The sequence below is a fragment of the Zeus faber genome (genome assembly GCF_960531495.2).
Source record: "Zeus faber genome assembly, chromosome: 11".
Classification (NCBI taxonomy): domain Eukaryota; kingdom Metazoa; phylum Chordata; class Actinopteri; order Zeiformes; family Zeidae; genus Zeus; species Zeus faber.
The window spans coordinates 21,781,257-21,908,756 of NC_137205.1; the positions used below are offsets into that span (position 1 = coordinate 21,781,257).

Sequence of the window (127,500 nt, forward strand, 5' to 3'; positions counted from 1 at the left end):
TGGAGACCTTGAATCTAAAGATTTTCTGGACAGGAGTTCTCTAAAAGGATGATAAATAAAACCCTGACTGGACTCCAGGAATTCATGATTCAAACTCAATAATTCAACAAATAATGGTTACGCTCACTGACTCAGAATGGAGGTGAACCCATAATCATGACACAAAATCAATCAGGTAAGAAGTCAAAGTCCACAAAGTTTATAAAAAAAAACAAAAAAACCTAAAAAAAAAAACGGGCAGGTCAAAACCAGGAGATCTGTCAGAGAAAGCAAACTTATCTGGCAGGGAACAGGCAGAGAATCAGGGTCCAGGGAATCGGGCAGAGAATCCGGGTCCAGGGGATCAGGTGGAGGTTCAGACAAAAGGTACAGGAAACAGGAAGTAGCGCGTCAAAGCTCAGTGTAATGCAAGAGACAATCTGGCACGGAACAAAGGTGAGTGGACTGGTATTTATACTGAGGGACTAAGGAGGGAATGAGCTGCAGACAGAGGGGAAACCAGGCGAAGGGAAGGGAGTGACAGCAAAGCAAAAGGGAGTGGGCGGATTTGAAATGACATGGAGGTCAGGGGCATGGCATGAGGAAATGACCTGGTGGAAATAAAACACGAAAACAAATATAAATACTGGGAGATCAGGGAGGATTCATGACAATTACGTCATTCATTGACATCGGGAACCTTGAACAATTCTTGCCACCAGATGTTCACACGGGTTTATTCGTGTTTAAGCCCTCCGAGAGTCTTCAGACTTCTGTCCATCACGCTGCATCCCTCCATCCCTCCATCCCAAAAGTCCCGGTCCGCTACACGCTAACCCCCAATTTTGGTCCGTTGTGCAATAGTTTTGTGTGGACCATGTCGTGATGAAAGGTTCGGGGTTAAGTGTGCTTGAGCAAAAGGCTCCAGATGAGCCTTGTGTGACTCCCTCCATCCCTGTATGAAGAAGTTGTGAGTGGCTTTGGACAAATGCATTTCAATTACTTTATATATTTAATGCGTAGATTTTAAAAGCATGTGGAGTTGGGAGTCTATATACTGTACAGCCTCAGGTGGAGTCCTTGTTCAAAAAGATTCTTAGATTCAGCAACAAATATTTGAGACTAAATATAATATGAATACATTGCCAAGCGTTTGTCCACCAGCTGTAGGCCGGTGCAATTAACAGTTGCCCCGTGCAACCAGACTTTGGACAATTGGTAAGCATCTTGTTGCAGTCTGGTTTCCCTGTCGACAATCACTTTCATATGTTTCAAAAGGCCAAGGAAAAATAACTATCCTGGCTACTACTCTGTCAAAACCTGTGAAACAACTCAGAATATTGAAATGTGGAGTATGGTCACATAGGAACCCGGTCACACAATTATTAAAATGATCGAAATTGGGCAAATGCTCAAATTTGATTTATATAATTCTGTACTTTACTGTATACTATTTATATCCATCCATTCATCCTCCCTGAACTCACAAGCAGGTGTGAAATAAACACATTTCCTTGAACCAGAATATCACATACTGTATTCAATTTGCACCTCTATTATTCTCTGTCATTAATTATATTATGAGTTTTATGTACTCTGTAGAACTGATGAGTCGTACCCAGCAAAACGACTCTTTGGAACGATTTGTTCCACAGAGACTTAATATGTGCTCTGCCTATTTATATTCAATTACTTCAATATCTGACAACAACAACCTACAGTTTCCAGCTTTTCAACCTTTTCTCACGCAGTCTGAACTAATTTTCATCCATTTGACCAGTTTTGCTTTCTTGACAGAGAGATGGACTAGGCAAAGTGACCAACCGGAGTTAAAACCCAATGGCAAATTGATTAAATAGAATTGAAATGATTTGAAATTGAGAATAATATTGAGAATGAAGCCCAGTGAGTCTTGGGCCATGAAATATAAAATGCTCGTTGCATCTCCATCCTACACTTGTTATAGAACGTCAATGCAAATGTAGTATAATATTAAAACAACGTCACATTTTAATCCTGATGAAAAAAATATGCATAAAAAGGAGGAATTGAAAGTAGTTGTGGAATTGTATTTTTGTTTCTCAATTTCAATTAACATTTGAGTTGTAACATTTGTAACATTCATGTTTCCATTATACTGTATATATAAATATATCAGTCATTCCCTCTCATAGCCTTAGTACGTATATATGTATAAATAAAAAATTATATATATATACAGTATATACAGTGCATATATCTCAAGGTATTTTATTAGATTTCACTGTATTGGTATTAAAGTAGTAAGTAGCATAAAAACAAGTAGGAAAAAAGCACAAGTGGTAAATAAATAAATAAGCATAAATAAGCATAATTAAGCATAAATTATATCCATAAATAATACCTAATATCTAGATATTAAGCATTATTTATGCTATTTTTTTCCTACTTGTTGTTATGGTACTTACTACTTTAAAACTAATACAGTGAAATCCAATTAAATACCTCGATAATGAAAGTGTATTTGGCCAAATATACAGATCACAATCAGAATCAGAACCAATTTATTCCACCAGGCACATTTTTGTATTCAAGGAATTTGTCGTGGCTGGTTTCTTAACACATAATTGGCATAGAAACAAAGCTTAACATGACACGGATTTAAATAAAAGATTTAAAGAGATGTCCGTCACGAAAAATTCTGCCAATGTGTGAACCACGTTAATCTGGTGGCTATCACATCAAACACAGCCTCCGAGAACAAAGACCTGTCCCTCTCAAATATCCACGAAGGCACATGTGAAGCATTTTAATTTAGAGGCCGCCGCCCTTCCCATGTTGACAGCCGGAAGTCCAATGGAAATCGGGCGTGTGTGGGTATGTGTGTGTGTGTGTGTGTGTGTGTGTGTGTGTGTGTGTGTGTGTGTGTGTGTGTGTGTGTGTGTGTGTGCACGTGCGTGCGTGCGTGCGTGTGTGTGTGTGGGTGGGTGTGTGTGTATGTGTGCGTGCATATCTGCACCCACCGTCTGTCTGTCTTCTGTGTGATAGTGTGTGTTTGGAGGTTTTTACCCCCGGAGGACACTGGGGTTGTGCCGTTTTGACAGGAGCAGCTGCCTCCGTCGACCCAGCGCGCGATAAGGAAGCAGCGCGTCTAAAGGCTGAATAATGGCCGCCTGTCCCCACGCCAGGATCAGTGGCACGGGACAGAGCATCAGCTCTGCGTCTCTGGGGAAGAGGAATATACAAAGAAGAAATGAAATATAAATAAACAAAACTTGAAATGTAACCCGGAGACCAGAGTAGAGAGTCAAGTAGAGAGAACAGGTTAACAAATTAAGATTTATTCTTAAATGATATATTCTTTGTTGTTTTATTAGAACATATAATTCATTTACGAATAATAATAATAATTCCAACATATATTTTCCTATATTTATCCTCTAGTCACGATTTTCTTTTGTCCTACGGGTCAAACGTGGAGTGAAATAGGGAAATGAGTCAATGCTGAGTCACGCTAAATGGGACGTTGGGGGTTTTGACGTCAACGTCCGCATTCATCCCTTCAAGATGTTTTTGTCGTTTCTACGTCGCGCCACAAGATGGCGCCACCCGCTAGTGTTGGCATTCGCGCGCAGGCGCAGGGATGCGAGGGACGTGAATCCAGACGGAGAAGTGGTTTCGAATGGCAAAGGTCATTATCAACAGATCATAATTCATAAATAACTGACCGCTGATTGACATTATTGACCAATCAGAATCGGGTATTCTACAGAGCCTTGAAATTATACACATATATATATATATATATATAAATATATATATATACACATAGTATATATCTGAAGGGATATACTGTCTATCTCAAAGCTTCAAAGATTTAAGATAGAATGACAGATTTGTGACATTCCATCTTAGGCAAAAAGCAGCAAAAATCTATTTTTATTATCTCCTTTAGTAAACAACATGTGAACAGCATGTTTCCATCTGTCGGAATTATTCATTTTGTGAAAGCCGGCGCCGCTCGACGATAAGACTTGAAGGATCACCTTGCTGCGCTGCGGGGAAAGTGTTGCGTCCAAACCCGACACGTTCACTTTTATCCAAGACGTTGTATTTTTTTCTTTCCCGTTCTTTCATCCCAAGTTAAATCCCTTATCTGTTTCTTCCCTCCGACATGTTGTAAACAGGATTGGACAGAATGAAGCTCGACCCGGGCAAACAGGGTTATTTTTTGGGTGGTGGTTGTGTTGGTGGTGGTTGGTGGTGGTGCTGGGGGGGTGATCCTTGTACACGAGAAAACACTTTCCTTTGAGGGGAAACTCTGTAAATAAACTCTGAGCTCCGGCTGGTTGCTTTTTCCTTAACTCACCATTGCAAAACAACATTTTTATATATATAAAAAAATAAAAAATAAAAATAAAATATATATATATATATATCTATATATATATATATATATATATTTACATAGTAGATGAATATACTCCTTTCACAATCATTGGAATGGTTCATGTTGCACTTTCAGTTATCTTTTGTCTCGGAAAATAAGGGAATAAATACCTCAGGTCCAGGTCGCACGCATCGTGTCATTTTATTGAGATGTAATTGAACCCAGGTCCAGAAAGTCCTGTTTCCATGTCTTTGCTCCAGTCATGAGCTGAGCCAGCCGGTTTCGCTTGCTCGTCGGACCACTTGGTTGACCCTGAAATCCGAGGGCGGAATTTTATGAACCCGGATTTTCAACTTTTTATGAAGCCAAACATTGATTATCACCGTCTGTTTCAGAGAGTAAAAGTTGCTTTATACATCTCAGCCCTGACAGTAGAACGTCAACATGGGACTTTACAATGTCGTAGAAATCTCGTTTTTTGTTTTTTTGTTGTTGTTGTTGTTGTCACGGCAGACTTCCTCAATCTTAGGTTGAGATGAAATGTCCCGCTCTTTTTTCAGTGACTCAGTGAATAAATAAAAGATTTGTTCAATTTTCTACTTGTCTGTTTGATTCAGTTGGTGTAGTGCGTGGGCGAGTGAGGGAGGACTTCAGGTGAACGACGGACGAGGGAGTCAGTGGAGTGGGTTGGGCTCCGAGTTGTGAATGGAATTCCAACAGGAATGGGTTAATGGCTTCCCGATTTATCTACTTTTGGTGAAACGCAAAGTGTGAATCGGTAAATCAGTCGCAGTCAATATGAGTCAGGCCAAATGCCTTGAACGAAACGGACGAAAGAACGCCTCTTTCACCGGAGTGACTCCAGACTCCTGAGTCGTTAAAAACCTCTGTTGGCCGGGAACGATTCGTTTGCGAGTTTGGCATCACTAGTGTTTCCGTTTCTCGAGCCGATCCTCGGACTGGAGCGCTTTTCAGCACCGAGAGCGGGAATTCGTCTTCACTCTCTAATCCTACTCTGCTCGTGCCCCTTTCGGCCCCGCGTTCCTTCTCGGGTCTCGAACGGGGACATCGATCAGGAGCGTTGCATTTCTGTTTCTGGGACGAAAAAACAACGCTTCATAATCAGTATAATTGACAGCCCGACGGAACGTGAATCACAACGTATTGGGAAAGGTCAGTGGAAACCAAACGGGTCTGTCTTTACTTCCCAAAACCTACCCGGGGATTGGTCGCGCCCAACCACAAAAGGAGCGTCCACAATCTTCCGTGGTTCTCGACGCCGCGGCCATGAATTCCATTGACCTCAGAAATCGATTGTCCAAACCTTGACCCCGCTGTTGTAGAGCTGCTGTACGGGTCATTATGTTCGTCTCTGTTGGCAAAGGGAAGTTAATTAACTGTGCCGCAAAACCGGTCGTGGAGAGCCGCTCGCGGGGGGACGTGCTTTGTGGGACTGACAGGAACGAGTGTGCTGCTGAATGGACTACTTATTTTTAACTGGGGTCGCTTTAAGTGGCTTTCTCCGATTGGTCATTGAAGGGACTGAATTGATTGAGAGAATTTATTCGACAATGACTGCTCTGAGAAATACCGCTCCACAAGCAAAAGAGCCCTTGTTATTCCCGCTGTGGACCTGCAAAGTCCCTGTGAAGTGAAAACAAATTTGTGTTTTGGGTTTGTCACAGCACAGAAATATGTGACCCACCGCAGACTTTAGGGTCAATTGGTGGCTTTCGACTTTTTTTTTTTTTTTTTGCATTATTTGAAAGTATACTTGTGCAAATCAGGCAAATATTTTTAAAGCTATGACCTGCTAATGATAAGGGTGTGGCAAACCGTGTTTCTGAGATAATCACCTTGAAAGTTTTGCCGAGACTTGGCTTCATTCAGCCAGCTCCCGGAATGCTGAATGAAGTTGAACAGCGTCAACAACACAACCATTTTTTTGTGTTTTAAAAAAGCTTTTATGAACAGTAAGAACACACATTTTATAAAAGTGGAATTTTTTTATTTTGTTTTAAATCACCAACCTCAACGGACTTCATCACGTCATCAGCGGCTATTATCGTCGGTCTCCTCTGGTGGCTCTTGTTCTATTCTGTGTCATCATCACATACAGGCTGTTTGAAATGTTCTCCAAGTCTGGGATCATATCAGATTCAGCGGCGTGGTCGTTCCCGGCGCCGCTGTCCGAGAACTGACTATCATCGCGAAAAACGAAGTCCAGTACATGCTGCTGACACTGACTTGGATCTATCGCACTGGTCAGATTAAGGTCCGCGATGTGATTCAGATCATCCGTCACGCGCTTCCCCTCATCCGTACCCGGAGTTTTCACAGACGAGTGAAACCGGACCGTTGGTACACGGCCCCTCCATGTCTCCGCGTGTGTGTAAAATACTACGATTTAAAGGTTGAACTGTATCAAAACGGTTTCACATTGTGACTTCACATCACATGGAATTTGGAGGGATGATCTTCACCTGGACGCCGTTGTTCAGCGCTGTTCAGCCAACTCCATCCGACTCCATCCAACTCCACGGTTTAGCATTTATCTACTATTTATAAATCAAACTGGGTTTTGAAAATACGTTGAGAGATTTAAATTTTAATCAAATTTTCCTTCAAGAAAGGTTTTTTCAACTTATTCGGCTGCTCCTGGCGATTTAAGGAAAGCATGAAATGGCGGCTTTTGCTGCGGTGGGTCACAAATGTGTTATCAAACCACCCAGCCAAAAAATGTACCAAATAATTTTTGGCTGATTTTCATTTTGTAAAATTAGGTTACAAAATAGTGGGGTGGGGGGGAAGGCAGGTCCCTCTGCTCTGAGAGATTCTCTGCTCCCGTGCGTCTCGCCCAGCGACATCGCTGGGGGGGGGGTTGCACCCGGAGGCCTCCACGGGTTCGGTGCCAAGGCTTGGCACAATTTCACGGTCTCCCTGACGACGCCTTTTACTGCAGGTGTTTATTCCCAAAAACAGCCCAATTTCTAGGCTGTTAACTGAGCTTATTTCACCGCTGATGCTCTGTTCCCGACCTGGTCTTTATATAGTGTTTCATATAGTGTTGACCATCATATATATATGGGCGGGGCCATGCCCAGTATGACCGCTCTACATCATGGAGTCATGGTTTAGCCTCGCCCAAAAAATCCCGACCACCAAAGTGCTGGCAAACAGTTTAATAGTCTCATTCCACAATTCAGTACTACATCGTTCAGTCTTCTCACACGTTTACACCAATCACTTTCTAAAATGTGTAAAGTGTTTAGAAACAAATCACTGAATTCACTTCCCAGGGTCTTTAAACAGGGTTTAGACTCCAGTTTATTAGGAAGCTCACTTTTTGTCCATCTAACCACACATTCCCGAATTTCCAAGTGAAACAATTACAATCATGCGCCAAAAAATGTTCTGAATGTAGCAAGTAGACAGATAGATAGATAGACAGATGGACAGACAGACAACCAGATGGATAGATAGATAGATAGATAGATAGATAGATAGATAGATAGATAGATAGATGGAAAATGTCAATATCTGGGGAAAACAAGACAATCCAATAAACTTCACAGTTAACTGTGCAACAATCAATCAAATATAGCAGGAATATCTTGTTTTCTTTTTTATTGGGGGCGTGGTGAGGGGTGGGTTCAATGGTTCTTCCACAGAACACATTTAGTTGCATCATAGTCAGAGGAGTGGCTTGTGACTAGATGTACATACTCATGTACATACACCGACATGGACTGGAAAGCTCGTAATGTGATCCATTCCATTTCTTCCAACCTCAGTTCAGTCAAATGTCTTCATCGACGTCCAGCAGCAGGTCGGTAGTTGTCACCTGCAGGCAGCGGCTTCGTCTTGTTGCCGTTGGTTTTGGTTTGATTCTCCCGTCGGTTCTGGTTTGAAAACGCACTAAGCGGCTGCACGCCGCTCGCTCGAACGCCGAACTCGAAAATGACCCGCGCTACTCTGCGCTGCGATTCTATTGATTGTTGAGATACTGACATCGATTGCACACAAAGTTACTCGTAGTCTGGAAGTACATGTGAGTACTTTCGTTACCCGTACTCATGTACAAGTAGCTGGGTATCATATTCGAGTCGTTTTCCCGCCTCTGATTGTAATTCTACGACCAGTACAGACAGTACATCCTGCATACTGCTTATGTCTAAGACACCCACATAGACGACTGTTGACTCATGTTTACTTCTTATCAGCGACTCCTCCACGGGGCAAACAGCGGCAGCCTCCCCCGTTTGCCGCGATGGGTTTTTTCGGCGGGAGTGTCGCTAAGTTCCCCTCACGTACGGGAGACACGATCAAACAAATCGCTGCAAAGTTATTTGGCCTGTGCACTGATGCGTCGCCCGCCTCCCACGGCGGCTGTTTATTTTCCGATGCATAATTCATCGACCACGCGTGACCCATAATGCATTTCATTAATGAGACAATGCTCATTATTTCCTTCTGTTTATCAGACAACCTCACAACAAAACAAAATCAATCTCCGTCAATGGCCCCTGTTAAGATCTGTAAAATAGAGGGGTGCAATACTTATTTTTTTATATAGACCTACCGATTCCTCTTCTCTCCGTTCCAAACACATAAGGAAGGGATCAAAGTGATCAACGAGGCCTATGAAGAAAAGGCAGCTTGTTTTGTGGGGATAAGGGGACAGAATTATTTTCCAAGTGGGGAATAAGGATTGAGATCAATAGCAGATATCAAGGGAGCGCTGCTGCAGAGACAAATGCCGCCTCTCTGGAGCTTTTCTCTCACGCGCTATTAAATATCACAGCGTACGACTCTTGGTTCACGCTTGGAAAACAAAACACAGCACCGCGGCGGCTCGGTAGTTATCAGCTTTTCCACAAAGTCGAGACCCTGACGCGCGTCCAACAACGCGGGTCAGGCTAATTGGAGACCCCAAAACTGCCCACAGGTGGAAATGTTTGTGCACGTTGATCCTGCGATTGCCGCGCGTCCAATCGAGGACGCCCCTTTCGCCCGAAAGTAAAAGTTGATCGACTGCAACCTTGGGTAAGTAAAATGGAACAGGAAGTCAACGGAAATTGCTCCAAAGAGCGTTGTTATCGGATTCTCTGCCGCTATTTTGAAACCAAAACACGTCATTACGTGAAGGTTAAAGACAGGACTTCATTTTTGCCACATGTTATTACAGCGGCCCCTCGATGAGGGAGCTATTTGGTTGGAGGGAAAGTCACACCACGGAGGAGGAGAGAACCCAGCGATTGTGTTTACAAGACGTAGCCCGCACCAAGGGTCCCATCAGCAGTCGTTTGTCCCCGAAGCTAAATGCGATATCCATCCATCTGCCCACTGCAAAACATACTGAATCAATTCCATGTGCGCGATCGATGTGCAATAACGTTACCTGGTTGTTTCTGCTCGGTCGGATAATTACTACCCGGGCTGTCTTCGGGCGCTTTGGTGCGAACGCGGCTTGACGTGGGGGCTGGGGGACTTCAGGGGGCTGTTGTAGGTGGCGGCAGTGGCTCGGGAGGTAGAGCTGTCGCCTTGCCGTTGCCGGGTCGCCGGTTCCATCTTAATGGCGCGGTGGTGCACCGAAACCACTAACCGCTCCTGTGGAGGTGGTCGGCGAGGCCTTCACCTGCTGCTGTGTGAGTGTGGGCGAAGGAGATGAGGTAATTTTAGCCGAGGCCGAGTTCATTAGTAGAGCAGCTTTCATACACAAGGGTAATTCAAAGGGCTTCACATCAGGCATGAAATCATGTATAGAAGCAAACAACACGGTAAAAGCAAAGAAATAAATAGGACACATGGTGGGTCTCAAACCCATGCGCACCTTGGGACTCTGACCACATTCAAACATGGCAGGACTCGAACCCACACCTACCCACAAATACAGAAATCGGATATAAAAAGAGGAGAAAGTGGAGAAAGTACACAGAGCATTTACTGAAGTTAAAGTAAAAATCCCCTTCCGTCCACAAATAGATATAACAGAATCAGAATCTGAACTGATCAAGTACATTGATATTGTATATTCTGTGCATGGCATCTCACATCTACTCAGAATTCCCATGCACATGAATAATGCATCGTAGTGAAGCCAGTGCTGTAGGAAAGGGTCCCAACCTTTTTTCCCCTCAAACCTGATTCAATTGGAGACACGATAGATCTGCTGTGTGTGTTTTCAGCGTAAATAAAATAATAATAATAATAATAATTATAATAATAATAATAATAATAATAATATACTTGTTATAGTGCTTAGATATTTATATCCTCTTAGGAATACTAACTTCACAGAGTTTGTGCTATTTTCATGGCTTTTAGGGCTTCCAATACATAAGAACGTATAGTCGTGTATTTTTTTTGAGCTGATTTTTTTAATCAATATTTGGCTATGAGGATTTTCTTGCAGGACTATTAGTGCAATTACGGCACTATCTAAGTCACTCCTTCTACAGTGAAGTTCTCAGATAGATAGATAGATAGATAGATAGATAGATAGATAGATAGATAGATAGATAGATAGATAGATAGATAGATAGATAGATAGATAGATAGATAGATAGATAGATAGATACATAGATACATAGATAGATAGATGGATGGATATAATGGAATGAAAAGTGGAGTCTCCATTGAGAATCTATTGAAATTTGCAGCAACGGCGCTCAAGTCAACCATCATCTGATCTTCAACGTCAATTCAAATGTCACTAAAAAAGAATCACGCTGCGGGTCGAGCGCTTTGGAGTGCATCAGAACCGTCCGAGACAAAAAATAAATTAAATCTCATGATAAAAAACCGGAACCCGGAGGACACAGCCATCCATCATTTCAGGAGCCTCACGCTGGGGCCAGCTCGCCACGCCCAGGAGGACTCAGTCCCCGGCTGCTTCATGTGGATCGGCGTGATGCCTTCACCGCGCACACCCCTGTTTTGATTGAAAAAGCCCTCGAAAATTCGGGTTGTCGAGGGTTTGGGGGGGGGGGGGCGTCAATGTGAGCCTGCAGCGCAGAGGGACGGCAGCCAAGTGGCGGCTGAAAAACCAGCGAATCTGGAAAGTGTCGATAAAGCGGCCCTCTCTGCCCGCGCTCGCTGTGTGCACACCTTCTCTCTAAATACTTCCCATCACAGACTGCACTGCACTTGGACGCGGAACGACGGCGTATAATCCTCAAAACAAATGTGTTCTCCAATACCCTCCCCAACCCAAATAAAACACAGCAGCAAGGGTTGTTTGGTTTGATATACCTAATTGTACGGCGGGATATAAAAAAGTATGGATTGTTTCGGTAGGCGCAAATGAGTCCACACTTGTGTTATCCCAGTGGAGATGAGATCGGTTGCACACCTCACTTTGAGGTATATAATATACAAACAACTCTGGGATGGAATCTTTGGAACAGGGACGTGGCTATCATGTGTTTAAAGACATGTCTGTATACAGTAAATGGCTAAGGTTTGGCTATAAAAGCAGTTATTTTCGATGTTTTATGTACTGTCATTATTTTTAATAATAAGAAGAATAAAATACCATTTCTAACAATAACATTATTACCTATTTATTTTATAATTAATTATTTTTGTATTTTTATTTATTTCAGTTCCTCCTCCCGTTCCTTCTGGAACATTGGGCGAAGAGGTCCCCACCATTTACCAGAATGGCGTCTTCTCGTCGTTTCCATAACATGTTTTTTTTTACGGGGTGAGGTTGTTTACTCTATTATTATTATTTTGTTTCCTTACTGAAAAAAATACTTTTGAACCTCTACAGACTAAAGTTGATGAATGACTGAGATCTCTCTCTCTCTCCCTCTCTCTCTCTCTCTCTCTCGTTCTTTCACCATATATCTCTCACAAATATATATATATATATATATATATATATATATATATATATATATATATATATATATATATATATATTTATTTATTTATTTATATTTGTGTGTGTTATGTGTGTTTGTGCCTTTTGAAGCGGTGACTGTAAACCAGGTGAAGGACACCGTGTGGATTGTGATTCATTGCTGATCCTCCTCTGAGCAGCACGAGCACGAGCGCTCTCCGGCTCCTTCTGATGGACTCACCGTCCTACTTAGGATTCCATGTCACCGCCACTGGGGGGCCGCGAGTGTGTGTGTGTGTGTGTGTGTGTGTGTGTGTGTGTGCATGTGTGTGTGTGTGTGTGTGTGTGGGTGTGTGAGTGTGCACATGAGTGTGTGTGTGTGTGTGTGTGTGTGTGTGTGTGCGTGTGCGTGTGCGTGTGTGTGTGTGCGCGCGCGCGTGTGTGTGTGTGTGCCCGTGTGCGTGTGCGTGTGTGTGTGTGTGTGTGTGTGTGTGTGTGTGTATGTGTGTGCGAATGTGTATGTGTGTGTGTGTGTGTTTGTGTGTGAGCTCCTGTCAATCCAGATTCCACATCTCGGTGGTGGTGGAGTGTGGGGTGACCACAAGTTTCCATGTGACTTGTATTTGTATAGCACCTCTCATAGACAACATGCAACTCAAAGTGCTTCACATTATTATTATACAGGGAATGATTTTCAATCATTATTTCTCTTCAATTATTGTTCTTGAATTGTTGTAGTTATTATTTAATATAGCACCCTCAAAAAGGCCTTACTGGCAATAAAATACAAAACAAAATAAATTTTTATTTGGGAGCATGGGGTTAAAATATGCAGTGATTATGTTTTTGTCCGTTTAAGAAATTTGACTTTAACTTTGTGCAAAAAGGAGTGAGTCAGCGTCCAGGCGGCCAATGGGACAATAGATCTGCTCTTCTGATTTTCCCCGCTGTTAAAATGTCGTTCCTCTGCAGTGTGAAAATGGATGAAAGGCTTGAACTTGGGGAGAGTAAGCATTTCCATGCTCTTAATTAGGGACCACAGAGCGCCGGTCATTACTGGAATAACTGGACTGGCCAGTCTCATTAAGACCCAGTTCACAAGGCTTTTGAATTATATATTTATAATATATACTTTTAGGGGGGGGCGGAGACACAGAACCCAAGGAAACACTCGGTAGTTCCAGCATTACACTGGATGAGCTGCTGGCTGGGTCGATGTACTGACTTCCAAAAAGTGGGATTAATCTGCATTGCTTCATTTTTTCGCCGTCAAACCTGGGCCTGGGGATGATTTGTTGCTCGGGCCGGGTTCTGGTTCCTAAAAAGAGGACCTGAAATGTGGCTCCGTGCTATCTTTGACAAACAATGATGTGGGAAGCACAGGCTGCAAATTGGCTGCTTACGTGGATGAATGCGGCGCACACGCAGGACGGCAGTTTTTTGTTTTGTTTTTTTAAACGTCATGAATCAGCTTCACTGCAAGGGACTTATAGGGATCTTTGCATGTGATTAGCGGCACTAGAGCCGGCGTTGAGCCATTTATAATCATGGAGAGAGAGTCGACGCCCCACCCAGGCAGCGACGCTACACCTGATGTGGTGCACGGCTCAAAATTGAAGCTGAGTTGCCACACCCGAGGTGGAAATATTTTATTTATTTATTTCTTTGTAAGGGGCCATATTATTAAATATTGAACCTAAATGTTGCCATTTCGTGCATTGTACCACATTTAGCTTCAGCTAATTTTCTTGTTGAACTGATAAACTTTCACATTTCAAAACTAAAAATAGTGATAAATAACTATGTTCAATGCATAGAATAAGATATATTACATCCAAAAAACGCCGCTAGAGACCAGTGGTTCTCAACGGCTCGGTCCCGATTCATCCATGTGTATATGTCCACCTCTTAAAAACATTTCTTGATGCTACGCTTTTATTTTGAAAAAAATGTTTCAAACTGTGTGCGTCTGGTTGTCATGAGGACACATCACAAACATCCCATGCTGTTGGTGACACCATCATACAATTGCGATCAGCATACAGTTGTTGTCAAACTACTGCAATCAATTGCTAACCCTTACCCCACTCCACCCTAACCCTAACACGACCTTAACCCTAACTCTTGCCCCACCCTAACTCTAACGCAACCTTAACCCTAACCCTTGTCCCACCTTAACCCTAACCCTAACCCTAACCCACTTCACCCTAACCCTAATACGACCTTAACCCTAACCCTTACTCCAAACTAACCCGAACGCTGACCCTAACCCCACCCTAACCCTGACCCTAGCCCTTACCCCACCCTAACCCTGACCCTAGCCCTTACCCCACTCTAACCCTAATGCAACCCTAACTGTAACCCTAACCCTAACCTGCTAACTGTGCACAATTTAAATTGTTTAAAAATCTCAATCTTGCCGAGTTAGTGCGGGATTAATTTTGTGGTGATCTTTATGGTTTGAATCTAAAATTGTGTTCGTGATCATGATTTAATGACAAGTGTGAATCCACCAGTTGACCACCACTGCTCGTCCATTTAGTATAAAAATAAAAAATAAAATCACAATCACAAGCCTCATGGGTCAGGGTCAGACATGCAGCACATCACGTAACCAAATGGCATTTCAAATAAAAGGTCTTTCACGAGCACAAAAAAAACCACCGTGACCATAACATTCTCTCCTCACACACACTCCATCAGTTCGAGATGCAACGTTAATTACGCCGGCGGAGCATCCACTGTGACTTTTAATGTGGACTGCTTAGCACCGGGGTGACCGTGTTGTGTCGCGCGGCCGTCATGTTCCGGGAACTCAACCTCACTTTGAAGAACCTCCTTGTCGCCGTGCCACAGAGACTTCCCGCAAGAAGCACATTAAAATGAACAAAGCACTCACCATCTCCCATTAGCCGGAGAATTTCTTTGGATCTTTGACCCTCTGGGAGGCATGTCTGGAGAAGAACTAGTTCTCCTAATTAGGTGGATGGAATTGTATATGGAGTCAGGGAAGCGGAGGGGAGCGGCGGAGGGGAAAGTTAGACTGTAACACCAAAAAAAAAAAAAAAAAAGTGCCGTCCCAGCACTTCTGTTTATTAAACCCAATGGGGGAAGGGTGCGGGAAGTCGTATGTTGTTACTCCTTATGGTCTGCTGGTGCTTTCCCAGAATGCACTGGGAATGTGTGCGCGCGCTTTGACGGACGTGAAATGCTGAGCCGGCCTCTGCGGCGCCCGCAGCTGATTAACTCCAATTGAGGAGTCATTAGTATTCCTGCCAGATCATCACGCGCAGAAGTTGTTGATGAAAATCAGTACTGACAAGTGTATAATTACAGGACGCTCGGCGACGGGCCAGGCCGAGCGGCTCGCTCCCTTTAAGACGAGGGCGGAGGAGATGGAGAAAAACAAAGAAATAAAACCGCGACGCGGAGCGGGCTCGGTTTGCGGACGCGACCCTCGGCTCTCGGGGCGGGTTCCATCGAGGTCCTTGTCAACGCGGGACTTCGACGTGGTTTCGCCGGAGGAAGGTCATCTGACCGCCAACGCCCGAGGAGGAGACAGCGTGAATAATGCAGGTAAGGCAACCGAAAACCACTGATAGAGGGACCCCCCCACCCCTACCCCCCCGGCCCTTCTTACTCTTCTCGCTGGCACTGGAAACGAAAACGCCCTTGAGCGTTGTTTTTTTTTTTTTTCGTCTTTGCTTAAGCGTGGCCCACTTTCACAATGAGCAAGATTTACCACTTGGCTTGATGACGAGAGCACACACTGGCTAAGATGGAGGCTATTTATCGCCCCCCACACCCCTTCAGCGCGTGGCAGATTGAGAGCTTGATACACAGGTTATCACTGGTGTATCTGGGTTTCCTCCGCTGAGAGTCACATTCGGAGCCATATACTGTACACTAGCCCAGTTCTATCCGGGGGCTTGCACTGCCTCGGGTGTGTGTGTGTGTGTGTGTGTGTGTGTGTGTGTGTGTGTGTGTGTGTGTGTGTGTGTATGTGTGCGTTTCTTCTGTGCGTGCGCACGGCAATGGCGTATTTTAATCCACGTACGTGTGTATCAGTGTAGAAAAAAAGAAAGTCAAACACATTCTCCAGCTCATTAGTTCTTAACTGTTCGAGCCTCTGGATCCAGATTTGTAGTGATTATTTTTTTTTGTTGCTCTAGCCGTGGCCCTAGTGGTTCAAAAGTGTACTACTAGTGGGCCACCAGATCCGTTGGCAGGACTTTTTTTATTTTATTCAAAATTTCACGGTGCCTTCAAGATGTTTAAAAAGTAATTTCATATGATTTTTGCATGCATTTGAATGTGTTAAAAAATTTCAATAAGGGCAAAAAAATTTAAATAAAAACATTGAAATAAGAGCAGCAAATTTCCTGTTCTTCTAAAATACCATTTATGCCTGAAAGCATAGAACTAGGCCTCATGATAATATGTGTCCATGATATTACGATATATTGTAGTTATATGTTATATGTAAGGCTCCGTTACAGTAAGGTAATGTCATTTTCTGAACTTCATAGACACTGACACATGGACACACCCCTTATAACTGCTTGGTCATAACATCCACTTTACCCAAATCACACTTCCCCAGAAAACTGTAAAATCGTCCATATTGAGGTATTCGTCTGTGAAATATCATGATATCGGATTTTGTCCATCTCGCCCAGCCCTAATCCTCGGTGCCAGTGATTGAAAGAGGCGTCGGGTCCAAGCTACTTGCCATTCATGTCCAACAGGAGGAAGATACCGCTCATCTGGAACACCATGATGAACAGATGCCCGCACATCGCTTCCCTGGCAGAACGCCCCCGGACCCGACAGATGTTCGGGACCCGGTGTCACCGCGGACATCATGGACCGCGACACGTCCGTGGCACCTGTTTTGCTGTTAATTGAACGAGTACGTCCCCCGCTAACAGAGTTAAAGGCCCTGGGGTCCCACCTAGAGTGACCAGATGCCAACAAACCAAATTTGGAACAACAAGTATGTTTGTGTGGGGCAATGTGGGACATGTTAACAATACTGAGGGGCAGACTAAAAATGTTGATGTAGTGTCTATCTAACCAAATTAAAATGTAAAAATTGAATAAAAAATGTAATTAAAAAAAAAAGTATGTTCTGCCCCATAGCTAGTAATATCTCTTTGCACATCTTCCTTGTGAGCCTCACATGTACTGTGTCGCTTTACGTCATATTCCTCTCCATGCAAAATTTAAAATCTCTTTTGAGATTTTGCAAAAAAAAAAAAACTCTGAGAATTTGCCTTCCACAGGCTTCACCCAGTTCCAAGTAGTTGCCCAGTCTCGGTTGTAGCTGCATTTCCTTTTCTTTCTGCTAGTTTCCATCATATTAATCGGCATAGTTTGTGACTTTAGTTAGTTAGTTAGTTAGTTAGTTCCTCCTGTTCCTTCTGGAACATTGGGCGACGAGCCCCCACCATTTGCTCCTTACCAGAATGGCTTCTTCTCGTCGTTTCCGTAACATGCTTGACTTTGGTGTTTGGGTTTTGTGTTTTGGACGTGGCAAACATGCTGACAGGTTTACCTGCACTTGACCCACGTGCATGATAGGATACGAGACAATAATAATTTATTGTCAGATCAAGTCTGAATTTTTTCTTGCATCACAGCAGCTACGTACATTTGCAACATCTCAGACAGTGTTCGCAGTTTGATTGAAATCCAATGCAGCCCCATGATGACAGCCTCCCCTGCTTTTTGAGTTTTAGGAAAGTGTCCTGCAGTGGTTTGGCTTTTAAAAACTGGTGTGGAGTGTGGTGTGGGGGTCTTGAGTCTAGGTAATTGTGCAGTGGGTCAGGGGTGGCTGTACGCCTGTTGCTTGTCAGAGCAATCAACGCGCACAGGTAAATCATCCTTCCCCACATACACACAGGAGGGCCTCTGTCATGACATGTGACGCGAGAGTCAGCGGGACCCCGGTGGGCGCCCTGCTGGGGTCATCGGTGGCGGGAGGTGCCCGTTTTCTTTCCCGCACGGTTCCCCTCCTGCCAGCCCAGGGGAGGGCGGACGACTACCAGCCTGGTCCTGTGGTGCCGCCGAACGCTGTGTCGTCCCATCTCTGTCCCCCATTAGCTCCCGGGGCGGTGCCGCTGCGTCCCGTAGACAGCCGCTCAAACCCCCCGCCAGGTTCGTCGGCTCTGCGGGTGACCCGGCCTTGTTCAGCGGGGCGTCCCCATGATGGAGATCAGACATGTCGGAAAAGCCCACCATAGCTCACCATTACCCAATGACCGGTTACCACGGACACGATAAAACCCTGCACTGCTTCTATTGGCCGGGCATTTTGGCAGATGTACGTAAATGGTGCGCCGCGTGCCGCTGAGGCCCCTTCCCCTAGTCTGATGTGTGGCGTGTCTGGCGGAATTGCCGCATAAAGCCAATCGACATGTGTGACATCATCTCAATATGTGGGACGGGGGGATAATAATGCTGAGCAGTACAACATAATGAGGGACGCCTGGTCATCCTAGTCCCACCAACGCCACTGGAGTAAATCTGCAAAACGTGATTACAAAACCACTTTAGGGAGAATTATAAGCCTCACATTCTGTAAATTTATGTATGCATGGGGTTGCACTTCATATTTTTCTCGACAGATTTGCAAGACAATAAAACTATTTTCTGCGCTTTTTCGGGTGTGATTTATTGTTTGGCTTTTGCAGCTAAGGGGGAGGTAAATCGTTCCTAATGACGGAGGAATCGGCGCCGCTCGACAAAGAGAGGGCACTCGCCTCTGGATCGACAGAGAGGTGAGATGCAGGGGGAGAAATAGAAATGTCTTTGGCGGCGGAACAGCATATCGCATTAATAAAAGAACCTTAATGCGTCGCTCGCAGGGCCCCTTGCCTGGACGGCGGCCCAGAACAAAGAGATTGAAAGTCAGCGGGATCGGGGCTGCAGAACAGGACTCGCATGAAACGGCACGGCGCTGAATACTAATGGCGGCGGAGTGGCCCTTCAGAGCGGCTGCTGCGGGGAGGGACGGCGACAGAGAATGACGTCTCTGTTAGGGCCAGACAACATTCAAACTCTGTTAGGAACACATGCCGCCACATACGTGCACGCACGCACGCACGCACACACACACACACACACACAAATAATTAGCTGCAAAAATTCCTGCGATTCAATATCACAGGAATTTATACTTTTCAAGAAATGGAAATTGAAGGCGACTGGTATATAGATAGATAGATAGATAGATAGATAGATAGATAGATAGATAGATAGATAGATAGATAGATAGATAGATAGATAGATAGATAGATACTGTAGACATTTTCTTCAGGTATTAAAATAAGTTACTTTATAACTTACTCAAATTGAGATCAAATGAAGATAAAAACTAAACCTACAATAAAGATATACAAATAATTAACTCAGATGTGTATGCTATTGGGTGAAACCTATCTCTAAAACTTCCAAATGTACAGAATCACGTCCATACTTATTTTAGACCAAATACGAATTTCATGTATATTACAGGACACTTTAGAGAGCAGCGGAATTATCCCCCAAAAAACCCTCCATCCCCAGGGTCGCCCGAGCCGTCTGAAAGCCGCGTAATGACGCGTCCATCTCCGTGTGCCGGGCCAGTAAACATGGACGCTCTTAGGAATAATAGCGGGAGCCGCGGCTTCTCGCCCTGGGAAGGCGGCGAGGGGCTTTGATGTGGACCGGACTGGGCGACACAACGGAACGGGGAGGAAGGAGAAGAGTCTTCATTATGGAAGACAGCTGTCGGGGGCCGCGTTCAATTAGCGCAAATACATCTGTCGGCTTTCTAAACAAAACAACGGTTTTGGTGGGGGGGGGGGGTGGGGGGTTTAATTGTGTCTCACGTCCTTCCACAGGCAATAACAAGGAGGTTTTCTGACAAGGAGGCACAGGGCATGGAGGCCATCAGCTGAAGGAGCAGGAAGCAGAGGCATCCAGACGTCAGCAGAGCGTTGGACGTCTGCGGGCTCGGCCTGACGGACCACGCCCTCGTCCGAAAGCAACAATTACAATTATTATTATTATTTTCTTTTTTAAAGGGCTCTCTTCAAACGGCCGGACAACCGGATGACTGGACTGGAAATGCTTCTTGCGTGGGGTGCGATGGGAGACGTTTTAAGATTGATGAAGTCTGAGTCTTTTGGAATTACAAACCTTGATCAATCCGCAATTAGAAATGCTACAATGTTGAACATTTGGACATGGATCGATCAATAGAATAGAATAGAATTATGGAGACGTGTGGTTTGTCTATACCTGGAGTCCGAAACATCAGACTAGACGGTATGTTTTCAACAGATGGATAGACAGTTGGAAAGAAAGATAGATGGACAGACCGACAAACAGACTGACTGACTGACTGACCGACTGACGGATAGACAGATAGACGGATAGATACACAGATAGATAGTGTTGGAGAATTCTCACTGCGATTCGGTGAGGTTAACCTGCCTGCTACAGGAAAACAAACTGAGAGTATTAAAGATATTTAGTCTGCAGAATAAAGAGAAAGGCACAGTCATGCTTCAAAGCAGTGATCGGATCAGTCTGCCCCTGCTTCTGAGGAAGAGGGTTTTATACCGATGAAAGGTCGTGTGCCATCGGTCAGGTGCCATTTACAAGATTATGGCCCCTCAATCATATCCCCGGGTGTGACTGTCATGATCCTACACTGCCTTGATTCCCTGTCTGTCTGTCTCCGGCTCCCTCTGTCCCTCTCTGGCTCCCTCTGTCTGCATTGGGCCTATCTGTCTCTGTCTCCCTCTGTCCCTCCTCTCTGGCTCCCTCTGTCTGTGTCTGGTGTCATGTCACATCCCTCTCACTGCACACCTGTCCCAGGTTGGTAATCTTATCACCTGTCTCCACCTTCCCCGTCACTCCTTTGGTCTTTAACCGGGTCCCATTCACGCTGTTGGTGTCGGTTGGTTGCATGTGTTTCTTGCATGTCTTCACTGTCTTTGTTCCTGCCTGTTTCCCTGGGTGTGTGCCCCCAACTTCTGATTCCTGATCCTCCACCGGCTCCTCTGCTTCTGGTCCCTGGTTCCCAAGTCACTGCCTTCCCCCTTCACGAGTCCCTGCCGGTCCCGATCCCCCTTCTGTTGCCTGTTCCCGATTCCTGCCTGTCTACCCATTAAACTCCTAAAACCGTGTGTCCTGCGTTTGGGTCCATCTTGACCTATTCTTTAACAGTTACCCTCAAAAAATGACTTAATAGTCAAACTCCACAACCCACAGGGCTGTGTCAAGCCCCCTGGGGGTCATCCTTATCTTGAAACAAGGTTGAGTGAAGATGGAGTATGTTCTGGTCTTTACAATACAGTAGGCGTTGTTAGAAAGTGTTAGTGTCTCTTCATATGACCTCAGAGACTCATTGAACCGCAAGGCAATGTCTTTTTAAAAGCTATGTAACATACAAAAGTCTATTGTCCTGTAAAAAACATGTAAAACATCTTTCAAAGAATTGATCATCTGCATTTTTCTCTCACAATAGATGGATGGATAAGTATATTTCATTGTCTATCCATGCAAATAGATCCATGATCCATCTTCTTCGAAGATTTAATAAGATGAAGGATGCTTGACCTGGATTTTGGAGCTGTGCGCGTGGTGCTGTTTGGTGGAATGGTGTCAGAGCCCTGGTGTCGGTAATTGGGTTGACCCGTGTGTCGGTGGCTGTTGGATTATCGCGTCCCGGTTTCCATGCTCTTCCAAGTAACGATTGTATACGCGATGGTGTTTTTTGGGATGTGTGAAGTGGTGCTTGACACCTCCCAGAGAAATGGAAATTTAAATCCACAGATAATTACCCACTGGTCCCGGGGCCAACATGTTGTATAATGCTTTACATCCCAAATAGATCACTGTATGGTAATGGGGGACACAGTATGGGCAACAACACAGTGTATTAATATTATTTCTGTTTTAGGAAATTACTATTTATTGTTAGAGCTTTCATATTTTTTAGTGTATTCATTATTATTCTTGTTATTTTTTAGGATATTGCATTTTTTCTGGTTATTTTATTGTATTTAGGTTGATTTATCTGGTTCATCATTTTAGGTGTATTTCTGGGAATGTTTAGGTAGGTATATTTGGGTTATTGTATATTTCAAACAAATTGTGTCTTCTAGTACATTTTTTGGCTATTGTATATTGCCACCTTTCAGTTAATTCTAAGGTTTTTTTGCATATTGACATTTCTTTTTTTCTATGCTCTATTCTTATTGCTTTTATTATTATCACCTAATTTTTTGATGTAGGCTGCTGTGATACCGCAATTTCTCACCGGGATGAATAATGAATACACTTACTTTGTTTTTACCCATACTATACTGTATATCCCAAAATCCCCACCAAACACACCAACATTTTCAATAAATATAGACACCAAGGACTCTCAAGATATTAAAGCCCAATTATCCCAAATCACCTTTTTAAATAATGGACTTCTGAAGGCTTTGATTCATGGATTCATTGGACCAGGATGTGTGACGATGAAACACACCACATGTGCATCTCAGTAGCAGTGACATTTAAAGTGGCACTCTGTAAGATTATTTTGGGTAAAAAAAACAAAAATCTTTATTTATTTTAGCTGGTGCTTTATAAGGAACAACCTTTAATATAGTTGTATTTTGGGTGCGCTCCTCAATATGTTGTTTCCATTGTTGCTGGCAGGGTCCACAATTGAAACAATATCCCCACCACAATCCGTGAATCTGATTAAAAGCATGTTTTCGAGTAAAGAGACCGAGAAATGAGAAAAGAAACCCAGATGTTGGAAAAAAAACCCAACAAAATGTACAGTTTCGCATCGAATTCCGGGACTTTTTATTTCATGTATCGTCCGTTTGTTCACTTTTTGAGGAGTTGCGGAAAATAACATACTTTATGACTTTAGGAATTTATGAAGTGTTTGACCTAAATGGACTTCTCACATGAACTGTTCAATTTCTGATTCCTCCACTTTGTCCAACACCTACACCGTTGTTGCGGTTGTATAAAATACAAACTATGGCCCGAGAGTTGTAATTATAGCCTTGCGTAAATATATAAATTAAAAACTCATCGGGGACAACTCCACACCCTGGTGAAGCTACTTTTGTCGTTCGTTGTATCGTTCTGTCAGAATATCATATTTATGGGGAACTCCGGGCAAGAGAGGCAGGCGCCATGAAAAACACAGCCTTCAGTACCTTTTAAAAATGTGAGAAATCCGCTTCCCCCGCCGTCCCGAAAAAGCCGGCGGAGCGCGGACTGTGTCGGAGTGAAAGAAGACGGGCGGGAGGGAGGGAGGGGGGGGGGGGCGCCATCTCTGCGTCGCTTTGTCATTCCACCTGGTGACGTTAAAGTGAGGCGCGAGGCCTTTCTGGATGGATTTACGACGAGGCAAGCGATAAGGGAATCGACCAGACTTTTCCTTTTTCACCTTCACGGAGTTCGTTCCGTTTGTTGGGGGACATTTTTTTTTGGTCGTCAATCCAAATCGATGCCTCATCTCTCCTCTCCGACTCCTCCGACGTCGCTCTCGTGTCACGTCCCTTTGCTTTAGAAACGCGTCCTTTTTTTTTTTCAGGGCGGATTGCTTTACTATGAGGAAACCTACCACTCCGCTGCAACTTGTCACTTTGAAACTCCTTTTGGAAAACTTTGGAAAGTCACGTTATAGTCCCACACGCCCTAGTATATTTTCCTGAACATATTTTAATAAACAGTAACATTTTATTCATACTAGTTTCGGCAACTGCCACAGCGCATCAACGCAGCTTCCTGTTTCTAGTCCCTTTGCGGAAGTGCAAAAGGGTAAATAAAAGCTTGAAAAAAGCACGGGGTTTTTTTTCGACCATTTTTTTCCCTCTTTAAAATTCATAAATTCATATTTCTCGACGCGTAAAGATTGTCTACCGATGATTATGAGCCTCCCGCGGGGACGACGGGAGCCAATATTTCGGATGAGGCGTAGGCAAGAGGAAAACGTGCAAACCTCTCCTTTAACTTCTCAGAAATGTCACGCCGCTGCGGCGGGTAAACCATGAGTGCGCTGATCACGCGGCTTGAAGTGCGCGGCTGCCAACATGCCACTGAACTTTTAAAATGTAATTTATTCAGCGCGCAGGAGTTGAACAAGATTGATGTTCATATTTCATCCATCAATGGCTTTCATAATTCACCAGGCTGGCGCACCGGCGATAGTCGGGGGCTTGTCAAGTCGTACCGAGCGTGTGCCGAGCAGCGCTGCCTTATTGATGTGCACTTGCGCACGGTAAACATGCCCGGCCGCACAATATCACTATCGGAGTGAGGCGCGGCGCCGCAGGGAGCAGCAGATAAAAAAAAAAACAAACAAACAAAAAAAATAAAAAAAAACAGGCGAAGATGTCGAGTTCACATCCACTGACTTCTTCGGAGTAACACGCGGAAACAGCCCCGACGGAAGCAGGCGGCTCGGACCGGCGTTTTTGTTTGTTTTTTTTTGGCCTGAAAAAAAAGAAATACATTTACATACATATATTAGAAACAGGCTCTCGTGTTGCAAGATCAAAGTTTTCAAGGCGGCGCTAATTCATCGAATTCGTCACTTCCGGCCAGAACGGCAGCCCTGTGTGCGTCAGGAAAAGCTTAAGTTTCACTCGGAGATTCGGTTCTGGACAAGTTCCTTGGTAAAAAGGTGAGAGTCGCACGGTTTCTCGACTCTCGTTTGAGTCAGTCGGTGAAACGCGCAGGGAGCGAGGGAGGACTTCCTTCCGCTCTGACTTGTGAATGGAATTCTCACAAGAATAATAATGCGTTTAAAAGAGATATATATTTTGGTGGAATGCAAAGAGTAAATCAGCCAAATTCAATAAGAATGATGACGCGTGCCTTTTACTGCCTTCGGCTCTGAATGACTCCTCAGTAATTTGTATTTTGAGTTTGTGACTCAAACATTCACTCGCTTGCCCACTCTTCTGCCAGAGTGACTCTAGACTCACGGGTCATTTTAAAGATTTGTTCGCTCCAAACCAATCGTTCTCAAGTCTTGCATCACTTACTATCAGTAAACCATCACAACAATAATTACAGTTCTATGTGTCCTTGGCGTTTTGTGGCTTTTCGGTGGTTTAACAGGTTTGTGGTGTCCCGCCGTTGCATTATTTCATTGTGCAAAATGTCGGGAAAACACTGGTTTAGGCTCCCTGATCCCCTAAAGGAGAAATAATAAAAAAGAAAATGCTGCGATTCCCGAGATTTCACTCGATTCCGGGAAGCACTCGTTTCGGGGGGAAAACAGCACCATTTCTTCCACCGCAAAGTTTGCCAAATAATTGCTGTCGTATTTTGTCGACACTCTCCTGTCGACCATGTTGGACCGGCTTTGAACTGAACTTACCCTGTGCATTGACTCACTTTTGTGTCTGTGTGTCTTTTATTTGTGCATTTGGCTGTGGTTGTTTTTTATTTGGCTATTTTCTTCCTATATTTGGCTTTTTTTGTTGACTTATTTTATATAAGCTTTTTCTTTTTATCCTAATTGCCTGTACAACAATGCACCAATCTTCACTCTGACAAATCCCTCGCGTAAAAAAAATGTCCTTGGCCCTATAATTTCATAAAGGGAACTCAAGCCCCAACCTAACGGCTCGAGGCGTCGGAGGCAGCGCCGCTCCACAGAATCCTGGACACTTTCAAAAATTAAGCGATGAAAGCGTCTGGTCTGGGGCAAAAGTTTTTTTGCAGAAAAAGTTAAACTTATTTTCCGCTGGACCCTAAAAAATCTCAGAGGTTGAAAGTTGAGCCCTCATTATTTCGCGGCTGTCACCGGAGCGCTCGGGCTGCGGCATCATGTGCTCAGCGGCCTGTGCAGCAGCCGGCGGGGACTTCACTTCCCGGAAATCCTGAAGATTCTCTCTCTTTGCTCTCTGCTTTGTTTCGCCCTCACTTCCCGTCTCCTTCTTCTTCATCTTCTTCTTCATTCTGTGCCTAATTGCGAGCCCAAAATGTCTGGATCTTCTTGTTTCTGCAGAGAAAAGGGGAGATAAAGCTGCCGTGCACCGGCGCTGTGATGTCGTTCGATGGCTTTGAGGCCGCGTCCACACATAATGACGATTTTTCTGAAAATAAATCACATTTTTCCCCTCCCATTTCCAAGAAAAAAAATAACCATCCGCATAAAAACGCGAAAATTTAAAATCGCTAAAAGCGTTCCAGGCCTGTAGGAGGCGATAATATGTAATACAATTTGAGGTCAAATTTGCGTGTTGAGCTTCTTCATAATATTCAGACACAACACTGATTCCAAAAGTCGGAGAGGCTTTTTAACTTTTAATGGAGACACGGAGACCGACACAGCGGGCGTCGGCCGTCGCTCGTAGGTTCCATCGGCGTGTTCAAGAAGCTCCGTTTTACTTCCCCAACGCGAATACACGGAAAACAAGGATTTTAAAAATGTCGACCCTGGAAGGCATTTTCCCAAACCTTAGTTTTCCGATTCCGAGGCCTTACACTTATACTGTCCCATATACCCATTTGCCAGCAAGTATTGTTTGTTTCGGCTTGGCGGATTAGTTCTGTGACAAACCTCCTTAACCCACACTGATCTGATCTTATCTTATCTTACAAGTGACAAGATAATTAAATAAATAAATAAATAAATCAGAGAAACAAATATATAAATGTACTTTTTAAAATATTTTATTTCTATTTTTTATTTATTATTAATGGAAAAAAAGAAAGAACTGTTACATAGGAAAAAGGGGAACATTAAAAAAAAAAATGACAAGATGGGTTTGATGACCATAACAAAATTTGCCTCCATTTGTTGACGTTTTGGACAGAAAGGGAAATGTATCCTCATTGTCGTTGCTTGGAAGACAAATGGAGACATATTCTGTCGGGAAAAATGAAACACCTCTGGGCTTTTACATTATTTCTTACGTCAATGAAACCTGACCTCTCCACGCTCATCTTACCCACCCCAGTGAGTCATTTTTGAAAAAATAATGTGATGGAATATCCATATGAATTGAAATGGTTGTATTTTGTTTTCAGTGATAATAAGACACCGTGGTTCCTTTGGGAATTCATTCGATGACACTAATTGTCAGGGTTCGGTTGTCACTTTTCAACATTGGACCAATGAGTAATGCATCTTGCGGAATATATTACACGCCCTTCCTATCCCAAACTCTAATTAAAATCCCATGTAAATTGAATTTACAGCGATAGTATTGCACCAACCTTTTTTTATTGGGAATACAGATTTCGGCTCAATTATAATGTGAAATATTGGAAGTTTGACTTCCATGTTTAACTTTTTTTATTATTAGTTGAAAGTATAATAATAATAATAATAACAGTAATAATAATAATAATAACAATAATAAAATATTAATATAATAATAATAATAATAATAATAATAATAATAATAATAATAATAATAATAATAATAATTCCATGTTGAGTGAACAAAACTATGAGCAATGAAGTCCGGCTACAAGAGTGCCAACATTGCGTAAGTTAATTTACATTAAAAGTGACCAAATTGGTTAAGGTAAAACTAACAGTAAAATTTAATTCAATATAGACATTCAATGGGATTTTCTTTCCAGCTCGCACTCAGAAATACAAATATCATAATATGAGTTTAAAAGTATAAGAGGTAAAAAAGAAAGGTTAAAAAAAAAAAAATCACATTTTGCACATTCAGTTTTGGTATCTTGGGGCAGCTTTTGTTGATTGTTTGTCTTTTTTTTTTATTTGGGTTTTCTTGTGTTTTCTGAGTATTGGCTCTGTATGAATGGCATATTTTGTCCAAAATGACTGTGCCAACAACAGCCATTCACTCGCTGCAGTGTATATTGCAATTACTGCTTCCATTCTAGGTCAAATTTATTGTTGTGGTTGCTATTGGATAGAGTACATTGCAGTAAAGACACATTGTGTAAGCCGTGCGTCTCCATGTCCCTATGCATGATAAAACAGCATTATCTTAATACTTGCAGCGGTCTGCCTTTGCTCCCTGGGTCCTTACTGAGAGGGTAATGGGAAACTTTCTTGTTGTTAATATTGATGTTTCATCAATATTCCCTTCACGTTTCATCAATATTCTCTTTATGTTTGGTCAATATTTCCTTGTTTGTTGTCGTAGAGGAGCAGGAAATACATAATTTATTGAACTAATTTCTCGAGTGAGTGAGCGAGTGAGCCATTTTCAAAATCAAAACAAGAGTCTTACAATCATCTTTCCTTTCAATTCAGGCTCCCAGCGTTATTTTGCTGGGAAAGAAACCGTCTTTTTTCTGCTTGTTAAGGCTTGTTAAGCAGACAAGCAAAAAAATCATTGTGTACACTGCAGCACCCAAAACTAGCAGGAAAATGACTTTGATTTAAGAGAGATTGTAAAGAATTATCATACAATAAAGGACATTAAAACACAAGACGTAATAAAATTGCAGAAACTATTCCTGATGAATTAGAACCTCAGAATGGTTCATACATTGTCATGGCTATTGACATTGAAATTACTCAAGAAAGATCTTCAAGTAACAATCTACTAGTCTATCTATCTAGTCTAATTTCCGACCTCTAGGGTAGTCCATCATTACATTTCCAAAACGAAGCTCAAATGCTTAGAATACTTGACCTTCTTGACAGGTCTCCATCTTAAGCATAGTCCACTGTCCATTCTAAAAGACCCGGTGATCGTTGTTGGCGTGACATTATGTGGCTTCTCTATTTTAGACCAGGGGTTCCCAACCGTTTTATTATCACGGGCTGAACCGTAATGTCTGCCCGGTACCCACGGAGGAAAACAAATACATTAAATACCTCTACAATAAAACACAGCGTTTCTATTTGCTTTTTTTTTTTTTTTGATTTGGGGAAACCAGGATCCGGGGCGCGGAGCGGAGGTAAGAGAGGTAAAAGAGAGTGACTGTCTCCCTGTTACGCACGGAGGAAAATAAATACATTAAATACATCTACAATAAAAGAGTTTTTTTTTTTACAATAAAAGAGTCAAAGTATTAGGGTCAAAACGAAAGTTCTCCTGTGTTTTGAGAAAAAACTCAGCACTCTCAACTATTTGGAGAGCAAGGCGCACCGACCTGGTGTGGGGGCACCCCCACCCGCACCACGGCACCCGCACTGCGGCCGCCCGCCACCGTTAAGCAGCGGACGGTAGCTGCTTTTGAAGAAAATAGTCCAGAGAGACTGTGCATTGTGCAATGTCAATAGACATAGAGGGGCGAATTCACAAACGGACGTAAAAAGCGAGCGTCTAATTCTCAAAGCACCCGCAAGCGGTGAAATGCGCCGCTTAACGGCGCTGCCACGCAAAAAGCGTCTATGCAAATGAGCCTCGTTGCAAATTGCGTCCAATTCCCAAACACCGGCGCTAACGGCCACACGCAGTAAGAGGGAAGTTATTTCGGTCTGTTTGGTTACTGGGCAGACAAAATAAAAAGCAGCGGTGCCGATCCGCTTCATGCGCTATCAGAGCATATACAGTATACCTGCCAAGTTAAACAATGGGACTTGAAAATAATGGAAATGGTTGTCACGCACACGGGGACCCCCAACAGGGTATGCGTCATTTTATTATTTTCAAATCCCATTGTTGAATGATCGCGCTGCAGAGTGGATCGAGGCACCGCTGCCAATCGCCCTTATTTACTTTGCCGCAAAGATCAGACGCCGCGACGCAAAGGTAAATTTTGCCCGGCCGCAAAAACCTTTTGGCCGCGTTTGCTCTGGCCTATCATTACAATATCTTTTATGAATCCGAGGCTAAGAGGGCGCAGATAGCGAGCGCATGATGATGCACCCGCTCCAAATATCATAATCGTTATCATTCCACGGGTCATTCTTTTTGATTTGTCAAACTCAGACGTGGCACTTGACTTGAGTCTGAGATGGATTGCTTTCCCAGTTTAGTTAAAGAGGAGAGAAGCCTGTGGCCTGCTCCACACACACGCACACACACACACACACACACACACACACACACACACACACACACACACACACACAAACACACCCCATGCTATCAGTCTTTGGATGTTGCCCTTCAAAGCTTTTCGAAGGGTGAAGCGGTGGAGACATACCTACAGATAAAGCTGCCAGCCCTATTGCACTCATCATCCACGCCCATCAGCCATGTGCTTCCTGGAGGAGAGATAGAGACGGGGGGAGGTGCTGACGCCTGGAATCCCAGACAGGCAAATCACATATCGGGGAAGAGGAAGAGGCTGGGCCGAACAACGGGAGCGTGGCTCACCAAAAGAAGACGGAGTGGAGCCCCGCGTGTCATCGGCGCAGCGGGGTTTCTCGCTTTTCCTTTGATTATTTTTTAACCACACCGATGGGCCGCGGCGCGGCATGAGCCAGAGCGTGTCCACGCTGCGAACAAACGCTGTACTTTGTTTATTAGCCGTCTCCCTTTTGCCGCTAAGGTGTTTACAGTGGCCCCGGCCAATCTGAAAACACTCCCACTGCGAGCGGAGAGCGGCGCACTCAGGCTGCGGGGAGGGAGCGAGGGAGGGAGCCCCGTAACGTTGTTTAAATGTTAAGCCATGGCATCACGCTGACAGGCAAAGCTTGGCGCCCGCCGCCACTCCTCCGCGGCATAAGTAACTTCCCGAGACTGCAGGGCGCCGCGGTCTAATTACCCGTGGGCCAGAGGGTCGAAGCGCTGCGACGTGTACGGGACAGTGAGGCCACACGACCCATCGGAATAACAATTTCACGTTCAAAGTTAGGTTAAATATACAATTTAATAATTGGATTTCAGAATGTAAAAAGGTCTGTGCTATGACAGTAAAACGAGCCGAGAGCATTTGTGCCCGTTGTCAACAAACGCCCCTGGCATGACCAGAGATGTGCAAAGTATATGGTGCACCGTGCTCCAGCGGGTTATCTCCCAAATAGGAGCCTTTCTGTGTGGAGTTTGCATGTTCTCCCCGTGCTCACATGGGGTTTCCTCCACCTAATGTCAGTAAGGACCCCCACCAAAAACCTGCACACATCATCGCTTGACCAGCGATAGACACTCATCACCAGGTCCCCGGGTGCGTCCACGAATGCTGCGCACTGCTCCTGGCTGTGCCCCCGGAGGAAGGACAAGCCAGGATGCGTTAAACGCAGAGGCCTCATTTTACCGGCCACCATCCAAAGCATGTGTGTGTGCGTGCATGTGTTGTAGTGTGGTGTGCTGTGTGACGATTAAATATTGAACTTCTTCAAATCTGGGGTTGTTTATCCCATAATATTTTCACTGTGAGATACAGTAGTGTACAGCAGCATATTATGTCGAAGCCCGGGGGGTCATTTCTACCGGGAGGGGCGCGATTCATCATGTGAATGTGATTCATCACGTGAATGTCTATTCTGGATGTGAAATGGACAACATCCTGCTGCTTTGGCCAACATCTGAACACCACCGAGAGGTTTCCGGTTGGAGACGCCCTCATCACATTTAAGGGGGATTTGAAGTGCTCCAACCGTGTTGCGTGTAGCACCGCCCGCTCCGCTTCCCAGAACGTCAGGCTTGAAGGTTGTCACCGGCTCGCCACCTCCGCGTGTCAGACGGACGTATCACGGTCACCGGGTTTGTCCCACTTCCAGCCTCACTTCCAGCTACGCCGAGGGGTCAGCGGCGGTGCTGTCACTGGTGGTCATTAGCGGGAATGCAGGGGACCAGGGGACGGTGCACGCCCGTCTTTGGGAACCAGTTCTCACTGAGGGAGAGCTTGACAGGCACCCACCAGGCTGTCTCCAGATCGTCACAAACTCTCACAAACTCTGCCGTCCGCTGAAAGTTCTGCGGAGGCTGGAGCCCTTCCTCCACAAACGGGGGGGACGGGGATCTCCTTGTCCAATGGTGGGAATTGCCACCAGCTCTCAGCAGACAATAATAATTTTTCTCCGTGAACTCGTCCCAGAGTGTGGAATGCCATTTTTGACAGATTGACAGTTGACCGGATGACAGGTTAGCACGGTTACCTCAGCTGTACTCTATTCCACCCCTATAGGCCCCCGTTGAGATATTGTCAAAACATCTATTTAGATGAAGCACGGCCCATCGGAACGATCTCAAAGTGATAAATATTGTAAGCGTTCGGTTTTTTCCGTGGTTCCACACTTCTCACATCTACAGACACTTCCAACCGACAAGCCTAGTGCACAAAAATCAGCCGCGTTTTACAAGAAAAAACACGGCTGGCATCCCCGGCTGGTTGATAATGTGTTAGTTTAGGGAATTCAGCCTGCCAAAATAAACATCTCATCTCATCTTTAAACCTTGCGATGTCTCGGTTTCATTCTGTCATGCCATGGTTTTGGCCATCAGCGTGCAACGCAGAGGTTCAAGTTGGTCGAACTTCAGGCCAAGGCTCATTGAGCCGCAAGCTGTGCTGGACTGGTGCAGGACAGATTTGCCTGCGTATGCCGCGAGCCATGGAGGGGATTGAGTTTGGAGTGCAAGCGTAGACTTTACACGATTGCACCCCATCAGATTGTCGTGATGTGATGTTATTTTCTATGCTTCCCTTCTTGGACCAGAATGGGCAGAGGTTACACTGTGCCCACATGAGGTCCACCACACTCACAATATCTCTGTCGGACGTAATATTCATCCAATAGTGAATGTTTATAAAAGATGATGACATAACGTGATTTTAGACCGGTTTTCTATCAATCACCAAAGGCAAATTCAGGTGAGTGACAATATTTGAAAGTAGAGATTAGAAAAGGGACAATCGACCAGGGGTACTCAAACTTTTTTTTTATTTAAAAGGTTCACTCGTGAACTTTCAATGAAGTCAGAGGTCCAGAACGATTGCAGTGAAATGCAAAGACATCAAAGTCCATAACTTCTCTAGATCTGTGTCCATACATATGCATAACAGTGCGGTGCGGTGGCTTTAATCAGTGGGAACGATGGCACCGTTTGGCACATGCAACCCGTGCTTTGAACCCGGAAACAAAACCGCACAGAGGCACTGATGATACACGGTCACTGATAATTCTGGGATAGCGTGACACGTGGCCCCAATGCAACATCATCATTGATGAGACGAAGATTAAAGGCATCCAGATCTAAACGAGCAATTCTGCTCATGTTGGTATTGGTTGGTATTAACACGCGTGACTTTCTCATGGTGACTTTGACTGGGATCGCAAGCAGTGAGGTGGGTACATTTCTCGACAGGCAGCAATGCTCGGCAAAACACCTGTCAAGAACATTGCATCTGCTACCGTACTGAGCACTTTTGCGGAGGAGACATGTTACTACGTCTACAGTAACTAAGGTCTTATTTCACATGGGTCCGGATTGATTAGTGGACATTGAGTAGCGTGGACAACAGACCATAGACATCGCGACCAAAAGACGAAAACAAAAATAGTACGATATGCAGATGATATGCGCATTATGTTGTAACACCTAAATAACTTGACCCAGGGTTTCACTTTAGACATTTAGGAAGGAGAGAACCACGCGAGCATTGTGCGGAACCATCGCGAGATCCCGCCTCAGGCCTGGAGGACGGGAAGGAGAGACGCCGCGAGAGGACTCAACCGTGGGCCGTCCTCTTTCCCTACCTGGATGACCTGAAGCACTTTGGTGGCTCTGAGTTAAAAAAAAAAAAAAAGAAAAAACACCGAAAAAACTGCACCGTGGGCAGTGATAAAGTCAAATGAGGCGCACTTAAATGTAATTTAAATGTCGTGTTCATCAAAGGTTGTTTTTTATATAAAACTGCGGCAAAACAAGCAATGACCTTGTTGTTCCCCCGAAAAATAAATTACAATTAAAAACAAACCAATCACAGCAGTCCTAATCAACAACAATTAATTTGTTTATTGGGTGGTGGTGGTGGTGTGTGTGTGTGTGTGTGTGTGTGTGTGTGTGTGTGTGTGTGTGCGTGTGCGTTTGCGCGCGCGTGTGTGTGTGTGTGTGTGCGAGATGGACCGTTGGTGAAACCTGCTGGTCTGTCTGTGAACATCTGGCCTGACATTATATTGTGGGAAAAGCGACAAACGGAGATTGAATGATAATGATGTTTTATCAGCCCCGCTACTCGCATAAATCCGCAGGAGCAGGTGTTCACACAGACCTTTATTTACCCTCGTATTCTGTGAGCGGTGCCCCTGCGCGTCCCCAATCCGAGGACGTGGCTCTTCATTCCGCTCACATAGCGAAACTCTTCTTTGGGGCGATTAACAAATTAGGCTCCGCGGCTCCGGGAGCGGGAGAAGTCAGTGGAAAAAGGGGAAACGGCTGCAAGGGATATTTTTGATTCACCGTTTGTTTTGGGATGCACCGGATTGTCAGCGTTCGACGCCTGAACAAGTCGGAGAGTTATTGAAGAGGCATCTCAGCCCTCGGATTTGGGGCGGTCGGCGGCGGGGTGGCGGGCATGGCTCCGTTCCGAAAAAGTTTGAAAAACGGGCGGTTTGTGGCTGGGGGGGGATTGGACGGAGCCTTCCTCCCTTCTGTTTTCTTTGAGATTTGTGACGTAGAGCGACATTAAAAGTAGGAATCTACGTCAGCGGGCTTCCGATACGCTTTGTGCTGAGTTCCACCGCCAGCCACACTCACCGTATCTGCAACGCCCATTTCAGGACGTTTGCAAAGCAAAGGATATTATTATGATCTAGGCCATTATCTTAGGGTCATTAGATAATAATGATGAATACTTAATGTATTTTTCTCCATGTCCATGCTTCAAAAACCTTGATATGTTGTTTGTTCTGGCTCCTCTCTCTCCCTCCTTATTTTTGTCTTGTCTTGTCAGATATTCTCCCATGCCGACACTTCATTTTTGCCCCTTGTATCTCCAATAAAACGTATAAGGTATCAGCGCCTTCCCTGCAATTTGTTAGTTGCTCGACTCTGCTCGAGAGATCTAGGGTCTAACGCTGGAGAAGGGACGGAGGTTTTTGGAGCAGGACGTGTCTGTCCTGGTTCTGCCAGCTCGCGCTGACACTGCTCGCCACATTAATCAACCCCATCTGGAAGACAAGGGGAGAGTCCGAAATTATCATGTTGCCAAATTTAGCCGCGCGCTCGGTGTCGTAGAGGTTACTCGCTGCCCTTCCTCGGAAGGAATACCCTGGCCTAAAAATTCTTCCCATCCCTCTCTCGCTCCGGCTCCTTCTCTCTCTTTCTCTCTCTCTCTCCACCTCTCCCCCTCTCCCTCTCTCTCATTCTCTCTCTCTCTCTCTCTCTGTCTCTCTCCCTCTCTCCCTCTCTCCCTCTCTCCCTCTCTCTCTTTCTCTCTCTTGTGTCCCTCGCCATCAACTGAGCACTAAATTCTTCGTGCAATGAAAAGTCCATTATGGTGAAAGGACTCAATCTATTGTAGCCTCTAGAGAAGAATGTCTACTTTCATCGATTGTTCCTGTGGAACGGCGCAGATAGGAATCTAAACCCCACCCTAAAACGCACACACGCGCGCACCCGCACGCACGCGCGCACACACACACACACACACACACACAAAATGCCTCTTTTGACATGATGACGAAATGAACCGAGACCGATTTATAAAGGTATTGATTCGGGAGGGCTGTGGCCGGACATCGAGGTTCCCCGCCACCAGCTCTGCACCGCAGCACTGCGGTGATTTGATGTTTAAGAAAAGCAGATGATGTGCCGAGGGACCTAGACACAGGTAGAGCGCAGCTTAAGGCCCCAATAGAGGGGAACTGTGATTTGGTCGTCATCTGCCGGGGCCCTGGTCTCGTCCCAGTGGCCGACGTGAGATGCAATTTTGACACGGCAGATTGAGCGCCTCTCGGCTGACCCCACGGATGGGTGGCACTCCGTCAGTCACGGTGTGGCCATTTATCAGCATGGTCGGGTTCTTAAATGAGGACATATTGGCAGACACCCAAGCGACACGCAAGGAGATTTGGATTTTGGAGGCCAGATCGCCCGGGTGACGGGAGGCGTCCGTGCCGTGGCTCTATAGGAACTGGAAAGCCGGCAGGCGTGGGCGTGGACCGACGGTGTTAAGTGCATATGGAGGTCCATCCATCGCCCCCGCTGCAGGATCGTTCATACATTTCAATGAGGGTTGCCAGTTAGCCAGCAAATACCTCACAATGTCACGGCAGCATCTGTTTGAATGCGATAACCGGGATATCTTGTGTTCCCTCGGTTACATCGGCGCGTCATTCATTACAGTTCATTTTGCCAAGAAGGTGTCACCACTTGAGTGGAACGCCCCGCCTTGGCCATATAATGAGAAATGGGATGAGCTCGCTGATCAATTTGTAAGAAGAGCGACAACAGAGGAAGGATTGTTTATCACCGCGTAGCGACAGGATACGTACGGGGTCTAACTTATACTGAGTTACAAACACAGATGGATTACCTGAGTTTCCAAACAATGAATTAAAATGGCGTCTATTCCTCCCGGTAAATGCCTCCTCTGGGATTTCATTATTTTTTTTTTCGCCGGCTTTCCTTCATTAAAGCTGCCTCCGGGTTGTAATAATAAATTTTTCCTCAGGTCGGTCGTGACTGATTATGAATTTCTATACGGTACATGACCCTATCTGGGTCCGTTCACTGTGAATAACTCGCCAAATAAATAAATAACTGTCCTGAGCTTATTCTCTTTTATGGAATTTGCCCTAATGAGATGGCGAGTGTGTGGTAATCAGCGCACGGCAAGCCGTGCTGCAGAGGGCTAATAGCGCTGGAGTTACAATTAACTGGTGATTGCAGGCAACAGCTCGCACCGCGCCACGACGGAGACGGATTTGCCCTTAATAAGAAAACGCTCCAACATGTTCTGTCTTTTTCCATGGGTTAAATATGTTCTCCAGACCTGAGCTAAATAGCACGTTAAAAAAAACCTCTCTCTTTGTAACCAGTGGTGGCAAATCCCGAGGACACAGGAAGCTCAGCATTTCCCTCCGAGATTCCGCCACAAAGCGGAATTCGGGAAAAACATGTGATTTATACCTTTGATTGCATTGAATCCTCCACTAATTGAATCGACATTATTTCTTAATTAAAACCAGACGGTTAAACCAGGTTGGTTGGGTCAGACAGCGCAACCCAACAACTTTCTGTCTCAGTCGATTGCAGGTATCGAGATCCGGTTTTGTCGTGGCGATGAAAGACTCGCAAACGATCTGTCCCTTTTGAACAAATCTTTCAAATGACTGGGGAGTCAGGAGTAGGGAATCACTTATTTTTTGTTTCGTTTCCAACTCGGTAACTGCGGCCAAACACGAACCTTCCGCTCGCGAATATCGATTCAAAAGCGGAAGGAGCCCGAAACGAAACAAAAGAACAGTCGGAAAAATGGAACAAATCTTTTTTTTTCCTTGCACGATTCGTCGAGAAGCGGTCTCGAAAAAAAAAATCGCTGAACCTTTCATCGCTGTTTTGCTGTTGTTGTTGTTGTTGTTGTATGCTGTGTTACATCTCCACGGATGCCGCGGATCGTTCATGTAGCATGAAATCAAATCGATTCGAACGTCCGGGTTCTAAGTGGAAGGTCTGACCTCTATCTGCGATGACATTAAACAATAGAAGTCAAGTCAATGACGGCAGCTTTCGACTGGTTTGAAGTTGATTACGTGGTTTTTTTCCCTCGGCCTCTTCCGCACAGTGCTCGGGCGCACCATTACAACAGTTTTGATCTTTCAAGTGCTCGTTGGTGGGAGATGGAGCAGAAATGGAATCCTGCACTCAGGCTGCACTTGTTATAATGAGGGAACAGCAGCAGATCCACTGTCTGGAGCGGAGCACACACACACACACACACACACACACACACACACACACACACACACACACACACACACACACATACACACACACACACACAAACACACACAAACATACTCCTACCGCCGCAATGAGTGAGCAGAGCAAAACGTTTCGGTGTTGTTGCACCCCAAAATCTCCAAGAGACACAATATGTAAATTATATTTCAAAGTGAAATTATGATGATGCAATTTGGAGAAGAAAGCAAGTTTATTTAATCAATTCAATCCGATGCTAGGTTTGTGTATAATGCATAAAAATAACACATTCTGGGTGATTCGGTGATATGGTGCCTCCTTGAAATATAAGGGGCCATTCACTGTATAATTTCACATTTCACATTTTGGTTAAAGATTATTGCAAGGATACATTATGGTCGGAAATGGCTGGAATAAGCATTTAGCATTTCTACCTTGTAGATTTTAAACAAATGGATCATGCATGGACATAAAAATTTAAAAATCCATTACGTTTGTGATGGGTTTATCCAAAGATAGGCGAAAAGGATTTCAAAAACATACTGTAACAGTTGAAGAGGCTGGGGCAGTCCGAATCGGGACCGACACCATACCCCTGCAGAAGAGTCTGGTCTGGGGAACGTGGAAGGTTCAGGATCTAGATAAGTCAACCAGGAAATATACCTTCGCCGTCTACCTCACCACTCACTGCAATTTCGAACGTATATACAAATATAATATTGCTTACCTGTGAAACAAAACATCCAGAGGGCTCAGATGCAACGTGTTGTTATCTAACGATAAGGTTGAATGGGAGATTTCCCCTAAAGAATGGAGGACATGAAGGTACCCAGATATGTATCGCAAAGTGCCTGAATTAAATTCAGCGTTGGTTTACTGTTTAGCTTCCGCTATCTTAAAAGGTTGCTTGACCTCTCCGCCGCGATCTTAATAAGATCTGCACGGACACGCATCCGCCGGATAGCCTTTCCACGGAAATCAGCAAAAGTCGGGCTTTAAAAACGCAGAGAGATAGATCAAGAGGGAGGTCGTGCGTTTGTCGGCGGGAGCAGGAAAACGTCGAAAAACAAAGAAAGGAAGGAGAAAGAGAAAAGAGAAGAAGCAGCGAGGCGGAGACCATCAGCCGTTTAAGTAGCACTTCCTTTTTTTTTTTTTTTTTTTTTCCCCTCCGCCTTTCTTTTTTTTTTTCCACCTCAAATCAAAGCCGTGGGCAGAAACGGTGTCGTCAGAGGGTCATGGCCGTCCTGATTGCTGCTTGATGCCTCCTGTCGATGGAGGAGGGCAAGGGCCTGCCGGGCTCTGATGTGCGTCGTCGATGGGCGATGTCGATGACCTTCCACTCAATCCTCAATTTAACTTCAAAGATCTTTTGGCCATCTGCCACCGGACCCGCACACATTCTAATGCAACCTGCCAGGTGGGCTGTCGCAGGGGGACGGGGGCCACTGTGGAGGGTGCCGTCTACTTCGCTGATGACCTTCAGGGGCAACCGGTTGCAGATTATGCGGAATGCAGCCCATAAATATCAGATAGCGTCATCAAATATTATGTCAGCCTTGCCCAAATATGGTCCTGAGGTATAAACAGCGATACGGCACCGCTCCATGATGGATGGATCCGCGCCACCGTCCCTGTCCAACCAAGTCTCCTTTTCTGTCCACATTTGGGGAAATTGATATTTTACAACCGGTGTAACGACTATAACCGACGGAACTGATGAGGGAATCCAACATGTCTCCGACGAACGTCAACATCTATTCATAGTAAACAGCTTTGACGAGAGGGATTCCGCCTACCCGTACATCTACTCTACCTCTACTCTGCCTTCACTGCGCCGCTAATCATAACTGACCCTACCTCCCCTCCACTCTGCCTCTACTCTACCTCCCTCTGCCTCTACCGCCCTCCCTACCCATACTCTGCTCTACATCCTCTACCTCGAATCTACTCCACCTACACAACCTGTATCTCTACCACCCTCTACTCTACCCATGCTCTGCTCTACATCCTCTACTCTACCTCTGACTCCCTCTACTCTTATCTACCCGGCTCTACTCTCCCTCCTATACTCTCCCGCTATTCTAATCTACATACCTCTGTCTCTAATGTCCTCTACTCTACCCCTACTCTACATCCTCTACTCTACCTCTGATCTACTCTACCTACAGTACTTCTATCTCTCACTCCCTCTATTCTACCCCTACTTTACATCCTCTACTCTTCCTCTAATCTACTCGACTTACACTACCTCTATCTCAAACTCCCTCTACTCTACCCCTACTCTAATCTACCTGGCTCCACTCTACCTCCTCTTCTCTACCTCTAATCTGCTCTCCATATTTCTATCTCTAACTTCCTCGACTCTGCCTTTACTCCACCTCTGCTCCAGCTACCTCTCCTCTGCCTCTGCCTCACTCCACCTGCCTCTACATACCTCTGCTCCACGCCTACTCCACTCTACCTGTGTCTGCTCTACCCGCCTCTACTCTGCTCCGCTCTACCTCCTTCTACTCTGCCTCTACTGTACTTTTACTCTCCCTCTTCCTTCCCTCCACACTACTCCCACTCCAACCCTACTCTACTATGGCCTCCGCACGAGAGAAATATGGAGCTGGATCTGCCAGCTTTGTGTATTCATTTATTAATAGAAGGTTTATTTTTCATCAATGCTTCCGTATTGACATCCATTACCTTTATTACATTTGAGACTCACACAACAAAGAACGACCTCAGCAGACGAACGCGGCCCACGACAGCTGCGGGGCCCGAACAAAGTTCTCTAACGGGTGTTTGCTGGAGAACCGAGCTCTGAGTGACTACACCGTCAAAGAAGCTCCCCGAGCAGAGGCTGATAAACAGTGATAAATTAGATGCCAGGTCCGGCCGAGGACGCATCACTTTTCCTCCGTCTTTTTGACAATTCTAGAAAGCACCGAGGCACATTTTGAGAAAAAACGTTTTGTTTTTTTTCCACTTCTCCCAACCCCCTCTTTCTGTCTATCTCTCCCACTCCCCCCCCCCCTCCCCAGTGGGTCCTGTCGAGGTGCCAGCCTCATAACTCTCGGTGCCATAAGACAGACGGAGAGTTGTACATGAAAAGAGAGAGGCGTCGCCGCTCGCCCTCCTGCCCCCCCCCCCCCCCCCCCGTGAAGTGGATTAATGATTTATCGCTCAGCCCTTCTCGCTCCTCTCATCTCGCTTGGACCAGAGGAAAAGAGGGAGTTTAACAAGCATGCTCATTTGATTCCCCCCATTCCCCGTCTCCCCAGCCCAGCCTCTCGGAGAGACTCCACTTGTAAAGAAATGCGCCGCGGCGCCGGTGACTGTGAGGCCGCGGCGCAGCTGTGACCCACTTCATGCCACCGCACCAGAACGGACCAGAGGAAACAGAGACGTGGAACCGATTCCCCGGAGGGGCCCACGCTTACAACCTGCAACATGTTGCGTCTGATAACCCGCGCTCCTGTGCTCGTCTTCGTGTGTTTTGTTATATTGTGCGTGCAGGTTTTTTGGGTTTTTTGTTTTTTTTTTACCGCAGAATTCTCACGCTTCAACAGCCTGCCCTGCATTCCGTGTTTTCGGCCGAATGCAAAATGATTAGGTCGGCTGCTAAACCCAATGAAGCCTGCGGCCGCAATGCCGGCGGGTTGCTTCGGCGTGGGCGTCGGTTCAAACGTATTGGCAAACAAACAGGGGAAGGAGGCAAAGTAAACCCAGCGGAGCTACTACTGGCGACAGAAGCTCCTCAACCTGCTCCGGTCCTATGTAAGCCAGCCGAGCGCCGGCCAAACATCGGTTTCAGATGAAGCCCCGCTCGCGGTAGGTCCCGTCGCCTTGACATCGCCCCTCCGTCGCCCCTCCGTCGCCCCTCCGTCGCCCCTCCGTCGTCGATTGAAAACGGTTGAACGACATGTGTAATGTAATTCATGGCACCGAGCAGGGATGAGTTGTGAACGGTGTGGACACGGGCAGCGCGTCTCTCGTCGCCGCTGAAGTCACTGGTTTTGTTTGGCCAGCCCACACAGCACGGTGGCGACCACACATTTGGCTTCAAAATACGCATTGTCTAGTTTATGAGAGGGTTATTAATGAGTTAGGTCAGCGGTCTGGGATTTTGCGACCATGATGCGGAGCTCTGCCGTTGACGTATTATGTCGACAGAGATTATTTCTTCAGCTCCTTCTTCCACAAACTGTTCCCTGACTGGAAACAACTTTTTTGTGTTATTTCCTTATTTCTAATGGGGGCATTGGTCATTTTGGCCATCGTCTGTATCCTTCTAATCCTTTGACTTCCTTCACTTTTTTCCTCACCTCTGCCTCGTCTTTGGAATCAAACGGCAGGCTCTGGACATCAGCTTTTTGGATTCTTCCCCCTCCCCTAATCGGTGTACCCAGTAAGCGGTGATTTATTGGACTGTGGTTGGCGTAACTTGAGTTGAGTGATCATTAACCTCTTCAGTATTTTCTGTGGGGTTGTCCTTATTCAGGAATGCCAGAAAAAAAAATAAGCTTCTTTCATTTCTTCATTTTCCTTTAGAGCAGACGAAAGTTATTCAGCGTAAGCTTTCCACCACTGAGATCCTATAGTGTCAACATTAGTCAAGAGTGTTTTTCTTATTTGTTTTTTTTCCTGGTACACGGCACCAACCGGGTCGCCCAGATCGCTGTCTTGTCCAGCACCTCAAGTAAAATGAATCTCATCTACATATTCGGAAGAAGTTGTTTTATGTTCTATTGCTTTTGTGATTTAGGCGCCAACCTTGAAGATTTTCATTTAAATAAATTACAGGAAGTCGCTATATTTCGCCAAATGAGGTAAAGCAAAGGTGATGGAGCCGATGGCCCAAAGATGAAAGCCCTGGCATTTGCATTATTTTGAGTTTATTAAGAACCGGGTGTCTGTGACGACTTTCCCGCCACGCATTCAAATCACAAGCGGCGCAGCTAGTGTCGCATTTTCCATCACGCGGCGGTGGTTGGTCCGGGTGCTCACTCCCACTGTTGGGATCTCTGGGAAGTGAATACCGCTTTTGGCCATAGGTGCCGCCAAAAACAACCAAACGGAAATCTTTGAGAAATCTTTGAGATTGCCGCTTTTAAATCCTGGAAATAATTTCGATCCTGACTTTTCAAATACTATCTACGGAGAGACGACAAATCAAAAACGAGCTACCGATCATGAAAATGAAACAAATCTAGAGTAAGAGCCGGGGAACGTATGGGAGGTTTGGAGCCGAAACAGCGGTGGAAATGGACCTCCATGGCGATTTGACATCGTCCATTATCTGTAAATTTCTCTGAAGAGGATCATCAGCCCAGTCTGTTCTATTTAAACCTTTATTGTTGCCTATTAGAGCCATTTCAAAAGATATGGTTGTAAATGAAATGACAATGGCCGATATTCATCTTAATCCTCTCGTGTCATTAGCGCTAAATCGATTAGAGCCCCATATTCATTTCCCACCGTTCACAGAGAAAATTGCCCATTTCACTCCGGAGGATGTTTCAATCCGGGCAGACAGTCGACTCTCCTCTTTTATTTTACAATCCGCACCATTGATATGCTTTGGCAAGATTTGTATTTTTTACTTGCGAGATGTGGAGTTATTACTAGTTACGGATAACATGAAGCCATTTAGCCATGTGTGTTGTCCTGTGTCTCTTCCAAGTCTATCCGGGAATTGAAACATCTAGCGTTTAAAGAAAATAAATCTGTCTGTCTGTCTGTCTGTCTGTCTGTCTGTCTGTCTGTCTGTCTATCTGTCTGTCTGTCTGTCTGTCTGTCTGTCCATCTAAACTTTAGATATTGACCAAATTGTGCTGTTATTCAGCTCCAAGGTGATGGAAGGTTAAAAAATACAACGCACGTGACATGTTCCTCCATGTTGATGGACTTGTGCCGGTCTCAGTCTGTCCAGCAGAAGCTGCTGCCACGACCTGGGGAGTCCTGGTTCCGATCCATTTCCAATCAGCGCTCGTGGCCGTCTGTCTTGTTGTCCGCGTCTCTTTGATTGAATGTTTTCCATCTACACACAGAGCTTCCCTCCATAGCCCCCTTCTAATGTGACAGTGATCTATATGCAGGTAATTACAGCTGGCGATGATGGATGACACTCTCAGATGTACCATGATTATATTGAAATTAAGCATGTTTCAGAAATCCCAAATGTCAAAAACTATTACAAGGTCACGGGAAGAGTGGTTTCCGCGGTTCCTTACATTGTAATTTATTTGGGGAGTGAGTGATTGCTGTACTTGATGTTTGCACACGCCGACTTGCATACACATATATTTTTGTGTCAAGTCGAATTTCAGCGATGCATGCTTGGATGTTTGCATGTTGCAGTGCTCCTTCTCGCCACCCAATCCGACAGCATTTGCCTTGTGAACAACCATCCATGCTGGAGAGCTGAGAGCGGCTGAAAATATCTGTAAAATATAAAGGAGGGAAGGAAGGGACCATTATCTAGGTTTGTTTTGCTTGAATACATGTCATCGTGTTTATTTTAACCTGAGTGTTATTTCCTTCTCGGTTTAACCTAATTGGAGACCCTCGATGTGCCAGCGAAATGTGTGAAATGTGTGCAGTGAACCCGAGGCAGATTATTATTCCAATCAGGAGCTCTCCTTGTTTAACACACGAAGAACACTGGGATACAGAAGGTGTAGAATAAACAAATATCTATGGGTTGTTTTTTAACGCACTCATTGCTGTCCAGAGCTTTCGGGCCCGGAGCCGCGAAAATTCTTTCTCGCAAAAAGTAAATCTGTCGAGGGATGCTTGGCTGAGCAAAGCCGTCCTCATTGAAGCCTTCAAAAGAAGACCAAGAATTTTCTCGAAGAATTCTTAGAGGATATCCGGGAGGAAAAAAAACACAAAAAATTAGAACCAATTGGTCTGATTAGAAGGATCCCTCACACAACACTTTTGATTAGGCGGAGTGATGGAGGTGATCAGGGCATAACGACATAACGTCCGGTTCCACAGATCCAGCACATGGACTAAATAAAGGTCAGGTTTGTGGGTGGCTGGATGGATGGATGGCTGGATGGTTGGGTGGATAGATGGGTGGATGGTTTCTTGGCCGAATAGATCAAGGGATGATGTTTGGCTGGAAGATGGATGGATGGGTGAATAGATGTATAATTGACTGGATGGATAGATGGATGATGGTTGGGTGGATGGCTGGCTGGAGGATGGATGTTTGGCTCGGCGGGTAGTTGGCAGGATGGATGGATGGAAGGATGGATGGCTGATGTTTAACTAGATGGATGGATGGACAGTTGGGTGGCTGTAGTGGGGTGAACGTAGGTGATCCGTGATCGGTACGGGTGGCCTCCCCAACGCCGCGCCACGCATGTGAACCGCGGATTAATATCAAAATTTAACCATCGTAGTTACTTTTTACAGTAATAATTCCATAAAACTCGATGCTGAGTCGCAGTGAAAAGAAGATAGACAAGACATATGCGTACTGTGTGTTACTCTGAAGTTCAAGTGTTTTACAGAATAAATGTTTTCAGTTATGAAATAAATATATATTTATCTCCCTTTTTTTATTTTTATTTTTTTTTGCTGATCCGAAAAAATGATCCATTCCGTGCCTCAAAACCATGACACGATCCGAAATGTGAGTTTTGTGATCCGTTGCACCCCTAGTTGGCTGGATAGATAGATGGATGGATGTTTGGTTGGATAGATGGATGGATGGATGTTTGGTTGGATGGATGGATTGATGGATGGATGGATACTTGGCTGGATGGGTGGATGGGTGGATGGGTGGATGGATGGATGGATGGATGAATAATTGGCTGGATAGTTTAGCTGGATGGCTGGACGCTTGGATGGATGCTGGGCTGGAAAGATGGATGTACAGAAGGATGGATAATTGGCTGGATGGACGGATGGATGGACGGTTGAGTGGATGGATGGAAGGATGGATTCTTGGCTAGATGAATAGTTGGCTGGATAGATGGATGGCTTGATGGATGGATGGATGAAGGAATGGATGGATGGATGGAAGGATGGATGGACGGAGGGATATTCCACTGACTGTTTTTAAAAGCAGCCATCTTGTATCCTTCTACGCTATGGTTGTTTCCTGGTGTGTGTGGTTCTGTCATCTTGTCATCTTGCTGCACATCAACACATCTGCACCTCGCCAGGCAGATTGCGTTGCGTTTTCCCCTGCAGCTGTGACGCACAACACAGGGACAGTCTTTCTTTAAAAACAATAACCAGCAAAGAGAAGAAAGTCAGAGTTGGGGAAAGGAAGAAATGAAGATCCTGGGGGCATGTGCGATAATTTGGTTTCGGCGACCCCCAAAAAAAGTTTGTTTTTCTGCTTCTGCCGTTGCGATGACGTGTGTTGCGAGTCCTTCACAATGTTCACACACAGTTTACACATACACCCGGCTAGAACAACACATTTTAGCAATGCCATTGTTTAGTCACACACACACGCACACGCACACGCGCACACACGCACACACGCACACACGCACACACACACACGCACGCACAAACACGCACATAGCTAAAATATGCATCACAAACGCACGAAGCTAAACACCAGAGAAACATTTGTATCAAAAGCTTAAATCCATGTCAGTTTGGAATTCGATTGTTTACACCGGAGCCGCTGGGTTTCAGACGAGAGATGGTTTGGGAAATAGAGAGAAACGTGTTTATTTTACACTTAAAACAAAAGGATTTACATCTGTGATTTTTAATAGGGATCACATCGGAGATTGGTAGGCCGATAGATAGATGGATGGATGGATGGATGGATGGATGGATGGATGGATGGATGGATACGAGAGACAGATAGGTAGATAGATACAGTGGATAGATAGATAGATAGATAGATAGATAGATAGATAGATAGATAGATAGATAGATAGATAGATAGATAGATAGATAGATACAGTGGATAGATAGATAGACAAACTTTACATAACAATAAGGTTGTTTGTGACAAATAAACCTCTTGAATCTTTTTTTTTTTAATCAAAAGACGGAGTGATGCATTAGCAGCACGCCCTCGCAGTGACTCATTTTCTCTCTCATGGTCTCACTTTTTAGGGGTCGGAGACACAACGTCCGTCAATGGAGGGGTTTTTTTTGTGGTGGGAATGGACTCTGTGGTCATTCAGGTTTTGGTCAAAGAATTGTGTGTCAATGCACAGACAGACAGACAGACAGACAGACAGATGGAGAGATAGATCTTTCCTTTTAATAGGATAACTCTCCACTCTGTTTTCATGATGCTCTGCAGAGGGGTCATGTGGTCATGTGGTCATGTGAATGCCGACTGTGCAAACTGTACGATCACCACAGGAAGATCACGCCGTAAACCACGTCAGGCTCTTATTTCCTCCGGGTTATTACAAGTAAATGCTATATCGACATCTCCATGATTCAACTTTGCTGCTTTCTCCGAGCCCCCAAAGGCCGTTACTTATATTCTTGCCTCATTTTAACCTGAGCACTCGTATGGATTGACCAGAAGCTTCCACATGGAGTGTTCTTTCGAGCTGATTGATAGGGATTTCGGGGATAACTTTGTTCAAGGCAAATTCATTTCCAGGCTCGAAAAACTGGAAACTCACGCAACAGGCCCAACACGCGAGGAGAGCCCAGGGGAGAGCGCTTTCACAGTACACAACGCACAAGCATTGTCAGCAGTCTGGCGGTGGAACTGCTCTTAATCCGTTGCAGCTTGAGATATTGAACTCTCTGTGGGCTAAAAACAAAGTAAAAGTTGTTTTAGACACAGGGATATTTTGTGCTGGGTCAAACGTTTAAGCCTTAAAAATACCTTTAATCTCACAGTGTAGTCCCATGTGTCTTGGTGTATTTTTCTTTAACATGTTTTGAATAACAGTAATATTGCATTTTTATAAAAATATAAAAAACGTTTTTTTTTTGCAATTGTACACCCAAAGGAGTCACGTTGACCACAATTATAGTTTCTCACATTCTCACCATATAAAGTATATGATTGTAAACAAGACAAAAATAAAATGAAAATAAAACACTTTACATCATTCAAAAGTCAGTATAATTGATTGTGTGTGAAGTGTCTGTATCTATGTATTGTTTTATTTATCTCTTCTCCGGCACTTTGTCACTGTTCTACATCGGTGCTGTCGCTTTGCTTACTCGCTTTAAAAAAACATCATGAAAAAATTATAGTCAATATGGTATATTTGGTATATATATGCGTATGCCCTGCATCACGGTGGCCTAAATGGTGCATCACGCCCAATCCATGAAAACAAGAAAACTGAAAAAGAAAAACAGAAAACTCGATCCATTTCGATGTACTGACTTGAAAGGAGCGAATCACCCAAAGGAGCCGGTTTGCCCGGGACTAATTAGTGCAGCTGTAGCCAAAAGAGCTGCTTTGCAAAAGTGCAAAAAAAAAAAGAGAAAAGTCAATAACACCCTCAAAAACCTTCTAAAATGTGCAGTTTTGCGAGCATTTTCTTAGCGGTACGGCATGTAAAACTCTGTTTTTGAACAAGGATTCTTAACAAGTTTTTTATTTTTTTAATCTATTTATTTTTGGTCTTGAACGTTTGCGCCATTTGACTGCAATGAAGCACGGTGAGAAGCGGTTGATAACTCTAATGGAAACTCTAGAGCTAGATCCAGATTTGTGTGTTTGTTTCAACTGGATGACGGATGATGAAGTCCCATTGAACGTCGAAACCCGTAGCTGGCATAGCAGAACAAAATTTCAGGACGATCATTTTCCGTGTTTTAGTCAGAAGTTTTCAAAAGCAATAGCGGCCGGTGAAGAGGGGATGGTGTGAGGGAGATTTCATGAACATTTCCTCAGAAAAAAAGTCTATATCATGAGGTGCTTACAATGACTAATAAGGATAAAAAAATCGAAAACTTGAAAACAATAACAAATAATCGGGTATAAGATCTTCGGCTGTCAAATAAATACGCTGACCTCACTGATTTACTCACAAAAGCCGTTGTTCAAGGCTGAATAAACCACAATTATTTGACGACACTGCAAATGAGGCCGAGCTTGCAGAGCTAGTTCCGTCAGACAACTTGACGGCGCCACCTGCTTCAACGCCCTTATGTGGCCGGCTTGTTTAACCAGCCAGTCCATCCTGCCCTGCCTGCCTGCTTTGCTGCCTGCTTGCTTGCTGCGCCTACTCCACCTTCCCTGCATCCACCTGTTGGGCCCTACTCTTCTATCCAAGGGGGTGGATTCAAGCTCATCTCTCCTATATTTCTACACCGCTTAGTACCTTTTGTTTGCTGTACGCCTCACTGGGAGCGACGAGCAGTCGAGCCCGGGCGCCAACCTGAAACGGTGCAAAATAAATAAGGATCATTTGAAAGCAAATCTAACAGTCATCCGTCAGAACTACCTGCTAAAAAATGAAAAAACAAAAAAGTAATAATTACAAATAGACTCACTGGTTCAATATATCATAATTCCACAGTCGGCCAGCGGTGGAATCCTGGCCCCATCCGTCTATAATAAGCAGCGGTTCCTCCCGGTTTCTGCCCGGTGACAGTGTCTGCTGTAACTCCAAAGCTCTGACATTTACATCTAAATGGTAATTGATTCAGAGGGAGCTGTTAGTATGCAGCTACAATTTAACAACTCTGCTTTTGAGTCGCGTATGTGTGTGCGTGCGTGCCTGCCTGCCTGCGTGCGTGCGTGCGTGCGTGCGTGCGTGCCTGCGCGTGCGCCGATCAAGCCCTTGCAAAAAGGCGAGACATTTTTTTTTTTTTTTGGTTGTTATTTTCTTGTTCTCAGTGTTTAGCCAAGCAAGCCGTGTGGCAACTCCCCGTGGAGATGGCCGTCAGAGATTGGAAGGCTATGAAAGAGATTTCTCCTTTTCTCGTTTTTCTCCTCCGTTTCGTGTGTGTGTGTGTGTGTGTGTGTGTGTGTGTGTGTGTGTGTGTGTGTGTGTGTGTGTGTGTGTGTGTGTGTGTGTGTGTGTGTGTGTGTGTGTGTGTGGCGGGGTGCGCGAGGTTGTTATCGATCGGGCCGCGGCTGACAGGATGGACTCTGTCACAGCCGGCGGATTGCGTTTACTGGCACGTTGTGGTCTAACCGGCGGAAAAACAACAACAACAACAACAACAGCAACAAGAGCAGAAGGGGATAAAGAAGCGAGGGGTTGACGAGCCACCGCATCCCCTCCCTCCCTCCCCACCCTCCCCTCTCCTCCCCTCCCTCCCTGCCCGCGTGGCGGCGGGCTCGGAGAACAGAAATAACGCCGTGTCGCTCCGGTTCCGGGGCGCCGACGAAAAGCCGCCACCGTTGTCACTCACGATTAAGCGTGCTCCCGTTTTCCACGGCTGGTTAGGATTGTGACGCGCTAAGGGGAGAACAAACGAAGTAACGAGCGGTGGATAATGTGCCCTCCGCCCACCGTCGGCAGGGGTCAAACTCTGTTATCGTATTCGCTCATATTAAATGTTTCTGTTGCAGGTGACAATTTTATTTTGCATATGAGATGCGGTGACGATATCCCCGGGCGCCCTCACAGGCCGAGAGATGGACCTCTAATGTTCCCTCGCAGACATTATCATCTGCAGCTCACCGTCAAGCCGTCTTCAAATGCAAATATTGAATAATTTCAATGTCGTGATATGGAAATGGTGAAGTGTTGTTAAAAAACTGTTGCCATGCTGACGGTGAGAGGAAAACAGGGATAAATACACGGCAGTCACGTTTGGCCGACGTTGGTGTAGTTCCTATGGCTTCCCTTAGAGGGCGATACCCGTCGCTAATTGTCCAATGTTGCTGATTGCGACTTTAATACTTACAGATTCCCGAGCTGTTTCTAATGAATATTGGTGAGCTAACAGTTCTGGTGCGTTTTAGCATCACCTTCTACTGACCAAGTTCTGGTCGGAACAGCATTATACGCATGAGGCCAAGAAAAGCCTCAAAATTAGATCTGACTCGGACACAAAATATTGAAGATACCTCCGTTTGGTGAAGAGACGAAGCGGATCGACCCAAACATCCCAGCACACGTTTGGATGCCGAGGACGGAGTGGATGAATGTTTCCAATAACAGTCCTGGTTATTGGCACGGAAAAACACCTGTACAGTAGCGGGGTCCAATATTCCCTCACCCTCCCTCCATGAAGAGTGAGAACCAGCAATTTTGTAAGTGAAAATATGCACACACACACACACACACACACACACACACACACACACACACACACACACACACACAACCACACACACACACACGCACGCACAGATACAAACTGTGGGACAGTCGGACACCCACAACGCAGTCACAGCCTCTGCTCTCGGAGATACCACTTCATAGAGCTGGAGGAGAGCTGGCTGAACGGCTCACAGGTGGATAAAGGGTGTGTGTGTGTTTGTGTGTGTGTGTGTGTGTGTTTGTGCGTGTGTGTGTGTGTGTGTGTGTGTGTGTGCGTGCGTGTGTGCGTGTGTGCGTGTGTTTTTCCCTCTGCTCTGTCGGCTCCAGCTCTCTCATTTCCTCAGTCTGTTGTGAAAAGGACACACAGCTCATTTCCAAGGAAGGAAGGAAAGAAGATAGGAAAGAAGGAAGGAAGGAAGGAAGGTTAACAGCGCGTTGGGACAGAAAGGCGACCGAATAGAAGCCTGAAGAGAGCCGGTGTCAGAGGAGAGCGATTCCCCTCTGCACCTAAAACTGGGACAGGACTTTAGGGCTGGACGGCAACTCGCCTCGGTCCTGTGAAAACCTGCAAAACCCATTTCTCTAAAGCATCACGTTTCCAGCAATTTATTTGTCACATTAGATTAGATTCCTAAAATCCTCCCATATTTTGTACTTTTTTAGCTGGCACTCCTAAAAGAAACAGCCGATGGCTTTCAACGATATTTTTGGAACATCTTTACGATTTTTGAGTCACAGTCAATTCTATCAACGCTATGACCTGAATTAATTTGGATTTTCTTTTTTTTTTTTTTTCTTTTTTTTTACATTTTAGGTCAATGAGCCACATGCAGCTCCAAACGCTGTGATCTTAATGTCCCACGAAAATCTTCAGGTTTGTCATACCCCCGAAATCCTCTGCATAATGGAATGGCTCACGCCTGGTTAAATTTTCAGATTTTTCTATTTTAATAGGCTCATTTTTGTCTTTTTTCCACATTATTAATCCATTACAAAAACCACTGTCACCGCTGATAAAACATGTGCTGCAACGATTCAGTTAAAATGTAAATTGCCTGGTTAAGACATTACAAATCAAGCCTTTTAGTTTCCCCCCGTGTATGACAGCATCCTTGTCTGCAAGTCTCTCCATTAACATTTTTATTAATTTTTTTTTCCCGTCTATATTTATTTATTTGTGCAAAATTTTGCCGGCCAAATACCAACTCCACATCGCGGTGCTTTTCGACAAAACACTGACATCTCCATCCCTCTGCTCCGAAGGCTCCGCGGTGCCCGAGACGCTCGGCTCCAGCTGTGGAACATGCTGGGACGGAGCGGCCCATTAACAAAGGCGACCAAATAGAACCCGGAACAGTGGCGGTGTCAGCGGAGAGCAATTCCCCTCTGCACCCAGAACTGGGACAGGCATTTCGGTTGGTGCTACGAGCTAAGCCAACTCAAGACCCACATAAATTCCCTGATTGAAAGAGAAATTATAGACCGACTGGATTCAGGAACGAGAATGTGGGCCAGATCGGCGAACTGCAAGGCAACGCGCTTGGAGAAAAACCTCTCCAAGCCTCCATTTGTTTTTGGTTTTTTTTACGCTACTGTGCCGCGGGAGCTTGCCGGATGTTCCCAATTACACTTAAAGAAAAAAAAAGAAAGATTTGGAAATTAGCTTTTTTGTTGCAAGATCAAAATTGCGAGGCTGCACTAATTCATCTAATGCATCAGCTCCAGCCAGAAAGGCAGCTCTGTGTTCATCGGATCAAGTTTCACTCTGAAAGTGACAACTGTTCGTCGTGATGAAAGGTTAGACTCTTTTTTAAATTTTCTTTAATTTTTTTGAGATCCGGTTCTCGACGAGTCACTCAGTGAAAGCAGTCGTTCGATTTTCGTTCTGTTGATTCAATGCACGTTGAGTGAGGGGGGACTCCCGGTGAACGATGAAGGACGGTTCAATATGTTCACTTTGTGAATTGAAGATGAACTCGCTCGCCCACTCTTTGCCTCGCTCGAAGTCGCCCGTCATAATAAGCACAGTTCAACGCGTTTTCCCACATTTTTTGTGGTTAGCGGGATAGCGGTGCGCTGCCGTGGGATTCTTAAGTCGTAAAAAAAAAAGTGCGCCCTGGCGGGGGGGGGGGGGGGGGGAGGTTCTGGGACAACTGGCCTCCGTTACCTCGCAACGTTTCAAATGAAGGATTGTTTTTGCGATGTTGACTTTAAAGGAATCCCGCTATTGGCTCTGGCATTGTGGAAGTCATCGGTTATTTAATTCTTCCGAGGAAATATGGAGTCATTACTCCTCAGCCCGCGTCAGCCCAGTGGTTACCTGTCAGCGCGTTGTGCTGAGGCCAGCTCTGCGCTCTACGCTGCTGAACACTAATGGTCAATCCCCCCCATCCCCCCCCCACCCCCCACGCACAACATGCCAGGCTGACTGACAGAGGAACAGGCGGGGCTCATTTGCAAATGCTGTCTCCTAGATCACCCGGGCTGACGGAAGGATATTCATCAAAAGCGCCTTGCCCTTTTTTCCCCCCCCCAACCCTCTTTCTTGCTTGTCGTATTATCTTCGCAGCACTGTCAGTTTAGGGTCGCGCGCGCAACTTCAGCACATACTGATGTGAAAACCGAGGTCGAGGAGGCCTTTCCCCCCGATCCCTGCGATCGAGGACACGCATCGGTTGGAAAAGAGCACCGGGCATAATTGCCGTGGGCCGCAGCCAACGGGGGAAGAACTACTCGGTCGGTTTATATCTTTCTTGTGAGACTGAACCGTTGCCACGAAAGAGAAAAAAAAAACATTTGACACGTCGTCCTTGACACCATCTGGACTTGGGTGCGACCCAGGGCCAGATGGGGCTCGCCCGGGAGGAGAACAGAAAAGATCTGTGTTGTCTGTGTTGGGGAAGGTGAACCACACGATTTACCAAAGTTGAATGTGTCGATGTTTTTGTTTATATGTTTGCATTCTTGTACGCACCAGATAGCGTCTTGTATCTCTTTTATTCTATCTTCCAGTGATTCTCAACCTTTTTTCATATTAAGGACCCTCAATTTAAAACGGGCCATGGACCCCACATGATAACATTTTGTCATAATCTTATTGTGAGATGTGATTTAGTCCAAACTTCCATACCTGTCCATTCTATAGTCAGGGAAATAACAGCGAAACTAGGACAAAACAGTCATTATTTTACATTCTCTAGTCCTGCTGAAAGCTCTTGCAGGACCTCTGGGGGTCCCCGGAAACCAGGTTGAGAGCCACTGCTCTATTCCTGAGCCTGTGTATATTTATTGTTCAGTTTGCGTCGGCATAGCTGCTGCGAAAACGTAATTTCTCCCTGGGGATCAATTCCGTTCGATCTTTATGTAATCTTATATTTTATCTACATCATTAGTAGAAAATATGCTTACCTATGGGTACGCACATTTCAATGTTGTATTCTCTACAGGGGACGAAATTAAGCTTAGCTAGCTCCATACGTGCATGGTGAGCATCCTGTTTTACTACTACTCACTACCCAAGTGAGCTCACCAGTAAGTTAATACCCTATTCCAATTACAGCAGATTTAGTACTGCCACTAGTTTTGGGCAGAGATTGCACTGGACCTTAACTAGGGGATGCATCATTATATTAAATAAGTGTAAAGTTGCTTTTTTTATGGAATTTCCCTTTCAAAGCTGATTCACCGTCTTCAGTAATCAAAAAAATAAAATAAAAAACAACAGTACCTGTGCTGTAGCCCAAGGCGTTGAGAAACTATAAATGTCACAAAGGACTCATATCAGTTATTTTTACCAGACCAACGCCACCCTAACCCTCCCTTTTTTAAGCATAAATCCAGCAAAAAGAAATAAAATACAGCCGAGTCAGTTAGTAGCCGATTTCTGAATCAAAGGTTTTCAGCTTGACCCACGCTCACGTATGAGAAGGGGCTTCTGGGGAGCTCTGGTCCCGTGCATTTCTATAGTTCATTATTGAGGAGCATGCCTCAAAGGGGCGTTGCATATTACAATATTGCAATATTACGTTCCCTCACCATACAACATCACGTGCCACAGTTCATCATACATATTGTCGAAGCCTTTCAAGAAAACATGGCAGCAACGCACTGCGATCCATCATGGTGTTCATGGATTTGCTGCCAGCAGCGGCTGTTCACGGTGCTGCTGCCAACGGAGCAATGCCAAGCCCAGGTTCTTCTCCTCAGAAAGAGAGAGAGACTTCTTTCTGCTCCTTGTTTTTGGCTTAACCCTATCACTGTTTATTTCCCACATCCACCATTTGCCAATGGAGCCATTCACAGTCGTTTAAAATCGTTTAAGAATCGCCACAAATTCCGACACCCACTGTGACTTCATGCATTGACCCCAAAAACGGTTCCAAAATTGGCCATGGAGACTTTGGAGCTCGTAATGGATGGTTTGGTTTTAATGGTAAAGACTATTGCTGCAGTATAGTAGGATGCAAATGGTGATCTGATACATTAGATATTGGGCAGAATATCTGCACAGGAGAAGTAAATCAAAACGAGCACTGATGAGTTATTCCCACTATTCTTTAAAAGAGCTGAGAGCAGCAGGTTTAATCGGTTTATCACATAGAAGTGAACGAGGACCGTAGTGGTTGGACAGTCACATATGATACCCAACATCATATGTGACCCCACATGTCTGCCAGAGTTTGGATCTTCTACGAACTTATAGTGTAGTTCTCGGGGGGAGGCGAGGTCTGAACAAGCTTTTCTTGAATTTACAATGTTAATAATTAAATCTAGTTATTTTGAACACGCTCCCTCAGTTGCCTTTGGGAACTGTAACAGTTTGGTCCAAATCTTTTATAGATCAGTCCAAGTGTTTCTGAGCATCTAGTGTCTTGGTGAGCCGGTGCTATTTGCGCGTATTTAAATTAGGTATTATTCATTCATTTGCCAGAACTTTATGTGCATGTTTGTACTGTCATATCATTAGCTAAATATTTTTTGCCAATCCGCGCTGAGGCGGTGTGAATTGCGGCCGAAATTGATGCGCAATTCATGGTGCTATCAGTGGACGCAATCCATTCTTTGTGGAATCCTGTGAGATAATTCGAAGATTTTCCTTATTTTTTCCAACCACAAGTGGATTTGTTTCGACTTTTATCAGTTGATTGATTGCAGATTTATCAGACAGACGCCTCAATGCAGGTGTGCACACAGCAAACCAGATTAAAACGTCATCTCACCCACATGAAGTGATATTTGGTCAATGTTGATCAGCGGTCAAGGTGTACGTGTATAGCCCCTTGTCACCCATTGTTTATTTATATTTTCATTCCTATTTGTGTCTTTTTCCAATTCCAAGTTTTAATTGTGTATGTTGGTGGAAATTTATATATCATATACTGTATATGTATGTGTTAATTCTATGTGCGTACAAATAACATGTCTAAAATAAGAATTCATAGGAATACAATGTTCGAATTAGGTTCAAATAGAGAAAAGAAGTTGAAAGACTATTCCTATTTCATTTCTTGTATCTAGCACTTTGTGACAGATTTTATGGGCCGAGGATATTGTATATCATAACGGGTTCAGGGTCCAGACACTCCAGATATTCAGGGGCGGCTTCAGGTTTCAGGCAGTCAAAATCCATCCAAGCTTTCACCCCACTCCAAAGCCCTTGATTAATGACGGTGAATTGAAGCCGAATAAGCATGTTTTCACATAATTACCTCACTGGACACAGGCACACGCACACACACACGCACACATGCACACACACACACACGCACATACGTACATACGTACACACACACACACACACACACACACACAGATATTCATGAATAATTTCCACCCGAAGTTGAAACACTGATTCAACCTATGATTAACACTGATGCACACAAATAGCAATACACATTAAGACACATGAAGGCATGCATGCGCCCGCACACACACACACACACACACACACACACACACACACACACACACACATTGGATCAACACGAGATGTGATTGGTTTGTGACTTAATGTAGCTTATGCTCAGCATGGTGTGAATGTGCACCATCAATAGTTCGAGCTCTGACGTGGGGGTGGGGGGGTTGGGTGGGGGGCGGGGCGGTCTGGGTTGGAGAAGTATCGAGCTGTGTCCACTCCACGCCTGATCTGCCGTCAGATGCACACTGATAATTAACCAAAGTACCTGGAGCTGGAGCGGTGACGTCGGTGGCTCCTGCCGGGGTGGGTGGGGGTGGGTGACGGGGGCGGTCCGGAGCGGAGGTCCTGCCTCATGCCTCAACCAGGGCTCTGTGAGGCGGAGGCTGAGCTGGGAGAGAGACCCCGGTACCGGACAGTGTGCACGGTAAGTGCTCCTCTGCCTTTCCCCTTTTTTTTTTTTTTTTTTTTTTTTTTTCTTCCCATTACAGTTTGAAGAACTTCCATCACTTAGAGAACTTTTATTATAAGGAACAACGGACAAAAGGCTTTGAGCGGTTACTGTCTCTGTTATTGCTGCAAGATACGAAGGTAGAACATAACCTGATGACAGATTTATTAGCAGAAAGGAATATGAAGTAATGTCTTGATTTGCCCAGAGGAAAAAAAGACCAAAAATCAAGAATTTCGTACTTTTGTTACTGAAACAAATCGCGGTTGGGGACGGCGCTGTCGTGCGTGCGCCGGCCGCTGTCCGCGGTGCTGAAACTCCCCGAGCGGACGGCTCTGCTGAAACGTGCGCTCGGCGCCAATTCAACCCAAATCTGACCTTTTTCTTTTTTTTTTTTTTTTTTTTTTTTTTATGTATTTCTCACGGTTTGAGGGATTCTCTGAAATAATTCCATCATTTTTGGGGGCAAGTGTGTAGATAATCTACAGCTGCATACTCGCGGTTTACTGACACACCTTTCCTCCCCGCAGGATCCGTCACATAACATGTCAAATTGGAGCTTTATGAGTGAATGCAGTTGACTTTTGAGCACTGTGCACTCCAAGGCAAAAACACCCTGACACACCCAACTTTTCTTCCGGTGGCCACAAACTGATCTGAAAGCGGGTCGGAAGACGCCACCAACATGTCTGAGACTCGACTGAAGCCCCGTGGAAGCGCGTCCTGAAAGCAGGGCATGCCACGCTGGAGACGGACACTTGCGATGAGAGAGCGTCCGCTCGGTGAGAACAGCGGGAAGAGTGGAGCACTTTCTGGGAAAACGACTTGAAGAAAGAAAGCAAGAAAGAAAGAAGGAGAGAAAGAAAGAAAGAAAGAAAGAAAAAAAAAAGAGAGAAAGAAAAGACCGAACCGCGAAGAGTTGCCGCCTCGCACACGATGGGGATAAGACACCTTCTCCTCCTGCTGATCTACCTGGACCCGCACAATGTGCTGTGCGCCGCGGCCAACAAGAGGACCAAGACCCCCCTCCCGAAGCGGAACCAGAGACCCCGGGAGGCCAACAGCACGGCCGGCCCGGTGTCCGTGCCCGCGGGGCGGATCACGCAGGTCCAGGCGCCCGCGGTCGGAGCCCACGACACCTGCCTGGGCTACTACGATGTGAGCGGACAGTACGACAAGGAGTTTTCGTGCAACAACACGGACCACCGCTACTGCTGCGGGAGCTGCTTCCTGCGCTTCTGCTGCGCCGACAAAGGGAAGCGGCTGGAGCAGAAGTACTGCACCAACTACAACACGCCGGACTGGATCAAGACCCAGCCGCCCTCCCCGGCGCCCACCGGGGACACGTACGACCCGGAGCTCGACCAGACCAACACCACGGTGTACATCAGCTGCGGGGTGGTGGCGCTCATCATCGCCCTGGGCATCTCCGCCAAGGTGGCGTACGACAAAGCCACCAAGCCGCCGCAGGAGATGAACGTGCACAGGTAGGACCGGCGCGCTGTCTGTCTGTGCTCCTGGTTGTCTCACTCTCTCTCCCTCTTTCGGTCTTTCTGTCTTTCGTTCTGTCCCCCCCCCCCCCACACGTCCGCCTCCGTTCTTCCTCGCCGACGGACTTTCCTTCTCTCTCTCTCTCTCTCTCTCTCTCTCTCTCCCTGTCCGTCTCTCTCGCTCTCTTTCCGTCTGTCTGTCTCTTTCTTTCTGTCTGTCTTTCTTTCTGCCCCCATTCCTCTTCTCGAAGGGACTTGGTTTCTCTTCCCCTCCCGCTCTATTTGTCTGTCCGTCTGTCTCGCTCTTTCCGCTGTCTGTCTGTCACTGTCTCTCTTTCTATCGTTTCTTCTCTTTCCTTCCTCTGTTCCTACCTTGATCTCTCTCTCTCTCTCTCTCTGTTATTCTATTTCTCTCTATCCATTTTCTCTCTTCCTCCGTTTTTCTCTCACAGCAGACTTCATTTATTACTCCCTTTCTATCTTTCTGTCTGTCTGTCTGTATCTCTGTCTCTCTCACTCTGTCTGTCTGTCTGTATCTCTCTCTCTCTCTCTCTCTCTCTCTCTCTCTCTCTCTCTCTCTCTCTCTCTCTTCGCACTTTCATCCTAGAAAAGGAACAGGGTAATTCACATTAACGTCCTCATCACTAAGTGGAAAACCATGACTCTCTCTCCACTAATCGAACTGTTCGGATCAGTTTACGCGCAGCGGCTCCATTTCCATCGTTATGACACAATAAAGACGCTTTTCCCTTGAAAAGTGCTGCGCTTCCAATTACAACAGTGTTTCACCTCGATCAAAGCAGAGAGAGATTGAAAGCTCTCCAAGCGAATTTGATGCAGAGGCGCCACCTCAAAAATGCTGAAAAAAATGATTCAGACGTCTTTTTGATTTGACCCAATGTCTCTGAGTCAGTGCAAATGTTTGTTTATCTATTTTTTTCTTAGTTGGCTGAGAAAAGCCCATGCTGAGGCCAGTAGAAGGAGACGGGTGACTTGAGAGACTTCCCACAGAGAAAATCACTCTTTCTCGACTACATAAATGCCCAAGTGTTTCTCTGTCACTTTTTAATTTGTTGTTCACTTAATTTCTAATGTGCATGTGTCAGAATTTCCTTTTTCGGTGTTGGTATGGAAGGATGCTTATTCATGCCACAGTCAAGGAATAATGAATACTGGGGGATCGGTGAAAGCCTGAGTAAGCCTCTGTTTTGATCCAAATCTACAGTAAATAACGTGCTGTGACTAAAAACACAGACTCATCATTTTCTAAGAAATTTTCTTATCAGAAATTCCGCAACTATTTTTCCGTAATCGACGCCAAGGCGATTAAAAACACGTCTTTTTGCAGATGTATTTAGTTATGCAGTTACCTGCGTTTTCCATTTTGTTTTGTTTTTCCATTTATTCAAGGGGTATTTTCCCCGGGGAGCTAGTGTACATGTAGCCTGAAGCAAAGGTTTCCCAGCCTCGTAGATTCCAAACAACTCTGCAGCTTTTTTCCCAATTAACCCTGGCATCTTTTATTGGTCAACAGCGGCTCAAAGGACCGCACTGTGAGCGGTCCAGGACAGCAGTAACAGTGTGTCAGTGCACAGTGTCTCACCCTATCAACCTGAGGAAGCATATATATTTAACGGCTATATGTGCATCCGCATGGTAGAACAAGCTTGGACAGTAGGGGAAAGAAGGCAGTGGAAAAATGATATGGGACCCAGCCATTAGGGGATGGGGGTGGTGGTGGTGGAGGAGCAGGGAGTTCAAACAACTACACACATGAATGGTGTAGTCCACCGCACTCAGCATCACGTACACGAGAGAACACATGCACATTGACTGAAGCAGCGTTTGATTGAGGGGGGTTACTGCAATGGTTTGACACGCCCGGTTATTACAATGTCCGTGCTTGCATATATCCACATGGTAGGGTATAAACACGTCAATATCGTCGGCTTATATGTATATTTCCACATGAACGGCTGGATTCGTATCCACACGGTAGCCTATGTAAACTTTCGCATGGTAGCCTAGATTTATGTCCACATGGTAGGGTTTATATACTGTGTGGTCCACATGGTAGGCTAAATGTACATCATTCACATAGTAGCCTAGATTGATGTCAACGGGTGTAGATCATTCTGGAAGTCAAGTGATGCAGCCAGAGCTTTAGGGACTTGAACAGCTTTGTCTCCTGAGGCTGTGTGAATCATATAACATTCCTCACAAGGAAAGGGGGGAAAAAAGCTGCTTTTGTGGCCAAGAATTTTAAGGTCAGATTGCCGGCAGAACAGCAGGGCGGTTACTGCAATGTGGCAGGTTTATCGGGATTGTTTAAATTTGGGTCTGCGGGAGGAGCAGGTGGTTAATCGAGGTCCCCGGTGCAGCGGGCTGAGGTTCAATTCCCCGTGGGGTCATACCTGTCGAATTGCTCTTCAGTCATGTGCACCTGAGGGCCCAACATGGCTGGCTGTCCCTCCACCCCACCACAATATTATTAGAGGGAGACATTAATAAAGTATGACAGTCTCTTTCACGGAGAAACCAAAGTCAACTTGTCATTACAGAAAATATGACGTTCGGTCTCGATTTTTGATTTTTGTTATTTTGCTTTCGTCCAGAAAATACTGAGGATGACTAAATTGTCAGTAGTTGTTAGGAGCCTGATGAAACGCCGCAAAGATAATGGAACATTGTTCTACCTGGGTCCTGTGGTGCCGGCGCCTGCTGCCTCCATAATGTCAGGGGAGATTACTCAGTGTTGTCGCTCAGAGAAACCCGGTGATGACAAGTTTTGGAATTAATTAGCTAATCCTCACACTGACAGCGGAGCAGGGCAGCTCTTCCGGCAGACAACAGCCAATCATTTATTTACTAATTGAACATTTTCCTATGCGGGGCAATACTCCCATAGCGCACTTGATACTGTGAAATGGCGCCAGGTAAAGCCCATCAATCTCAGCGAGTTAGGGGAGTTAGCGCACACCGTCCATCAGTCGTCAAACTTTACAAGCATCTTTGCCGTCCATTTAATTTAAGGCAGCAGATCTATTCCACAGAGTAGGCTGTAAAACGTGCAATGTGCAGGTTTCCCACGTCTGTGCCGAGAAGAGGAGCAATTGTGGAGTTTATGTCCCACTAATGCTTCCCCATCCTAGCCATGGGGCACGCTTTCAAGTAGAGCTGCTTAATGCCACCACTCCAATATAAGCAGTGGCCACAGGAATTTATGCCGACTGTGTGTGGTGCCGGGGAGGGGTGGGGTGGGGTGGGGGGTGGCCCATGCCTTGGTGGGCACTCAATTGCCTTTTTCTCACGATTTGTTTATTCGCAGCAATCACTTGGCATAGTGCTGTCGTAATGACATGCGCCGGAATAGACTTCAGGGGCCGACTGAAACATTCCCGCTGACAGCCGCAACCAAGCGGCAGCGGTGGAACATGGGATTAGCTGCAGTATATACTTGGCAAGGGCCCCGCTGCCTTTCAGAGCGCAGCCCTTTTCTGTTAATTTCCAGTGGTTGAGTGGAGAGGTTCAGATTCGCACCTCACTGACCCGGGGGGGGGGGAACGCGAGTGGAATGCTAAGGTGCTGACAGACCTTTCCGCCGGCTTCATCTGTGACATTTGCCGGAGGAGGAACGCAGAAGGAAAGCCGGAGCCGATGATTTCAGTGGGGCGTATTGATCACTCGCTCCGACGCAAAAAATCCAAAAGGCAGTTTGCGCTGCTTTTGGTGGAAGAATAAAGCTTTGCTCTCAGACTGGGGGTCAATTCCAAGATGAATGGGCAGTTGGATAGGAAAATAGCACAGAAACAACTGGGAAACCTTTTGGTGTGGAGGCTCAAGAAAAACCATCTCAGTGTAAATCATTCCAACTTTTCTGTTTTATCACTCTGAAGTTGAAAGGATCTTTATTCTTTTCGGCAACTTTTCATGTCATGCAACTAAACAATATAAGACAAATGACAAATGACATTGTTGTACTGTATATGAACTTTATTTTCAATCCAGACCAAACATTATGGAAATATGAAATATATGAAATATGGAATATAAGCAATATGGAAATACGACACCACCTCTAAACGCTAATATCAATTAAATGCCCATCCATTTCATCAATGGATAACCTTGAATTTAACCACTTCTGCTTGTTCCAATTTTTGATACGGGCATACCACTGTACCTTGCCTGTCACACAATGCACAGCAGCCAAGTAGGACAATTTCAAATCAGGTCGCCTCCGTCTGTGATACCGAAAAAAAACAAAAAACATAAAAGGCTAAATTGTGCTCATACTGCAAGGGAAGTGTTATAAATATAGAGTATATCTCCCAAAGTCACAGAGTTCTGTAGATTGACATTGAGTCAAAAAAAACACACTTTCGGTCTCTCAATTAAAAAAACAGGAAAACAGTGACCCTACACTCGAAAACTATGACTACAATAGTTCAAAATAATAATAAGGGCAATGTACGTTTATTTTTAATTTTTTTACGTATGTTGTACCGGAAAAAAACTGAAGGAACTGTTTGAAATTTTCCCTTGAATATCGAGGAAGTAAAGGCCCTGACTTGACTGCGGTTCCAAGAATGGATGAACCAATTACTTAAGTTTAATAAAAAATGCCCTTGTCGGGCACTCGGTCTCCCCTCAGCTCCAACAACCCGTGTGTCACTTGTTTATCTCAACGGGGAAACTCTAACTTCTAAATAATTAGGGCTTCATCTGAGCATTTGCTCCGGAGCGCAATGATTCAAATTGGAACTGGTGGCTAAATGAAATGACCACGCTGACCAAAGCAACGTTTTTTTTGTGATTGGGAAATGGGGGGGGAAACAAAAAAAAAAAAAAAAAAAGTTTTTAATTAGTTTTCTCTCATCTGTGTGTTATTTCCAGAGCCCTGGCGGACATTTTGAAGCAACAAGGGCCCATTCCGATCTCTCAGTACGAGGATGAAAACATCGCGGCGATGGACGGCTCGCCCAAAGATGACGCCCTGATCAGGACCTCCAAGAACCACTACACACCAGTTCACGGCCACGTGTCCAACCACGGTAAGGACGCTGCTAAATCCAGCAAAAGACGGACGAGGTTATGATGTGACTTGTTGCCTATACCTCGCTTCCCACTATTACTCGAATAGCTGGAGCGATGTTTGGCTTTCGACACAGGCTGTGTGCAAGCAAAGAGAAGCCCGGCTGGAGATACGTTTTATATGAAAATCCCTGTTGTTTGTCCATTGCAATCGGCATTTAGCCGTCAGAAATGCCCAAATCTTACTGATACCAAGGGGCTAAATCGTGGTTGGAAGAGGGGGGACACCGTCCATCCACCTTCAATAATTAGATAAATTAAGAGATAAGAAAGATGTTTTAGTATTTTTCTATATGGGCTTTTTGGAACAAAGGGATCGATCTCATTGATATCTTTGAGATCTCGTTGATATCTTTGAGGACTCCTGCCAAACTCCCATCATCAGAACGGCTGAACATTTTTTAATCCAACATCATTTAGCAGACGCTTTTGTCCAAAGCGGCTTACGATCATCCATACACCGATGGACGCAGCCACCTGGGGAAATTGGGGGTTAAGTGTTGTGCTCAAGGACACTACAGCACGCTAGCAGGAGGAGCTGGGGTCAAACCGGCAACCTGGGTTACTAGATGACCCGCTCTAACTCCTGAGCCCATTTTGCTGTACGGTGGCCAAGTGAGCCGTAGTGTGATGAACCTCAGTTCCATTAATTTCTGTTGCACGGCTCTGAGTGTAATTACGGTACTATCTACAGCCCTCATTCCATAGTAATGGGTGAAGTGGCATGATTATAGCCTGGATTCCTCCAAACCTGCATGCGGCGTCAAACATTCAGAATTCCTCCAGATGTTCGACCCCTCATACAAAAAAAAAAAAAAAAAAACTCACTTGAATAACTCCGCTCAGAATTAGTTTGAAACCCCCCGCTGGTGGAACCGTCGCCGGCTCACGTCTGACAAACGTACGCCCGAGCTAAGCAGTTTTGTCCAGAGTTCTGCTGCGGCGGAATGTGCAGCGTGGGGAGGTCCGTGCGGCGGGAGCGGCTCTCCGCTCTCATTATCTGAAGCGCCGGCTGCGTTTGACTGACGCCCACCGAAATAGACTGAGTGACGGGAGGCGCTGCTCCAGTATTTTCTCTAAGCCGGGCTTAAGCGGAGACGTATAGCAATTTAAAGTGCGAAGCCCCGCGCCGGGTGTCCCATAAGCCTACTCAGCATTGGCTAAAAATTGAGATTCAAATTAACATCCCCTTCTGCCGGAGACGCAGAGATGCTTTTTTGTTCCGGGATATTTCTGTTCTGCCGAGGGGGGTTTATCCGCTGTGTGGAGCCGTGCTCTGGGGGAGCAAGGCGCCCGTTAAGTGCCCCAGTGCGGTGTCCCAGATTCACTCCGGTGTCAAAGTGAACCCGACCCAAAATATAACATCCCATCACACCCGGCGGAGGCGATTCACGAGCGCACCAAGAAAGAGAGCGGTCGTTCGCGGATTTACATTCCCCGCCGTCGGCTCTTCCCCCGCGGCTTTTAAACACCGAATTCAGACGATGGAGTGTGAACGCAAACGCGTTGCATGACATCATTTCGAGGACGCATTCATCATCAGCGACTTGAAAATGAGCGCATTTGTCCTTGGTCCTGCGGTCGGCAGTACATCACCGACGCTGTCGTCGAAGCCTTCGGTGTGACCGACCGCGATCGGTCACACGGGTTTTTATTGTGATAACACGCAGAGGGAGAGGGAGGCGTCCGTTCGGAGGAAACAAAAACTGCGATGAGGCCAGGTCCCCGGCCCCCGGAGGGGCTGTTCGGCCATTTTTTTATTCGGATATTCGGGCCGGACGGATGAGGAGGGCCGCGCCCGGGACGACCGACCCCAGCCCTTGTCGCGGTGGCGTCACTAGATCCGTGTTTTGCGACCGCGAGGGCGGGGCCAGAGCTCGCCAGGGGCACCCGCCAACTGTATTCCAAATTCCACTTTGAAAAATGAATAAATAAATGGGCATTAGCTCGAGTGTTGCAAGATCAAACCTGCCCGGCGGCGCCCGTTCACTGGATTGACCTGTTCCAGCCATAACAGCAGCCGTCGGGTTTCACTCAGCGAGCGGCGACTGTCCGTCAGCCACGAAGGTTTGGACTCCTTCTCGGTTGGATGCGGTTGGTTCACCGCACGGCGGGGCGAGGGGAGGACTCCCGGCGAACGATGAACGACATTTTGTGATTTTTCACTTTGCGAATCGAAGGCTCTCCGGCCGGAGCGGCTCCCGGCTCCCCCGGAGCTCCTTTGAGAGATTTGTCGAGAACGAATCGCTGGCGGAGCCTTGCGTGGCGATAAGCAGGCCATAATAATAAGCACAGCTGTAGGTAAATTTTTGGCGGCTTAGCAGGGCAGCGGTGTAGTGCCGCGGGATTATCGCTGTGACAGAAAGAAGATTGGGGAAACAGTGCATTATGGGGTGTGAAAAGGAGGAGAGACGTGGAGAGACGCAGATGGAGTTTGGAGCATAAACACTGGTTGTATTGACGGAGGGACAGTTTGGATTGAAAGGCGGAAGAAAGCGGCAGCGACCAGGACGGGACCAGCGGCGGGAACCTGCGATAAACGATCCTTTATCGTTAATCGCCGCTTAGGGAAAAACGATCAGGAAGCCAAGCGACCGCATCTCAGTCAGAATCGACGACTTTAAGTCGCTGGATCAGTTTAGCGACGGGTTCGACATCCTTTTATTGATTTGTTTGATTTCATTAGAGAGCCACAATTAGCGGCGGGGACGGGATCGTCGGCACGGACGGTGAATCCATACGCTCAGAGATCGGGATTCAAACGCAGTGGAAATGATGGAAGCGGCCACTCAAACAGGAAGTGGAAAGCGCGCGCGCACACACACACACACACACACACACACACACACACACACACACACACACACACACACACACACACACACACACACACACACACACAGACTGACTTGGATGACTACAATCAAAATGAAGAAGTGAGATATCCACCAGTTGGTAATTTAGTGAAGAAATGACAGTGGCGATTGTATTTCCAAACGATTCACTCACCGTGAATGTGTTTTATTTATTCATTTTTTATTTTTTGCCTCCACAGCAGTGGAAACTTTCGTGAACATTATGGGATGCAATTGGCTAAAACATGTTGATGGTGAGATTACTTCTTGTTATTATTAATGTTATTCCCAAACCAGCAGCACCAAATGTGACTGACTTGGACGGGGGCTTTGGCGGTCGGGCCTCGTGTGGTCGTTGGTTCTGGAGGTTTGGGATCGTTTTACGATGCAGCGTTGGTTAGAGCGAGGACTCTGCTTGGATCAGGGTTGGGCGAACACGGATTTTGGGTTTGGCTCCCTGCTGTTTTTTGCCTAGGGAGCCTGAGCGATACAAAACGGTATATACCTAAATCACAGGGCAGATATTTGGAAAGACAGCTAGAAAGTGGATATTAGAGCTGGATCATAGACGGGAGATGGACCGGTGACACCACGGAGTCTATAAGGTCCTCATCGTTCTATCACCAGGCCGTTTAGGTGAAGAGACAATTTTGTTTTTTTAAAAAGGAACACGACCTGAGCTGCCGATAACACACTGTTATACATCCCAGCGTGCAGCAGAACCCAGAGTTCCCAGAGTGGTACCGGTGGATAAGTCACATCTCTATGCAATAATGGCAGAAAAATTATAAAAAAGACAAGTACATTTTCGCTTTACTTTTGTTGCTTCATCCATAAAAGTAAATTAGCTAAAGTATATTTTTTCACAATTTATTAGAAAATAAAATAATCATAATATTATATTAAATTATATTATTTCATATGATATGATCTGATATGATATTATCTTATTTGATATGTTATGATATTATATTAGATGTACCGATAATTCAAATTTTTCCAGGTGCTTTGTGTTTCAAAAGGTTCCCATTACCATCTGGCAGACTCCATGGCATAATTAATGATTGTTGAAATTGGATTTGACATCAGACTGACACATTCACACAGCATTTAGAATATATAAAAAAAAAAAAACACCCGTTGTATTACTTACAATTAGTTTACTATTAATCTAGTTTGCAATTCTATTCAATTCATTCCCGGTGAAATGAAAGTTCTCAATATTTCCACTTCCAATTTGGTTCCACTCAGTCCCCTTTCCGAAATGTCCAGTACGTACACATCTCCATCTCCTCCTCGGCCGTTTCACATTTTCTTCTGGAGCAAGAGGGCGATGGGGAAACGGGAGATGTTTTTTCCTTTCCCTTGTCTTTGGCATTTCCCCCCTGATTCGCCTCTATTTAGACTTTTGAGTTGTATCTGCGACCCCCCCCCCCCGCCGTGGTGCACGAATCCAGAAGGCGTGATTTCTCCAAATGCCAAATTGTGTCTGTTTGGTCACGTGCATGTCCGTTGTGCTTGCTGCGTGTGTTACAACGTGGTGCTGGTGGTGGTGCTGGTGGTGCTATTGCACGGAGGAACGTCTTCTGAATGTGAAAGCAGAACAGCAGGCCGGAGAGAGAGAGAGAGAAGCCGAGGAGGAGGAGGAGGAGGAGGAGAGAATAACAAGCGATGTCCAGGCCTGGGGGTCTGGAGGCTCGCAGGGGAGGACGTGATTCACATTCCAGTTTCGTTTTATCAAAAAAAAAAAAACATTTTCCAATTGACAACTTTGTTTTTTTTTTTTTTTGATATTTCATCAGAAACATGATGAAATACCTCTGGAGTGGAGTGGAATGATTTCATGAAAAGTCCCCTTTCAGCCTCCCGGATTCTAAACTGTATTCTTCTTGATCTAAATTTTTTTCATCATAAAAATGTGTTAAAAAAATATCTAAAATAAAAGTCCCCTTGCTGATGCCTAATAAATGTTTCATAGAAAAATAGGAATCAGTTAATACTGCTGGTCTCCAGTTTATCTAGAGTGAAACCATTATTTTCTATGCAACGTAAAAATATTTGGAACAATTATTGGTTGAGATAAAACTAAAAATGAACTTTTTCCATTTTCTGTCCAGCAGCTTACATCCTGCCTGAGGTCTGTGGGAGGCTTTGCTTAGAGCACGCTGAGGTCAGGAGTTGAGACTATTTAGAACAGCGATGTTCAAAGTGGATGGCCACAGCAGCCTGTTTGTTGTTTAAATGTCTCTTTAAATTGTTTAAAAGAAAAAAAAAAAAAAATCGAAAAAGCTCGTATTTACCCTTTATACGGTACCCAAATCGATAAAACAGCATCTGATGATTTCCCGATTTGTGATGTATTTTTAAAGATTTTCAACGATGTTCGTTTTTAAATTAAAAAAAAAAATATATATATACAGTATATACTGTATATTCATTGCCAATTATGTCACAGCCCACTTGCAGTACACTTTTAGACCACTAGGGGAGTAGCAACCCACAGGTTGAAAATCGCTTTTGATTTGTCATCTCTTTAAGATGTATATGATGCAGTAACCTGTGATTTGTTTTTTCAGTGATCACATTTTGGGGGTCCTTGGCATGAGAATAGAAACCCCTGTATGAGGACATCCATCCATACGTTCGATGAACTGCGTATTATTATTATACTTATTATTATTATTATTATTATTATTATTATTTGGAATAACTTTGCCTGTAGAGCGCTGGCTGAGGTTTAAAAGCCTAAAAGTGGTTGAAAGCCACACCATGTCGTGTGCGCGGACACATTTCCTAAATATTACACGATTGCGACACAAGTCAGCGTACTAGCGCCTCGCTTTCATATGTTTTGCCTCATCGCCAAGGGGAGTCCCCGCAACAGAAATGGCCCCCGGGGTCCCGGTAACCACTTTGCAGTTTAATTTCCGGCGTTAAGGAGAAAAAAAAAAAAAAGCAGACAACAATGGCGGACGAGCCTCGGAGCGTAAGCGGGCGTCGCAGCTGGGAGCGATGGCGCCCCCCGGTGTTCCGTCTCATTACGATGGTTTGACATGCTGTTCGATCGCGCCTTCCGGGGCCCGAAGGTTTCGCGTGACGCCGCTGGCTTTGAAGTGTCTCCGCGGAGACGGGGGCGTTTAACCGTTTGCCAGCTAATGCCGAGCGAGAATAACGGGAATTGGACGCGGGCGCGGAGCGGGAGACGGAACTTTTTTTTGTTGTTGTTTTTTTCGTGGTTTTTTTTTCTGTCTTGGATCCAAATAGACGGGCGATGCTCAAAAGGATGCTGAGCGACGTCGACGCTTTTGATCCGACGTCCGCCGCTGGAGATGGATGATGTTAACAGCAAAAAAGGAGAGAGGGAAAGAAAGAAAGAAAGAAAGAAGGAAGGAAAGAAAGAAGGAAGGATAGAAAGACATTTTTGGAGCCGGGGGGGGGCAAACTTACCTCGCTCTTTAATTGCTGGTCACACTCAAAAATGGAGACATATTGTGAAATGAAGTGAACTGAACTGAGGGAGGTCAGAGGGATCTCTACCGTATATTTCCAATATAATTCATGTAATTCATATTTCCAATTGGAATGGGAGTTGCCCCCCCCCCACCCCCACACGGGGCAGTTCGGTTGAGGTTGAGGTGTTTGCGAACATGTCAATCTGAGCTCATGATGCTATCTGCTGCACGCCCACATCCAATCCCCGGCATTCAAGGCGTCAAACTGATCGTCGAGTCCATTGTCTCTGATTTTCGTCGGGCGAGAGCTACCGGAAGATGTCTTTGCCACGGAAGACTACTTTAGACGCCTATATTTCGAGGAATATAATAACACGAGAGCCCTCTAAATCCCCCCGTCATCTATCCGAAACCGTGGCTAATGCTTTGGAGGGGGAATCGGGTGCGGTAACTTCCGTTCCGCGTACTGACGTAAACGCGGTGCGGTTCCTCTTCTGGGCTTGAAGCCGTTGCTGCTGGACGTTCCAACGACACGCGCCTTTGGTTTTCCTCCACAGGGCACTACGGGAAGGAGAATTTCCGCAGCGGAGGCCAAGACATGCACAACTTTATTTCTTCGGGGTTCGTCACGCTGGGACGCGGCCACTTGAAAGGTGAGGTCCAATCCATGTTGACTTGTCGCGGTTGAACGGTCATTTGTTGTTTATTTAAGAATCATCAAAATCCATGGGTTCCTATCATGGCCCCTCATCCCATTTTCAAACGTAGGGTCATCTAGTATTCTTTTCAGCAGCAAATCTAATGGAAAATTCCAAAAACAGAATGCAATAAAAACACGGTTTAATGTTGTTGCGTCATCGCTGATGGTGCCGAAAAATTCATTATTGATATCAGGAATACGGTGCTCCTGCTCTGCCGGGCTCTAATCAGCCGCTCGATTCGGAGCTGTGCAAATTCAAGCATAAAGGAAGATAAAGACATTAAAAGCGAAAAACAAAACCACTGAGTCGTTTCATCTTAACACTATCGCTCCTTGGAATTAGGACACACGACCCGTCATTGTCAACTGTAATGTGTCTGGTGTCAATGCCAAATTCCAGATTCCTTTTCACCCCACGTATTCAATTTGATAAGCCTTGACTGCGTTGTTGGCCCGAGAGCAAAGCGTTGATTCCCGTCTCTCTCTCGCTCTCTCGCTCTCTCTCTCTCTCTCTCTCCCCCTCTGTCTGTCTCTCTCTCTCTCTGTCGCTCTCTTTCTCTCTCTCTCTCTCTCCCTCTTGCGTCTCTCCCCAGCCCAACACTCGGTGGACGAATTGGGACAGATGTCGTGGCAGGGAGACCTGGACGTCCCAATTTCCTACAGTAGGTAGCGCGGGGGGCGGGGGTGGGGGTTGGTTGGGGGTTGGGTGGGGGTGGGAGGGGGGGGAGCAGCCGCACAGCTGTGTTTTCTGCTTTCACCTGATAAGGAAATGAAAAAATAAATAAATAAATAAATAGAACTCTCTCACCTCATGAAGAAGGGAAGTGTCCCGAGCTGATAATGCGGGGAGCCGGTGGGGTGTCTCCGGGGGGGGTGGAGTTTTAACCCCCTGGGGAAGTTCAGATTGGGGCAGGTGTCTCTCTGCTCTGACTGCGTGGCCACGGATTAAAAAGACTTTTTGAGAAGCCCCCCCCCCCCCCCGGTAAAGGGTTATGGTAAGCCGTCCTTACCGCATTTAGTTGACCGCCGTTGGGTGTCGGGGCGTGCCCGATCGACCCGAAGGTGTCGCCGTGCACGCCCTCCAGTAAACGCTCTCTTTTCCTCTGAAGGTAAGTGCAGGCGTTGGCGTGAACGGCGCTCGCTCTGACGCGCTTCTGTCCAAAGTGATCGTTTGGGGGAACAAGGCTTGGGAGCTGGACGCCTCCAAACGGTAGAGCAGGGGTTTTGGGTGGAGGTGGTCTTTGAAGAAACAAACTTGTCACAATATATATATTTATATATATTTTTTTTTTGGACGGGGGAGGCGGCAGCAGCCTTCCCAAGGCTGTTTCTGTTGCCGGACGCCTGTTAGTTGCCATGTTCCTTCTGCCTGACGGCCGCCTGTGCCTGTCACTTCAAAGTGGAGGTCCTGTCAGCATCACCCCTCCATGTCTCAGTTTAACAGCTGGCTGTCAGCAGCCGCTCGGCCGCCTCCTCCGCCCGCCGCCCGCCACCCTCCGCCCGCCGCCCTCCGCCCTCCGCGCCCAGACTGACAGATGTGCCCGGCGCCACTACCCGACCGCGCTCCGCGTCCTTTTCTTCCATATCTGTCGTACAAACAAGTCGTATGTCATAACCGCACCGTCCGTGTCACCACGGTTACCCCTGGGACTCACAATATCACGGTATATTGATTGACCTGTACTGGATATGGAGGATTTGGCTGTTTTGTCTGGAATGTCAATGACTATAAACGAGTATTGCTTTTTAGGAATCACTACCCATTCTTTCTTGAGATCTAAGACCATGAATCTATAGACGCGCAGCAAGATCTGTGCCCCGGTAACCCCGGTAACCGCGACAGGTAGGGCGGATGTACAGTGCGAGTCGGCAGGGATGGGGAACGTGACCATCGCTGGCCGACCAGGCCGTCAAGCCGGCGGCCCGTGGTGAGGAAGCAGAAGACGGACGGGGAGTGCGGTTCACCGATGTGCGCGAACCCGGCGAACCGGCAACACCCGCCAATGTGGGTTTACCGGGATCCGGGGCTGTGAGAGTGGGCAGGGACGGGGTTAACATTCCGTGCCCCGTTGTTCGGCGTGAGAGCGGCTGTTCCCTTGAATAAACAAGGTTTCCGCCACCGTCCTGCAGATAACAAAAATCCATATCCTCGGGATGACAAGAGATGGACACAATGCGGAAAAAAAAGGTGAAAACGAAGTTGGGGAAAAAAAGCGTTGAAAATATTTAAAAAAAACGGACAGTACACAGACACAGCTACTGGATTTCAGTTTGCCATGTTATGATTTGAGCATATTTTATAATGCTAAATGCAGTGCCTTGGAGGGTTTCTGGACAATATTTATACTTGTCTTGAGTTGTTCATTGATTTCCATTAAACATACATGTGCATATTTTTCCTCTCCCATGTTGATAAGAGTATTAAACACTTGAAAAACATCCCTTTAAGGTACATGTTTTGCGATTCGCGATTAATCGCGATGGACTGTCGACAATCCCACGATTAATCGCGATCAAATATTTGAATCGATTGACAGCCCTAGTTTCATCACATCTGCAAGAAGTACCCGGACCTATTACCGAAGTAAAAGTACAAATACCATGACGCGAAGTGTAAAAAATTAATTTAATTTTCTATTTTAGTAACAGGATAAAGGTGCTTGCCCCTATATGTGTATTAATAGTGAACGTGTGCGTTAGCGGGAAACAAAGAGTTAAATATAACCTCGCTGTCGGGTCAGTCCAAAGCCTTCATCCTCCGTAATACACACCTCCTTCAAAGCACTTTCCCTTTATCCTCAGTGCACTCACACACACGCACCCCCACGCGCGCACACACACACACACACACACACACACACACACACACACACACACACACACACACACACACACACACTTTCCTCGTGTACGTCGACCCGTCTGGCAGAGTGACTCTGCGAGGCTGGAGCCAAGGATGGAAGAGAGTGATTTATATACGATAGCACCGAGCGCCGTGTGAGGGTTCGTTCGTCCATTTCCATCCATCCATCCTTCTGTCCATCCTCTCTCTCTCTCTCTCTCTCTCTCTCTCTCGCTCTCTCTCTGTCTCTGTCTCTGTCTCTCTCTCTGATGGATCGGGAGCGCAGACGCTGACTTCGGGGCCGTCTGGGATTATTTGACAGAAGTCTAGGCAGCTGTCTCGCTGGAAATGCCCCCCGAGACCCACCGCGCGTTGGCTCAGATGCCAAACGAACGCGGCATTGATCTGGAGCAGTGGAGACGCAATCCTGAATTACCGCCGAATAAAAGAACGGTTCTTCTTCCCCTTCCCGCTTCTGTACGTCGTCAAATGGACGACAGGTGTGAGCGCGGTTAGGCTTTCGGGTTAGGCCGGTCATGTACCCGACGTTACCCCAAATCAACCGAGGTGATCCCCGGGTACTTCATGGGCCACAGTGCATCAGCCACGCTCCCAACGCGGGACACGAGTTATACCTCGACCGACCTTTTCCTGTTCAAATTTGCCTTGCAAAACCCCCCCCCCCCCCAAAAAAAAAAGTGTGAGGAGGTTAAACCACCCCCCCCCCCTTTTGTGCGTTTTGGTAGACATCTCCCAGATATCTTGTGTACAAACACAACCCCTCGTCCCGAGGGGCAATTCGTCTCTCCCTCTCTCTCCCTGTAGCATCCACTGATGTGCATCCTGCTTAATTACTTTTTCATGAGTTGCTCCCCGTTTTCATCCCCAGGGAATTGCTCCCCCCCCCCCACCCACCCCCACCCCCCACCCTCCGTTTCCCAATCCACTTAAGGTGACCTTGTCTTATTGGGACGCGCTGCTGCAGTGCTCCCACCTCCCCATGCTGGAATCCCTTCGGGGCTGTGGCGTGTGCGTGTGTGTGTGTGTGTACGTTCGCGTGTGTGTGCGCGTGTGTGTGCCCGTGTGTGTGTGTGTGTGTGTGTGTGTGTGTGTGTGTGCGAGCGCGAGAGGGAGAGAGAACAAATGGCATCCGGGAAAGGTTAAAGTACGCCAAGTAGGGATCACTCGCACAATTTACTCCAATTTTCCGCCGTCATCGGGGGCCCTTTTTTTGCACTTGAACTGCTCGCGCGGAGGGGAAAACCAGTAACTGTATCCCCCCCCCCCGTGAGGCCAGGTCGGGCGAAGACAGACACCTGTGGCTCGTCTCTGTTAAGCCTTTAAAAAGGGTTGAGCCCTGAAGGCCTAAAGCACAATTATTGTCTTCAGAGGTGCTCGTCCTAAACAAAAGGGAAAAATCTCTGAGCAAAGTTTCTCGTGCGGGAGTTTGCTTTCAAAGGCTTCAAACGCTCCTACCCTGGAAAGTCTACGTGCTCGGTCATCAGTGGCACCACAGAAGATCAGTTTATTCGATTAAATTCAATAAAAAATAAAAATAAAAAATCCTCTACAGTAGCTTTCTTGGCAGAGTTAGGGTTAAGTTGGGTTAAGGCTAATACTTTACTTGGATAGTCCAATGTTAATGCTCAACTTGGTATTAACTGACTCAGTTAATACCAAGTTAAAATCAGTTGAGACTCGCAATTGATTTTTATTAATATTCCATTTAATATTAACTTCACATTTGTTCTGCCTCTTTGTGACATATCATTATTTGTTTGAACATTGGGAACTCCCCAGTGCTTAATTTGTGAGGTTGCCGATCCGCCGGGTCGGGGGAGAGAAAAACAGTCATGGAACGTATACACGGGACGCACGGAGGGGGGATCTTAAACTGCCAAGCAGTTGCCATGCGACGAGTCGATCATCAGTCGAAAACCCATCGGTCGACTGAGATCCTTCAAGTCTAGCAGTGTTTTTTCTTTTTGTTTTTCTTTTTCTTTTTTGTGTCCATTACAATAACTAAATAAAACAGGTAGAAGCTTAGAAAATGGACAGGGATAACATTTCAATGAGGCTATAAATGATTATAAATAAGGGGAATCATAAATATATTTTTATATTTGTAATCCGTCCGCGTCCGGACATGGACACAGCTCTCCATGCGCCCTGATGGCAGAGAGCAACACATTGAGCCGTGCCTCGTTCCCCCATATAAAACAAATTAAAACGGGCACGGATGAACAGGGCACGGGGGCAATTGTAAACTCGTTAAGATTAATTTCTGCGCATGGCGAGGGGGCGATCGGGGAGGGATTCACATGACGCCCATATGGAATATTGCCAATGGATTCGCGGCTTTCAGCGCAAGAAGCGTTTGACTCAACTGTTAGTCGACTCACAGCCAGTCAACACTGGGTCGACTTTAGACTATTCAAATAAAGTGTAGCCTTATTCTCAGTTGGTTCATACTTTTAATTTCCTGTCCAGCTTTGTCATTTTCATGTTTCGTCTCCTTGTCCTTTCTTGTCTACTCTTCTCGAGCCCAACTGTTTTTTTATTCTGACCTTGTGGGGGGGGGGGGGTGCCAGACAGTTATTACTGGCCTTCCAAACCTGAACTAGACAGGAAAGTGATGGTCCTCTTTCAAAAGAAAACACAGACTCTCTAAAAGAGGCATCCGCACTTCTACTGACGAGCGAACACATCCAAGTGTTTGTCATTCATGGGTGTTGTGCAAACTTCCGTCAGGAACAGGTAAATGAAAGAAGTACAGACGAGTAGTAAATAAATGCCCATTGTTCATGATGGGCTGTTTTTTACGTGGAATTAGCCGATTCCTTCGATGAACATATAGGGTTTTTTCAAACAATGAATCTTTGTTTGTTTTTTTGTCTTTTTCTCTCCCTTTCACCTGCTACCTCTGGAATACAGAGCTCCTCCCTGACAACCCTTCACTTCTTCCCTTCGCAATACATTATGCAGGCCTGTCAGACGTATTTGTTGATTGAAACCACATTTGAAGGGTCGGCCGGTGTGGAAATGGCGTGTGTGTGTGTGTGTGTGTGTGTGTGTGTGTGTGTGTGTGTGTGTGTGTGTGTGTGTGTGTGTGTGTGTGTGTATGTGTGTATGTGTGTGTGTGTGTGTGTGTGTGTGTGTGTGTGTGTGTTTTTTTAACCACTTTCTTCAACCTGGGTAGGACGGAAGCCTTCGCTGTCTGAATGGATGCCCTGTTTATCGCTCTTAGGAGACTTTATCTCCGTATGGAAATAATCCTCTTTCATTTCACATCACATCCCCTAAACATCCCGAGGTACCTTTTTTTTTTTTTTTTTTTATGTGTGTATATCTTATATAACTGTCTGCCATTAATTGAAATCTGAGGTTTGGGGTGGTCTCATATAACTTGTGTAAATTACCTGTCACTATTTCATTTCAATATAACTTGGCCTTAGAGAGTTAGAAGGATTTCCGCGCCATACAGATAATGTAATTGGTAAATGGGTTTGGTTTGCTTTTGAAGTTGTGACGAGTTGTTTTTTTTTTTGTGATTGATCGATTTATTTATTTTTTATTTTTTATTTTTTTCTATGCAAAGTGTTTACTGAGATGTTTCCAACTCTTTAACGATCATGCAAGGCCCTCCAACTGCACCTGAAATTGCTGTCAGGACCACAGGGACTTTTACGCGGTCGGCTAAGGCCGAGGCAGCGGATAAGCGTTGATGGCGGCCAAACGATCCGTCTCTCTACAATCAAAGTTGTGAATTGAAGGCGACGACGGGGGAGGCGGCGCTCCCTGACATGTGAAATCCTGTTAGGACGCGGATTACAGTTATCTGCACTCCACCTGTCAATGGCTATTACGGAGAGTGGATCAAGGGCATGACAGTGGTGGGTGTGGAAGTGTCTCCGTCAGCACCGCCCCGGAGCCGGGAGCGGCGACCGGCCCCTGAATCAATGCCCCCCCGATTAGTGCCTGCCTCGGCCCGACAGGGGTTAAAGTCCGAGGGGTCCAAGGAAAAATGGACGTAACTGTCAGTATACAGCTTCGGCAAAAGAAATATGCGCACGTTAGTTACATAGTTCTTCATAATAATGGGTTAACAGTAGAACCGCATACCCTATGTCCCAGCATATGGTGGTGATTACTTTTAGTTTAAGAATAATTTGAATGTAATAAGCCATTCCATTCAAATAAATGATGTCACTGATCTTATCTCATAGTGGTGGCACGTATTATTCACTCAAGAAAGGGGTCACGGAGGTTCTTTAAGACACAAAGAGAAGGGGGAGGGTTCACCGAGTACACGGCAGGCTCGGGCCCCAAAGGGAACACGGTGTGGCAGTGGAAGTGACCACCGCCTCATCTGAATACTTAGCAGGAGAAGGTTATTAGCATTGCAAAGCAGCGCGGGCTCCGACACGGCGCTCGGTCCCCTCGCAGACAGAGGCTGAGTGGTTTCCCTTTACACCCCGTACTGTAATCACAAATCAGCCACATCCCAGTCATTCAAATGGCCGAAAACAAACAACTAAAACGACGCAAACATAGGATAATGGCCGAAGATGGGAGGTGCAGTGATAGTGATTGTGTGCAAACACTGGCGGCGGCGATATTTGGAAAAAAAACAAAGCGTTCCCACAAAGCGACGGCAACATATCGAAAACAGAAAAATCGGCGCCGTCATGAGTGATTGAATTTCACACCACGGCAACCGGTGATAAACAAAGCCCGCTCTCGGCGAAACTATAACCCAATTGTGGCGTGAATAACGGGGGACTGCAAGCGACCACAGCGACTGCTCTCACCCAAATATTTTTGAGGTGCCGGAATTTCAATGCGGTGAGCTGGCTCACTGAATAGACCTCCGCCGTCCCTCCGTCACAAGAACAAAGGCAGAACGAATGTGAAGAAAAAAATGTATTTCACGGTGGCGGCGGTGACTGACGTCACCTTTTGCCACATGCCATATTAACACAAGCTTGAAATTTTGGAGCCAGAACTGGTTATTTGTCGGAAATGTATGTAATGACTGTGGAATGGATTGTGTTGTGGCGTGGAATGACGTAGTGAGACATGAAATGCGTAAACACAAAAAATGAAGGCAATAATGGAGCAACCAAACAATTTTCACAAACACACACAGGTACACACACGAACATACAGTAAATATAACTATACATATACACACTCATGCATGAGCATGCACACACACACATACACACACACACACACACACACACACACACACAAAGGTACACACTGTAGCTGTGATCTCGTCCAGGATGGAAAATGTTCTAATTTGCAAAAACAAGAAGAAGCTTAATTCCAAAAATGTTCATGTAGGGAACTGAAAAATACACATACATATATTTACGCCTGCGAGCAAATTAACACATCCCACTCAAAACTCTTGCGAAAACACACGCGTGCACACACACACACACACACACACACACACACACACACACACACACACACACACACACACAGACACACACGCATAGATAGAAATGCAAGCAAATATATACACGACTATACAAGCACATTCAACATGCACACACAAGCACACACACACACACACACACGCACACACACACGCTGTGCTGTATATAATGGAGCAGGTGGAGCAGGCGACATCATTACATGGAGAAACCAGCTCTCGTTCTGGACCCAAATGGTTTGTAATTGTAGCCGTGATGAATCAGGCTTCTCCTCTGCGCTGATGGCCACACCGGTGGATTCCTCCTCTGCTTCATTAAAGGGGACCTTTAATACTTTTCCTTATTTTCTTTCACATATGTAATGTCACAATGTGGGATGTTCATACTGGACGTGTCCAAAGTGTCAAATAATGAGGTAAACTAATGACAAACTAATCCCTGTGAACAAAACGCTCAGGCTTCTCGAAATACACAAATCATAAAAAATTGTGTCTGTTGATTGTCGATATATTAAATTATTATTATCATTATTATTATTTATTCATATTTTTTAATTTAGAGCCCGGAATAAAGCTAAACCACCATTGGCCCACAGAACACCCAACTTGTGCTCAAACTTGAGGCTCAGAACGAAGGGCTTGGCTGCTCATTGGCAATTAAAGCTACACACTGAAACGGCCCCTTTTGGATCAGTCCGGGTTTAGAAGCACGTCACAATGGCTCGAATGCATAATCGGAGTGGTATTTTCGGCAAAACGCTCAAACACGTTTTGTGGACCTCAGATTCTTCAATTAACTTGTGTAAAAAAGGAGAACAATACTCTAGGTCCCCTTTAAGGCCGAAAACACAAATCAAAAATATCAAAAATATATATCCACGGAGGTATCTCGTCAAGCAGGGGCTGATGGGCAGAACGAGGAGGGAGCTCCGGTACATGCTCCCACATCCCATAGCCATAGTATCAGCAGAGAGGAGAAGCTGAGGAGGTTTATTGGTCCAAACACCTTTTTAAAAACGAGTTTGTTTTACCCCATCCGACCAAATGACTCAGTGGATCACACCGGCGTGATTGGATTCAACTGATCTCATCTTTCATGTCAATATAACATTTCATTCTTTAGGGGAAAGTTAGTGTTCAGGCATTTGTAGCCCTTTTTTTAGGAAACCTTAGGTGTGACCAAAGTGGAGAAAACTCCGGGCTGTGGAAGCGCTCCACCTGCAGACGCAGTCCAACCCTGCCCGACGAAGCAGGTTCTCATTTTGAACATTTAAAGTTCGAGTCACTTTCTCCAAGTGTTGCAGAATTGTTTAATTACCGTGAAGCTGCAGCGGAGAGGGCGGGAGGGACAGAGTGAAAAGTGGACGGCAGATAGGGGAAGGAGCGTTGGATGGAACACCAGGGATTTGGAGATGGTAACAGGGTTTGGGGGCAGTGGCCTGTAATGGGAAACATCTATTAAGGATGTTGTAGCGGGCGGCACAGACACTTTGTTTTAGTTCTCATTAGGAGAAGACGCCAGCTGGGTCCGCTGCCCGCTACAATCTTTACTACTTATATTTCTCCATTCGGCACCCATTTATCATCCGCTGAAGAGTTCCATTGGTGATGGGAGGGTTCGGAGAGTAATATAACTGCGGCTTTTAGAGGCTTTCAGACCACATGAGGAAACATTTTTTGCTGCGGCGTCAGGGTGATGGTTTATCTACGACTGTTTCTTTTTCAACTCCGAACTCGGTAGCACGGCGTGACCCCCACCTGTCTTCTTTGTGGCGCGGCGCGTTGCAATTTTCTTTTGTGGAATATACTATATGCTACATATATTTTTCATCAATATTCCTTTGGGGAGGCGCGAGAGAGAGAGAGAGAGAGATGGAGCGAAAGAAAGAAATCAAACGACTCTATGAAACTGTAATGACGCATGCAGCTATCTGATCTCCCTCTTATTGTCGGACTGTAATGTGTCGCAAAGCAGCAGCACTGTCGGGCCAGATCTCGCCCCTGAGCGACTCCGGGCTTCATGGGTGGAGGCGCCTTGGTGAGGACTGGGGGTGGAGGGGGTGTGATATGTGGAGGGTGGGGAGGGGTTTGAGATGTAGCTCTGAGCGCTGGGGCTCAGGACACGTCATATCCCTCCAGCCTCTCTCCAGTTCCAGACGAGGGGCTTGGGGAAAGAAGAAAATGACTGTGGGTGCCGCCAACTGTGAAATTAATTGAACTAGTGATCTGAGGGGTAGGGACCAGCATCTGCCTGGAGGAGGCGCGTGTGCATCCGCGTTTACATTAGCCCACGACAACGGGAACAGCCGGGGCCAGGGGCGGGGGGAGGCAGCCCCCGTGGTCAGCGGCTCCAACAAGATGTCCAGAGATGTCTCCCAACATGGCTGAGTTACCGCCTCGCTGGACTCACCCGGGATGTGTTGTTGCCACACGGCCTGGATCGTTATTTTTAAGGGGGGCAAACATTTTGTATCGTCTGCGGAGCCATCAAAGTCGTACAAGCGACGTGCTTCGTGCGGGATAACATGGCTTAAGAGACCAACTCCACCAGCAAATGGAACGCAATGGAAGCTTCAAAGCAATTGTATCCGTCCATAGAATTTTTACATAATTTCACAAGGTCTGCTTAACGTGTTGATAATGTTTGCAAAACAGAAAAAATGTGATCATATCACATCCAGCCATTATTATGACTAAAATTTCTCTTCAAGCTAAACACAGTATCAAGCCAGCTTGGTGGTGTATAAGGGCCGGTTTATGCAAATAATCTGCATTACAGCCGATCCGTGTCACACCTGGGGCAAGTTGGATTCACTTGTTTTGTACGGTGACTCTTTTTCGCAGAGGAACCCTGTCAGAATGGCATGTTGGACAGATTTCACATTCACGCCGGAGCTACGGAAAATGAATCAAAGGATACGAGACCTTTTTAAATAACCGCCACGGTTGTCCATCAGCGTGTCTGCGCAGATGCATAGATACAATACAATTTAATCTGTGGGGATCCAAGAAATCAATTACGTTGGTGTCAGGTTATGATAAATGTTAGCGGTTCACAGTTACATATTAGTGCTCTTTTGCAATTTATTTTTATTCACTTTTTCTTTTTTTTACATAGCTTTCAAGTGGAGACCCATGATATGGATAGAAGCAAAATAATTAAGTGAGTGGAGATACTTGGAGGGAGGAGAGGGAGTAGGCCAACTCCACCAGTGCATTGCTTTAAGCGCTTGCCGTCCCTGATGTCTCCCAACTATGCAGTGCTGGGCCCCATGGATACAATGCAATCTGCGTTGCCCCACATTAGATAAGTATCCCCGAGCTCTCATCCAGGTCACATTGCACCACAGAGTGCGGCAGGGCGACAAAGACTCCGATTTAGGCCGCGGAAACTCTGCCAATACCGACAAAAGAGCTCTCAGGTCAAAGTGATTGAGGTCAGCAGTAAATGTGCCATCGTTCCAAGTAGATTTTCTCTTTGCATTCGTTCCCTCGCTTGTTCGATGTCGAGAATTGTCTTTAGTGACTCGAGAAAAAAAATAGATCCGACAAACAAAATGGATGATAGAGGAGAGTGTCATCCAGGTTTAAGGGAGTGATGTGAACGAAACTGATTAAGGGTCTCATTGGATCCTCCCCATTAATTTTTCACTAGAAAAATGTGCAGGAAAAAAAGCAAGACAAATATCATTACAGTACATAGTGTGTGTGGTGTGGTAGTGGTTTTGGCGCCATCTGCAGGTGGGGAGAGCCAGCACTGGCAACCGGAAGGGGATACAGCTGCAGGAGATGGAGGTAATTTGGACCTTTAAAAGCTGCAGTGGTTTCACCTCTCCCCCTCTCTCTCTCCTGACACCGAGGCTGGGCTCCCACTCCCGGCTGCACCGAACGGTGGTGAATTATATGTTTGTTTCTGTTGTATGTGGTTTTATAACGTGGGTATCAAAGAACAACACATTCGAGCACTGATTACCATCCTGGGGAGCCAGACCCCCTGTGGGATCACCAGAGACTGCAGGGGGGCCCACTAGGCCTTGGACGATTTGAACCGCATGTTACCTAATAACTATGTTTTCTAATTCCCAATAATATTGGTTCAAAAATCCACATGAGTGTGCAGAAAGAGTACAAAAAAGTCAAATAAATTCTACACTTTTAGTGTGAACTCTGCAAAAGAGATGATGGATTGAAGAGGTTCGTATAGTCTGGCTCAGTGGATGCCCAAACAGCATGAGAAGAAAGTCATGCCTGAATACCACCCAGATGTTACTTTGACTTCTGCAGCACCTTGTAGAATGCTGTAGAATACACGCTGTAAAAGGCTGCAGAATACACGCTGTATAAGGCTGTAGAATACACACTGTAGAATGCTGTAGGATACAAACTGTAGAAGGCTGTGGAATACACAGTGTCGAAGGCTATAGAATACACAGTGTAGAAGGCTGTAGAATACACAGTGTAGAAGGCTGTAGAATACACACTGTAGAAGGCTGTAGGATACACACTGTAGAATGCTGTAGGATGCACACTGTAGAATGCTGTAGGATGCACACTGTAGAATGCTGTAGGATACACACTGTAGAATTCTGTAGGATGCACACTGTAGAATGCTGTAGGATGCACACTGTAGAATGCTGTAGGATGCACACTGTAGAATGCTGTAGGATACACACAGAAACCGTCCTTTTCAGAGTCTTCCTATATGAACTTCAAAGCAACGCTATAGGTTCCAGCGGCAAAAGTGCACCATGACTTTTAAAATATATTTCAGATGAAAACACTGCACACACTAGTTCATAGTAACGGCTCCATAATATCCGCTGGTTACAGGCAACATGGTGTCTAAGAAATGAAGATTGAAGAAGTTACCGCCTCGTAGGCTTCATGAAGCGTGCGGTTTAATGCTCATCTTCTGTTTTCTTTTTCGCTTCGCTTGGTTTGTTCTCTGTTCACGTTAATTATGAACAGTCGTCTTTATTAGTTTCCTTACCTCTTTTAATCTTCTCTCGCAGTGCACTCAAAGTGCCGTTTTACCGTCGTAGGGAACAAAAACAAGTAGTGTTTCGGATGCAGCCTGAGAGGTTGGTTAAGTGTATGAGTATGAGGGAGCTTTGGTTCGAGAAATGAAATCTTTTCCGCAGATTATTTTGTCAAATGCTGTTGTTACATTCCAAAATGGCTTTGTGCGTTAATCAAACTTGACTCGCACGTTCACTCCCTCTAATGCATTTCTGACATAAAATAAATAAATAAATAAATCACCAGAGTTTGTAGATGAAGGACTTTGACCGGGCTCAGCACGCCCTTGTCACTTTCACAAGGTGACCATGAAACGTTTACTCGTTAAAGTCATAGCAGAGTGATATTTAATTGCATTTTCTTTGAATATGTGCGATCAAATGGTGACCTTCAGGAGCGCCATCCTCGTGGCTGCAACGCTTGCCTCAATCAATTAAAACGTGGATATATTTTCTAAGCTACACCTCCTCTCATATCTGTGATATGCATAGTAATGTCCTCATGACCAGACCGCAGGCCCGTCGCTCTGGGGAGATTGGATGCGGAAGCACTTATGGAAACACTTGTTTATCTCTCCGAGGGACTCAGATGTCAAGGCAGAGTGAAGAGAGGGGAGGGCTTTTATTTTGGAAAGCAGACTCCGTCATCCCAGGCGCCAACGGAGAAAGCGACGGCCACATGTTGTATTTGCAAGCGTCGTTCCATTGTCGATTTTCAAGGTGGATATGCAACCTTGCGAAAAGACACGCCCGAACTACAAATGAAACGTCCCAACCGCTGCTAATGTAGTTTGGATAGATTTGGCCACTAGGGCCAAAAAGTGAAAATGCATGAGAACAGGCCTTGGAGATACCTTCCTTGAATCCAAACTTCAACTTTCCTTGCACGAGCAATTCATTTTATTATCTATACTTCAAGGTGGCAAGGATGGTTCCGTCTTCTAGAGGAATAATTCCTTCTATTGAAATGATAATCAGCTGGCTCTCTGGCCGGGAATGGAGCCTTGGCCAAGGTTAAGCCCGACGATCCATCGATAAACATTCGCAATACGAACGAAAAGTAAAGTAATTGTCGTCCTTAATTCTCCTAATACAAGGGCTTTGGCGGTCTGTAAGACGTAATGCGGATTCACTTCTGCCAGTGTTGTACAGTTGATGCAGGGAACTAACGTCGCAAAAGAAAATGAAAATTATCAGGGGTCTTGGTCATAATAGATTTCATAGCGACGTCTATGACAATATACAGCTGACATCACATTGATTAATATTTAATAAAAAAGGAAAAATTTTGGATGAAGTTATTTCGAAATTTCACAAACAAACACAAACAATTCGCGCCTTTCACTAAATCCACACAAATACAGAATTCCTTTTATTTTTTTATTTACACTTTCCACCCTTTACCTGGGTGGGTTATCCAACACAAACACGTCCCAAAAATGTCAATCGATGTGTCTACCCCATGATGTGAACGTTAAACTTTACTTCGTGGTCGAAGCTTCTTATTTGGCCTTCCATTCCTTCATCCGTAACAATTATGTTGTAGATGTGCAGCATCCTGTGGCTGTAACCACCACTCGTTTGTAATGTGGTGACCCAAGAAATTAATTTGCTGTGCTCTCCCAGTTGGCTTTTATCAGATTGTGGCCTCAAACATTAATGTAATCCAGGTGGTGACAGTCGGTATATGACTGCTGAGAATTCAACTTTATTCATACAGCCCTTCATCACAGTTGCAGTCAGTTTCAATATAATTTACAGGATAATGTAACGACAGCCCCACAGCCCTGAGCGCTCAGACGGCGAAAGAAACATCTTTCTGAATTACGACCAAAGAACTCTTAAACATTCCACTTGTCATAAAAGCCCTCTGAGGCTGGTCCATTTTTCAGACTACTGGGGTTTCGGAATAATGGGCCGCCGAACATTGGCATGGAACCCTTTTAATCGTTGGCTGTCGTCCGGTGCTTAAAAAAAACAAACAAAAAAAAAAACAAGCTGCCAACTCACTTTGACTGTACAGCAAATATTTAACTTTGGCGTTTATGGGGACCTTTGACTCTGACACTGTGACTGCCCTGCAAATAATGACTTCAATGATTGTAAAACCTATCATTTTTAGGGCTTTAACTTCAAATTGATGAATCGAGGTCAACAATTTAAGTTGAGAAATACTAAAATATGTATGTAGGTTTAACAAACCAATTTCTTAAAGTTGGTCCAATCACCCAAGTATAATGATTTTTCAGTGTCACCAATTGACTACGATTAATGGTCTATGATTGCACCAATATTGTGTTTTAGAAAGAAAGGGAAAAAAGTGGCGTCGATTGGCTTTCTGAGGAGCTCGTCCTTAGCTCATAGGCTCTATTCTTCTTGACTTATTTTTCCTGTTTCGTGTGATTATCAGATCACTTATATGTCATTTTAGTGCTTGTTAACCTATTTGCACAAGTCGCCAAAAAAAAAGGTGCTATCATCATTAACCTCGTTTTTTGGCGGTACAATGTGGGTTTTTTTTGTTATTTGTCTTCATAGCATTTTTTTTCCTGTTCCTGAACTGCTCTTCCTTTATCTTCACACCTTCACACATTTTCAGTGAATCACAAATTATTCATAGGACACATCGCAGTGATTGAGCGCTAATACAGCTTCCAGCGCTGACGTTTTAAATGACGGTGTTTCGTACTTGTTAAAATATCACAGAGGAGATGAAAAACAGAGAGAAAAATGCTGCAGGAAAAGACTAATGAATGCCAATGAATTACAATGCAAGCACGGCTTAAGATAATGAGAAGAGAAAGAGGAGAGGCGGCATGTTTGACCTTTGACCCCATTACGGAGAGGTGTGCCTCCACTTAACTGCCCTTTGCTCCCACTCTGTTTCGGTGGGGAATGACGTCCTCTTTCACAGTGTATTCACACAGAACACTTAAAATTAATTACTTATTTAACTTCTTTCACTCGCTCTGATGTTATGATGATGTTGGGAGGAAATTTAAAAGAAACAACTGTTTGCACTTTATAATGTGACAAAATATTGAGGATTAAACATTGGATTTCACGTGTGTGTGTGTCTGTGTGTGTGTGTGTGTGTGTGTGTGTGAATGAAGTTGTATGTCCAATTACAAAGAGGCCAATTAAGCAAAATAACAAATATTGGTTTGCATTTGTAAATGATTTTGATATCTACAAATATATAAACAAATCAAACAAACAAAGTCCAAAAAGTAGAGGTCATCTTCGATATTTTTAAACAATACATTAATTAAATCAACCTCAATCAATATTTCTAAATTGAAAGAAAAAGAAAATGCAATGTGGCTGCACTGAATTTTCTTTTTTTTTTATATTAGCATCATGTTTTTTATGATGCATTTATTATATATAACAATATGAGATCAATGGGGATATATTTAACAACTTTGTATATAATTTCAAATATCATTTGTAAAAATGTCTATAAATCTGTATACACCGATCCTCCACATTAGAACACATTAGAACATTAGAACCACCACTAATATCCACTAATATTGTGAAGCTCCCCCTTGTGCTGCCAAAACAGCTGTGACCCGTCGAGGCTTGGACTCCACAAGACCTCTGAAGGTGTCCTGTGGTATCTGGCACCAAGACGTTAGCAGCAGATCCTTTAAAAGTCGTCCTTCCTTGGACCACTCTTGGTAGGTACTAACCACTGCATACCGGGAACACCCCACAAGACCTGCTGTTTTGGAGATGCTCTGACCCAGTCGTCTAGCCATCACAACTTGGTCCTTGTCAAAGTGGCTCAGATCCTTACGCTTGCCCATTTTTTCCAGCTTCCAACACATCGACTTTAACAACTGACTGTTCACTTGCTCCTAATATATCCCACCCCTTGACAGGTGCCACTGGAACAAAATGAACAATGTTATTTACTTCACCTGTGGTTTTAATGTTGTGGCTGATCGGTGTCCATTACAGACGGTGAATTAAACATTGAAAATAGACAAAATTAATATAACATTCATAATAGAAATAGAAAAAAAGATTATGGCAATACGCAACAAACCTGAGGATTACCCCACAGTGTGGGGTGAAAGAACAGTCGCATGACGAAGACGCTCTGGAGTGGGAAGTTTGCCTGAAAAACGTTGAAATGTCGAAACACACACCATGGCGACCTTTCCCCTGTTTGTTTTTTTCTGTATTGACCTTCCTGTGGTGGATTGGTTGAGCGGTTTGATAGACGGATGGAAAGATTGATTGATAGATGGATAGATGGATAGATAGATACATAGATCGATAGATAGATAAAAAAAATGCTTTCATTTGTTAAACCTATATATATAATGCATATTTCTTTAGGTTTTCTCAATTTAAAATGTCCATCTTAATATTTACATTTCAAGTTGAGAACCTCTAAATGTATTAATAGATTTTAAAAATAAAATATATATTTTTTAAGTTGATCCGAAACAAGGTTTCTTTGGGTTTTTTTTCAGTGTAGATATATCCATCCATAAAGGAAACAGATTACACGGATCACTAGGACGTGGTCACAAATCAAAAGCTTATTTAACAGGTTTTATTGATCCCGATCATGAATCATTGATGCACTTGCGCAGCGATATAATGGACCCCCCGTTGGAGCCAGGTATAATTTACATTGTCCATTTCCATTCACCGCGTTGTCCTCCGCGGGATGAACCGGGGCTTTTACCTGGACCTCCAGGGGCTCCAGGACCTCCAGGGAGAGGATCATGACTCACGTTGGGTCGGTCCGGGCTCCCCCACCCCGGGGGACACATTTATCTCCTGGCAGTCACCAAATGTATCTGTAATGGTGATAAATGTGCTCTGCATAGTACACTTTATCATTTATATTGCACACTCTCCTGTATGAGGCCGGTCCATTTCATTACGGGCCCTGTCTACTTCCTGGTGATACTTTACATTTTAACAATATGCAAGGCATCCCCCCCGCCCGTCTCCTAATCCCCAGTTGCCAAGCTCATCAGTGAAAGCGGTGAATCTTTAACGAACCGTTTTTATTTTGTGTTGTTTTTTTTTTTACAAAAGAGGCTCCATTAAGCGACCTGCATCACTGGCATCGATAGCCGACTCCAAAACGGACGCGCCGATTGGAATCCATTGAACTGTACCGCACCCCTTGGTCACACGCCCGTGGCTGTGGTGCTATTTGGGTCATTGGTTGAGAAAAAAAAAAAAAAAAAAAGCACCAGGTCCAAAATGTCCCAGCTGCACCAACTCCATTAAACCACGGAGTTAGTTATCTTTAATGAATACGCATGATTGAATATTACCATAATTTAATAATATCCTTTTGTCATAAACACAACCAAAACGGTGTGGTTGCAGATATTACTGGTAACGAAATGACCTGTTTGTTTGTCTGTCTGTCTGTCTGTCTGTCTGTCTGTCTGTCTGTCTGTCTGTCTGTAACAGCTGAGTCAAAAAAAACAGATAGCAAAGCAAATGGCAAAGCATGAACGCGCATTTAAAAAGGATCACTATTTGGCAACAGACTGCAGCTCTGTGTGAGTGCCTAACACGGTTAGATCCCACTTCCGCGTCGGTGTTGAGTGGGTTGCTCGAATGGAGCCGGGCTCGGGTATGAGGAGGAAGTGACATCACAAACACATATCTTCCGGGGACCCCCGCCCAGAACCGACCCCCTTTTCCGTATCCCCGTGCGGGTAGAACCTCTCGTTTTTCGGATTCCGGTCACGAGACCCGTTCCACGTGTTTGAGCCGCGGTACGTGCACAGGCTTTGTCCGTGTCGGGTGCGGGCGGTGCTGCCGCTACGCCCGATCCTCTGCGCGCTGCCCCAGTTAGATGAGTATTTTAAGACTTCCCAGACGGGCCGGCTTGCCCTCTAAGAAGCAGCCCATCTCCTTCCTCTTGTTCAGCCTCCTCTTGATGATATGAGAGGCTGTGTGTAGGAGAGATCTTTACTTTGGGTTCAGAGTTGTTTTTTTTGGTGTATTGTTCCATGAAGGCGGAGGTTCGCAATTTGGAAAACCCCAGGTTCACAAAGTGAAAGGCCTTTTGGCTCCACCTTTCACCCTCACGGTTTAGTTGGATCTCCGGGGTTGCAGCTAATTCGAAAAATCCACACGGTTGCTTCAAAATCCCGGAGCGGAATTTTACTTTCTCAACCCCGGATTTTCTAACTCCGCGAAATTGTGTCTCTCATGATAGCCAAACACAACAAGAACGTGTCTGTCGAGTTTCAGCTGAAACAAATACGCGGCCCCTGCCCTGCCGCACCTCCATAGAATCTCTGACCAATGCAGGAAGGAGGGCCCAAAATCTTGGGAGGAGCCGAGAAACAGAGACGGACTTTGTGCTGCATTCCATTGGTGGTCAGAAGTCAGTAATTCCGGGTTTTTAGTCTCCGCTCTTGAGCAAAACAGCCTCAGTTCGGGAAAACATTGACGCCCGCAGCAAATTTGGGTTTGTTTGGCATGTTTTGGACATTATATTTTCTCTCAAAGTTAAATGTGTTTCTCGTTCCTTTGCACTTTTCCAAGTAGGATGTCGGGATTTTCAGAGCTCAGACTTCAATGGAAAGGAGGGAATAATGCTGCATTCGAGTGACGTCGGAACACGGAAAACCAAGACCTCCGTGGTGGAAAGTGCAGAGGATGCAAGAATACAGTAGTTTGTTTGTGAATTCTACAAGTGGCACAGAAGGTCAAACAGAAATTAGCCGAGGGCGTCCATGTTTTCCCGAACAGAAGCGGTTGAACACATTTGAATCGGAGTTGGGGAGACGGACTCGGATAAACAGATTTCCGAGTTCAACGCAACGCAGCATCTTCAACGATGACAGACCATGGAGGGGTGAAACTTTTGTAAAAATGGCTGCTTAGGGTTCCTTCGCATGGCATTTTCATTTTATTCTATATGAGAAAAAGCTCATTTCAGTTTTTAATATTTGCCTTCACAATATAAAAGTAAAACGTCCGAAGACACATGTAACTAAAAGGAAAATCAAGTAATATCAATTCACTGTTTTTACGCCAGCTGCCTGTAAACGGTCCCTGTGCGTCCTGAGCCTGGGAAAAGAGTTGTGGATGTGAAACGGGTGTCGCCGCTCCTCGTTGAATTGTTTCACTTATCGCACATTTTTATGTGCGACAAATCCAATTTCAAATAACGCCCCGGCCGCATTAAAGTCATTTTAATGGCTTTTGCCAGACACGGGGAGGAATTTAATTAGCTTGATATTATTCGAAATCCTGTTTCCCACTGTGATCCGTGTTATTTTGTGGCTCCTGTTTTAACTTTTAGCTTAATGGTTTTTTTTTTTCGTTCCCCAGATTGTCCCCTTATTGAACGATGATCTGCTACCTGGTTTGTTTTAATTCTTTATTTAAAATTCCAATTGGGAAGTTCAATGATGAATTTTCCCCTCTCTGTGGCTAATGTGGGGAGGTAATAATAGATTTTTGAATGTGTCGGAGGGAAGGATGGTGAGGCCGCTCTCTAATTGTCGAAAGAGGAAATTGTCTAAATTTCCTCTTTTGCGCCATTGTCCCCTTTTCCCCTCCTCCTCATGATATACATAGAACACCGCAAATGGGTCCATCTTCTAGGCTTATGTACGTTGACAATTTGTCGCTTATCTTTTTGTTGTTGTTGGGTTTTTTTTGTTCATAATCACTTTTTAGGTTTATGTGTATTGCTTATCGACAGGTTTATTGTGAATTGCCATATTTTTATTTTCTGTTGATTGTTAGGTGCATTGTATATTTTCACACTTTTTTCCATCCATTGCATATTGCCATTTATTTTTTCTATTTTTATTCCATTTCTGTATTCTTTTTGATTTGAGCTGCTATGACACTGAAATTTCCCTCTGGGGATGATTCAAGTATCTGTCTGTCTTTCTATCTGTCTATCTGTCTGTCTGTCTGTCTGTCTATGCATTGACACACAATTCTTTGACCAAAACCTGAATGACTGAGTCCAATCCCACCACAAAAAAAACCCCTCCATTGACGGATGTTGTGTCTCCGACCCCTAAAAAGTGAGACGATGAAAGAGAAAATGAGTCACTGCGAGGGCGTGCTGCTAATGCATCACTCCGTCTTTTCATAAAAAAAAAACAACCTTCTTGTTATGAAAAGTTTACCCTCCTTCCTTATATCCTTCTGTAGACTCTGTTTCTTCTTCACCATCCACCTCAGCTCTCCCAGGTGCAATTTCCTCTATGTATTTCTACGCCTGTAATTTCCTGCTTATATAAAGCCCTGTCAACTGTAAAAACGTTATCAGACGCAGGGTTTTTGTTTTCATTTGCCATAAACAGAGAGACGGGTGGTATTATTTAAATTAATTTAAAAATAAACTTTATTTTGAATAACTTTTCAACAGTGAATCTAACAAAACATGCATTTCACCGTTCAAAATGTGTTTAACCATTTCAGGTAATAATAATAATCATAATAATCCCATTTTAAGTGTAGGTTTCGCTGCTGGCGGTGGTCTAAAGGCATGGAATTTGCAAATATAGAAAATGTGGCAAAGTACCATCTGCGCTAATGGTGTAAGGACAATAAGAATATTCTAATGATTTACCCAAAATCTATCTTAACAAAATAGATCAATTACTTTCAAGCTTAAAATTTGGTAACAGGGCTGTGCTGAGAGAGCGACCCTTTCTCAGTCAATGTCACAATATCAGTGAAAAGAAAATAGAACGAGATGACTGACTTTACTTCCTCCCACGACATTCAGGAAATTCCGATGATGCAGCCTGTTGTGGAGCAAGTGATTTGTCGAACATGCCAAATATTTCAAGTAACAGGGTTGAATTAATATTATGGGACATGAGTAAAATTGTATTTTTTTTTATCATCTAGCTTGGATTACGGAAAAAGACGTGTCAAGCATTAGATGTGACATGGATTCACACGGGAATGCAAAAACAAGATTTATTAAGGATCAAAATTATTATTAATTATTAATTATTATTATATTTCAAGGTTAAGTTTAGTTATAGTTGGTTGGGAGAGGCAAAAATGCTATTTTCTAAGCGTGTAAGTGTAATAGTTCTGTGCGATTTATCTAAAAGTTGCATGTTGTGTGTCGTATAGGGCATTTTATTCAAGGTGTAAAAGCTCCTTTACCTGTGCTTTACATGCATATTTGCAATTTGAATATCAGTGGGACACAAATAAAAGTGAGACGATCTCTGCCCGGTCTTAATTAAAAAGCCGATATGTTTAGCCTTCCTTCCCTCCGGCAGAGAGAGAGAGAGAGAGAGTTGAGGAAAAGGAACAGAGGGATGATCCAGAAGTGACGGGTGGGTGAGGATGGTGGGAGACGGGGGAGGTTGGAGGAGAAGGGGGGGAGAGCGGATCAGAACAACAAATTAGTTTGATTTGGATGCTCTCCATTCTTCTCCATCTGTAGATGAAGCTTCAGGGGCCGCGCTACAGTGACCGATTCTATCTCTCTCTCTCTCTCTCTCTCTCTCTCTCTCTCTCTCTCTCTCTCTCTCTCTCTCTCTCTCTCTCTCTCTCTCTCTCTCTCTCTCTCTCTCTCTCTCTTCTTTCTTTTTTTTCGTGTGGAGAAAAGGTGGTGGGGGTGAATCACACCACCCTCTCTCTTTCTCTTTCTCTCACTGCTACACTCAGGTTCCATTAGAATTTGGTTCCTTTGTGCGGCGTCTCCTTTCAGCCTGGGTTTCAGGAGGAGGAGATTCCTCATTGGAGGGTGGATGGGTGGAGGTGGAGGTGGTATCAGAGAAGCCCTTGGAGGGACTGGTGGGGGGGGGGGGGGGGGACAGGCTAAATCTCCAGGCTGAGGCTCCATCAGGATGAGGAGAGGTTTCCTTAGAGGGTAGATGGTCAGAGGGTGGAGGTGAGGGTGGAGGCAAGAAACGGACAGTGTCAGAGAGGCCATTGGAGTGAGTGATGGAAAAAAGCTCAATCTCCAGGCTGAGCCCCCATCAGGAGGAGGAGAGGCTCTTCTCACCCTCTGCGGGGTGCACAGTCAGAGGGTGGAGCCGAAGGTTGAGGGCGTGGGCTCGGTGGTGGAAGTAGCAGAAAGGCCATGTGGAGCGAGGTGGTGGGGAAGAAAGCAAAATCCCCAGGCTGAGGCCCCATCAGGAGAAGATGTCTCTTTGGAGGCTGTATACCATACCGTATAAAAATGCACAAGGATACGTAACTGTGGCAGACCCACCTGCTGCACACCACCCGAGTGGTGTTTTCAGGGTCCTCCGACACAGAGGCGCAGACGATCGGGTTGAACGCACACCAGTTTCATTGGGCAAGCTGGAACAAGCCCGGAGCAGATGGAATACATGTCATGACAAGGGCTCCTCTCCTGCGTGTGCGTGCGGGGACGGGGGGCTTTACCTGTTGCTCGGTTGCTCTAGCGAGCAACAGGCGTCGAGCCACACTGATCCTGTGCCCAACTACCTAGACCCAGGACAGGTGTGGCTGCTCAAACCACACCATCTCAGCCACATCGTTTTGTGACAGACCTTTCACTTTAGTGATTCTGTTTCACAAACAGGGCTTAAGTTGTGCCGGATCCTGTCGGAACATGATCCGGGACCTCCCAGATCGGATCCGGCACCTCGACATGTGAATAATCGGAGTACCGGCACATATTTTCTCCAAATTGAAATCAGGATAAAATGAATAAAATCCTGATTTGACTGAAACATTTAAAACCTAGAAAACTCTTGATTCAGTGACATTTCTCCCTCAGCAATCCATTCTGTGATCGCAGAAGTTGCCGTATTCAAACAATGGTTTCCAGGGTTAGGGGGCTAGGGTAATATAATAATAATAATAATAATAATAATAATGATAATAATAATGATAATAATAATAATAATAATAATAATAACAACAATAATAATAATAATAGTAAAAATAACAATAATAATAATAATAATAATAATAACAACAATAATAATAATAATAATAATAACAACAACAATAATAATATAATAATAATAACAACAATAATAATAATAATAATAACAACAATAATAATAATAATAATAATAATAACAATAATAATAATAATAATAATAACAGCAACAACAACAATAATAATAATAATAATAATAATAATAATAATAATAATAATAATAATAATATAATAATAATAATAATAACAATAATGATGATAATAATAATAATAATACAAACATTTCTGAGTATTTTTTTTTTAGTTTTGAGTCGTATTTAGTGCAGAATTTGGGTGGATTTATTTGAAACCCATGACAGCATTGTACTGTTTTTTGCTCTTTCCAAGGTGAGTAAAAGGTTTTTACACTTATCACCTGAGGATGCCACGAGGGACGGCCATGTTGGATTTTTGTTGTCGTTTGTTTTCTGAACTTTCCGCCACTTCAGACATTGATGTTTCCCACAACAGGAAATGTTTCATGCCCATCGCTCCATTTCTCTGTCGCTCCATCTCTCCATCGCTCCATCTCTCCATCCTTCCATCTCTCCATCCATCCCTCTCTCTATCCCTTCCTCCCTCCATCTCTCATCTCTTCATCCCTCCTTGTCTCCATTCCCTGTCCGTCCATCCCTCCATCTCTCTAGCCATCCATCCACCTCGCCATCCCTTCCTCCCTCTATCTCTTCCTCGCTCAATCTCTCCATCTCTCCATCCTCCCACCTCTCCACCCTATGTCTGTCCATTCCTCCATTTCTCCATCCCTCCAGCTCTCCATCCATCTGTCTCTCTATCCCTTCCTCCCTCCATCTTGCCATCTCTTCATCCCTCCATCTCTCTATCCCGCTGTCTGTCCATCCCTCCATATCTCTATCCATCCGTCTCGCCATCCCTTCCACCCTCCATCTCTTCATCCCCCACCTCTCCATCCCTCCTTCTCTCATCTCTATTCCTCCATCTCTCCGTCCCTCCATATCTCCATTTCTCTGTTTCAAAATCCCTCCATCCCTCCATCTCTCTGTCCCTCCATCTTCCATCGCCCCATCCCTCCATCTCTCATCCCTCCCTCGGTCACTCCAGCTCTCCATCTCTCCATCCCTTCATCCCTCCATCCCTCCGTCTCTCCCTCCCTCCGTCTCTCCATCTCTCCATCCCTCCATCACCTTTCATGCTCGGCTCCATCGGGAACAATTCAGTGACCTCATACAATATGAATGTGAAGGATCCGAAACCCCAAAAACCTTTTCTCTGCGTTTCATCCAAACCTGTTTGTTCCCTCTCATAGTTTCTTTCCCACTTCACATTCACTTCTACACCTCCACCTCCGCAGTCCCATCCAATCCCTCAAGCTTTTTTTGTTGTGTGTGTGTGTGTGTGTGTGTGTGTGTGTGTGTGTGTGTGTGTGTGTGTGTGTGTGTGTGTGTGTGTGTGTGTGTGTGTGTGTGTGTGTGTGTGTGTGTGTGTGTGTGTGTGTGTGTGTGTGTGTGTGTGCGCGCGCGTGCATGTGTGTGTGCATGTGTGTGCGCGCGTGTGCCTGTGTGTGCATCATCATGCTATCTAAATCTGTCTCTATCTAACTCTTTGGAATTGCAATCTGAACATTTTCCCACTAAATACAGGCATTAAATATGATATATTACTGGGCTGCTGGCAAAATGGGAAAGGTAAACCTTGCCTATTTCTCTCAATTATCGTTTTAATTCACATTTATAAGGATTTATTTGTCCATCTTTTGTTTGGCTTATCTACTCGTGTTCTGAAAGAAAAACTATTTGAGATGTAATATTTATTCAACCCTTTTTCAATGTATGGGCAATTATTTATGGACAATAAACTGAAAAGAAAGAAAAAAAAGACAAATTTCCTCGTTAACTTCATAAATTAAGACCAGGGGAATGAAATAAACGATCATTTCACTTTGTAAAGAAACAGCAACAGTTTTTGTTTTTTTTACTAAAAACATATTTATTTTTTAATATTTTTTTTCTTTTTTTCTTTCACTTTTCTCAAAATACTTTTATGTACTCAACTGTTTTTTCCCAAACCCCAGCCAGGCATCACCCAACAGCTGCCCCCCTCCCCCCTTTTCCCCCCTTTCTCAGCTTTCATCTTCTTGCATGAACAAACAAGTCAGATTCCCCGTCAGCGCGGCTCCCGCAGAGATAAACACCCTTCACTTGGTGATAATCTGACTTGGCGCCGTGTCGCGCCCCGCGTCTCGGGGAAAAAAACCAACCCTGTAATTGATCAATATTGTTCTGCATCACATGTCATTTCTCATTTCTCTCCTTGACTTACCGCCAGTCTCCAGTCCATTTAGGATTTATCACAGTCAGGTTCAATTTCAAGACTTTGACTCTGGATCAGGGCGCTGTGTTTAATAGACAAGCTTGTATAGGGGCGGTTTCGCAGATGGGTTTAATCTAAATCCGGACGATATTTGAACCTTCCGCAAATGTGTCGGGAATGTGAAAAATTGCCTTTCTGAGACGTTGCTTAAATTGAGATGAATTAGTTCCAGACCCGGAAGTGCTAGACTAAGATAATGAAGGACTAGTTAGCTCCTTCAAGTCTGGTTTTAGTACAAATAATCCATTTTCTGCATCATCAGGGTCATTCTAGAGGCCACACCCATTAATCCAAAGGTTTCATTTAAGCTGCACTTAGACCTAGATGAACTCTATCTTCCTTCCGGAAATCCTATTTATTTTATTCAGCAGACTATTTCAAACCATGACTGAGAAAGGCCATTGCAGTTAGTCCTGATTAAATGTCCAAGTCGGGCGAAGATTAGGCCCCATCTGTGTCCGTGAAAACCGCCCCAATGGAAATGAGCTGTTGTGTTGCAAGGTCAAAAATGCATGGCTGCGCTTATGCATCGGTCGGAATAGCAGCTCCGTGTTCATCACAGTACGCTCAGGTTGCAACTATTAGTAGGCCATAATAATATGCAGTTATACATGTTTGTGGCATTTTTTAGTAGTTAGGATGGTGGTCATGGTACCGTGGGGGTATTCATTGTAAAAATGAAAAAAAAGCCACGGGGCAGCACAAAGGTCGGGAAACACTGAGAATAAATCCTCGCGATGTGTAGGAGCGCAACTCCAAACTGTTCGCGCGTTGGCAGGTTCATCGGGTTTGGAGATCGTCGTACACAAACAGGCGTTTCAAATAGGAATCCAATGGAAAGATGAATATTCCTGGTTATTTCCAGGGGGGCCACAGATCCAGCCTGCTGTTGTGTAATTAGCTGTCTCCACCACAGTCGCTCACGGCGGGGGGCGCGCTCGGCATCGCGGGCTGAAGACGAACAATCCTGAACACCCACGGAGAACAGAAAGCTCGCTGACAAAAAGATGAGTCAATTAACCGGCTCGCTGTCATAACTTCTGTGTTTCGGTTTTATTTCTGAATTCCTCTTCCTCAAATGGTCCCGCGCCGCTTGATTCGAGGGTTTCGCTCTGCCGGCCGCGGTCGTCTGAAGGCTTCTCGGTTGGGTTTCCCGAGGAAGTGAGTTCTGTCATTTTAACTGCAAAGAAAAATGCTAGAGAGTGCGATTCGGTCCCCCCCGGGGGTGCCATCGGTTCTGGATTGGCCTCAGTCATTTTTGGATTGGCTCATCATTTGCATAAACCGGTGTCTAGATTGCCGTGGTTGCTGCCTGGAGGGAGAGAGGTTTTTTCTTTTACTATTATTATTTTCAAATATAAAAAATTGAAGAGCAGGTTTGGGTGGAGCTTGTTGAATGATTGGAAAAAATGCTGCAACTGGGAACACATGGGAACATTTCTAGTTTATACCGTTTATAGTTGGTATGTGATTGCCATTAGCCGCCGCCCATTCTTCGAAATGCGAGGAGAGGTGACTAAAAGGCTCTTACAGCTAGATGCAGGGCTACTTGACACACCAACACGTACCTGCCAATGCTATCACAAGGTACCTGCGCCGGCGTGTGCCTGACAGGGAGCCTGGAGGCTCTCCTGAGTTGTAAAGTGCATCCAACAAGGGCATCCATTGAAAGTGCCCTGCGGCACCGAGCCATCACGAAGCCCCAGGCGCCGGAGTAGTTGAAACGAAACGTAGAGACCCGTAACGGCTCAGGCATTCACCTACAACCATCATCCCTCGCATCACTCGCCCGGTGATATAAAGACTTTAAAGGGCCCAGACAGAAGCTGCGAAGGTCTTTCATATGCAACGCCTTAAGATGGCTTCTCGATATACAGTATATCGCCTTTAACTGGTGTCTCTATATGTGGCTATAGACGCCTGGCAACAGTAGCCTCATCACCTGGCTAACCTCCATGTTGACACAAGGCCCCCCCGAGCAATAAATCCCATCGCCATGGGCGGCGGATTTTAAAAAACCCCTTAAGAACAGCCGGATAATTTATGTCACAATATTTCACGTGTTCAGACATCAGAACGCTGTAAAAGTAAATTTGGGCGGTTCTTAAGTGCTTTCAATGCCCTTCAGACTTTCGCCAGAAATGTGAGGACTCTCATTCTTCACGTCCAGAAGTGATCCAACACAAGGTTGTTGGCAGCTCTTTAAAAATGCGAACCCCTCCTTTTGGGCTTAAGGTTGGGCCGACGATAAGACGCCTCGGTGTGCGGCCGCTAAAGACGCTCCCGCTCCACCGCAGCCTCGGTTCATTTCAGAGCCCCGGGTTTGGGAATGTTGTTACTGTGGCCGGAGGTGGCTGACCAATCAGGCCAGTAGCTAGTGTCTGTGTTTGTGTGTGTGTGTGTGTGTGTGTGTGTGTGTGTGTGTGTGTGTGTGTGTGTGTGTGTGTGTGTGTGTGTGTGTGTGTGTGTGTGTGTGTATGTGTGTGTGTGTGTGTGTGTGTGTGTGTGTGTGCGCGCGCGCAAGCGAGCGCGTGTGTGTGTGTGTCGGCTGTCCTTCCACAGCTTTGCGTCTGCTTTTAGACGGAGGCTTCCAGCTCTCAGTAACATCTTACTAATTCCCCTTTCGGCAACATGAACACTGCTACATGGACGTGGACCGCTCGCATCGGGCAGCCACCATCACTTTGCATCAGTTTCATCACCCATCGTCAGCTGTTTGCCTGTCGTGAACGATCATTTAATCAAACATCTTGAGATAGAGAGGCTAAATATTATGGATATATTCCACCCAGATCCACGGCAAACAGCTCCTGCAGTGGCTTTGGTGAGTTTCAATCACATTGATATGTAAATATACTGTTGTCTTTGCTGAAGTACCCCCCTCTAACAGACATACAGTACACACACACTTTCCATATTCCCACCTACTCCAAGCTGCAAATAATTTTCCAACTCTGTAAAACGGTGCTTTAACGGTGTCGCACCCCGACACTAAAGGCGTACAGACATTACACTAACTGGCGAACATTCATTAACATTGAATTTCTCTTTCTTATGAAGTCCCGGCTAAAAAAAAAAAAAAGATCCAATACAAGATGTCTTAACAAAATAATCTCACGGATTACCACTTTAATTCTGTAAAAGTGCCAGAAGCGTGGACAAAACAACTGTAAAAGACAAAGTTCATCCGGGGCCAAGAAAGCCCTCACTCTCTGTAATGGCTGTAAAATAACACCCACTCTACCAGACACATGATAAAAGGCTCTGTGAGTAACGGCTAAATGGCCACAGACTGATGCTCTATCGTTTGTTTGTTTTTTTTGTTTTTTTTCCCCTTGCAGTGCGTCAAGGTTCTTTCAAGGTGAGGGCCGAGCTCATTTTGGGACGAGGGCCAACGCCTCGTCTCCTCTGATCAAACAATTTGTTCTACAAAGAGAGACAAGATAAATTACACTTGATGAATTATTGCTGTATTGTTGCTACAGTTTGTATTGGCTAAATTGGTCTTAAATCCAAACCCCTCACAAAAAATTGATGCACTTTCCAGTTTCTAATCCTAATCCTCAATCTCCTTTTTTTTCCTTCTTTTTAATGAAAGACGATCGGTTAAACGACTTCCTCAACGTTATTTTTCCACTGTGTTGCCTCATGATTATTTTTACGTGACCTTCCCCACCCGCGAGCACCACATCGAGGCTCCATTACTACCCCCCCTTCTCCCCTTCTCGTCCCTGAAAGCCGGGGGGAGAGTTTTTCTCTCTCCTCCCTCCTGTTTTGGAGTCACAAGGTCGGCCCAAGGGGGTACAACATGTTCTCCGCGCCTCCAGTCGGCCGAAAAAAGGCAGAAAAAGATACGTCACCGGAGCGTCTGTAACACACAATCCTGAATCGATGAAAGCGGAAACCAAAATCTCCATCCCTCCCGCCACCTCCCCCGTGAACGTCTGGGAGTCGGCCGGGAGGAGGCTCCTCCGGTGGTGTGGTGGTGGTGGGGATGGAGCCATGGGGGGGCTGACGCTGAGCCGTCAGAGTAAGAGATGGAGCTGACAAGGGGAGAAATTTAGAGGCGTTATGCTTTAGATTGATAATGGGGTCAGCGGCAACCATGCCAAAAACACAATATATGGAGCTTTTTTGAATGCATCTGCAATTTCAAAAGTGACCCCTTTCTGTTTTGGTTTGGGGTTTTTTCTGTGCATGTATAAATAATATACACTTCTTTCTTATGCATTATGCTCTGGCCTAATATCCATTCCAATAAAAAGGCAAATTTATTATTATTACACATTTCATACACAAGGGCAATTCAAGGTGCTTTACACAAGGTATTATATTGCATTGTCATATTATATCAATATTATATATTCGAAAGTCAAGGGAGAATTAAAGCGTAGAAATGAAAAGCTAAAAACAGATAAAGATGGGCCTACACACATTAAACATGGCATGACTCAAACCCGCCCCCCCACTTTGGTCGTTTGGGACTCGAACCCAACAAGAAACTCGTAAAAAAAACAGAATGTAAATGAATTGGGGAGAAAAAAAACGTCTTCCTATCTCAACCTCTGTGATCCATCACCATTCCAGATAGGGTTCCACACCAACAACAGACAGACAGACAGACAGAATCTGCATCTCCATGCAGTTGAAAGCGTTCCCAGCACCATTGAAAGTTTGCGTGACTGTGTGATTCTGCCTGATCATCGTGCAAACTTCTGAGTGACCTGAAATTAGCCGCGTTCAAACGACGCGTCCGCCCAAATTGAACTGCGGGATGTAAACATTTAGCTTATTTTTTTCTCATTGTGTTTACTTTCAATTAAATGTCAGCAGGCAGCCAACCTCAAAGTAATTTGCTGATCTCCATTGTAATTTCCATCCATCAGGAGGAATTTTCTCCTTTGTTAAATCGTTTCATCAGCTCCGCTTATTAACAGTCGCTTTGCGCCCAAATTCCCCCGCAATTAAGCAAAGGGGAAAAAAAAACACGGCGCCTAATTATTTCCACAAATCCCTGTGAAAAATAGTTTAATTGGTCATTCATCATCATTCATTCTGAATATATTATTGTTTCCCCCCGAACACGGAGCAAAACATCATGTCAAAATGCTTTATGAGCTGAATTGAATTATTGAATAAAACCACGTTATGAAATAATCTTTACAAAATGTTACATTAGCTCAACTCAAAAAAAGTTACTACGAAGTTGAACTGTCACACCAATCGGATGACCTTCAGATGATTGGTGTGTTGGTGTAGAAACTGCAATGCGCAGCCAAGGAATCTACAGGAATTTACTCAATTCTAACACAAGTCGGCATAAATCCTAAAAGCTTGATGGAAATTATCGGTTCCAATCAGTAGAAAATGTCAAATAATTTGCAGGGTTTACTTCAGCGGTTGAACGTTCAGAGTTTCAAATTGCTTTCTTCTGTTTGCTGCTGTTTCCTCTCAAAGGTTGAAGGATGGATGAATGGATAGATGGATGGGTGGATGGGTGGATGGATGGGTGGATGGGTGGATGGATGGATGGATGGGTGGATGGATGGGTGGATGGATGGATGGATGCATGGATGGATGGATGGATGGATGGAAGGGTGGATTTCTTTGGATTCTTTTGGTGCAAACATGCAGATCAAGATCATCCTTCGATGATCCAAGTGATGTCAAGTGAGAATGTGGAACCGTTTTGATAAAATGTGGTTATAAAGTGACTCTGGGATGGCAATAGAGCTGACGTGACTTCCGTAGACAACATTTTAAAGAAACAACAACAAATTACAACCAGGAGCAAGAAACTGAACTCCTCTGCGAAAACATCACCTCCATGTTGCTATGGAGTATGAGAAGAGGGTGGCAGAAGCTCTCAATCATATTGCAGAACCGGCAACGGGAGGCGGCGGAGAACAGAGCAAATGGCTGGAAGGACCTCGCCAATTGCATTCTGGAAATTTGCTGTCCCCTGGTGATAGGTTATCGTGCACGCGATCTGAAATAGACCACTTTCACGGCATGTTGTCACGCTGCTATTGTGAGTATGAATTTAGAACAAAAAATAAATTACTTAAACTTCGAATTAAGGATTAACCTCAATCATGCATTTTTCAATATTTATTTATAAATGAATGATTCAAATATTATTTAAGGAAAACACATTCAACACAATCTCAGGAGTACAGCACCATCCAAATGTAACCATTTCAAGCACAAATTGTGTTTCTAAATGGGTATTTTGTGCTGCAAAGTTCTGGAAATGCTTCTAAAACGTTAAAGCCTGATTCCTCAGAACTTCTGTTCCCAAAACCTTAATCTTTAATAAGTCATAGCTTCCAAAATATTTGCTTGATTCCCACAAGCGAAAGCTTGTTTTGGGTCACATATATATATATATATACCCCAACACCTTTTTCATCTTCCAGTATGTTCCTTGAAAAGTGTTAGACATGGCTGTGATAGTTTCTTTATTGACCTGGAATTGCCAGTGATTTTCTGAATGAGGGATATGAATCATTCCAGACCGACTTCCAGCTCTTTTTCCGCCCTTTCTCAAACATCTCTCACGCTGCAGGATCCAGACATGAAACAAGCCCTGACAGTTCAATTCAGCTCTCCGTCCCTTTTCCACCACTTTCTGTCGGTGGGCTCTCCAAGTCAAGGGGAGGGGGGGTCCCCGCACTCTGCAGCGGGGATAACGGCAGCTTTGTATGATGTTACTTCTGATATATTGAAGAAGACATCAGATAAATCTGTGCTTATCCTTGTTCGACACTCGCAGACTCCTCCAAAGAAGCTCCTTCCTCCCAACACCATCGGTCAACCTTTTGACATTCTGGGTAAGGACGTTTGGGTTTTGTCACTTGAATGTCAGGACAGGCCATTATCATCTGTCAACACCGCTTCGGGAAATGTGTGGCACTTTGGCACCTTCAATGTAGAGGAGGTGCAATGGCTCTATCAATCCCTCTATCTATCTATCTATCTGTCTATCTGTCTATCTATCTATCTATCTATCTATCTATCTGTCTGTCTGTCTGTCTGTCTGTCTGTCTGTCTGTCTGTCTAATGATAGTTGGTGAGGTGCAGGGGCAGTCTTAGTGATTTGGAGGACTCAGACAAAACCTAGTTGAGGCGCCTCCTCCACCTCAATGAAGGCATTCAAGCTTTCGTTTGTAGGTTTAGTTTGAACATCGGGGGCGAGACATTTGGCGGAGGGTCTGGTGTCCTCCCCCAGGAAATTTAGAGCGTCACTTCATTTACCTCATTCTGTTGAATTTTTATGCACAAATTTGTGCCTTTTCCCCATACATTTATGTAAATTTGTGGAAATGTATTTATGTAAAAGAAAACACTAAATTCAGGCAACAGGTTTCAAATTATTCAAATGATTATGGAATATAATGCGGTCAGGTACTCAGGCATTCTGTACAGCTTTCAAATATTTATTCTCCTGTAGATCAACTTTTCACATTTAATATTATCCCACATTTTGGCCATCACCCATGAAAACATTGATCAAATCTATAACAGAACAAGACCTACTTGTGTGCACACAATGCCAGAGGATAGGAGATGCTGTGCCGCTGAGATCCGCTGCACTGAGATCACAACCCTGTGTGTGTGTGTGTGTGTGTGTGTGTGTGTGTGTTTGTGCGGGGGGTGGGCGCCCAGCGGCACCAGGGCACAGCGGAGCCCATTGCGCCCTCTCCATGCGTAATGCATAATTTGCTCCCCTGTTGCTTCCTGTTTCCCAGCACCTATAGTTTATACTATTAAAATGGGGTTGTGTTTATCCTGCACACATGGATGGATGGATGGATGGATGGATGGATGGAGGGTTTAAGGATGGATGGTGGTTTGAAGGTTGGACGGATCGATGTACGGGTGAATGGATGGCTGGATGGCTGGATGGATCAGCAAATGGATTTATGGAGGGTTGAAGCTGGGGTGGATGAATGGATGGATGGCGGGTTAAAGAAATTAATGGATGATGGATGGATGGAGGCATGGATGCAAGCTTGAAAGGTGGATGTATGGATGGACGGTTGCAAGATGGATTGATGGATGAATGGATGGAGGGAGGGTGGAAGGACGGATGGATGCATGGAAGGGTGGATGGATTGCTGGAGCATGGGTGGGTGGATTACACAGAGACATTGCCTCAGGTTTATTTTGCTCATGTGGCACTTTTGGTCAATAGCGTGCCGGTGCATGTGCGTGTGTGTGTGTGTGTGTGTGTGTGCGTGTTTGTGTGTGTGTGTGTGTGTGTGTGTGTGTGTGTGTGTGTGTGTGTGTGTGTGTGTGTGTGTGTGTGTGTGTGTGTGTGTGTGTGTGCGCGTGTGCGTTTGCATGTATTGCCGATTACCTGCAGCACAGGGGGGCTGAACGAGCTGAGCAGCGTTCCCACCATCTCCTTGCGCTTTGCAGAATAATAGCAGGAAGTGTTTCCGTCCGTGTCCCCCGAGAGAAAGACCTTCACACTGGAGGGGGGTCATAGTGGGGTCCCTCCGTCCACCCACGCGGCACGTCCCGTGTTTTAACCGTTTTATGACAGCGGTGCCTGCATCGGCCGCCGCGTGTTTTACAGGTGCACGGCTTCTCCTCAAGGTGCTTAAGGGTCCCCACCTGAACTGATTCACGGTGGGATTTGCCTGGCTTTGAACGGTAATGGGGTCGGAAATTATAAATATTGAGGTAAAAAAGAAAAGGACCAGGGAAACCCGTGAAATCCTGTGAAATCTGTTCGACCTTTAAGGAGACGCAGGGCTACTCACTGTGGCAGAGGCGGTTTGAGGGGATTTCAGCAGCTTGGTGGGTTTATGTACAGGAATATACCCAGATATGAAAGGGGCATTAACTACCTTTTTTTGATGTAAAACAGCGTCAAAACATCCGGTGCCTCTCAAACAGATAGTGTGCTAGGCCTTCACTGGACATGCTTGATATCCCGTCCTTTCTAAGCCATGTTGACCAAAGCTGCTCTGTATCTATGCCCCCCCCAGAGAGCCCAGGCCTCCCTGACTGGCTTGCCAGAGACTTAAAACCTCTTTAAGTCTCTGAGGGATCAAGGCGTTTCAGAAAGTCACCTTGCTGCTATCTGGAACTACAATACCGTCGGACATGGAAGGAAGACTGGGGGTTTACCGAATGAAAAAAAAGCCAAATAACATGAGTTACGTGAAATGGGCAGCAGACGTTCACAAGTTGAAGGTTGCGTCTGAATGTTTCCCTGTATTTTTTTTTATGTGGGCTGATGAATCGGCACAAGATAACCTTGGCGAATCAGAAGCCTTGTGGACAAAAGCCGTCCCTGAATAAACATTAGTGGAAATAAAATACAGTTCAAAAATGCTTCTTTTTTTTTTTTTTTTTTTTTTTGCAACCTCGCATATTGTTCAGAGAGTCTTTCACAGAATGGTTTGGTACAAATACGTGCGTCATTTCGCCCCCTACTGGCAGCTTTCATTCTTGTTGGGAGATATTTTAGTGACTAATTGGCAAATAATTGCAACGAAATTGAATTGTCTTTTTTTTGTTTTGATCCCACGTTCACAGTACAAGCTTGTGATATTGTATTCATACACACAAATATCGCCGTCTAGGTAATTTGACCTCAACCCAACTGATGGAAACTCAAAATCATTTACATTGTGTTTATGGCATCACTGGTCTTTAAATTGGTTGGTTTCTTCTCGTAACCTTGAAATCTGTTCAATCACCGACTTACATTGCCACTCTACGAGTAATTATATTCAAACATCATACCTACAATCACACATACACATGCAAACAAACCCCAAAGTTATCTCACACTCTCGCATTCACGCCGCGCAATTGCTACCCAGGGAACTTTTGAACTGTAATTAAAAACTTGAAGTACCTTTTTTTTTAATCTCATTTAAAAAGAAAACGCTATACTGTAGTCGCACTGTATAGTTGCAGTCGCTCGGCTGGTTAACCATTAAAGACACGACTTTGCAATTAGGCATATAATAATAACAAAAAAAAAAAATGTTTATCAGGCGTAAAGTGCTTTTCAATCATCGGGGCTTATAGCGGGTTAATTGAGCTGAGCTTTCTGTAGCTGGTAAATAATTGGTCCCCTGATCAAACCGTGCTTCACTGGAAAGAGAAGAATGGCTCCGGGGAGAGCAAAGCTGAGGCCTGGTTTACATTTTTAATACTGCTATTTTGCTGCTTACATTTCCTTGGAGGAGTTGTGTTTCATTTATTCTGCTTTGGTGGAGATCAGTCCGGTGGAGGGCGGCCGGTGAATTCCGAAACCACCCGGCGCTCCTGTATGGAGAGAGTCGGTTGTCTTCTGGGCGATTTAAAGACACCGGTCTTCATTTCTGCTTTGTTTAATTCACATTAGCGTTCATATCAACAATTAACAATTAGGAGTAATGATTGTGTGAAGTCTTACTGAAACGCTGCTCGATAATGAACTATAATAACTCATTAGTTACCCTGTTATTAACAGTTGTGAGTTTGGAGTAAATTACAGATGACAACGATTTCACTTCATGTACTTCTGAATTCTCTATGATGCATTACATGGATACACTTTTTCTATTATGATAAATGAATCAACATCATTATACAATTATTTAGAATCACTATGTTTATTGGGCTAAGTACAAAGGCAGATTTTTTTTTGGAAATAGTTGGTGCATTGTAGCATGAACACAGAAGTAGTATAAAACAGAATGTTTAACAAAATACAGTAAATAAGGAATATGTTCCCCACGGGTATCAATAAAGTACTATGTTATATTAAATGATCTTATCTTATACACAACAATATCACATACTATACAGAGAAAGAGATAATTACAAATAGGCTTTGGACCAAAAATTGCTGAGCATGAATAGAAGTATGGGTATTTCTGTACATGATGACAAACAGTATACAACAGTATGGACACATGGGTTTGTCTAATTTATCACAGTAATTCCAATTATATTTAATAATAACTATATATAAAATGTATTTTAAAAATTACATAATTATCATTATTGTTATTGAAAATGATCATAATAGCAATAATAATAATAATAATAATAATAGTAATAATAATATTAATAATAAGTGAAATAAGTAATAGTGAAATAAGCCAAATTAATTGACCAAATTGCGAAAGTAAGAACACCATTGAGAGGATTTCCAAATCTTATCAAAGATCTGTCGTGAATCTCCCAAAATGTCAATGTTGAGTTTTCATCATCTTTAGTGCTCACACAGGATGATAGATGAAGGCATTAAAATGCAAATGAGGAGGGAGATTTAAAGCCCGCACGCCTTGTGTCATCCGCTCTCCGACGACAAAACCAGGTGTAATTGAGTAAGGGGAGTGTTTTCGCGCCGTGTGAGATGATTTTAATTTGGGTTTTTGCCGTCGAGCGACAGGCGAGGTTCCGGCTCCGCCTTGATCTGCTCGCTTTTCTTCTCCGGTGCGAACAACGAGAACATTGAACTCTCATCTAGTTTGGTGGGGGTTCGCCGTCTGTGTGTTGTTTTTTTTTTTCTGCGTCTGTTGCATCTGAGTAGATCTTGATCCATCACGTCAGCCAAACGAGGGTCAGTACCAATACGTCTGCTGCGTGCTGAGGAGGAAGCTGCTCCCGAAACAGAGTTAGGGACCGTGCGCAAGTAGACGACGATAAAGCTCTGCGTCCAACGCAGCAACCCGAATCCAAATGGTGTTCTTGGTGCATGTATATATGTAATATATGGAATTCATCCTATTTATGCGTTTGACTCATTGTACAAGATTGTCTTTGGCAGTGCTCATAATTAATATTGACATTCTAGTGTTTATTTTAGATTCTTGGACTCGCTGCATTCTGATTGGAAGGTCAGCCTCCACTGGCTCAAAGGTCCAAATATTCCAACCGGCATGAATTTCGGCAGTGAGCGTGGTGGACGTGGAGCTACCACTGGCACGCTGGAAAACTTCCTTTCATTAACTTTTCATTAATGAGGGGGTGCTCAAACATTTTTGGCCCCATGACCCCATTCCTAGGTCCCAAAATTCTCACAATTCTGCAATTTGCAGCAATTGTAATAGAGAAAATGTATTTTTTTAAATAAATGTATTATTATTATTATTATTATTATTATTATTATTATTATTATTATTATTATTAACATTATTATTCCTATTATTATTATTATTATTATTATTATTTTTTTTTTTTTTTTAAATTATTATTATTATTATTATTATTATTATTATTATTATTATTATTATTATGGAGCTTTCACTATTAGTTGTAATGTATCACAAATCACATTTTGGCCTAGGCCTACTTTGGGCATAATCACCGGGTGCGTTGCATTGACATTTCACTGCTTTTATGTATGGAAGTATGTATATGTAGGTGATGAATAAACCTCTTGAATCATGAGAAGCAACAGATTGAGACTGAATAATAATCTTTCTCAATTCACTTCCAGAATGTAAATTACTGGTCAAAGTGCAGATACTCTATTCCACATAGTATATTAAGAAACTGCTTAATGTGAATTTGAGTATTTAATCATAACTTAGAGCATGGAGGGAGCTCAAATTGATTAAATACAAATGATGATGAGTTTGAAACCTATTGTATTGAAAATATATCAATATCTTATGTCCCCAGATGTTTGCAAAATGTCAGAGGAAATGTCTCCATGTCCATATCTAGTGAACCCACGTGGGTGGGGGGGGGGTGACCCCAAGGTCAAGAATGACTGCCTTTAAATACTATATAATTTATATTAAACTGCACAGTGACGAATTACAATTCCCTCCTGGTCCAAAATTTTGATGCACAGCTTTTTCATAGAATGTGTCGATGAACACCCAAATTATGATCATTAGGCAAATTGTGTTAATTTTCTACACTAACACTAATCTCTGTTATTCCTCACACTAGGTAACCACCAACATGACTATCAGCACAGTCACCTGGACCTGACGGTGCTCACGCCCAAATTAGGTAAGCACGCATGGAAATCAATCCATTAAGTGGAGATTAGGTAGTACGTATTTGTACCTGTAGATGTGCAGGGCTTTTTCTAATGCATGGATTTCCTCAATCCCAGCACAACATTTGTTTTTCCATGGCTTCAAAAGACGCTTCTGGGATTTGTAATTTGATTGAGATGCCAGAGAAAATATATGAGCTGTCTCAGAAACAGGAAGTAATCAAAAAGGTGTCGATTTTTTTTTTTCCGGGGTAATTTTAAAACTGCTTCGAATGACGAGCACGGAAAAACAACAACATTTCCCTCAGAGGGAAATTTGAAAATCATCAGACGACAATAAAGACGGATGGCGGTGGGGGAAAATGAAAAACCAAATTGTGAGATAATCAAAAGATGATCTGTGGCTGGTGACGTTATTATGATGTTATTATTGCTGTTACTGAACCCCATTTATTTCTTCCCGAAATGGGATTTTTTTGTGAAAGGAGAAGCAGCGTTGAATGCGGTGGAATTACAGAGAGGTCAAACCTCTAAACTAGCCATTAGGGAGGAATTTGGTGTCTTTTGTCTCCGCCGCCCGTACACATATCCAAAATGGCCAAGGCCGTAGTTAATGTGACCAGATTGGAGCTGAGAGTGGATCCCTGTGCAGACTGTCGGGGGGTTGATACAAAATAAAATTTCTTATTTTATTCCTTTTAATAAAATATATATAATAATATAATAAATTATATTATAAATTATATTATCATTAAATTATAACAATGTTAATATTATATTATATAACCCATCTCTCCGGGGCTTGACCCCTAATAATGAGACAAAAGCTATTGCTTTCGTCAAAGAAAAACTGATGTCATTGGTGTGTGGATGTCATGGATCTGCCGCACTCACAGACATGATGAATAAAATATGTATTCGGGGCAGTTCCGACATGCCGTCGTCCAAGTTTGATCCAGATCGGCCCATTATTGTGGAATAATTTGTAAAAAACTGAATCTTTCATCATCGCATGCGCAAATGAGGGCTCGGGCAGTTCACATGATGGCATCGCAGCCTAGTGATTGGTCAACAATCGGGACCTCACCAAGGTGGCGCCACGTGCAGATGTAAGTGATGTCAGAGCTTTATGGATGTCATGGATCCGACGAACCCACAGACAAGATGAAACCAACTCGGGGCGGACCCAACATGGCGTCGTTGGAGTTTCATCCAGATCGGCGGTTCAGTCTTGTGGAAGAAGTTTGTGATCAACAGTCGCCACCTCGCCAAGGTGGCGCAACGCACAGACGTATAAACCCTTGTGCGCATGCGCATGTGACGGAGTACACAGATCACGTGATAGCACTGCAGTCTACCCGGCCGTTGCGCGTGAACTTCCGCACTCGCAAAATATACCGGGACGCTGCGCTCTCCACGGACCGGTGACGGCTCCGGCAGGCGGCGTCAGCTGAATGCAATTCGCCCCCGTTTTTTTCGTTTGATCGCAATTATCCCTGTGGCAAAGTGAATAATCCGTGCATCCATGCGCCAGCGGGAGCGCGTTGCAGGCTCTGTGGAGCGCGTGCACACACACAGGCTCCGCAGACATAGGACACACAGGGCGTTGTGGTTTCGCTCAAGGTAGGGGTAGGCAGTAGTGGTAGCAGTAGGCTGTATTTTTTCCTCGCAAAAAACCTGCAGGCGTAACGTAACTGGCCTTCCTGTTTGGATGTAATTCGTAAATAGTCTTAAGAACACTGAATTCGTGTAAGTCTCATTTTGATCCATAGATTTGTACATTTGAGTTTATTTATATTTAAAGGTTAATGAAATACATTATTATTGTGAAGGCAGTTTTCTATTGATTTACAATGCGCAATAAAATAATTCTGTTCCCCAAATTAGATAAATAATCTTGATAAATAATCGTGATCACCAATATTGAATAAAATATAAGATTCTCATTTCATCCTATTATCATGCAGCCCTAATTCAGAACGATAACCACTGTCAGTTGAGGCATAGGAAATACACCCACAGCCGCAGACTCCGCCGATCATGGAATTACACTGTAACCCGGCGGGAAGACAACACACGGAACAGAGAACCAAAGCACACTTGTCCATTGAACTTTAAGAAAGGGCCGACTACCCTGGAGCCCGTGTATTGCTGCCTGCAGCTATATTATTATGATTATGATTATTATTATTATTATTATTTATAATAAAAATGAAGAAAATATTTTATACAATTTGTATTATTCGATTATAATAGTATTAATATGAGATATTATTTATTATTTTATTTGTTATTATTAGGATCATTATAATCATCAGTACACGTCTTTTCAACTGTTTTTTCTTTAAGTGTTTCCCACGCCATATAACGCTCTTTCAACAAGGAACTTAATTTTCGATGTGAACCCGAGTTACAACCGCGTAATTCAGCGCCGTAGGCCACATGTTGCAGTGTGTCACGTTAGCGGTGACGGGGGAAATTTTAAAGCCGAAAAAAAACTCCAGTGAGCCCTGTGTTTGATGATGCATTCTGTGAACCTTGTGTTGCTATTGATTCTTTCTTTCTCACTTGGATTCGATAGCCCACAGACAATTAAGATACGGTAAGTAATACACATGTACATGGTGTATACTGTACTGTATGTGTATTCTGTTTCTCTCTCTCTCACACACACACACACACACACACTCTCTCTCTCTCTCCGGCATGTCTCGTACTCTCGTCCTCACTCAGGGCATTTGATCGACAGGCAGATGAGTATTTTGGATGGGATCAATCTGACAGTCAATAGTTCCTCTCTTTCCTCCTTTATTTCTTTCTTTCTTCCTTTATTTCTTTCTTTCTTTCTCTCCTTCTTTCCTCCTTATGTTCGCTGTTTTCCAACCCGGGTCGTATTTGAATGTCGGCTCCTCTCATGTATAACAGTTCAAAGCCGAGGCGCTTTACTGTGGAGAAACTTACCACTCTGCTGCAGCTTCTCAATGTGCTGTGCAGTCCAAGTTTGATCTAAAATTAAACTCACATTTGATCATATTACATTTAACATATTGGAGCTACTTTTTACAAAAAGTATCTTTTTTTTTTTTTTTTACAAAAGGGGCAGGCCAGTAGGAAGCGACGCAACTTCCTGTTTCTTTACACAGATGTAGCCCAAAGAGCTGATTGCGAAAGTGCAAAATAGTAAAATGATAACATATGACGACTGATTGTATTGTGAATTTACCATTTTCGAAAAGGAGGAGGTTTTTTTTTCGAAGGCTTCAACGTTTGCCCCATTGGGCGTCATTTCAGCACGGTGAGAAGCTGCAGCAGAGGGGTAAGTTTCTCCATAGCGAAGCGCGCTGGAGTGAGTTCGCGAGGGAGTATGTGCTGTGAACACTTATACATGACAGGGGCCGACATTTTAATGAGGCCTGGGTTGAAAAGGTAAATGGTGAACTTATCCTTTAATTCCAACACCGCCTCTCCATCTGTGCTCGCTGACCAAGGTCATTTGCACATAAATATATTTCTGTCCTCTGTTAAAGACATTGATTCTACCATCGTTTGTTCCTTGAATCCACCTCCCTGGATGAATCCACACTCCCCTTTTAAAGAACACACACACACACACACACACACACACACACACACACACACACAACCTCCACCTAACTTCATCAGTGTCTCCCTCCATATGTTCCCCGGTCACTGTCCTCTTTTGCTGCGGTATTCATCCAGCGCTATATTTAAATCTACATTACCCCCAGAGTCCCTGAAACTATGCACCTCCACCCCCAAGCCACCACCACCTCCACCAGCACCACCCACCACCACCGGCAGCAGCGCCACCTCTCCTTCCCGACCCGTGACCGGGTGTCCCACATATACTGTGCTGCACCACGCCGTGCGCTGAACCGAAAACCGGTGGCAGACCGCCCGCGTCCCCGGCTTCCCGTTAATCCCGAGCTGTCGTTCAAACCCAGCAGGACTGGCCCGACGCCGTGTGGGATTCAGGATTGGGAGGTTGAAGAGGCTTTTTCTGGTCCACTTCCGTCAAAGCTGATTTGGAGAAGAAAAAAAAAAAACAAACGCTGCTGGCGTGTCGGTGGCCAGCGGCCTCTCTGTTTGACTACAACACCCCACCCCCCCCCCCCCCCCCCCCCCCCAAAACAACAAGTCAGTGCTTTGCTCGGGTCCAGAGCAGCAGCTGATGACTACCCGTCTCCATGAAAGCTGCTTGTTATATTCCCCTTTGATTTTCGGGTTCTCTGCGCAAATTTTTAGCCCCATCTTTTTTTTTTTTTCTATGACAGGAGCTGCAGCAGCAGAACTCAGGGTATTTCAGAGTAATAGTATTGCAGTACAGTAATATTACAGTACAGTACAGTAGTATTCATGTCGTATTACATGTGTATAACTGTCTTAATACCGTATTATTACTGTCTTTTTACAGTGATATTACTTTATTACGGTAGTATTACTGTCCTATTACAGTATTACATTCTTAGTGCAGTAGTATTACATTATTATTACAGTGTTTTTGCTTTCTTATTACAGGTGGATTATCCTCCTATTATAGTGGTATTTACTGTCTTTTTACAGTAGTGTAACCTATTTACCTAAAAACAACTCATACACATTGTAAATTTACCGAAGGCGTCTCTGATGTGGTATGACATCACCCCCACATGCACCACCCCTTCACCCCCCCCCCCCCCGTGTCAGAACATACCGGTTGATTGTGGACTGATTGCACTGCGTCAATCTCACTCCCCCCCATGCCCTTCCCTGCCACCCTCCACCCACACCACCACCACCCCCCTCCACCCATGCACCCCCCCCCCCCCCCCCGCCCCCCCTTCCAACAGAGCGGCCCCAGCGGATGAACAACATCCTGACGTCGGCCACGGAGCCCTACGACCTGTCCCTGTCCCGGTCCTTCCAGAACCTCAGCCACCTGCCGTCCTCCTACGAGCTGCCCATCAAGCCCGACCTAAGTAAATACTCCTCCTCCCGAGAGAGATTCAGCAGGCGGTCCTCCCCGTGCGCTACGGCCGCCCGCCCGCCCGCCCGGCTCGACCGTCCGGTGGGCGCGCGGAGGGCGAGAAAAAAAAAAAATTTAAATTGCGAGGGCAGAGGTTGATCCTCGGCCCCGGAAAAGCGCCGCGGGATCGCTGGATGCACCGTGACCGGCTCCGCTGATCCGTCAATTACGCCGAGACGCGCATAGGGGGCAATGCCGTTAGCCTTCCAGATGTCTGAGGAGTGAATATTTCTGAGAAAGCTCTCAGCTCACTTTTTTCGTTGGAGAAGAACCTCTGAAATGCATGAGCATGTGTTTCGGAACCGCCATAATCAGCCACCCCCCCCCCCCGCCCCCCGCCCGCCCCGCCCCGAGCCCCCCCCCCCACACACACACACACACTCCATTCGTTCTATCGGCTCACTTAACCGGCGACAAATTGGCCTGTGATTTGGCTCCATCTGTGGCCCGTGTCGTGTTGTTAATGTCTCCTAATGACACATTAGCGGAGGTTTCTTCGGCTCGGCAGTCCGTATATGGCTTTAATGTGTCGCCGTGGCGACCTGGGTCTGCTCGCCCATCTTCATTGAAACGTTTTTTCCGACAGAACGGCGACGTGGCGCCCGTCGCTCTGCGGCCAAATCGTGAAACGGTTGTGTTCCCTTTGCGGTTGCCAATTTCGTCGTTTCTTAATGTCCACAGTGGACACACTTGGGAACCTTTAACCGGGAGCAATTATTTCGGTTTCATTTTCGGAAACAACTTCTCGCTCACGGCACGTGGAAACAAGCGGATAAAACCTGGTGAAAGCGTAGACTCTAAACTCGTCAATCGATTTGTGTGTCTGTTACAGGAAATGTCCTTGATGTTTTACCACACGAATGTGACGACAACTTCTCGATGCGCGTTGCCCAGAGAAGATTTGAACATATACTGTAAACAAAGGTCTTAGGTCGATAGGTCAGACTCCAAGGTTGTCGATAAATCTTTTTTTCCTCTTCTCTCTTTATAAATCTGACTCAGGGAATTCCTTTGGGCCGAACAAAAAAAAAAAAAAAAAAAAAAAAAAAAAAAAGAAATGGTTCCAAGCGTTGATGGTGAAACCTCCTTTGATTTCGGCGGAGGGCACGTTCAGGAGGTGAGGCCGTCGGACGGTGGGCCGGGGGCCAACGCTCGCTCCGGATCAGCCCGCCCCCAAATTTTCCCCTCGGATCAATGAAACAATCGACAAGCAAACCCCAGAGAGTCGTGTCGTCAAAATCATCTTCGGACGCTTCCCCTCGCGCCGAGAAATAATTCATTTTTACCTTTTTCGACGGCGGATGCATCATTTCTGCTCTCTTTAACACAAATAAACGACCTTGAGAGAGAGAGCGAGAGAGAGCGATAGAGAGAGGGAGAGAGAGAGTACCAGCGTCGGTGAAAGGTGTGTTTTTATTACTACTTCCCCCCCCTACTGTAAGAGTGAGTGGAAGTGATTGTTCTAATGCAGCTCATTATCGCGGCGTTTGACTCCGCTGTCGTCCTTCAGCCTCATTCACCGGCTGCTCATAACCTGCGGATATGGAAATGAGCAAAACACCTTTTTCGCTGCACTCGATGTGTTTTTTCGTCGTTGTTTTGACATTTTTCTACCTTATCTGCTCTGGGAGATTGGTTCTCACCTCGTCCGCGCACGCCCGCCCGTCCGCCCGCACGCCTGCACGCACGCACGCACTCCGGCCCAGCCGCCCGCAAGCACGCACCGACGCGCGCACACAGAAATAACCACGAGGGCAAATCATATCATATCGCAGCACAGAGGTGGTTATTCGGTTTTGAAAGGGGACTCGCTTCCCCCGGAGAATTTGTGGAACAAGCTCCAGCCAGTTCTCTCCTTTGAGGACAGACCTTCATGTCTTCCTACGAACCGTCATGTTGTCTTGGGGTCGGGGAAAGGGCCCCGCCGTGCTCTTTTGGAAAAAGGCCAGAAAGTAATACAATTTGTTGGGGGTTTTTTAATGAAAGCATCCGCAGGGATGATGACTAAATTAAATTAGTCTGGTTGATTTCGAATGCATGTTCTCGTTGAACGCGTGTGTGTGTGTGTGTGTGTGTGTGTGTGTGTGTGTGTGTGTGTGTGTGTGTGTGTGTGTGTGTGTGTGTGTGTGTGTGTGTGCGCGTGTGTGCGCGTGTGTTTGTGTGTGTGTGTGTGTGTGTGTGTGTGTGTGTGTGTGTACCTCTGTGGATGATTGTGCATGTGTGTCTGTGTGTGAGTGTGTGTCTACCTCCGTGGTTGTGTGTGTGTGTGTGTGTGTGTGTGTGTGTGTGTGTGTGTGTGTGTGTGTGTGTGTGTGTGTGTGTGTGTTAGAGCCTCTGTGATTGGTTGTGCCTGTGTGCGTGTGTGTGTGTGTGTGTATGTGTGTGTGTGTGTGCGTGTGTTTGTGTGTGTACGTGCCTCAGGGGTTGGCTGTTCATATGTGTGTGTGTGTACACATTTTAACGTATCTTTATCTGTCTATGAGTGGTCACGTGTGTGTTTCTGTCTCACATGTGCATTTTTGTGTGTTTCCCTACATGCATGATGCAAATACGTTTGGCCGCGTGTTGAATGCACATGTCTGCCTGTTTCCATGCATGTATGCGTCCATGTGTGTGTTTGTGTGTGGGTGTGTGTGTGTGTGTGTGTGTGTGTGTGTGTGTGTGTGTGTGTGTGTGTGTGTGTGTGTGCGTAGGTATTATCCCGCCTGTCCTTCAGCGTGTTAGCGTTAGCGCTCCAACATGGAGGGCTGCAGTGCTGGAGAAAAGAAAGATCTAATGTGACTGCGGCTTCCACCTCCTTAATCAGCCTGAAAAGGATTAAAGCTGCCCTAAGAACAAACGAGCCTCCTTAATCCTCACAGCCGGAAAATGCAAAACGATAGTCACCCCCGTGTATACACACACACTCACACACACACACACACACACACACACACACACACACACACACACACACACATACACACACACACACACACACACACACACACACACACACACACACACACACATGCACGGGATTTGCTTTAGCCACCCTTCTACCAATCTTTTATGAAGATAATTTTGTAATTGATGTTTCGCACGTGTTTGTGTATTATGTAATTAGACTGGACTGGACACAGCAGATTTTTTCCGACTTTTAATGAACCTAATCCTGCAGAGTCATAGTCTGGCTTTAATTAGTGCTGAAGAGAGCCACTCGTTCCGCGTGTCTATGTTACATTTGATGGAAGGTCCCGGACCCTTTGGCATCCCTAAGTGGTGTTGAAGTGACAATTTATTTGAGTTATTTGGAGAGGGTGCCCCAAGCCATGGGCACTGACAGTAACACTAACTTTCTTACCGCTGATATTGATCCCAACATCTTAACTTTATGTATCGGCTGATATATAGTGCTGAACCGCATCATTACATCCAGTACTTATGAACAGACTTGAACCGTAACGAACCCGAATGATGATCAGGAAGTATACATTATATTCCATTAAATACATTTAATGGAATTTTGCTCATTTTGCTTACTATCTGATTCTTTAATATCAGATTTTTTTTTGTTATCAATATGTTATGATATTATATTATATTACTATGTTTTTGCTATATATACTCTAATATCCTAATTTAGCAAATATGAGACTAAAATACGATACCAGGATCAGTATCAATGCTTTCCTGGTTGTAAGAGTGTAAACAACAATATAAAGGATTGGATAAAGAGGCATATTATAATACTTTATATTATAGATCATATTATGGTGGCAGTCTGTATAAGGGATTTTCTGTCACATGATTGTCAGATAACCGACTCCCAGCAAAATCGCTCCTGACACTTGCGGCCGACCTATTAAAAGTGCTCCGGGCCATCCATGGCTTGTCGATCAATTTCAACGTCCATCGCCTCTGGTCGAGCGTGGTTGACATTTTCTACCATAATGTCACATTCAAACTAACTAGGAAAACAAACTACAGCGTGTTGCCACAGGCCAAATTTAGGCCTCCCTCATTAGTAATGCACTGAGCTGGGGACATGAAACTCCCTGATGGAGGGAGAATGAGGTGACCTTCTGTAGCCAGGCAGGGCTGTCTCTCCTAGGGAGATAGCTTTGCACAAACATGTGGACAAAAACAAAAATCCAATCCGCTCATCTCAACACGCCAAAACACGGTGTGGCCCCAATACGGGTATTTGACTAAAGCATATTTTTGTTGTTGCTGTTTGGTTTTTCTGTTTTTGTAGCAGAGGGAAAAAGTACCCCAGGCCAAATTAGACAATTATCTGTTCTATAGGGAGGCAGAATTATAGTTCCCATGAGAGGATAGAAAAATTTATACAGGAAAACTTGTGAAAAGGCAATCCAAAAACAACACAATAGCACCCGTCCCAAAGCCAAATATAAGGTCTTACTGCCTTTACCACAAATTCCCTTTTCGCCGTTGGTAACCATTTCCCATCTTTACTGTATTGCACAGGGATTCTGAGATGATGAAACAATTTGTCTCCCTCCGAGACCAAGACAACCTTTGCATTGTTTTTGGGTAGTTCTTAGGTGTTATTGTGGGGATGAAGATGAGACAGGAGTGGAAACCGGTGAAACCGAAATGTTGATAGGGAGTTTGTGTCGGCTATGGCGGACATACAGTACGGTATAATTGACACAAGTACAATAAAGCTGAATAAGAGTCCGACGGGTGCCATGGGCTTGGATTTACCCCTTTTAGGAAAAGGTGGACTTTAAGTAGAATGTGAACGCAGAACTTGTGGGGAAATCAATGGGGAAAATGTTGAACAGTTTGCCTTTCACATCAAGGGCATGTTAACACAAAGTGAAGGGTTCCGGTTGTTCTCTGGCAGATGAGATGAATAGCTAGACGTGGTGGCGAGGCAGCACGATCAGAGTAATTGTTGCGATGGGGATGTATCGCAGGGTGTTAATGGCACTCTTCACGCTGAAGGGCACATATGCTAATGAGGCTGGAGGATGCAGGAGAAAGGTTTGAGAGATTTGATGGTGTTTGAAAAGGATTCTATAGCTGGTGACGCCGGTTAAAAGTATGGAATACGTATTTCTCTGGCCCTATCTCCTTCCTAAAATGTCTCTCTTTCCCTTTCCCCCCTGTCTCCTTCTCAGATGATAAGGATGTGGATGAGTACTACATGAGGAAGCACCACCACGCCGATTTTGGAGGCCGGGGGCCGACGCACATGGTGAAGCTGAATGAAGAACCGCAGCAGCAGCGGCAGCGGCCTCGGCGCGTCCAGAGGACCATGTCCCAGGACCACGTGCTGTCCCCTCCGAGGACGCCCCGCCGCGGGGACTACGGCTTGTCCTCGTACGGGGGGATGGCGGCCGCGGCGTACGGCAGCAGCCGCCACCTCTCTGAGGAGCAGCTGCTGTCGGCCGACCGCCTCCACTCCCAGGAGCCCCTGCTGTCCCCGGCTATGCGGCGCGACAAGTTCCGGGAGAAGGCCATGGCACGGGCCATGTCGCACGCGGACATGCTGATGCCCACCACACCCGTCATGGACCGCCACAAGATGACCAAGATGCACTCCCATCCCAGTGCCTCCAACGACTCGTACAACACGCTGACGGTCAACCACCAGACCACCTCCAAGAGGCAGGCGTTTGCCTCGCGACGAACTCACACGGTGGACCACCTGCAGTTTGTCCCGGGCCCCCACAACTACCGCACTGCCAGTAAGAACGAGGTCACGGTTTAGCCCCAAACTCCGCTTGGCCGAGTCATTCCAACGGCCGGACAGTGGACGACTGGAGAAGCGGCAAGATCCAAAACCAACTGCTTTAGGTAGTTTTTTGTTTCAAAAGACACCGCGTTGCAATTTAAACTCTTTTTTGCAATTTGAACTCTTTTTTGCTTTTGTAGCACAAGCTTCCTGTGCCGCCCAGATTCGGGGTCACCGTAAAACTAGGTATCAGCGCTGAAATGTTTCTCCAGAGTGACGGGAGGGCTCCGTGCCGTTGACTCGTGAGGAGCGCTTCATCGCAAGACGTTTGACGGCGTGAAGTTCAAATATTTTTTAAACTCGATGTGGAACTCACAACGGGATTGTAACCACTTTATAAATATATAAATACACTATATTTACTATTTGTATTTCGAGTCGTTGGTATAGCTCTAGAGATTTTCCTTCTACTGAACTAATATGAGCACTACAACTGGTGCCTCTTTAGAGAAAAAATGGTTCCATTTCAAAAATGGAAGTGGATTTGTGGGTTTAAAAGCACAATTATTGAATTCCTTTTACTTTGTTTTGTTACCTATACTCTTCTTCTTTGATAAATGGCCAGAACATATCAGCTCTTTAGCAGAAAAAAAACTGAGGCATTTTCCGTTGCATTCAATAGAAGATTGTAAATAGACTGCGTTAACAAAATTAGATACTGTACGATAACAGGTTGCAATTTGGCCTCCATTGTCTTTTGACGTTCATTTTTATTCTTGTGGCTTTTTTTTGTGTGTTTTCTTCCAATCCAACTCTCTAATAAATTTACAAATATTGATCTTTTAGTTAAGTCAAGATTCCACGATAAGTATTCAGTCAACAGATGTCTGCAAAAATATGTGAACTATTGATCTGTCCCATCATGTTTTGTACAATGACTGTTTCTGCCTTTGGTTAAATCCATCTCTTCCTATCGTCAACTGGCAGCTTTATTGTTTTAGGCACTAATCCAGTTTTACTAACTATGTACTTTAAGTCATCTTTAATTTCCCTTTCGCATAATATTCTTGCTTTCATTGTTGTTGTATGGAAGTCCTCTTGTCCTGTGTGTGTGGCCACCATCTTGACACGAGTCAATGTTTTTATATATATTGTATATGTTTCATATATGATATATAAAAAAATATATACATGAAGTATACGCGCTATTATCGGGGGAGGGGGGTTGTGCTAGCTGTGCTGCTGTCGCGTCGCGACACTGGTTTACCTTGTCGCAGGCGCGCTGAGCTGAAGAAGACCGAGTCTGGCAGGGATTTATACTGTGAACCGCTCGTCCCCAACGTCTCCACTAAAGCGATGCCTTACTGTGTGGACTCCCATGTGCTCATAACCCAACAATCATGCTTGTGTAACGCGCCTCGTGTCTCGGTGTCCGTGCACTACTACCATAACTTACCAGCGGAGTAGACAGCAGCAGAGTAGTCCGGGGCTTATTGTGCATAATGTAACCTCAGAGGCGTGTAGAGCAGGGGTTACCTGACCTGGGTTTCCAGACCCCCAAAAGGTTGACGCCAGAGTGCGATAGGGGCTTGCAAAGGCCTGGGGATAATTTGAGGCATTCGTCTCAAAATAGTCAACTATTGGTTCTTAAATCCACATCAAGTGGAGTGTTTGTTGAAATATAAATTGCCATGTTATGATGTATTGTATGCCCAAAAATCTCGCTCTTACTGTCTATAACCGATTCAGACTAACACGGCCGCAAATAAATACATGAAAAAAGTGAATTATTGCGTCTCTTGAATAGGGGGTCTGAGATTAAATCGGGTTTGATTTAGGGGGTGTTTGAGGAAAGAAGGATAGGAACCCCTGTTCTGGTCTTAACTTGGTGAACTAGAATCTAAACCTTTGTTAGGGGGAAACAGGGGAAGGTCAACTAAGCTTGACATTGGCATCCCTCTCAAAATAAGGGGTCATTATATGAATTATGCATTTGTAATCGATTTTTACCTGAGACGTGGACCCAAGTCATTGTGACTTGGACTCGAGTCGCTGTTTTGATGACTTGCAACTTGACTTGACAGAAAATAAATGACTTGAGACTCGACTCGTACTTGGAAGTTGAAGACTCGTGACTTGACTCCACGTGAGACACGCTGACTCGCGTGATTTGTCTCCGTTCACTTTCGATCGCCGAAACCTTGAACGAAAAAGCGATCGGCAAACAAAAAGGTTATTTGGGGGGCTGGTTAGTCCCTCTCACCTTATGTTGTCGCGGCATGGTAGTAGACACCCAAATGTTTTAGTAACCCATGACAGTGCCATAGAACGAGATTTCCTTGGTGTTTAGAAAGTGGGGAGTTGTGAACAAGGGGACGGTGGTATTTCTCTTCCGTATACAGCTCCGTGCGCCGCGACTGGTCCGCAAAGCGCCAAGCTCCTCCATGTTTGTTTACATTCGCTCCCACGTGCAGATAACGTAAAGCGCGGCGACTCCAAATGACATCACATATTGCCGTAAAGTAGTTCTGCTGGGTTCGGGATCGGCAGTTATGCAGCCGATGTGTCCTGATTTTTCAATAAGTAAACAAGCAAAAAAACGTTGATTATTTATCCTGTACCTGTCTGTTTCACACTACCTTTTAAGTTACTCACCAAAATAAGCGCAGAAGTCCGACTAGGCATTAAAAATCCATCCATGTCTGAGTACACGCGCGTTAAGACACGGACACGGCTTTCCAAGCAGTAAGCCATGGTGCTTTCATGGGAAACCTGGAGGATGTGTTTAGTGGAAAATGTAGTGTATTTAATATCATCTTTCATTTTTTACCTATCAAAAATTCCTCAAGTGTATGTTGTTATTTTTTTTTGTTTGGTTATAAGTTTAATTTTCTCAAATATAGAAACTCTCATAAAATATACGTTTTTCAAATTTATTTAAAATTGTTGCACTTTTTGACAAAATATCAGTCGAAACATCAGTAATCGGTGGGCTAGGACTCTCCAAAATCAGGATCGGCGTCAGACCCAAAAGTCGGTCAGGCTCTAAAAATATATATAGACGATACGTTTTGTCTATTGTCTCACGATATATACCATCATATCGCACAGCCCTAATATTAAATATAAAATACTGAAATGTTCAAAGTGGTCAATGCTCACATCACAAGTGTCTGCGTAACGTTACCCGGTGTGTGAGCACACACTCGGAATGGCATGATGGGATGACTGGATGAGGTTATAAAGATTGGCCAATAATATCATTGTTAGACAGATACTAATACCTTGTCCTTTTTCTTTATAAAGACTGGACACTGCAGATTAAACTGCAGTATCTTGGCGGGAAAACAGTGAGTTGACTTGGGACTTGACTTGCCTTAACTTAGGACTCGACTTGACTTGACTTGACTTGACTTAACTTAACCTGTGACTTGACTTGACTTGACTTAACCTGTGACTTGAATTGACTTGACTTAACCTGTGACTTGAATTGACTTGACTTAACCTGTGACTTGAATTGACTTGACTTAACCTGTGACCTGACTTGACTTAACCTGTGACTTGACTTGACCTGACTCGCCCAAGGAAAAATGAGTCGGGACTTGCTTGAGACTTGGACCAAATGACTTGAGACTTACTTTTGACTTGGATGAGAGATACTTGGCCACATGTTTGGTCTGTACCGTCAAGTTATTAACATGGTATTTATGTTTTTCGCAACTGTTGAATCTGATTCCCTGGAGACTCCAAAGACTAATGACGACAGTGTTTTGTCAATTAGTGGGATGGATTAAAGAATGTCTCCCTCTGTATTTCAGTTCAAATCCCGAAGGCGTTCCACTTAGATGTGAAGGAATAAACACACTGTCCTTTCCCATGCAAGTTTTTCAATCAAGAACGACGGGTAAATTGTCAGTGTTTTGTTATCTGGAAGCCAAAATTTGATTGCAGATGACATCAGTTTCTAAATTGAACCAATTGCGCAAATCAAACCAGTTCCACTGGTGTTTCGAGCATCAAAATAGTGATTTAGATGAGTCTCATTTGCCTTGATTCACATGGATAACAATTGAGCAGGTTTGAATATGCAATAAAATTCGCCACATGACAATTATGATAAGAAATGATTCCATGTTGCCCAGCGTTACTGTGATTCTGATATACAAGCTACACATCGTTGCTTGATTATCAGAAATTATTGATAGTGTAGAGGAATGAATTACTGTATGTGGGTGTGACTGAATTGGAGAAAATGTATGATTTAAGATTCCATTTAATTGAATGCGCTGCTTTTACTATGATTTTATTGGGTCTCTAGTAATGATGTCAACCTTATTATCATCATTTTATTTTTTTGATTTTCTATGGCCTTGGTACATACAGTGTGTTAGGCAGGAGAGAAGACGAGCAAGTGAAATTATGTCAAAATTAGGCTTTTGTTTATTTTCCTGTCAAGGTTCTTTTTATAACAGCCTTTCTGGTGGTTCATGGTTCCTATGGCAGCGGGTCATACTGTCAACGTCCTTCTTGCTTAAATAACATGAAACATTTTGCCATACTTTAGAATGATGTCTGTTCACGTGTCTTGTTAATAATGAATTTGATCTGAATATTACTTTAGATATTATGTTAGACACATTTATAGTGGAGTAGTCCCGTTACCCCAAAATGTACTGAAATTGTGTTCAATTCACTTAATAAATGAACACAAACACAGTCAATCGTGACATAAATGTCCCTTTTTTATTTACTGAATGCCTCAATATCTGTTTTTTGAATGAAAGAAAAATTGAAATTTGACATTTTTATTTAAATTCATACAAATTCAGACGGCTCTAATTCATTATTAACTCAGTCATAAACAGACGTTATTACGCCAAAGTGTTGCCCGGCTTTCCCAGCCCTCTTCCCCGCATCTCTTTTCCTAATCGATGATGTCATTCCAAAAGCCTTTTTCTCTATGTGCAATATCTCCTCCTCATGCAGTATAATGCTATAGTCACTTATTTTTCACGAGGAAAAATGATTGTGAAGTTAGTTTGTTTGCCATAAAAGCTTTGTTGTCTTAAAAAGCTTTGATGTACTGTAATTGTCTTTCATCGTCTGAAGTTTTTTTTTATTTGTATAATACAACTTAATGTGGTATGAATGGGGGGAAAAAAAGGTTTCTATGTCATTGCACAAACAATGGTTTGCTTATCAAAATCATTCAATACAACAAAATAGATGACTGTTTCCGTGCGTTTTTGTTTTATCTGTTGTGTTTGAATCTGTCGCATCGGTTTACACCTCGACATGTCAGCGATCCGGCAGCTTGCTGGTGCTCCTGCAATTAGGGAGGCTCAGAAAATGCCGCAATCACAGGTTCATATTGATGTGACTTTTTCACGAGCCTCGTCACTTTCCACCAAGCCAAAACCAAACCTGAGTTTAACGTTATCATTGAAATGGCAGGTTCAGGGATTTTTTTTTTGTTTAATCAAAATGTTGGGTCTTCATTTATAGCTGTTCATAGCAGAACTCGGCTGAATGCTTTACTTGTTGAGAAACGTACCACTCCACTGCAGCTTCTCACTGTGCTTACATGCAGTCAATGGGTCAAACGATTCAACCTAAAAAAAAGAAAAGGACGTGTTAAATCACCTCGAAAACTGTACATTTTATTTGGAACCTACTTTTACAACTGACACTGTGCATCCAGAGCTTAAGGAGTTGGCTACAGCAGGTTTCCAGCAGGAAGCGACGCAACTTCCTGTTTCTAGTCTCTTACAACTGACTTTTACTTCTAGGGCACGTGTAGCCAAAAGAGTTGATTTGCGGAAGTGCAGAAGAGTGAATAAACCCTCCACAAAACCTGATGTTAGGTCGTTGCCAGTAAGCAGTTAAGTTTGAAAATTAGAAAGGTTTACGGACGGACCTGAGCTTGAAAAACGGAAGGGAATCTCACAAGTACGGTCACATGGGGGCGTACACAGTCTGAATAAAGACGGTGGACGGACTATGCTCCATTCTTAAGACGACTCATGTCAACAGATTAACCAAACTATGGTCTTTTTTGGAATAAGGACCTTGATAGGATTATTGTGTGGATGTAAAGGTTTAGTAGCCTGTG

At 44.8% G+C, this 127,500-nt stretch overlaps 1 protein-coding gene across 1 annotated transcript; it reads left to right on the top strand.

The window, feature by feature from the left end:
* Positions 1-58,451: 58,451 nt before the first annotated feature.
* LOC307236447 (shisa family member 6) lies at positions 58,452-121,424 on the top strand (the record flags this gene model as incomplete). The annotated part of the gene is made up of 8 exons (XM_080008872.1): positions 58,452-59,002; positions 63,902-64,059; positions 70,964-71,059; positions 71,700-71,768; positions 110,625-110,687; positions 113,258-113,278; positions 115,527-115,655; positions 120,832-121,424. The coding sequence occupies 8 exons, from the start codon at positions 58,452-58,454 to the stop codon at positions 121,422-121,424; spliced, it is 1,680 nt and encodes a 559-aa protein (XP_079864998.1).
* Between the last annotated feature and the right edge of the window lie 6,076 nt (positions 121,425-127,500).